The sequence below is a fragment of the Pinus tabuliformis genome, chromosome 8, assembly GCF_031772625.1.
Source record: "Pinus tabuliformis cultivar Carrire ecotype Pingquan chromosome 8, CPIR1, whole genome shotgun sequence".
In the NCBI taxonomy this organism is placed as follows: domain Eukaryota; kingdom Viridiplantae; phylum Streptophyta; class Pinopsida; order Pinales; family Pinaceae; genus Pinus; species Pinus tabuliformis.
In genome coordinates, this window is record NC_142294.1 from 92,476,990 (window position 1) to 92,621,168 (window position 144,179).

The following is a 144,179-nucleotide window of genomic DNA, read 5'->3' on the forward strand; positions in this document are numbered from 1 at the left end:
CATCAGTCCTACAGTTCCGTGTTAGCAAACCAGCCATTTCGATCTATTAGATCCATCAGATCCACAGCAGCAATCTGTTCCGCCGCTCAGAGCTATCCGATCTGCCATTCAGATCTCTCAGATACACTGGATCTGAGTAGTTGTGTGGGGTTCCTATACCGGGGCATGATTTTCGCAGGACTTTTGGCAGCATTGACATTTTGAGGATTCGGCTACTGTAGTATTCCTAAGGAAGGAGTAAAAATCTGTTAGGAGTTTTCAAAAAAAAAAGTCTGAGATCTCCCGGGGCACTTATTGGTGATCTAGCCCATCAAAATCAGGACGACGAGCTGAGCACGGTGGTACCATTCAATTCTTAGTGAAATATTTTTTTTTGGCGGTCCCAAATTTCAACAACATCAGGTCAGTGCATGGTAGAAACTAGAGCTCAAGCTATGGCCAATGAGAGAATGAACAAACTTGAACAATCCTTGCAATCCCTCCAAATTCAGCTTGACAAACTAACTAGCATAATCTCGAAGGGCAAGGAGGAAGCCCACTAGGAGGCGTATATTGGCAATGGACACAGTGAGGGGGAGTCTAGCCACTCTCTTCACCTCTGGGGCCCCCACCAACAATCCTTCCCACGACCTCCCAAGTTGGATATGCATAAATTTGATGGTTCTCACCCGGCCGCATGGATAGCACAAATGGAGCAGTATTTCAATCTGAATAACATCTTAGATAATGAGACTCAGCTTATGGTGGCAAGCATGTACTTGGACAATGAAAGGTGGCAATGGTGGGAATGGCATCAACGTTGCAATGGAACTTTTGTGACTTGGACCACCTTCAAAAAAGCTCTTACAAAACGCTTTGACTAGGAATCTTCTTTTTTGGTTCGTCTTACTAAGCTCCGACAGACTGGCACAGTGGATGAATATGTTACAGCCTTTGAAGCCTTAGCCTTCCACACTAGGGATCTCTCAGATGTGTTCTACATGGAATGTTTTATCAGCGGTCTTAAAGAAGCCATAAAAGCCCACGTCCTACTGCACCACCCTCCCACATGGACGGAGGCTTGCAAGGTAGCTCGTAACGTGGAACGTGCATTAGCAGCCCAGTACAGTCGCCCAAATTTCACCGCTAAGGGTCGCCCCCCACAGCTCACAGCGCGAATCAAACACTTAAGGTTCAAAAGGTGTCACCTGCAGAAATGGCCGAAAGAAGAAAGCAAGGATTATGTTACTACTGTGATGAAAAATACTCCCCGGGTCATAAATGCAAGGAGCCCAAATTTTTTCAAATTGATGCCACTGATTACAGCTCATCGGAGGAAGATCCACCACTGGAGCAACATGAGGCAGTAGAAGAGGACAACCAAAAGGACAATTTCCCTGACGAACCAGTTATTTCGCTGCATGCTTTGGCAGGGATTTCTTCACCTCAAACTCTCAAAATCAGAGGTTTTATTAAACATCGCCTAGTAGTAGTCTTGATTGATAGTGGAAGTACACATAATTTCATCCATCAAAAAGTCGCAGAAGCAGTGCATTGTTTTCTACGAGCAGTTTCTAACTTCCAAGTCCAAATTGCGGATGGGGGCACAATGAAATGTGAAGGCCGCTTTGAAAATGTCAAACTTCAAATGGGGGATTATCAGTTGAAGACCCACATGTTTTCCATACACATGGGAGGGTGCGACATTGTCCTTGGTGCTGAATGGCTTTGCACTCTTGGGCCAATCACAATGGATTTCCAAGAGTTATATATGAGCTTTAAGCAGAACAACTCCACACATACCCTCCGTGGACTCCAGGCGGGAGCTCCCTCTATCATCAGCTCGCATAGGATGGAAAAATTTCTTAAAAAGGGCCATCATGGAGTTATATCTCAATTTAATGCCATCCAGGCAGTCGAAACCCAGTCTCTGCCGATTCATCCTGAGATGCAACAGATTTTAAATAACCATCTGCCGGTCTTTGACAAGCCTCATGAGCTTCCACCCTCGAGAGGGGAACATGATCATAGCATCACCTTGGTTCCAGGGGCCCAACCCCCAAATGTGCGCCCATACAGATATTCGTTCACCCAAAAGAATGAAATAGAATAAATAATCAAGGAACTTTTGGAAGCAGGTGTCATTCATCCCAGCATTAGTCCTTATTCATCACCGGTGTTCAAGGTGCTCAAGAAAGATGGGGAGTGGCAGATGTGTCTAGACTTCAGGGCCCTCAATAAGTTGACAGTCAAAGATAAATTTCCCATCTCGGTGGTTGATGATTTGCTGGATGAACTCAATGGGGCTCAATTCTTCACAAAGTTGGATCTTTGCTCAGGCTACCACCAAATTCGCATGAAGGAAGTCGACATTCCAAAGATTGCTTTCCGAACTCATGAAGGCCATTATGAGTTCCTGGTCATGCCATTCGGTCTTTGTAATGCCCCATCTACTTTTCAGAGCCTTATGAACCACCTTCCCAAACCATATCTCAGGAAATTTTTCCTTGTCTTCTTCGATGACATCCTCATGTATAGTTGCACTTGGGCCGCACATCTTCAGCATGTAGATCTACTCTTGCAACTGCTCCGCAAGCATAGATTATTTGTTAAGATGTCCAAGTGTTCGTTTGGCATGGAAGAATTTGAGTATTTGGGCCACATTGTGGGGCGTGAAGGTGTCAAGGCGGACCCTAAAAAGATCCGGGCAATGCAGGATTGGCCTCAACCTAAGACCTTGAAGAGCCTGAGAGGATTTTTGGGTCTCACAGGCTATTATCGCAAATTTGTCCGCAATTATGGTCGCATAGCGAAGCCCCTCACTCAACTCCTAAATAAAAATTCATTCTTCTGGAATGAGGACGCACAACAGGCATTTACAGCTCTCAAAAATGCCATGTGTACCACTCCAGTCTTAGCACTACCGGACTTCACCAAATCTTTTGTCATTGAATGTGATGCTTCGGGTATGGGTATTGGGGCGGTCTTAATGTAGGAAGGGCGACCTTTTGACTTCACAAGCCAACAACTAAGTGGGAAGAATCTAGGCCAATCTACGTATGAGAAGGAAATGATGGCCATTTTACAAGCAGTAGAGACCTGGCGACCTTACTTATTGGGGTGACGTTTCCAAATCCGCATAGACCATCACAGTCTTAAATATTTTTTGGAGCAACGCCTATCCTCCCCACAACAAAATAAATGGCTCGCCAAAATGCTGGGATATGATTATGAGATCATTTACAAGAAAGGGCAAGAAAATAGTGTAGCAGATGCATTATCTCGCCAATTTGAGGAGGGAAGTACCCTGCTAGAAATTTCCCTTCCCATTCCAGAATGGATTGAAGAAGCTCGCAGGGAATGGTTTTCACATCCTGGGCTCTCCCAACTCATTTCTCAATTGCAGGCAGATCCAGATTCCACCAAGGGCTACTCGTGGCAGGATGAGATTCTTCGCTACAAGGACAGAGTAGTAATATCACCAACATCCACCCTCAAAAGTCGCATTTTGGCCGAATTGCAATCATCCTCCATTGCAGGACATTTAGGCTTTCAAAAGACGTATGCTCACTCCAGAAGATCTTTTTTTAGACATGCATGAAAAAGGACATCCTTACTTTTGTAGCAGAATGTGATGTCTGTCAACACCACAAAGGGGAGACTGTCAAAGCACCAGGCACATTACAACCATTGCCCATCCTGACAGCAATATAGACAGAGGTTTCTATGGATTTCATTACAGGTCTTCCAAAGTCAGGAAACAAATCAGTCATCATGGTGGTTGTGGACAGACTTTCGAAGTATGCTCATTTCTGCGCCCTACCCCACCCGTTTACACCGACTTTGGTTGCTCAATCTTTCATGTATCAGATCTTCAAATTGCATGGCATGCCCACTTCTATTTTGTCCGATCACGACCCGATCTTCACCAGTAATTTTTGGCAGGAACTCTTCAGGCTACAAGGCACCCAACTGAAACTCAGTACTGCTTATCATCCACAAATAGACGGTCAAACTGAAGCCGTCAACAAATGTCTGGAAACCTACCTTAGGTGTTTCACTTCAGAAAAGCAACATCTTTGGGTACAGTGGTTACCTCTGGTTGAATGGTGTTATAACACCGACTATCATGCCACCACCAAAGTGACTCCCTATGAAGCAGTATATGGGCAACTCCCTCCTTTCCCTACTTCTTATATCAATGGGTGCTCAAAGGTACCAGCAGTGGATCAACTCCTACAAAACCGCACAACCATGATCGCCCATCTTAGAGAGAATCTTCATCAAGCTCAAAACTGCATGAAGCAACAGGTAGACCGGCATCACTCAGAGCGCCAATTTCAAGAAGGGGATCAGGTCTTTTTGAGGCTCCAACCATATAAGTGTGGAGCTATAAAAAGGGTCTCTTTCACCTCTAATTACCTCACATTAATATGTCAATCCGGGAGCATTTTGTTATTTCAAAGAGTGTCTCATTCTGAGGCTATCATTTGCCAGAGTAATGCTAGTAGTACAGTGTTCAGAAATACAAGAGTAAATGGATGCTTGTCTATGGCTTAACTACTTCGAAAGAGTAAATCACACACCCAAAAGACTAAGCAACTTATCAGTCAAGGGTTCAGTAGCGATAACCCATCCCTTTGGAAACTGATGGAAAAGTAAATCAGAGAACAGATCATGGATCTGGGAGCCAGACAGTCAATGCCAAGGCTCACTAGAGCCTTAGATCGTCTCCCACACCAAAATAACAAATGCCAGTAAATGGAACGGCAGACAAGAAAATAGAACAGCAAATAAGAAATCAAACAGCAAGTCTGTAATGGAACAACAATTCTTAAATGGAACAGCAGCTAAGAAGTAGAACAACAACTAAGTGTCACAAGCAGTAACAAACTTAGTCTATGAAATCAAATGAATTAATTGTAATCAAACATCAATCTTTCACTCTTAAGGTAGATCGAACATCACACACCAATGGAACACCATTGATTACTGATAAGTTATGGAACAGTTCTTGAAAGCCATACACGCACACAGCACACTTGAATAGTAATCTAATCTAAGCATCAATCTCAGTTAGAAGGAATACGACTGTGTTTCAAAATAGAACAACATTGTTCATCAATTCAACAATCGTAAAGAACATAACTCCAAAGATGAATTCCGTAATGTGAATGTACAGCACAAAAGCTCTGTAATAGAATAGTAGCAATATTTTGTTGAGACTAATAACATTAGATCAACTCTGAAAAGAACAGTAATATGATGCAGAGTCGATACAACAGTTCTGTCCGTGGAAACCTTAATGAATTAAACATAACAAAGCATGTGATGTAAACTTATAAAACACACCAGATTACCAAATAACGATGATAAGCAAACCATGCATAAACCAACGTAATAATACAGGAGCAAGTGTCCTCCAGGGCCGGGCCCTTAGCCTCTAGGGGTACACCACTTGAGGTTAATCCAGACTCAGAGATGAAGTAATCACCAAGTTTGTATTAATGCATAAAGCAAAATTACAATAAACCAGTTCTTATCGATACTCGATGATCAAAGTTTTGATCTTAAAAGAAATCACATAAAAACATAATCATATCTAACTCTTCTCAAGCTAACAGTGTTGTCCCTTTTATAAGGGTGATGGCAGAGATGTCTAAGTGCAAAAATAGATAAAACAGCGATCCCTCAAGATCAAGGATCCTGAGGGATTCGCCGAACTGTTAATCCTCAATCATTTCTTTTCTCTCCTGCGCCGAGCTGGTATCTCCACCTCCTTTTCTAGGCCGATTTGCCTTGATTTTCTTTGCCTTGTTTGCATTCAGTCTCCCGTCAAAGGGACAATGGTTATCTCATCCTTGTCATTTCCTTTGGAACGGCAACTTCTCGTTTTCACTCCTCCCTGCATAAGGAAATGACAATTGTCAGTGTTTTAGTTTTACATATTAATCTCACATGTTTCGTTATAATTCTTTATCATTTTCCAAGTTCATGATGCAAAAAGGTTTGCAAGTTCTACTGAAATAATCATCAAAAACATACCTTTTTTAGTACTCCACACACCCCCCTGCTTACCCTGTTTCATGCCCTCATGAAAACGTTGTAGTTGACATGCAAGTTAGTGATAGAATAGGCTGGAGATGGAATCTCATGTGGAGGCCTAGCCATGATGAGTAACTAGGTAGTCAAAGAAATGGTCTGTCTGACCCGCGGGCACCCCATACAGGGCTTGGTATCCGGGTGCAGGGTGCCAAATAATTGGACTCCAGAATCTATATCCTAACCAGGATGGCCTTGCCCTCAAATCGATTTCGCCATAAAGGTGCAAACGGTTGGCAGCTAACTTAAAATTCTCATACTTAAACGGTTCCCTGAGCTGGATATTCGAATTAGAGATTTGATACCGAAATTTGGCTGCATCAATGGCAAGTTCTTTGATAGAAAGAAAGTACTCTAATCCCTGTCGAATGAGTGCCTCATGCATGGGTCCTAATGTTTCAATTACACCCGGAGTCTTCATGAGGTTTTTATGTGCTTTCCACAACTGAACTGGGTTCCTAGGCTCAGCCCTTACCCACAAATCTAAGCCGTTTTCTTGCCTATGGAAAGTACTATCGGCTTTAAGCCATTTAATCTAATTAACCCCAAGTGATATGAATGCCTACAATTGGATGTCTCCAACAAAAGGGCCAGGGTTCAACTCGGTCTCCTGGTCTAGTACAAGGTTATGTAAATAGAACTCTCACAACAATCTCTGGACTTTTACCCCGTAGTGCTTACAGTAGTCTATAAAATCATTGACAGTGTTAATTTGTATGGGAGCACCTGATTTAACAGCTTTTATTTTTAATTGCAAATGTCGTTCCAGTAGAAAAAGGGCATAATTCTTGGCAGGGGCTCTACATGCTAAGACATCATTGTATAAATAACACAAGGTATCCATCTGCTTGATAACAATATCTAGCCTATGAGTTACCTTTGCAACTTTCTCTTGTTCCTTCCGCCAACCTTCAAAAGCCTGGCTTTCGGATTGATTGACGTTCTTAAGCTACTGTTGTAGCTCTTCATACTTTTCGCGAGGGACTGTTTGCTCTCTAAGCTTTTCTGCTTCTTGCTGAGCTTACTTCAACCCCTTTCGCAGTGTTACTGTTTTTGGATCTCTTCTCCATGCAGCAGTGGAGGCCGGGAGTTTTACTTGAACCTTCTTATTGTGTTGCTTTGAGTTCAGAACCCTTATCACTCCTAAAGGTGATGCCTCCATCTAAATTTCCTTATCACAGGTCATCATGTCATCCATTTCTATTTTAACGTGAATATCAGTGTATTGCTATTCCTTTTCAATTGGAACAACAGTCTGTTCCTCAGCATCATTTGGAACAACAGCTTGGTTTTCGACAGGGTTTTGAACAGCAAGATGAATTCTGATCCTCCGCCTCTTTGCCTTGCGGGGTTTCGCTGGAGTGGTCACCTTTTTCCTTCCTAAAGTCATTTTTACCCTCTGTCTTGCTTTCAGGATCCTAATCTGCTGGTGGATCTGGACTATTATGTTCAATAATCTCTGCTGTTCGTTTCGTAATTCTTTGATTTCGAAAATTTCCTTAGAAGGAATAGCAGGCTGTTCACTATGGCCTGGACTATGGCTAGTCCCCAAATCTTCCTTTTGGGGTGATTCTTCATTGTTTCCCTCTGGCTGTTATGGGGCAGGAACCCTAACTGGTTCTGTCATTTCTTGGGCGACTTCTCTTTCTACCCCCGCTTCCTCCGGAATTTCTTCCGGTGTCTTCTGGTTAGGAACAGATTGTTCCTGTTCAGTATCTCCTATTGTTTCTTTATCATGAACAGGCAGATTTTCTTCTTCTGCCTCCTTTGCATGTGGTTCTTCAGGTGCATTTTCCTCCTGGGGTTTCGTTTCGTCATGGAGGTCTGATGGGCTGGAAGGTTGGCCATATTCGCCCATATTGGCCAAGACTTCGGCCAATTCATCTTCTCCCACTGGGTCCTACAATGGGCTACCTTCCTGCTGTTCCATTTCCTCCTCCTTCTCAGATTGCTCAGCTTCTGTTTCAGAATGCTCGGCTTTTGTTTCAGAATGCTCGTCTCCTTCCTCATTTTCTTCTTCGGATTGCTCGGCCTCCTCTTCAGATTGCTCGACCTCTTCTTCTAGCCGTGAGGGTTGCTCATCTTCAATTTCTACTGATCGGCTGGTGTTTTCCTGGATCTTCTCTAGCCTCCCTCTTATTCATGCTAACTGAACCGATTTCCTGCGTTTTCTGGCTATTTGGGTGTACCGGTGGCATGCTTACACTTTTCCAATTCCTTGCGTTTTTCTGGACGCTCGGATGTACTGGTGGCATGTTTCTGTTTTGCTAATTCTTTGCATTTTTCTAGACGCTCTGGTGTACTGGTGGCATGCTTACGTTTTGGGGATGGTGCTGTCAACCCCCCATCTATCATTGCAATTAGCTCTTCCCAGCTGCTCTGCTGCTGGGTGAGGCTATGACTGACAATTAACCAAATTAACCCATGATGACTAACAACTGACTCTACATGCTGTGCCTTTTTTATGCTCTTTACAACGTCATGAAGTAGCAAATTCAAAAATGCAGGTAAATTTACAGAGCATTTCTGCTTAAGAACAGCTAAGAGTTTAAGATGTCGTGGTCTTACCACGTCTTTTCTACCTTCACAGGTGATGTAGCTTTGAACGGTCCTTACCAATTCTTCCCAAGGCTCTCCTAACATTGCTGGCAGAACTCCCTTTCCTTTAATTGCCAGGCTCTGGCCTTCGTCTTGGAAGATTTCTATAATCTTTTGCATTCTCTCCCTTTTTAACGTCCATACAAGTCCGGTGGCTGGTAGTCCCGAGAATTCTGTGATTATGTCATCGGTGACTATTATATGTCTCCCCCTTACTGTGGAGTAATACTCTTGCAAATTCTGCAGGAATTCAATTGCCACCGTCTCGTTAGACTCCTACAAGCGGTTGAGATAAGTCAGCCACCCTGCTCTTGCCAGGATTTCCCGGGCAGCAGCGGAGACTGTCAACACCTGCGGTTCCCTCTGGATCGCTCTTCCTCCCATGGTTTCACTGTAAATTCTCAATGGAACGGCAGCTGTTCGTGCTGTTTGAAACACAGAGAGGCTAATAGATGCAAGACTTGTTCAAAAAACAGAGTATACCATAGAAATGGCTTATGAACAACAATTTGTGCAGAAAAATAAAAATAGCATGCCGTTGAGCCATGCCATACCCTAGTACACAATTTTCCCGAATAGTGAGCTGACACGTAATCCAGGGAATAATGAGGTTAACCTCCCCCCCCACAATGTGATAGGCTATCCCAGCCATCAAATAAAGGAGTAGCACCCGCTCTCAAACAGAGTCATAAAGGAACAGTGTATAGAAATATGCCATGTTTACAAAAACAGCGAATTACCGAAATCGAGGCATAGAGTTAGATCACTTATTACGTAAGAGGCTATTGTGATATGATGTGAGGCTGGGAGGATAAGACATCTGTCGTACTTTCTAAATCTCCTGCGGTCATTGTCAATTACTCTGCCATGATTGGTGATAATAAATTTACATGCATTATATAATTCGGGGAATGATATATGATTAATTACTAAGGTATAAGAAACAAAAGGGTGTTAATAACTCACCTATTGGTGTAAATAATGTGACTTCGATACCATTAACAGTGCTCTGTTGCCGACAGGTGTTCATAACCTTGGCAGAGTTGCTTATTTCACCCATGGAATCGTGATCCTTTGTGTATACTTAGGGAATGTAATGTCAAAATGTAGGCCACTATGCTGGCTTGGTGACCAGTTAACCATAATGCCATTCATGAGGAAGGAGTGAAAAGTGGGCAGGCCGGCTCGTGATGAGACCCCTTGTTCCAAGGGTTGTTTATTTGATAGGCCTTTTGGTCCATATCCCTGGTGTGGTGGCCATAGTGGGAATGCTACTTCACTTTCGTCCTCAAGATCATGGTAGGCTGGCTCTTGATGAGACCCCCTATCCTGCATTTGACAACTTATAAGTCATGTTTACTTTTTTTCTTTTTCATAAAGTACTTCCCTTATTTATACACAAGGGGTGGTTCAACACTCCTTAAGAGTAGGAATGGTGGAAGAAGTCTTAACATCTCAATAGGAAGATATAAACCCTTTGCTCTTATTCCTAAATAATAATCAAAGAGGAAAAAAAAGGGTCGTCATGATAAAGATGAACAATCATAGCAGAATTAGTAGAATGATGACAGCAAAAGATGATAAATAAGTGTGTCCTTCCTTTTGTCCTCTTACCAATACAGAGCCTTATAAAGATAGCGATTTATGATTAGCTGATTTCAGTATGTTGTGATTGTGTATCCATTGCATAAGTGCATAGCTGTATTCTAAAAGACTTGAAAGAACAGGAGCAATAAGCATCCTTAATTTAGATCAGCAAAAGGAACAAGTTGTTTCATAGGGAGAGCAAAAGCATGCAAGTGGTGTTCCTTTTGGAAAAAGGGCCAACAAGAGACCTCAAATAGCAAAAAATGCAAATGTTGTTCCTTTGAAAAAGGAACAACAGAACACACAGATGTTGTTCCTTTGGAAAAGGAACAGCATAACATTCCAATGTCGTTTCTTTGAAAAAGGAACAACAGAATCAAAAATGTTGTTCCTTTGGACAAACACACGGAAATGTCATTCCTTTTAAAAAAGGAACAACAACAACTAAAAATGATGTTCCTTTGAAAAAGGAACAACAAAAGACGCAAGAAATGCCATTCCTTTGGAAAAGGAACATCAGAAATAAAAAATGATGTTCCTTTGGAAAAGGAACAGCGAGACATGCAAAAATGTCGTTCCTTTAGAAAAGGAACAGCGAAAATCGAACATGCTATTCCTTTGGAAAAGGAATAGCAAAACACGCAGATATGTCGTTCCTTTGAAAAAGGAACAGCAGAAATCGACATGTTGTTCCTTTAGAAAAGGAACAGCAAAACAAGCAAATGTCGTTCCTTTGGAAAAGGAACAATGAAAATCAAGAATATTGTTCCTTTGGAAAAGGAACAGCAGAAACACTCAAATGCCATTCCTCTGGAAAAGAAACAGCAAAAATCGAAACTGTTGTTCCTTTGGAAAAGGAACAACAGGACACAAAAAGTAAAGAAAAAGATCCAAATTACAACGAGATGACGGCTGATCCAAAGGGATTTGATTTTTTGAAAAGGAATAGCTAGAAGAAAATGTTGTTCTTTTTGAAAAAGGAATAGCAAAACATGGCAGCAAAACATTAATTCAAAAATATTTACAAAAAAATGATTCTAAAGAAGAACTTATGTACACACTGTAAAAAGAAATGAATTCCTTAATGAATTACAGGTGAGGAAGACTTCTCTTCCTCCCCCAAAATCTCCAAATTAGAGTATCGGCGTAACTGCTGGCAGAAGGACTCCCGAGTGAGTGGTTTGCGATAGAGACAAACTCGGTGGCCATTTGCCTTGAAGGCATATCCAGAACCATCAATAGTGATTAGAGTAAGGGTTCCATTGTCATGTACCTTCTAGATTTCGTATGGTCCCAACCAACGAGTCTGGAGTTTCCCAGGGAAGTCCTAAAACCTGGAGTCATACAAAAGAGCCCAGTATCCCTCGTGGAAGACTTTATTTTTAATGAGAGCATAATGCCATTTGGCTCACTGCTGTTGGATCAGGGCAGTGTTTTGAAGTGAAAAGAGCCTAATTTCGTCTAACTCATTGATTTGTTGCAATCGATTGATCTGTGCCTTGGTTATATCTAAGCCAACTTCCTGTGCTGTCTGTAATGTTTGGATTTCGAATTCTATGGGAAAATGGGTTGTTTTCCAAATACTGATTGATAAGGTGAATAACCAGTGGTGCTTCTCCATGTTGTTCTGTAAGCCCACAGTGCTTCAGGTAGTCTGGCAGCCCAATCACGTCTATGTGACGCAATGGTTTTCGTTATAATTGCTTCTATTATTTTATTGTTGCTTTCTACTTGTCCATTCGCCTGTGGGTGGTATGGAGTAGTGATTTTATGCTGGACATGATAATTGTTGAGTGTTGCAGCTATCCCGTTCCCAACAAACTGTGGTCCACCGTCTGTAATTATTTCTCTTGGAAGGCCATAACGTACAAATAGATGGAACAAGAACTGTATGACAGAGTCCTCTATAGCTCTAGGCAATGCTTCTACTTCAACCCACTTGGTGACATATTCTGTTGCCACCAAAATATATGTTTTCTGGTTTGATGATGGGTTTATAGGTCCAACAAAATCAAGAGCCCATCGCTCGAATGGTTTAATGACTAACTATGGTTTCATAGGCATCTCATCAGACTGACCAGGGTGTCCTGCTCACTGGCAGCTGTCACAGGCTTGGACAAATTTCTTTGCATCTTTGAAAATCGTGGGCCAATAATACCCTGTCTGCAGCACTTTATGTCCAGTTCTGCGCTCAGTGAAATGTCCACCACATGGTCCATCATGACAGGCTTTTAAAATGTCAAAGATTTCATCTTCTTGAACGCATCTCCTGATATGCATGTCTGCTCCTGTGTGAAACAAATAGCCCCCAATCCACGAGAATCGAGCACTCTTCTGAACAATCTGTTTTCGCTCATTAGGGGTTAGATGTTTCGGTAGTTTACCTACTGCTAGGTAATTGGCAACATCAGCATACCAGGGTGTTTGAACAGCAACAACAAACAGATGTTCATCCGGAAATTGATCCTCAACTGCTGCTGCATCGATTGGCTTTGGCATTCTTGAGAGAAAATCTGCTACAGGATTTTCTTTGCCCGGTCGATCCTTGATTGTAATATCAAATTCCTGCAATAAAATCAGCCATCTAGTTATTCTGCCATTTGTGACAGGCTTATTTGCTATATATTTTATGGCAGAATGATCTGTATACAAGATAACAGGATATCCAGTGATGTAATGTCTAAACTTATTGATAGCATGTATTACAACTAGGAATTCTTTTTCAGTAACAGTGTAATTTAATTCAGCAGGGGATAAATTTTTGCTGATGTAATAAATAGCATATGGTTTTTTATCCTCTTCCTGCCCAAGGACTGCTCCAATGGCTGTATCTGAGGCATCAGATGATATCTGGAATGGCAAATCCCAATTTGGTCCTCGAAGGACTGGGGCTGTGGATACGAGCTTCTTCAGATCCTTGAAGGCACGTTCACACTTTTTTGTCCAAAGAAAATCAACGTTACCAGTTATTGCATATAGAGGTGCAACAATGCGCGAATAATGTTCTATAAATCTTCTATAATAACCAAAAAATCCGAGAAAACTGCATACCTCTGTTTGAGTGGTAGGAGTGGGAATAAGCAAAAGTATTTGGATTTTGGCTGGGTCTACCTGAATGCCAGCTACTGAAATATAGTGTCCTAAGATAAGTCCTTCAGTCATCATCATATAACATTTTTCGTGGCTTAAACAAAGCCTGGAAGCAATGCAGCATTGTAGGACTTCCTCTAGGGTGTCTAATGCTGGATCGAAATCATCTCCATACGGTGTAAAGTCATCCATGTATACTTCAAGTCCGTCATTTATTAAATCTGCAAAAATACTAAGAATAACCCTTTGAAATGTGGTAGGAGCATTACATAAGCCAAAAGGTAGAACTCGGTAGGCAAATGTTCCCCAAGGACAAGTAAAAGTAGTTTTGTCTTGGTCTTCAGGGGCAATCTGAATCTGATTGTATCCACTGAAGCCATCCAGGAAAGAAAAGAATTTCTTTCCTGCCAAAGTGTCTAATACTTGGTCGATGAATGGGAGAGGAAATTAGTCTTTTTGTGTTGCTTTATTTAGCTCCCTGTAGTCCACACATATTCTCCATTTCCCATTCTTTTTTGGTACCACCACAAGCGAAGAGACCCATTTACTATCAGAGATAGGATAGATAAAATTGACATCTAGAATTTTTTGAAGTTCAGCTTTTACCACATCTTTTAGATGAGGATTAAGTCTCCTTTGAGGTTGACGAACAGGTCTGGCATCCTTTTCTATATAAATGTGGTGTGCACATAATTGGGGGTCAATTCCTTTCATATCAGGGTAATCCCATGCAAATGCTTCTTTATATTTCCTTAACAAACGGATGAGCTTCATTTCTTGTTCAGATGTGAGGTTGGCATTAATATTTAAGGTTTTGCCCGGTTCAATTTCCACAATTTTACTATTTGTAACAAAAGTAACAGGTATTTTTTGATCATGTGTGTCTTTCATAGGATCTTCTTCTAATTCATTATCAAATGCTGCTTCTATCATGTGACACTGTGTGCAAGATCTAGATTCAATTTGACTAATGAAATTATTAATGGCATCATCTTTTGTTTGGTCTTTAAAATCAAGTGCCTCTTATATAGTTAATGGAGATCTAATGTTATCAGTAAGGTATGATACAGGGTGCCTATTAGTTTTGATTATTGTGACACTTGGCTGTGCTGGAGGATATAGAACTAAATTCTTGATATTTGGTCCTTTGGTTATGGTCATATTTCCTTGTCAGCAGCCAATGTAAGCATCGGCAGTGGCAAGCCAAGGTCTGCCTAAAATCAACGGGTGTCCATCAAGTCGGGTTTTAGGATTTATTATCAGGAAATCGGTTGGATATTCCAAGGAATCAACAGAGACCATGACATCATGTAGAGTACCCTCCGGTCTAACCACAGATCGGTCGGCCAATTCTAGCAATGTAGAGGTGGGTTCTACAGATGTAATGCCTAGCTTTTGGCAAGTAGTGGTTGTCAAGATATTAATTGCAGCTCCTAGATCAACTAAGGCATTAGACAGGGTCTGTCCATAAATTTGGACAGTTACAATTGGATTTCCTGGGTCTTCATATTTAATGGGTGTTTCTTTCCCAGATAGTAAGTCAGATAAAGTGCCGACTACTTGGAATCTTGGATTATTTGTTGCATTCCTCCTTGGTTTCTTTATGCACAATTCTTTGATAGTTTTTGCGTATATGGGGATGTCTTGAATGGCTTGGAGGAATGGAATTTTTATGTACATATTTTGTAATTCTCCCAGAATGTCAAAATCAGGGTATTGTATAGGTCGAGGTATGACTAATCGTTCTGGGAATGGGGGAGAGGATGTGGTTGTTTGATTATGAATTTGTTGTTTATTCACATCCTCTTGTTGCGACAAATGTTCTCTTGGTAACTAATCTTCAATCTGAACTATCTTATCTCCCTCGGTTTCAATAATACGCCCAAATCTTAACTGAAGATCATTGCACTCCCTTAAATCAGCTCCTATTTCTGGTGTTTCTATAATTTTGAGAGATTGGACCGGTCTGTTATTTGGATTGGGGTTGGGTTGGGTTGGGAGTTGTGGTCTCAGATTAGACTGGGGATTTTGTTGTAAGGCTGGTAGTGTAGGTTGACGGAGCGAAATAGTTCCTACTGGCTGATGCATCGGTCTCTGCCAGTTTGTCTACCAGGCTGAACTTTGTGAAGTAGGGGGAGTCCATTGAGGTGGATATGAGTTACCTTGCCAATATGGTGGAGTTATAAGGAAAATTCGGCCAACCAGATTGGCTTGCTTGATTCAGCCACGGGTTTGAAGAAGGAAATGACTGTGGTGACCAGTTTGGAAATGGGGGTTGGGATTGACTTTGCCACATACTATATTGTTGAGAATTATACTATGGAGGCTGAAAAGAAGAATTTGGGTTTGAAAATATACCAAATTGTCTCGGCTGCCATTGATGGCACTGGTTGAGTAAATACACCGATTCTGGTTCTTCTTCCGCTTCTTTATATACCGCTTTCAATCCAGGAAGTGAGGGGAAACTTTCTGTAAGGTGATCTTTTGTACAGATGGCGCATATTTGGACTGTATCCAACGGACACTCCTTGTGACTATGCTTTTTCTTGCATCGGGGACAGAAGATCACCAAATTCTGTCATGCCTCCATTTGCTTCTGTTTGGCCTGCATAACATCAAGTTGTGTAGTTAGTGTCCCTAGAATATCAGTTTTAAAATTTTCCAATAAATTTCCAATTTTTACACGTGTTACTCCTTCTGTTGAAACTTTATTATCTCTTACAAACCGATCATGTTCTACTGGTTTTACTCTTGTGCTTCCTCTCGAGCTCCTGATACATAAATCAATAATGTCAGCAAAATTTTCTTGATAAATATCCCCTTTTCCCATAATCTTTAATGTTTCAATCCATTGTTTCTTCATGCCCCTTATCAATGTTGTTTTTAGCACATTATCAGGTAAAGGTAGTGATGCATAAGGAGATCTTTGTAGATTATACTAGAAATGTTCCACATACTCCTCTAATGTTTCATTCGGTCTAGCTGTCATCTGGAATATTTCGTCCTTTAGTTCCCTAGACCTGCAATAATCCTGATATTTTTTTAGGAAAGATTCTTTCATTTGATCCCAGTTATTTATAACCCCACCACCTAATCCCATAAACCATCTTAAAGCAGCCCCTTTTAATGTAGAGGGAAATAATTTCAGTTTCTAGGGGTCGGTGGTGCAATCATATCCCCTGCACAACACATCAAATTCAAATAAAAATGCATCCGGATCTTGTGATGTAAGACCATGAAATGTAGGGATATGTTGAAGAGGGATTGCTTTCAAAGGCGTATTTGCTGCAGAATCCACTATAGGGTATTGTAATGTAGAGGTTTGAGTGTTTGGCTGATTTTGAGCCATAGGGTCGAATATATGCCAATAGCCTTCTGGGATATCTAGGAGGGTATTCCTAGGTTGAGAGGGAATGGCTTTGACAGGAACAGTTTTAATAGCACTTCCTCTATATGGGATAATGAGAATGCCTAATGTTTGAAGAGATTGGGTTTCTTCAACAATGATTTTTGCAGCACTTCCCTTGTCTGGGTTGTTTAATGGTTGTGTTGTTCTAATAGGAGATCTTGGTTCCTTAGTTTCCCCTGTTTCTCCTTCTCCTTCACAAGATTGCTGAAATTCCCTTCCTGCAATAGTTCTGGAGTAGAATTTTCAATTTCTTGAAAGTCCTGCTCTTCCGTTTGACTATGCACCTCAGAAAAGGCTATAGATGGTGATCCTGTGGCCTGAAGGGAACTAGTAGGCTGTTTAGAAATGACTTTCCTGGGTCCTACTGATGGCTGAGATTCTGTTTTCTTGTAGATTTCGTCTATAAAGGTCGTTCGGCCAAGGGTCACAGGCCCTTTAGCTTTTTCTGGCTTGGGTAGAGGTTTGGTATTTTTTCTGGTTTTTTCTGCTTAGTCATGCACTCAAATTAACTACTAAATTCTATTCAAACAAAGCAACATCAAATATGTTAGGAAAGCAGATGGAGGAGCAGGGCTTTTACATGCTCTGTACGTAGGTTCTTACCTTCCTTTTTTAAAATCCAACTCTTCCCTAGCAGGTTCGTACACTACTCCGAAAAAGAGGAAAAATGGCTACACTCTTCCCGGGAAATAACTCCAAAATGTGGAGCTATAAAAAGGGTCTCTTTCACCTCTAATTACCTCACATTAATATGTCAATCCGGGAGCATTTTGTTACTTCAAAGAGTGTCTCAGTCTGAGGCTATCATTTGCCAGAGTAATGCTAGTAGTATAGTGTTCAGAAATACAAGAGTAAACAGATGCTTGTCTATGTCTTAACTACTTTGAAAGAGTAAATCACACACCCAAAAGACTAAGCAACTTATCAGTCAAGGGTTCAGTAGTGATAACCCATCCCTTTGGAAACTGATGGAAAAGGAAATCAGAGAACAGATCGTGGATCTGGGAGCCAGAAAGTTAATGCCAAGGCTCACTATAGCCTTAGATCGTCTCCCACACCAAAATAACAAATGCCAGTAAATGGAACGACAGACAAGAAAATGGAACAGCAAATAAGAAATTGAATAGCAAGTCTGTAATGGAACAAAAACTAAGAAATAGAACAACAACTAAGTCTCAGAAGTAGTAACAAACTTAGTCTATCAAATCAAATGCATTAATCATAATCAAACGACAATCTTTCACTCTTAAGGCAGATCGAACAACACACACCAATGGAACAGCACTTGAAAGCCATACACGCACATAACACACTTGAATAGTAATCTAATCTAGGCATCAATCTCAGTTAGAAGGAATACGACTGCGTTTCAAAATAGAACAACATTGTTCATCAATTCAACAATCGTAAAGAACATAACTCCCAAGATGAATTCCGTAACGTGAATGTACAGCACAAAAGCTCTGTAATAGAATAGTAACAGTATTCTGTTGAGACTAATAATATTAGATCAACTCTGAAAAGAACAGTAATATGATGCAGAGTCAATACAACAGTTCTGTCCGTGGAAACCTTAATGAATTAAACATAATAGAGCATGTGATGTAAACTTATAAAACACACCAGATTACCAAATAACGACGATAAGCAAACCACACATAAACCAACGTAATAATACAGGAGTAAGTGTCCTCTAGGGCCGGGCCCTTAGCCTCCAGAGTTACACCGCTTGAGGTTAATCCAGACTTAGAGATGAAGTAATCACCAAGTTTGTATTAATGCATAAAGAAAAATTACAATAAACCAGTTCTTATCGAGACTCGATGATCAAAGTTTTGATCTTAAAAGAAATTACATAAAAACATACTCATATCTAACTCTTCTCGAGCTAACAGTGTTGTCCCTTTTATAAGGGTGACGACGGAGATGTCTAAGTGCAAAAGTAGATAAAGCAACGATCCCTCAAGATCAAGGATCCTGAGGGATTCGCCGAACCGTTAATCCTCAATCATTTCTTTTCTCTCTTGCGCCGAGCTGGTATCTCCACCTCCTTTTCTGGGCCAATTTGCCTTGATTTGCTTTGCCTTGTTTGCATTCGGTCTCTCGTCAAAGGGACAGCGGTTATCTCGTCCTTGTCCTTTCCTTTGGAACGGCAACTTCTCATTTTCACTCCTCCCTGCATAAGGAAATGACAATTGTCAGCGTTTTAGTTTTACATATTAATCTCACATGTTTCATTAAAATTCTTTATTGTTTTCCAAGTTCATGATGCAAAAAGGTTTGCAAGTTCTACTGAAATAATCATCAAAAACATACCTTTTTTAGTACTCCACAATAAGCAAACATCACTCAAAGACAAGGGTTCTCAGAAACTATCTCCAAAATTCTATGGACCATATCAAGTACTTCAGCGCATTGGAGAAGTAGCCTACAAGCTGGCTTTGCCGCCTATTGCCAAAATCCATCCATTTTTCCATGTCTCATGCCTCAAGGAAGTGATTGGGAACAATTGCAGAATTCAAACCAGTCTACCTGACTTGGACGAGGAAGGGTCAATCTAGCTCCAACCTGAATAGGTCCTAGACACACGAGAAAGGCGCCTGCATGGCCGCATGATTAGGCAAGTTCTCGTCAAGTGGAAAGACACCTCTCTGGAAGATGCAACTTGGGAACCAGACACTATTCCTCAGCAGTTTCCGCAGCTTCAGCCTTGAGGACAAGGCTATTCTTAAGGGGGAGGGAATGTTAGGGTCCCACCCTAACCCCCTTATTTATGTTGTGGGATCAAGTCATAGTAAAGAGTCAATAAAGCCCATATTAATAATTGTAAGTGGTTAACCTGCAATTAATGACGAGACCACAGTTAGTTGCAAATGGACCATGGTATTAGATAGATGGTATTAATAAAACCCATGGTATTGATCCATGGTATTGCATGTATGAGTCATATATAAAGGATAGAGACTCCCTGTGAGGATCATCGTGTCTTATTTTTGAATCGAGCTCTGCTCTATTGGAGGTTGCACCCTCGAAGAGGCCAGTGAATATTGCTTTTTGAATAATAAAATATTTGCTGTTGTCTCTCACTATTCTATGTTCTGGGTATCTTTCTTCGCATATTCTGTATTTGGGTATCTTTTTGCAGGTTAAGAGCATAACACCACATCCCCCCACTTTTTTCTCGTAACATCATAATTTCACCACGTGTTCGATTCTTACTATAAATTAAACTTCCCCTAATTCCCTTTTTCTCGATAGCTACTCTACATTTCCAAGTGTGAATATCCCAGTCTGGTCACCTGCACAGGACCTCCCGCTCAAAGTACCTGTACCACCGAAGGAATTCCTCCCAACGTCACTTTTAGCTGCTCCTACGGGCTCCAAGTAACCCATCACCTGACCACCTATGTTTTGTGTTTTTTTCACTCGATAAAATGAAACAAAAAACACCCAAAACCCCTAACACCCGTGAGGGCCAAGTTGGAGATGCAACTTGCTCATATCAACTTGTCGACCTTCACGTTGATCTATTTGTCGACCATGTGAGGCGAGAATACACCTTTCAAGTTGTTGATTTCGACTTACATTTCCAAATCAATCCCTCACTACATCACTTCATAGAATTTATATCATGGCTCACTGTCACATACCAAAATGAAAAAAAAAAATCCGTCTCTACCTTAAGAATGAAAATACTAGAGGTAACCCGAAATTGATTTAGAAGGCCCTAATTTTCCCTTTCTCTCCTGCTATTCAGTCGTTTACTGATTCTACCCTAGCCCACCACTTTGCTACTCTTCCTCCTCACGAGCAACAACCCTTCTTGGACCAAATCGTTTCCCCAGGAGTCAAATCCCTGACCCGAGATGAGTCTTTCCTAGATACCGTCTTCATGGAGCCTATTCAACCTATTCTATCTGCAATTGCATGTTTATTTGGGGAAGACAAGTCCCACATGACCAATAAGGCCATTGTGGGATGCCTACAAAAGTGAAGAATTCTAGTTGTCTACTCGATATTCCACTCTATCTATCTATGACCATATGCTTTGAGCTTCAGTAATTCCCCGCCACTTCTTACTTTCACTATTATTCCCTTATGTTCTACTTATTTATGTATACCCACGTCGAAGAGTTCAAATTTTTGGGCCTTAATGTAATGTCCCCCAACAAACAATGAAATTTCATCTTCGACTAGAATATATTCGTAAGAACAAGGCCTGCCATTGGCGGGTACTCTCAATTCATCTCAACCTTCATGGCCATTGCATGCAGGATTATCCATGGCGCCTCACCACCCATAATTTCCCCTCTGCAAAAAGAGCTCCTTCAAGATAGAAAATATGTTATGGTAGGAGATTGGTACCACTATGAGGATTACACAAAGATTAGGGTTTAGAGGTGCGAGATTCATCCCTATCATTTACAATTTTTCATGCCTATGATAATATTTTCCCTTGAGTTTATTCGACAACTCCTCAGTGTAGACCTATTTCACTTCGTGCCTACAAAGAAATGTTATATTTTTAAAATGGGACAGCCTGTGGGTCCTTTTGTGGTGAACACAAGACAAGGTTTTAAAATAGTTGATACTTTACTTGAAACCATGGATTTTGAAAAGGGAGACACTTGGCACTATGATCTGCAAGGCATCATTTCCTAAAGGAGAAAAAATACAAAAGCTTCAATTTATGTACATGATACCAAGCTTGATATTGAATGGAATGCTAATTTTGATTCATGGCCTCTTAATACATAAATGGAGATTGAAGCCCCAGTAATCACAGGAAAAGCATCAAAGAGGAACATTGACCAAGCTAGGGATACCGAGATAAAAGAAGCACACATAAATAAAAAGGTTGGGAATCAAGGCTCAGAAGAAGAAGTGATTGTGATACAGCTAGTGGAAATTGAACCAGATCAGCTGGGTTTTTAGATTTCTTTTGAGGATCCATCCCCACCTACAACTTCATCCACTACATAAGTAACCATCCCAGACCCCGAGGAAAATGCTGCAACTACTGGATCTAGTTGGCCTATTGGAAAGTCCATTGAGGAGAACAATAAAAAGGTTAGGGAGAGAATGCAATGAATGTTGGATTCCCAATTAGCATATCATCACTCATAGTTACTCACTGCCATCGACCTGGAATTTCATCAAATGAATTTTTCATTACAACACCCATCAACATAGTCATTACCTTCAAAGCCTCAATTTAAAACCTTGGATGTGTCTCTGAACTTAGGAAGTGTCCCTTTACCAGATAAAATGAAATTTCATAAGAAGGTGAGGGAGATGTTTTACAATGATCTTGGAAAAAATTCCATGACCATTAGCAAAGCTGAGAAATTATTAGAAAAGGCTTCAAATAGGGTGAAAATATGGGAGGCTAATTTCAGAGCCCTGCATATTTAGAATGAAGGCTACAAGGAGTTGATAATCATGCTGGGGATGAACCCAGAAGGCAAGACAATAGTGGAAACTCTTCCTCAAAAATACCAGAAAGAGGTTGAGAGATTAAGACACAGGTTAAAGATGTTGGGCAGTGAAGATGTTGGGATTTTGGTTTAGGTCAATTTGGAAAAGGAAAAGTTGATGAAAGAGTTGGTAGAAATAAGTGATGAGATAGTGGGTCTTAAACAGGCAGTGGGTAAATTGCAAACAAAAATCATTTCTCGTGTGTGTGGTGGAAGTACCCAAAGATCCACAAAACCCTACTGAGCATCTCACCAAGGCTTTGAATGAAGTGCAACTCTCGGAAGGTGGGTTGAAGAGACTACAAAGAGACTTAGATTATTCTAATGCAAGTATGGCTCAGAAAGACAAATAGTTTCACATTTTAGTAATGAATGCTGAACTCGCCAACAAGAACTTGCAGTCCGTAACACAGAAGATTACAGGGTTTAAGAACAAGTTGAAGGGGAATGTGTCTCTTCTGGAAGCAAGGAAAATGGTATGGGACAAGATCATCAAAGAGATCAATCTCATCTAGGAGCATGTAACATTAATGCATGAGAAATAAAAATCAAGAAGGGATTACAAATAGTCCATACGAATGCTAAAGAAGAAGGTGTTAGAGTCCTATAGTGATAGGATTCATAATTTTGAATTGGCTAAGGTTAACTCTTGTAATATTGTACATACCTTTTCTTTATGGAAAGTTTTCCATATTAAAATTAAAAAATGTAAAGAGGGTATGTCCTAAAAGAAATATCAAAAGACAAGGAAAATAAGAAAAGATCCAAAAATAAAAAAATTGAAAAGATATGAACCCCAAACAAAAAACAAATCATGAAAGTGTGCAAGTCCAAGTGCCACTAATTTTTACTTTACTGTCTTAAATAATCATTGTGTGCAGCTTGTCATACATGTGACAACCCATGATAGTCAAACTACATAAACTTGACTATTTCATGCTTTGAATTTCATGTTTATAATTAGAGAATAAAAATATGACCAAACAGTTTAATCTTGGCAGATCATTAGATAGGTAGAGAAATAAAAGGAGCTCATCATTTTAATCTGAGCCCTTGGAAGATATAAGGTTAGAATTAGATAGTTTGTTTCATAAAAATGTAAAGGAAAGAAAATGGTTTTCTAGCTTAAATGCACCCACCAAAGTGAAGAAAAAATGTTAGGGTAGGTAAAAGGGTAAGTAAAGAAAGGTTGCAAAAATACAAGTTATTTGGAGCATAAGCACTATTATCATGCTTAACTATGTGTTTCAAGTGTGTAGGAGTAGTTATCAATGGAAAAAACATGCTCATAAGATGATTTGCCTAACTCCCCCTTCATTGCATTTCACCCCCTCTATATACTCACTAATTTTCCTTTTAACCCTTCATGGCTTATGAAACCCCTTCCCCCTCATTTTTACTCCTACCCCTTACTTTCACAAATTTTCCTACTCAATTACTCCTAAAATCAATTCCCCTAAGTGTAAAACCCCTTCCCCCCCTTTTAAAATCATGTTTTCACTTCAATAATTACGCAAAAAACCCTCTAAACACTTTATCCTATCTCTAAAAACCCTTGCCTCACTAACTCCGCCACTTAACCATTTTCCTGACTAAACTCGAGTTCAACCCATCACCTTGGTGAGCTAAACTAACCCCGCTACCCCTAAAACCCTGTAGTTTAATTAATCTACAACTAAACATGGGTTAATTACCCTAAACCGTAATTAAAACCTAGGGGTCCCGCTAACCTCCACCCCATTACCCGACCGCACAACTTTCCCATGCAATGGCCATCCAATCATCCACCCCCAGATCTAACGGCCATTGCCCATATCGTCCTCGCACGATGTCTAACCTTTAATGATCCAAGAACACGCGATATGGGTGGTTTTGTTTGGGGCCCATTTGCCTATGTGTCGGCCTCTAGCATAGATCGTGTTCCCCTAGCAAAATACCGCCAGACCCCCATAAGTGGTGCAATGGACTCCAAAATCAAATGGAACGTCATATTGGTAAACGTCTTGAAATTTCCTGTGGAGTTATTTCCGCCCTAGCTCATATCCAAAATTCTTCCTTGGGAGCCATGGATCTCCCGCTGAAAATGTTATAGAAAGGAGAGTGAAATTCTCCAATTCTAAGGGGGATTATTTTAGTAAAATGTATGGTCCATTCCTTAATGGGGCATTCTGGGGAAGCGTATTAGCTTTCCTTGGGGTTACCATATTCTATTGCGGACATTTATAAGGAGGAAAGAGAATATATGCATTGAAGAAGGGTTGGGTACCAACGTGTGGCTAAAGTAGCGAAAAAATGCATGCAAATGGCCTTTTCAAACGCTTGAGAAGCACTGATGCAAGCTCATATAGCTACTTCAATGATGTAATGAAATATATATAGAACCACCTCCCCGCCAAAATTAAAACCAACATTGTTCATAAAACATTCATTCCCTGCCATTTTTCCAACTAGTCATGGTTAAAAGCCTTCCGACCCCCATTTTCACCCTTTTTCGCTCAAATCGCATTGTTGAACCTCTGAAGCACCTACGCATTATGAACTCCTGTGACCAGCTGTCAACCATCAGAGCCTTTCGACACCACCACTGCACACCATCCTAGCTGCCAAAGCCCTTTGCAAACCCCAATTGAAAACCAGTTGCAGCCCCGACTGTAAATTCCAGGTATTTAAGCAAAAAAAAGAATTGTCCTCTCTTTAATGAAAGAACATTAAATTCTTAAAATAACTGAAAGAATTTGATTAATTTCAATTTAAATTGAGAGTCTACCATTCCCAAAGTACCAGAACCCCAACCCGCAACCTGCTAGTACCCTACCCTAGTTATTCAATTACTCAAGTTTCACTCCCAAAGCCATATAAAACACAATTTTCCACATTTTATCATAGAAATGGCTGCCCCAACCTCTTTGGATGTCAGACCTATGACAACCCCTCATTTAGACATTGACCATTTGGCCCTGGCAGATAGGGATTTTCAAGTCAAAGGCACAGTCACCCAAGACAACCTTCTGAGAATCCATTGTTGGGCCAAGGATAGGCTCTTAAACCATGCTGACGACATAAACCTGTGGGAATCAAGTTTGCCAAATTATGCATTCCCAGAAGCCCATCCATTCCCAAACATTGTACATTTCTACCATGCATGTTACATCCCTAGCCAAAGGGCTATAATTTCCCCAAACCAGGACTTCTTATTTTCAATTACTGCTGGATCCATCAACCAGATGCTTCAAATCTAGCCCAGCCACAATTTGACTCCTTTGTCCATTGCACACATGTTGGACCTGTACACCACATTGGACCCAACAAATATATAACAAATTTTTCAAGATTTCATTATTGAGGAGTGCCATACTTCTAAAGACATTCCACCCTATGTTTTTGTTATTTTCTCAAAGACTGGCAGGAGAATAATCACCATGATCTCAAGCATCCTAGGATTCACATTAGATGAGTTTGTGGATGAGATAATCATGTTGTCTTGTCCATTTCCACTCCAGGACAACCTCCTGCCATTAGGCATGATTATGCCCAGTTCATTGCAGACAAAATGCATGAACAGTTCACTAGATTTCCCACTAAAAGAGTCTTCAAAAACTCTTCAGTGTTATTTCACATGTTCCTGTATTATCAAACAGACAAGTTCCCAATGAGGATTCAGAAAATAGATACCAGGGGAAAGGAAAGATCAGTTATCCACTAGACACCCTTGATCTAGAGGTATAACACAACATTCACATACAAAGGCTTCATAGATTGTTTTGTTTACCCTGTCATAAACATGCTGACTTCTAGCACTCAAACCAGAATCAGTATTGAGATCAAGAGAGTACTGCAACTGACAAAGAATAGCATAGTAGGAGACTGGTACCTCTACTAGAATCATATTGAAAATAGGGTGTATGGTTGTGAATTACCCGCCTACAAATTGCCTAAGCATCTCCCAATGAGAATATTTGCCCCTGAATACTTCAGGCAAATGATAGGCGCAAATGAGGTTAACTTCCTAGCTACTAGGAAGAAAACATAGTTTAAGATGAAAAACCAAATGGGCCCTTTCATCTACAACACTAGATAGGCTGGTCCTGAAGCTGATAAGATACTCCAACAATTCAAATTCAAGAATAGTTTCATTTGGCATTATGACCCTTATGGGCTTATAAACAAACTCAGGAAAAAGGTCACGCTGGGACCTTACATCCACTACCTAAGACCTAACATTGAATAGTATGCTAATCATTCAAAATGGGTAGAGAACACATTGATAGATATGGAAAGCACAGTGGTGGATGTGGAGAACACCATGATTGACTTGGAGAAACAATTTGACCAAAGCTCTTTCTTGCAGGTCCCAGAGTTGGAAGAGCTAATGAATATCCCTCCCATCATTTAGAATCCTGCTAATGAGTAAAAGAATCCCCAAAGAAACAGGGAGGAAACTTCAAGTTCTTCTATGGACGCCACTGATCAGCAGTTCCTACTAAGCAAAAGGCCCAAATTGACTCCTGTGTCTGAATAGGAGGAAAACATTGCATCAACAAAAATGATTGATAATGATACAATGGGGCAAAGGAGTAGACAAAAAATTGAGACTGCTACATCAGCAAAAACACAACAACCCTCCTCTTCAAACACCCAAATTATACAAAGACAGAAGAGTGTGGAGGTGTCTTCCTTTGTCAGGCTAGTTGACAAGGAAGTAGATATCAAGGAAAGATTCAAGGAGATTAAAATGAGGAGTGAGAAGTTCAAGGCAGGCACTTATGCCAAGTACATGCAAATGACACCACCAAACCATAGCAGATTGATGTCATCCTTTGACATCAAAGAAGGTAAAATGCAGGTGTCTTTCTTAAAACCTAGTGTACAATAGCCTAAAACCACAATAGAGTACAAGAGGACCAACCTTGAGGTCTTAGCCAGGGATGTTCATCCCATAGATCAAATAGAGTTTCACAATCAGGCTGTAGAGATGATCTACTCCACCCTCACAACAAAAGCAATGGCAACATTCAAGCTCAGGGACTCATTAGACAATGTGATAGCCCAATACAAACTAGAAAAAGCATCTTCCAGTGCCAAAGACACAAGGATCAAATCCTTAGAAGACTTGATCATTGAGCTGGGCCATGACCCAAAGGACATCAAGGCTGCTGAACAGTTAATTAAGAAGAAAAATGAAGACATTGCAGCCCTTAAGAAACAGCTCAAGCTGCCTCAGTCACAACACCCTCAAACAAAATAAGTCCTAGAAAGCCAAACAAATCATGAAGAAATGATGGACTTGGTGTTGCAACTCAATGACCAGTTGAAGGAAATGGAAAAGGAACTAGATAGCTTGATCCAGCTCAAACAAGCTAGTCTAGACAGTGCTCCTCCAACTGTCATTCCTACAATGACCACAATTGTGCCTTCCACATTGGCAGCAGCATTAGCTCCCACTGGTCCAATGGCCACTACATTTCTAGCAGCAGCAACAACAACTACATCAGCAATGACATCAATAGCAACAGGTACCACAGGTGATGAAGCAAACAGGCTAGTCAAGGCAATGGAAGAAATTTCCATTCAAACTAGTGAAATGAACAAGTTAAAAGAGAAACTTACTAGCCTAGAGACAGATTGCAGGTTAGCCCAGATCATGCATAAGGAAGAACAACAGAAGGCTACCAGAATGAATGAGAGAGTGAAAAGCCTGGAGAAAGAGTTAACATTGAGTGAGCTTTTGGGAAAGGCAAAACAATTATTATGGGCCAATATCATTGACTCTGTCAATGATATTTGGCCATTTATCCAAGTAATTTTTGAGTAGATAGACTTAATCAAACAGGCTACAGAAGCCATCCAGAAGGTCAAAGAAGAACTTGGAGAAATGCCAGAGGAAGCAGTAACAATTATCCTATTCTTCAACTCCAAGAAAAAATATGAGCTACAAGAACTTGACATACCTGACAGGACAGGTACCATTTTGGAAGTCAAGAGGGTCCTAGCTAAGAAAAATTTAATGTTAAAATTAGAAGATAAGTGTCAAACCATGCAACTAGTCGTTGACAGGTTTATGACCAAGTTTGAGGTTTTGAGAGAAAAGGGACTACCTAGTCCCATAGTCATAAATGATAAATTGATGACACAAGAGGACTACAACAAGAAAATCACAGAAGTAACCAGAGAACAGGTAAATACCTCATCAATGAGTGGTATACCAACTGGCAGAGTATTAAACCAAACTTTTGAAAATTTGTTTTTCCTCCAACATGAGGTGAAATACTTATTTATTAATAAGCCTACTTTTGTTGAATATATAGAGGCTGATGAAATATATAGGAAAATTCTCATCATCCATTTATTAGATGAAGAAACTTGGTGAATCTGAATGATTTTCTGTAGTAACAACACAGGAATTATAAACAATAAATTATAACTGTACAATAAAAAGTAAATCAACATGGTAAAAGGATGAAGGCAGGTCAGCACAATCAAAGTGTATCAAGTGAAAGAGTATCAGATGAAAGATGAGAGTCAAACAAACTATCTAGTGTGAAATCCAAATAGCCGCTAGCATAAAGGGATATAAATCAAAGCATAAAAGCCAGCAGAACCAAAATAATAGGGACAACAAGAAACGGTTCATTAGTTGTCTCTATCTTCTTGCAAGAAGATATTTTCCTTTCCTAGATTAATTCTCAAATTAGTTTGAGATATTTTGTAATAAAATTTTGTATAAATACTTCAAAATTTGAAGTATTATGGTGGATTATTTTACATTTGTAGATTTATTGTGATTTTGAACCTAAGGGTGATTGTACTATTTTCAAGTCAACAGACTGGAGCAAGTAATAAAAGAATTTCGCTATAGGATTCATGAGATGAGCCATTTGCAGTGAAGTACTTTCTTTGTGTTATTGTGTTACCTTTCTTTTTTGTTTTCATAATCTTAAATGTGTTCTAAAATCTAAATGAATTAACTGGAAATATCATACAGAATTTGTTTAATTACACTCTGTTTTGCACAGTAATTTATTTACATGTTTTCTTCTGATACCCAGATCTGAGAATCCTTGATTTCTCTCCCATCCCAGTTGACTTCTTTCATTCCTTCCAAATTCCGGCCTAGGGAACCCTTAATTTCTCCCTGGATCCAATTTGAAGCCATTCACCATTTAGCCTTTGAGATCTACAGTGACTTATCTACCTTGCCCTGTAGACACTGTTTTTAGAACTGAATCTAGTCTTGTTTGTCAGACATCTGACTCCATAGTCCAATGGTAGAAGCCAATCCTCTTCCAAACTAAGTAAAGTGATCCCACCACCAAATTTTCAATATAAACCCAAGTGCAAGCAACAACTAGCCTAAAATCATCTTAACTAAGACAAAGTTAAATCTTGAAGAGAGAGCCCTCTCTAGGCATCAGGAAGGCTAGGTCCTGATCTCCAAAAGTGGTTTGTGGTTACCTTTGGCTTTTCTTTCTTCTTACTTCAAAAGAATTATGAAAGTGATAACATTTCTGGTGACCATACTAGGGAACTTCGATCCTCAGTCTCATAAAACTTTAAGGAAACCTTAAATTAAATCTTGAGCCCCTTAAGGTCATTATCTGAAGTAAATTTTCAAAAATTTCATAAAAACAGTTTAAAAACTTAAAATTATGGCTCCTAAGAAGATTCACTATACCAAGGAAAACCCAAATCCAAACCCTGCAACTATAGTTGATGACTCATACATAATTCTAAGAAAACCAAGAAACTCAGGCAAGTAGTAGCCAACTAGCCAGAGCCAATTCACTCCCTGAGGAGTTGTCAACTTTAGAGGAAATCCCTTTTGATTTGTCATTTGACCTCTCATTATTTAGAACTAAATCTGAGAATGCCATCCATGAAATAGTCTTAGACCCTGAGTTTACTCAACTCATTGAATAAAAAAGGGTTATCCATCTAGATTTAGATAAATTTGTCTTGGACGCTTTTGACAAGTTAGAATCCTTGACCTCTACGTTGATCAGCAATATAGATAGTGCTTACCTTCAACAATTTGTTGAGCTAGCTGCCCTTATTGTTGTAGCCTCTCAAATTTCTACACAATCTTCATTCACTGTAAATAACCCTTCTTTTACCACAACTTCACCAATTGTATCTACCACAATCCAATCACCTAAGCCAGTTATTAATCAACCATCTTCATCATCATCTAGTTCACCTCCATTAGTTTCAAGTCCTTCCTCAAGCACCACAACTTTACCCCCTAGTCAAACCAGAATCACAGCAATGGCAAAACGATATGGTCCTCTTGTTTTACCTACACAACTCCATGCCATGCCTGCAGATTATTGGAGTAAGATTTTCATGTTTGATGCTATTGGTCATTACACTACCCAGCAGCATGTAAACAATATGTCTGACTTTTTTGAGTTACATGAGATAGATGAAGAAAACATCCAAATGAGGTTGTTTTCCCAAACTTTAACTAGGGATGTCAAGAAATGGCTCAAAGCCTTTCTTGCCAACCATATTGCAGACTTAGCCAATTTTCAAAGGTTATTCATTGATAGATGGGAGAGAAAGAAAAACCCATTACAAATACTTTTTGAATATGACAATATTAGAAGAGATCCTAATGAGTCAGTTCATGACTATTGCACTAGGTTTAATAATATCTACAATGCAATTCCAGCCAACATTAAGCCTCCACCTGACCTAGGATTAATTAAGTTCCCTGATGGTTTTGATGTTGACATGTCATACCAATTAAGAGAAAGAAACCCTGAAACGCTTGAACAAATGCAGAGCAATGTTGTTAGTGTAGAGGCCAACCTGTTAGCTAAGAAAGCACGAATGAAGAATGAAAAAAAGGTTGTATTTAAAGAGGAAGCTTCCACTTCAAATGGAAAAGTAAATGTTTTAGCTAAGAGTTTAGAAAGAATCGTGGATAGGTTAGAAAACATGGAGAGGAAAAATCAATGGGAGAATCAACCACAACAACCCCAATAAGAAACCCAAATTTTAGGAAGAACCCTAATGCTGGAAGGAATGTTACATCAGACCAACAGATTAGGCCCCCCTTCCGCGAAAGCTATGTTGAGGATACATAGAACCAAGAAGCAGAATATGATACCCAGATTAATTTACTAGAGACCAAAGAGGAAGACATTGTTTTTCTTACTCAAGAAGAACATGAGTTATATATGCTACAATAGTTGCAGTCAGGATTAGGTGAATCTTTTGATTTTCAACAAGGATATGAGTCAGCTATATATGAGGTACATAAACAATATAGCTTTAGAAGCAAGAAGAATAATGAGACTCCCATTAAAAGATCCATCCAAACCTAGACTAAGATAATAAAAGAAGCTCCAGTTAACAAAGTGTTACAAATCCTTCCTAGGGGAACACCGGAAACTTCAACCCCTAGGATTGTAGATATAACCTCCACTGAAACCAAAATAGAGACAATTATTGAAAACAATCAAAATAAGAGAAATCAAGGAAAAACAGTAGAAACACAGACTGAAAAGCCTACTATTGAGAAACTGAATAAGGATACTCAAATTGCACATATCAAGGAAGATCTAAATCAAACAAACAAACCCCAGCTCCCTTTCAACATCAAAAATGAAATAGAAAAATTAAAAATATCAGTTACTTTGATTGAACTAGTAAAGAATGAATCTTATAGGTCATAGATAACTGAGACTTTGAACATAGGAGAGGGAGAGGATTCTATGAATTTGAATGATGGCCAGCCTGAATTATTATTTGGCCCTGAGGCCAATGGTATTCATCAACAAGGGGGAGTTCCTCCTTTTTACATCAGCCTAAACATTCATGATAAAATATTGCATAACGCTATGTTGGACTCAGGGGCATCCCACAATCTGATGCCAAAGGCAATAATGGAAAGACTGAACCTAGACATTACCAGGCCTTATAAGGATTTGTTTTCTTTTGACTCCAGCCAGGTTAAATGCCTTGGTCTAATCAAGGACTTATGTGTGACTCTTGTCTAGTGCCATGCAAAGAGCATTCTAATGGACATTATAGTTGCAGACATCCCACCAAAATATGGAATGTTGCTATCTCGCTCATGGGGAGAAAAACTGCAAGGATCCTTGTAGTTGGATATGTCTTATGCCACTATATCTGTTTTTGGCCAACCAAGAAAATTATATAGGGAGACCTTGATGAAATACATGGTCAGTAGTGAGGAAAAGCCACAAAACTTTCCCATATACTCCATGCATTCAGATATGGACTCTTTCATCTTATACAATGTAGAAAATGATAAAAAGGAAATCACAACCAAAGACCTTAAATACAGAACAACTGACAGTGAGAACATATTCCATGAATCACTATGGCATCTAGACTTTGATGGGTCTGTCAATAGATTAGGGGCTGGTGCAGGAGTGTGGATCCATAATATGGAGAATAATCATGTTGAGGGACATGCTTTCAGATTGAACCTCAAGTCTACCAATAACATGGATGAATATGAAGCCCTAATTCTAGGGTTACAATTGGTTAGGAAATTGGGAGCCAAAAGAGTTTCCATCATGGGAGACTTAGAGCTGATTATTAAATAGATTAGTGGTGAATACTCTGTCAACAATCCTAGGCTTGGTCGATATAGGGATACTGTTTTAGACTTGATCAAAGACCTCATGGAATCAAACTTTGCTACCATTCCTAGAAAACAAAACATGCAGGCCCACAGTCTGGCCACCTTTTCTAGTACTTGTAAATTGCCATTTCAACCAAACCACCAGTACACTGCAGAAGTTAGACATAGGCCTGTTATACCAGATAACCCCAAGTATTAGTAGATTTTCTCTGAGGACTCTCATATCTACAATTTCATGAACAATGAAGGTGAATTTCAAAATTGCAAGATAGATATTGACTGTACAATAGACAATAATATAGAAAGTAGCTTAGATGTAAATATTTTTGATGTATCTAAACCAACTAAATTTACTAGAGTAGAAATGGATAATTTAGAAAATGTAGAGATAGATGAAATAATGGATGATGATCTTGAGATTCTTAATTTGAAAAATAATTTCTTGCCTAAAGGATTAGTACTATTGGAAGATTTCTTTGACTCTAATGATGTAGCTAGGAAACCCAAGATGGAAGCTCTGAGAGCTGACATACAAGAGGTTAACATAGGGACTGAGTATAAGCCAAAACTCATAAAATATCAAAAGCCTTACCTCCAGAGGAAAAGGTTAAATATATCAATCTGTTTAATGAATTCTAGGATGTATTTTCTTGGAGTTATGAAGACTTAAAATCTTATGACACCAGCATAATCCAACACAAAATACCTCTAAAAGAAGATCATAAACCTTTCAAATAGAAACTTAGGAGGATAAACCCAGTTCTTATGCCATCCATAGAGAAAGAGGTTAAAAGAATGTTTGATTCCCAAATAATAGCCCCCATTAGATACTCAGACTGGATTTCAAACTTAGTTACAACTAGGAAAAAGACAGGTGAAATTAGACTTTATGTCAATTTTAGAAACTTAAACAAGGTCTCTTTAAAAGAATACCCCTTACCAAAAATGGAAAATATATTGTAAAGGGTAGTAAGCTCATCTAGGATTTCATTGTTAGATGGATTCTCTGGGTATAACCAGATCTTAGTCCAACCTGAGGACCAAGCCAAAACTGTGTTTACTACTCCTTGGGGTACCTTCATGTATTTGAAGATGCCCTTTGGATTAATGAATGCAGGTGCCACATTTCAAAGAGCTATGGAAATATATTTTTCCAAGGAGATCCATGATTTCTTAGTAGTATACTAGGATGACATCATAGTCTTCTCTAAATTTGACAATGAACACTTAGACCACCTGAGAAGAGTATTCATCAAATGCAGGAAATTTGGGATTTCTTTAAATCTTAAAAAGACACTTTTCTATCTAAAAGAGGGAATGTTGTTAGGACAGATCATATCTAAATATCGGATTAGGATAGACCCTGCTAGAATAGAAGCCATTTTTACCATTTCCCATCCTCGAAACATTAATGAGCTACAATCATTTCTAGGTAAGATTAAATCTCTTAGGAGATTCATCTCAAATCTAGCAGAATTAATTAGGGAGTTAAATAACATGCTAAGAAAGGACTCAACAATTTAATGGAGAGTGGAGGCCAAACAATCCTTTGAAGCTATCAAGGAAGCTTTAACCAAAACTCCAGTCTTGATTAGTCCTGACTTTCGCAAAGATTTTATTATTTTTTCATTTGCTTCAGAGCACACCATTGCAGCAGTCTTTCTGCAAAAGAACAACCAAGGATATGAACAACCAGTAGCATTCTTTAGTAAATCCTTAAGAGATTCCTCACTTAAATACAATATCATGGAAAAATAATAATTAGATTTAGTTAAGGAAATCAAAGACTTCAGAGTGTACATCCCGTACTCTCACATTATTGCTTATGTTCCAAACTTTGTAGTTAAGGACATTTTGACTCAAAATGGGCCTGAAGGAAAAAGAGGCAAGTGAATTGCCACAATATTGGAATATGACATAGAGATAAAGCCCACCAAGCTCATCAAAGGCCAAGGCTTAGCCAAAGTCATGGCTAAATCGAACTGTCAGGACCTTGATATCAACTTCATTAGTGCCCTTGATGATCAAGAGGAGATGGTGACTCCATAGATCAGTGAAAATTTTACTGATTCACCTTGGTATGCAAATATCACATTTGTATTACTAAACCTACAAGATCCTCCTGGATTGACAAGAACTAAAGCTAGATTCTTAAAAATGAAGTCATTAAGATATTGTGTTATAGATAATGCATTGTTTTGGAAGGACAATAGTGGTATTCTTTTAACCTGTTTATTGAAAGATGAAGCTGACAAGATTTTACAAGAGTTTCATGCAGGGGATTGTGGAGGACACTTGTACTGGAAGAGTACTGCTGACAAAATTCTGAGGGCTGGTTTCTATTGGCCTACTTTGTTTGTAGATGTTAAAAAACATGTGACCTCCTGTCATAAATGCCAGATTTTTGAGGGAAAGAGAAAAATTTTACCCTTGCCTCTTAAACCAATTTCCACTGAGATGTCATTTCAACAATGGGGGTTAGACTTCATTGGAGAAATACACCCAGCCTCCTCAGCTCAGCACAAGTGGATTCTGATAGCCACAGACTATTTTACCAAATGGATAGAGGCCATACCTTCTAGGAAATCCATAGACACTATCATAATCTCCTTCCTATAGAGTAATATCATGTCAAGATTTGGATGTTCCCGGAAGCTCATTACTGATAATGCAGTTGCCTTTAAATCCAAAATAATGATAGATTTCTGTAACAAATACCACATCACCCTTGGCCATTCCACAACCTATTACCCTCAAGGTAATGGAATAGCAGAGTCATCCAACAAGAGCTTGGTCAATATTACTAAAAAGTTACTGGAAGATAACAAGAAGACTTGGAACAAGAAGTTAGTCAATGCATTATGGGTAGATAGACTGACTACTAAGAAGTCCATTAGAACATCACCCTATCAGCTAGTTTATGGGATGGATGTAGTTTTCCCATCATCCTTGGGAGTTCCAATGATGAAGATCATCCCGGAATTATAGGTGGAAACAAATGATATTCAAAGAAGAATAAATCAGACCATACACCTGTGGCAGACCGGAGAAGAAGTATATGTGAAATCACAGGTAATCCAGGAAAAGATCAAGAAAGTCTTTGATAAAAAGACTAAAGTAGATGATTTTTACATAGGAGACAAAGTCCTTAAGTGGGATTCAAGGAGAGAAGACAAAGGAAAGCATGGAAAATTTGATTTTTTGTGGCAGGGGCCTTATGTCATTTATGGCTACAGAGGCAACAATGCCTTTTTCTTGACAAACATAGATGGATCAGATCTACCAAGAGGACCTGTTAATGGTAGGATGTTGAAGCATTATTTTTCCACTAACTCACAATAGTTCACTTTACTTTGAATCATTGTACATAACATTACAGAGTGTAGATTGGATTGGATGATAATCCTTTGAAGTTTAAGCTTGGAGAGAAGGCCCTGAGGTTTGGAGGATTCACCATCATAAGTATCAATAAAGCAGAATCACAGAAGGACAGCTCACAAGGTAACTACAGTCACAATTCAAAGGCTATTTATCTTCATAGTTCTTTACATTTCACCAGAAAATGCCATCCCCATGTGGAGCTGCTGTTAGAGTCCTATAGTGATAAGATTCATAATTTTGAATTGGCTGAGGTTAACTCTTGTAATAATGTACATACCTTTTCTTTCTGCAAATTTTTTCCATATTAAAATTAAAAAATGTAAATAGGGTATGTCCTAAAAAAAATATAAAAGGACAAGAAAAATAAGAAAATATCAAAAAATACAAAAAATGAAAAGATATGAACCCAAAACAAAAAAACAGATCATGAAAGTGTGCAAGTCCAAGTGCTACTACTTTTTACTTTACTGTCTTAAATAATAGTTGTGTGCAACTTGTCATACATGCCACAACCCATGATAGTCAAACTGCTTAATCTTGACTATTTCATGCTTTGAATTTCACGTTTATAGTTAGATAATAAAAATATCACCAAACAGTTTAATCTTGGCAGATCATTAGATAGGTAGAGAAATAAAAGGAGCTCATGAGTTTAATCTGAGCCCTTGGAAGGTATAAGGTTAGAATTGTTTCATAAAATAATAAAGGAAAGAAAAGGGTTTGCTTGCTTAAGTGCACCCACCGAAGTGAAAAGAAAATGTTAGGGTAGGTAAAAGGGTAAGTAAAGAAAGGTTGCAGAAATACAAGTTATTTGGAGCACAAGCACTGCTATCATGCTTAACTATGTGTTTCAAGTGTGTAGGAGCAATTATTAATGAAAAAAGCATGCTCATAAGCTGATTTTCCTAACTCCCCCTTCATTGCATTTCACCCCCTCTATATACTCACTAATTTCCCTTTTACCCCTTCATGGCTTATGAAAACCCCTTCCCCCTCATTTTTACTCCTACCCCTTACTTTCACACATTTCCCTAGTCAATTACTCCTAAAACCCATTCCCCTAAGTGTAAAACCCCTTTCCCCCCTTTTAAAATCATTTTTTCACTTCAATAATTACCCAAAAACCCCTCTAAACCCTTTATCCTAACTCTAAAAACCCCTGCCTCACTAACTCCACCACTTAACCAATTTTCTGACTAAACTCGAGTTTAACCCACCACCCTGGTGAGCTAAACTAACTCCGCTGCCCCTAAAACCCTGCAATTTAATTAATCTACAACTAAACATGGGTTAATTAATCTAAACCATAATTAAAACCCATGGGTCCCGCTAACCTCTGCCCCATTGCCAGATCGCGCAACTTTCCCATGCGATGGCCATCTGATCATCCACTCCCAGATCCAATAGCCATCGCCCATATCGCGCTCGCGCAATGTCATACCTTTAACAACCCGAGAGCACGTGATATGGGCGGTTTTTCTCAAGGCCCATTTGCCTACGTGTCGGCCTCTGGCATAGATCTCCTTCCCTCGGAAAAGTACTTCCCTACCCCCATAAGTGGTGCAATGGCCTTCAAAACCACCTCCCCGCCAAAATGAAAACCAACACTATTCATAAAACATTCATTCCCCGACATTTTTCCAACCGGTCGTAGTTAAAAGCCTCTCGACCCCCATTTTCACCTTTTTCGCTCAAATCGCATTGTTGAACCTTTGAAGCACCTGCGCATTACAAACTCCTGTGACTAGTTGTCAAGCATTATAGCTTTCTGATGCCATCACTGCACACCATCCTAGCTGCCAAAGCCCTCTACAAACCCCAATTGAAAACCAATTGCAGGCCCGACTGTAAATTTGTTATAGATCTGACCTGAAAATATATGAAAATAATAACAATATAACCAATAAATGTAAATAATCACCAAAAATAACAAGATTTGAATAAAGATAAAAATGCTTCACTTTATTAATCAAACCCTTAAGGTAGGGTAACACTATACATTCACTCCTTAAGGAAGGAGAACACTTCACAAGCCATATGCATGTTCATACAATATTCCTTAACATCTCTCAATAGGGAGTCTCTAGCCTCTATATAGGCTTCATACATACAATACCATGGGTCATTACCATGGTTCCCCAAATACCATCTGTCTAATACCATGGGCTTATTACATTATTGCTAACTACTTGTGGTCCTTCACATGATACGGTTAACCACCTTATTTATTACTATGGCCCATCCCATTATTACATTATTCCCTTGGGTACCTCCCTCTATACCCCATATTATCCCTCCTAGGTATACTACATTCCACCCCCCTTAAACATGTTTCGTCCCTGAAATATAAGAAGAACACAAATAATAAGATCTACTCAAAAGAGTAGTCCATTGGTACCATGAATGTGCATCTAGCGATCCCAGAAAAAGGTGAACCCTCGATCTAGCTGGTGCCTCGCTCACTTGAGATGGAAGTTGAACCTAGCAGCTCTTCTGTGTTGATGTGTAGTAGGTGGATCGTCGCCCCTCTCTATCTTTCATGCAAGGGTTGTTGTCCTTGTGGCTAATTCGGTTCCATCTTGTTGGTTATTTTCTTGCGGGGTGATGTGGGTGGTGATATGTGTTAGGACTCCATATTGTCTACTTTTGACTTTGTATTTTGTCATTATGTTACCCTCTTTAGCCCATAAGTTGAAAGCCTTGATAACATTTTGACCTAATTATTCCAAAGGTATGAAGTAACTCTCTTCATTGCTATATGTTTAATTATTCAACACATATTCATGTTATCTTTATAATTAATCTTTGGAAGTTGACTAAGTCGCTATGAAACTGTTTAAAGTCTGCAGAATTATAATTCACAGTTGCTGGAACACCAGAAACAGCAACTGACTAAAGAGGGTAAAACCTCATTTTGCAATGGCTGAAACATCTGGAACAACAATTGCCTAGTGGAGCAGTAACCGTCTGAAGGTTCCAGAACTATACATTGCAGATGATGACATAGCATGATCAGCCACTGTCCAAAATTGGCAAAACACAGTCGCAGATATTGGAACACCAGGAGCAGCACGAGAACTTCACGGGAACGGTTGAGATTTACCAAATTGGCAACAATGGTGGAACAGCGAAGGGTAGTACGGGGATCTAAAAGAGACGGTCGAGGTTTACCAGCTTTGCAACAACAAAAGGATCCGATTAACAAAGATGATAAAATTACACACTGTTGTAACAACATGCTGTAGCAGGAATTGATTTCCTATTTTTGTACAAAAGGGTCAACTAAACGAGTAATGGCAATATATTATAATAGATGTCTCCTCTATAAAGAGGAGACATCTACATTATGGGGAGAACAAGTTGTAACAAGGGTATTGTAGTGCAGAACAAGTCTGAATCCTTATTGTAATTTGACATTTTTGCAGATGAATAAAGCACTGTTCTGAGTATTTTAACTTAGCATCTGTGTCCTGGGGAATCTTGTGAGAGGGACAGGGCCCACCTTCTTCACAAGATTCACCCATTTCTTTTCTGTTGGGTGTTGGCATTATGATTCAAGTGTTGTCCTTGATGGCAACTCACTCAGAGGATGGTACAAGTGCTCAGAGGTTGGTACAAGTGATGGCATCTTAATCAGAAGACAGATCTCAGTACAGCATGCCAAGGAAGCTCATACACGCCGTTTCGTTAAGCCCAAGTCGCGTGTACACGCTAGTTCGATTCATAAAAAGCGCGTGTATGTGGAAAGGTTCCTTTGGTCCATGGTGGTTAGTCCTTGGAAGTTGTGCCTATGATTTCGGACCATTGTGTCTCGACGGGCGTGTCGATCCCTAGTTTTGAAGTTGATGGTATTGTGTTACTATGGTTTTGGCTCTTGGTATTGAGCTAGGCCTAAGACTATATAAGGAGAAGAAGATCATTAGGCAAAATCATCTTTCGACAAGGGCTTGAATATCTAAGAGTGAAAGAGATCTGATTTGCAGGTGCTGGGTTGCTTGATCTAAGCCAAGGAGAGATCACATTGGTTGATGGAAGACTAGATCTAAGGATAGATCGGGATCTAATGGTTTGAAATGCACTATCATGATATGGTTGATTATGCTTATTTCTAGATCTGCATATTGTCGCAATGCTATGTTCTGGGTCTAACTAATGTCTGGTACAGCTGCAAATTGAGAAAGTTTATTTTTAGATCTGTACGCAGGTTGGCTTCGGTAAAAGCGCGTGTATACGCGGGTTTGGCTCCTTGAAGTAGCGTATATCTTTTGAAGCTTGTTTTTGGGTTTACAGTGGGGTCTGACAGTTATTGCAGAGTTCTGTAGTCTGCTCTGTGTTCTGATAACTGGTGATTGACAGGGTTCAGTGGTTCAGTGATTCAGAGTTTGGTTGTTTTATGCTTCAATGATCTGTTGTGGAAATTGAATGAATTGTGGTCTTCAGATTGTAATGTTGTGCTTCAGGAATATTCAAGTCTGAAAATGTATGAAAGGTGATACCTGAAGAAAAGAAGATTGTAGGTCAGCACCTACGTACTAGTATCTTGGCTAGTACAAGAACAAAGGGGGTTGGAGCTCCCTTCCAAGGAAGTTTGGAGAACGAGAGAAGGTTGTAGCCTTCTGCAGGTTGTAGCCTGCGTACTGGTATAAGGCTGCACCAGTACAAAAGATTGTAAACTGAAGCTTCTTAAAGAAAGATAGAGATAACTTGCAGCAGGTGGTTTTCACCCACATTGGGTTTCCACCTTATATCTTGGTGTTCATGTGTGTGACTTTTGATCCGTTCTGTTATACTGCATCTGCTTACTGTTAATGTGCTGAATAATGTCCTGATGAACTTAACTGAAGAATAAGCTAACTAAGTTATGAGTTTTCTGCTTATACGCTGTTTTATTTAGTCACAGTAGCGTGTACACACTGTTTTACTTAACTGAAGTAGCGTATATGTTTCTGAGCATTGAAAAGGTTTGATTGATCTGATAATACTGATTCACCCCCCCTCTCAGTATTATTTCCAACAATTGGTATCAGAGCAGGTCCTTCAGGGAAGCTTGATCGCTTGAAGGTAGATCATTCATCATGAGCAACTACGAGAAAGAAGCATCAATCAGGCCACCGGTTTTTGATGGAACAAATTTCAATTATTGGAAGGTAAGAGTTACTGCATATCTTCAATCTCTTGGTACAGAAGTTTGGAACATTGTAGAAACAGGCTATGCTTTTCCTTCAGTTACTCCTACAGATCCAGCTGAGAAAAAGACATATGAAACAAATGCAAAAGCAGTCAGTACTCTATTAGGAAGTATATCCCAAACAGAATTCATGAAGGTCATGCACTTCAAATCAGCAAAAGAGATTTGGGACAAAATGATCACTAGCTATGAAGGAGATGAACAGGTAAAGGAAGCTAAACTTCAAACTCTCAGGATTCAATATGAGACTCTCAAGATGTATAATGATGAAAGTGTGGCAAATTATTTTCTTCGGGTAGACGAGATTGTTAATTGTATGAAAAATTTGAGTGAAGAAATAAAAGAGACTATAGTAGTTTCAAAGATTCTAAGATCATTATCCCCCAAGTTTGAATCTAAAGTATCTGCAATAGAAGAAAAGGAAAATCTCAAAGTTCTCACTATGTCTCAGTTACATGGAATTCTAACTGCTTATGAAATGAGAAAGGGAGGTCCATCAGACAGAAGGGAAGCTGCTTTTAAGGCATCAGGAAAAGAAGATTACTATGAGGCAAGCCATGTTCCAGAAGAAGAGGAAGAAGAATCAAATTTTGTTAGAAATCTTCAAAGGGGTGCTGGAAGGTTCAGAGGTAAGCTACCTTTCAAATGCTTTGCTTGTGGAAGAGTAGGTCATTATGCTGCAAAATGTCCTAATAAAGATAAAGGAAAAGAACCTGCTAGATGGAATAAGAAACAAAGTGCAAATAAGAAAAGCTACTACACCCATGAAGATAGTGATGGCTTATCAAACAGTGATGAAGATGAACAAGGTAATAAATATAAGCTATTAATGGCATTTGAAGATGATGATTATGAGGATGCTGTAGATGTGGATAATCTCTATAATGAAATTACTAGACTCAAGAGATGCATAGAAGAAAAGAGTGTGATCATTGATACTTTGCAATTTCAAATTGATGAAAAGGAAAAACATCTTGAAAAACTAGAAGGTGAAATTGTTGGTCTCAGAAAAGAAATTGAGAAAACAAAAGCTATTAATCTTAAGTTTGTCAAAGGATCTGAAACTTTGGATGAGATTATCAATGTGCAGCGGTCTCCTCTAAACAAGACAGGTTTGGGCTATAATGGAGAAACCTCTAAAGCATCCACCTCAAAGAATTATCTTGATGCAGCAAGAAGAAATGAGCAGAAGAACAATGAAGATAATCAGGTAAAGCAGGGACGAATTACAAACAGAAACTATCAGGGACAATCCTTCTTAAGGGTGAACAAAAGCTACAACCAACCACAGGTAAAATCTTCTCAGTTTGGCACAAGAATAGATGAAAATAGAAATTACAATCAGTTGGCTGGTAGATTCAATAACCGCAGAAGCTTCTTCAATGGACAATGCTTTTCTTGCCATAACTTTGGTCACAAAGCAGCTCAATGTGTTGCATATAAAACAATCATGACTAGGGAAGCTCAAAAACAAAGAAGTATGACAGGGATTACAAAGAGGACCTATAACAACTTTTCGGTTCTTGAAAATGAAGTTGAATGTTCTATTTGCAATAATTTTGGTCATAAAGAATCTGAATGCAGGAGCAGGTTTCAGGAGAAAAAGGAACAAGCCACGAGCACCAAAAAATGGAGAATAAAAGAACCTCAAACAGAAAGATGTGGGATAGCGTTTTATGCAGAAGGACAGGAAAATCTATGGTACATTGACAGTGGATGTTCGAAACATATGACAGGTGATAAAGAAAAACTTGAATCTTATTCTACTTTAGAAAAGGGAAAGAAAGTTTCTTTTGGAAATGATACTCCTGCAACTATAAAAGGAAAAGGTATTGCTCCTTTGAAAGAAAAGGTCAAGGCTGGAAATGTTTTGTATGTTGATGGATTGAAGCATAATCTTCTAAGTGTCAGTCAGATGTGTGATCAAAAAACCGAGGTTATTTTCAGATCGAATGGATGTCTTGTTCGTGATCTTGATACAGGTAAAACAGTTCTCAAAGGCAAAAGAACTCCAAATAATCTGTACATATTTGAAGAAGGACAACAACAATGCTATCTTAGCAAGGATGAAGAGCACTGGCTATGGCATCGAAGGTTGGGACATCTAAGCTTCTCACAAATAAGAAAAGCATGCAAATATCAGGCAGTTCGCGATCTTCCAGATATCAAAATTCCAGACAACACTATATGCAAATCTTGTCAGTTTGGAAAGCAAACCAGAACTAACTTTCCAGAAAAGGAAGGATCAGCTAGCTTGCCTCTTGAGCTAGTCCATACAGATGTATGTGGTCCATTTAGGAAAAGGACACCTCGAGGAGAAGAATATCTGATATTATTCATTGATGATTTCTCAAGGTTTGTTTGGTTAGGGCTTATGAAGCACAAAGATGAAGCATTCGAAAAATTCAAATCCTTCAAAGCATTGGCTGAAAATGAATCAGGACACAAAATTAAGTGCCTCAGATCTGACAGAGGTGGGGAGTTCACATCAAATGAATTTTTCGATTTCTGCGATGAACATGGGATAAGAAGAGAATTCTCTACAGCTAGAACTCCTCAGCAAAATGGGGTTGTGGAAAGAATGAACAGAACTATCCAACAAATGGCTCGTGCTATGCTCGATGAATCAGGTACTCCTGCAACCTTCTGGGGTGAAGCTGCACATGCTGCTGTTATCATTCTTAACAAAACAAATGTCCGAGTAAACAGCACTCAAACACCTCATGAGCTTTGGAGTGGTAAAACTCCTTCCGTGAAGCATTTCAAAATCTTTGGGAGCAAATGTTATATTAAGAATACTGATGAGCAACTTGGCAAACTTGAACCTAGAGCAGATGAGGGCATTCTTCTTGGTTATTCTCCACATAGCAAAGCATACAAGTGCTACAATAAAAGACTTGGCAGAATTGTTGACAGTATTGATATAGTGGTTGATGAGAAGGGATATATTCCTAGGCAAGTTCATCATGAAGACATTGAAGAAGATGAAGGTTACTCTCAAAGGCGAAATGATGAAGAAGAAGAACCTCAAGAAGAAGAAGAATCTCAAGAAGAACCAGAGGAGCAGACAAGAATAGAAGAGAAGACTCCATCCAGATATGTCCAAAAGAATCATCCAGAAACTCAGATTGTGGGGCAGAAAGAAGCAGGAGTACAAACAAGAAGGACACTTGCAGAAGCTTCAAGCTACTTGGCTCTACTCTCCTCCATTGAACCACAAAATGTGAAAGAAGCATGCAAAGATGAATGTTGGGTCAAAGCAATGGATGAAGAACTTGAGCAAATCGAAAGGAACAACACTTGGGAATTAGTTCCTAGACCAAAAGATAAGAATGTAATAGGAACAAAATGGGTCTTCAAGAATAAGTTAAATGAAAATGGAGAAGTAATTAGAAACAAGGCCAGACTTGTTTGTAAAGGGTATGCACAGCAAGAAGGAATAGATTTTGAAGAGACCTTTGCTCCTGTGGCAAGACTAGAGGCCATCCGAATGTTCCTTGCTCTCTCAAGCTTTCAAAACTTCAAGGTATTTCAAATGGACGTGAAATCAGCCTTCCTAAATGGAGACTTAGAAGAAGAAGTATATATTGAGCAGCCAGATGGGTTCATTCTTGGAAATGATCCAAACCTTGTATGCAGATTGAAAAAGGCACTCTATGGGCTCAAACAAGCTCCAAGGGCTTGGTACTATCGCTTGGACAAATATCTTCACCAACAAGGCTTTTCAAAAGGATCAGCAGATAGCAATCTCTATATAAAAGTTGAAAATAACAAATTGCTAATCCTTGTTGTTTATGTAGATGATATTATTTTTGGCAGCAATGAAGAGACCATGAGTCAAAACTTTGCCTTGGTTATGCAGAAAGAATTCGAAATGTCACTTCTTGGAGAATTGACATATTTTCTTGGATTGCAAATCCAACAAAATGAAGGAGGTATCTTCTTGTCTCAAACCAAATACCTCAAGCAGATCTTGAAGAAGTATGGCATGGAAGAGTCAAAACCAGTATGTACACCCATGGTTACAGGATGCAGCCTCAGTGCAAATGATGAATCAGCAGCAGTTCACCAACCCACTTATAGATCCATGATTGGGAGTTTGCTTTATTTGACAGGTACTCGACCAGATATTACACATGCAGTAGGAATGGTTGGAAGATTTCAAGCCAACCCAAAGGAAACTCATCTTCAGGCAGTCAAAAGAATCTTCAAATATCTTCAAGGGACCCAAAACTATGGCTTATGGTATCCTAGAAATACTGATCTCACTCTTCATGCTTACACAGATGCAGATTGGGCTGGAAGTGTGGATGATAGGAAAAGCACAAGTGGAGGTGCTTTCTTCATGGGTTCTAGATTAGTATCTTGGTTCAGCAAGAAACAAAGTTCGATTGCCTTATCTACAGCTGAAGCAGAATATGTGGCTGCAGCATCTTGTTGCACACAACTTCTTTGGATGATGCAGACCTTGCAGGACTTTCAAATCACTTGCACTCCACCTGTCTCTATCTTATGTGATAATACAAGTGCAATCAGCATTTCAAAGAATCCTGTCATGCACTCAAAGACCAAGCACATACCAATCAAGTACCATTTTCTTCGGGAACAAGTGCTTGAGCAGAAGGTCAAGTTGGAGTATGTTCCTTCTAAGGAGCAAGTTGCTGATATTCTCACAAAACCACTGCCCAGGGAAACTTTTGAATATCTCAGACAAAAGCTGGGAGTAGTTGATGCTTCATCCTGTTGTTGAAGATTGTTTGTTCTACAGAAAAGTTGGTATACGCAGGTTACGGAAGGGATATGAGCGTATACACGCGGATTTATGTTGGGTAAGTCGCGTGTATGCTGGACGCTTGTTGCAGAAAGAATATCCGCGTACATACGCTGTTTTATACAGGATAAAACGCGTATATGAAGTTCTGAACAGCAAGGGAAAACTCTGAAGTTCTGAAAAGCAATAGGAATGTCAGAATTCTTCAGGCACAGTTTCAGGGAGTGCAACAGGCACAGGTTCAGGGGGAGCAGCTCAAAAGTCTCATAAAGCATTGTTGGCATTCAGATGTTTTGGTTGTTGGTTTCAGGAGAAGGAGCTCAGAAAGAAATTCTGGTTGCTGATCTAACAAGATGTTTATCAGATGTTGCTGGTGTCTTTCCTAAGTCTTGGTCTAGATCTGTTGTCTCTATGTCATGTATCTCTCTTGTCATATCTCTTTTATGGTGTCAAGGTCATGTAACGGCCTATGTTGGTTTCCCCACTATGCCTGGGATGAATGCTGTAATATAATTGGTTGTTTCTGATATGTCCCCTCTTGGTAGGGAGTATGGATGTATGTATTGAGTCTTTTGGTGATAGGAAGGTCCCTTATGGTGTATAAATCTTGGCTCTTGTTGAAGAACATCTTTTTCAAATCTGGCCTACTGTCAGGGGGAGCACGAGTCAGCACAGCCAAGCAGAGGTATCAGCATGTCCTCAGGGGGAGCACAGCCCTTTGCTCTTGATGTCAAAGGGGGAGAGTGACTTGGTGTGGTGGTTGCCATCAAGTCCAAAGGGGGAGATTGTTGGCATTATGATTCAAGTGTTGTCCTTGATGGCAACTCACTCAGAGGATGGTACAAGTGCTCAGAGGTTGGTACAAGTGATGGCATCTTAATCAGAAGACAGATCTCAGTACAGCATGCCAAGGAAGCTCATACACGCCGTTTCGTTAAGCCCAAGTCGCGTGTACACGCTAGTTCGATTCATAAAAAGCGCGTGTATGTGGAAAGGTTCCTTTGGTCCATGGTGGTTAGTCCTTGGAAGTTGTGCCTATGATTTCGGACCATTGTGTCTCGACGGGCGTGTCGATCCCTAGTTTTGAAGTTGATGGTATTGTGTTACTATGGTTTTGGCTCTTGGTATTGAGCTAGGCCTAAGACTATATAAGGAGAAGAAGATCATTAGGCAAAATCATCTTTCGACAAGGGCTTGAATATCTAAGAGTGAAAGAGATCTGATTTGCAGGTGCTGGGTTGCTTGATCTAAGCCAAGGAGAGATCACATTGGTTGATGGAAGACTAGATCTAAGGATAGATCGGGATCTAATGGTTTGAAATGCACTATCATGATATGGTTGATTATGCTTATTTCTAGATCTGCATATTGTCGCAATGCTATGTTCTGGGTCTAACTAATGTCTGGTACAGCTGCAAATTGAGAAAGTTTATTTTTAGATCTGTACGCAGGTTGGCTTCGGTAAAAGCGCGTGTATACGCGGGTTTGGCTCCTTGAAGTAGCGTATATCTTTTGAAGCTTGTTTTTGGGTTTACAGTGGGGTCTGACAGTTATTGCAGAGTTCTGTAGTCTGCTCTGTGTTCTGATAACTGGTGATTGACAGGGTTCAGTGGTTCAGTGATTCAGAGTTTGGTTGTTTTATGCTTCAATGATCTGTTGTGGAAATTGAATGAATTGTGGTCTTCAGATTGTAATGTTGTGCTTCAGGAATATTCAAGTCTGAAAATGTATGAAAGGTGATACCTGAAGAAAAGAAGATTGTAGGTCAGCACCTACGTACTAGTATCTTGGCTAGTACAAGAACAAAGGGGGTTGGAGCTCCCTTCCAAGGAAGTTTGGAGAACGAGAGAAGGTTGTAGCCTTCTGCAGGTTGTAGCCTGCGTACTGGTATAAGGCTGCACCAGTACAAAAGATTGTAAACTGAAGTTTCTTAAAGAAAGATAGAGATAACTTGCAGCAGGTGGTTTTCACCCACATTGGGTTTCCACCTTATATCTTGGTGTTCATGTGTGTGACTTTTGATCCGTTCTGTTATACTGCATCTGCTTACTGTTAATGTGCTGAATAATGTCCTGATGAACTTAACTGAAGAATAAGCTAACTAAGTTATGAGTTTTCTGCTTATACGCTGTTTTATTTAGTCACAGTAGCGTGTACACGCTGTTTTACTTAACTGAAGTAGCGTATATGTTTCTGAGCATTGAAAAGGTTTGATTGATCTGATAATACTGATTCACCCCCCCCTCTCAGTATTATTTCCAACATTGGGTGTGTGTGTGATTTCTGTGTAGCATTGCTTTTGATATTTTTCCTTTGCTGATACTCTGTTTTCTTAATCAATTGGCGCTATAAAAGAGTGTGTCACCGGTGATTAGGAATTGTAGTGTGCATTGGAAAATTGGTCACAGGGGTAGGTGTTGAACATCCGTACCCTGAGGATAGGGTCCTGATCCTCTGTTACAAGACAGCCATCATTTCTTTATGCAGATTTGTTACCTTTAGTTAATTGTTTTCATTTCATTTCTGCAATAGATCATAACTGCTGTAACACAGAGTAAGGGTTTGATAGAAAGTAGATTTGTTTATACTACAACCTTTAATACTTTTAGAATTAAGTGCATACAGTACGAGGTCACCTTTGAAACAAAAGGACTTTCCCGGGTTGACAATTTAATGTGGTACTCAACTGTTTAATAAATAAACAATTCGAACAGCCAACATTTTGGCGCCATTGCCGGGGAAGGCGACTGAAAATTTTAAAGGTATTAACATGTTTTTCTTTCTTTAGAAAGGCAGGATGCATGAGAGGACGCAAGAAGGTTAACCATTCAGGCGACAAGGGCAAAGGAGTAGGAAGAAAAACCTTTATTGACAATATTATTTCAAAAGCTGAGACATCCCAGAGGTTAAGCTCTCGGAGGCCACAGACCCAACACTCTTCCCAGACAAATTTTCAGACAGAAGAAGTAGTAGGGCCAGAGAGGGTTCTAGAACCATCAGAATATACTGAGGAACCGGTGGAAGAAGACGAACGACCAGTAGAAGAACCAATAGAGGAAGTTAAGGTGGAGGAACCAGTGCAGGACATCGAAATCCCAACAGAAAACTCCGAAGACTGGGCAAGCGCATCAGGGAAACAACCAATGGAGGATAACAATGAAGGAATTTTCGGTGGAGGACACAGAATAGAGGGAAGGGGAGAAAATTCTCTCTCCACCCTGGAATTCCCCATTGGAGATCTCCCCAGAGGAGCAACTCCTATGAAGAATATCCCACTTTCAGCATTACCCAACTTCCATGGGTTATCCACAGAAGATCCTGATGAATTTCTTTTTGAATTTGATATACTGTGTAGAAGCTATGACTATATTAATTCTGCTCAGAAATTAAAATTGTTTCCAGCTACATTAAAAGGGAATGCATTAAGATGGTTCATGAGCCTGGGAGCTCATGTGATTACAACATGGGATCAGATGAAGGAGAAATTTTTGGCTAAATACCAAGATTATTGTCGAACAAGAGAAAGAAAGGAGGAATTATTCAAGATGACTCAGAAAGAGGACGAAAGTCTAGAAGACTTCGTGGAAAGGCTACAATATAATTTACAACGATCTGATCATCTTGATATGAGTAAGGATATTCTCAAGACAATACTGCTAAGAGGGGTACGAGATGACTGTTTAGATATGTTAAACATGCTTGGAAAAGGAGACATATCTAAGGAATCCTATGATGAGATTATCGATCTCTGTAAAAGATGTTCAAGAGGAGCAGCAAGCAGACCAAAGAGCAAAGATAGTACATACTCAAGAGTCCAGAAATCAGCAAGTGGAGGAGCAACACGAGCCAAAATAAGTAACTTACTTGAAGAATTTAAAACTGAAATGTTAAGCTCTTTTTCTTCACAAATTGATACCTTGCAGGTTAAAAAGAAGCAGGCAGAAGCAGAAGCCACTCTGGCTATTTTCTGCTCTAGATGCAGGGAAAAACACCCACTAAGGGAATGTCCCCTGGACAAGGTACCAATTTGCACTATCTGTGAAAAGGACCATGAGACCCAACAATGCCCTTCTCTGCCAGGAATAAAAGCAGCACTGCAGCCAACTGAAGAAGAAGCTGAAGCAGTGTACCTCCTCACACAGAGAAGGCAATGGCAACCAAGAGGACAAGGTATGAATTCTAACATGCCATTTAATCGTTGGAATAATCATCCTCCTTTTCAAGCAAATTACCCAACCTTCAATCAAATGCAGTACCCACCCTTTAATCAAATGAATTTCCCACCCATGCAGCAACCAAATCCTCCTTTTGTTGATCCTACAATGTGGAATCCCTGGGCTTTACAACAACCTTATCAATGGAACCCAAATTGGACAGCTCCACAGATCCCATTTCCAAACCAATTACCTCAGTATCAGCAATCTCTCTCCTTACCATCAAATGCCCCACCTAATAATCAGACAATAAGACCTCAGCTGCCTGTACAACCTAACCCCAACCCGAATAATAATAAAGCTCTGCAAGTAATTGATGTTCAAAACCAACTAGTTTCCCCTCTGCAATGCAATGACATTCATTTACGCTCAGGAAGAATACTTGAACCCATTATTGATGACATCACTTTTGATTCTGATAAAGAAGAAATCGGAAAAGAAAAATCATCTAATGCTGAAACAGTTGGATCATCCTCTAATAATAATGCTGAAACAATTGAAACATCCTCTAAAAAGACTGCTGAAGCAGCAGAGCCACCATTCCCTGAATGTTTGGCTCTTACCAAAACACTTGAGCCACCTGCTTTTAATTTGTTAGGAGAACTGCAGAATTTATATGTTAAAATTCCACTTTTACAAGCACTAAGAGATGTACCGATTTATGCTAGAACTGTTAGAGATATTTGTATTAAGAAACCTGGAAGAAAAGCTAAGGACCCCCTCACAGTTCATGTGATGGGTGATCTAGCTGCTTTAATGTCAAAAAAAAACCCCTTGTAAAGTATGGTGACCCTGGTCACCCTACAGTTACAGTTCAGGTTGGTAAAACCTTTGTTTCTAGAGTTCTGGTAGATCTCGGTGCTGCAATAAACATCATGACACTTGAAAGAGCACAGTTATTGAAGTTAAAAAAATTTATTAGGGAAACCCCAACCATTCTAGAGCTGGCTGACCGCTCCACAATCAAACCTGAAGGAGTCATTGGAGACCTGATAATTTCAGTCGAATCTTGGAACTACCCAGCTGATTTTGTTGTGTTACAGACTAAAAATAAGTTGGGGGGTCATCCATTGATTTTAGGAAGCCTTGGCTAGCTACAACAGATGCCTTCATTAGCTGTAGGTTAGGATCAATGACAATTTCTAATGGATCTGAAACCAAGCAGCTTACTTTGTACCCTCATGCCACACCTATAATTAACAATGATAATTCAGTATGGTTAGATTATCAGGATGATGAGACTCAACCCATTTTGATTGTCAGACAAGCCCTAACTTTTAAAGATTCAACCAAAGATGAATTAATTAGTAGTTTTATTTCTGAACCTTCTTCGGTTAACTCTAAATTACATGATCACTTGACTGCAATCTTGGAATCTGAATCACAGCAGAATCTTAAAACTGAAGACTTATCTCAGACATCAGCTGACACCCCCTCCAAAAGTCTAGCAGTCGAAATCGAGCCTGGCAAAACATTAAATATAAACCCTAACTTAACAGATGCTGAAACACAACAGTTAATGAAGTTACTCCACGAAAATAAACAAGCATTTGCATGGGATTACACAGATATGAAGGGAATTTCTTCTGAATTATGTACTCACCGAATTTATATTAAAGAAGGATCCCACCCAGTCTGCCAACCCCAATGACGAATGAATCCCAATTTAAGGGAAACTGTGAAAGAGGAACTTCAAAAACTGTTGAATGCAGGATTCATATATCCTATATTTGATAGCGAATGGGTTTCACCATTAGTGATAGTACCTAAGAAAAATGGAAAATGGAGAGTGTGTGTGGACTATAAAGCTCTGAATAAGGCTACTCAGAAAGATCATTTTCCCTTACCATTTATTGATCAGGTGCTAGATAATTTGGCAGGTAAGAGATTCTTTTCCTTTTTGGATGGGTTTAGTGGTTATAATCAGATCAAGATTGCACCCCAAGATCAAGACAAGACCAATTTTACTAGCCCATGGGGAACTTTTGCCTATAAAGTTCTTCCATTTGGACTATGTAATGCCCCAGCAACATTTCAAAGGGCGGTGATAGGATTTTTTTCTGATATGCTTAATGATTCCTTAGAAATATTTATGGATTACTTTACTCCTTATGGTGTGACTTTTGAAGATGCTTTACAAAATCTTGAAAAAGTACTTAAACGGTGTATAGAAGCACATCTTGCCTTAAGTACTGAAAAATGTCATATGATGATGAATCAAGGTATTGTTTTGGGACACTTCATTTCATTCATAGGAATTCAAGTTGATCCAGCTAAGGTACAAGTAATTCAGACTTTTCCTATCCCAAAGACACAAACTGATGTAAGAATTTTTTTAGGACATGTTGAATATTATAGAAGATTTATCAAAGATTTTTCTAAAATAGCTTCTCCCTTGTTTGTGTTACTTATGAAAAATGCTGAATTTAAGTGGACTGATGATTGTCAAAAAGCATTTAATGAACTTAAACATCAGTTGTCTACAACTCCCATTTTAAGAGGACCTGATTGGGCACTCCCCTTTCATATATCCTCTGATGCTTCAGACACTGCAATAGGAGCTGTCTTGGGTCAAGAAGAAAACAATCTTCCCTATGCTATCTATTTTATTAGTAAAAATATGACCCCTGCTGAACTTAATTATATAGTCACCGAGAAAGAATTCTTAGCAGTTATTTATGCTATTAACAAGTTTCAACACTATATTACTAGTTACACTACTTTTGTGCATACTGATCACTCGGCCATTAAATATTTAATGAACAAATCAGTTACAAATGCTTGAGTTACCAGATGGTTATTATTATTACAAGAATTTGATATCACAATTGTAGATCGGCCAGGTAAAGAAAATGTAGTTGCTGATTTTCTTTCTCGATTAAACACTGATGAAAATATTCCAGTAGATGATTCTTTTCCTGATGAATATTTATTTGCAGTATCTGCTCACTCACCTTGGTATGCAGACATTGCCAATTACTTAGTTGTAGGAAAACTACCATCACACCTATCGCACAGAGAGAAAAGAAAGATCGTTCAGCAAAGTGCTAGGTACAACTGGATAAGTGGGTGTCTCTTTCACACAGGACTTGATCATGAAATTCGAAGATGCATTAGAGAAGATGAAGTTTATGATATATTGAAGGCTTGCCACGATGGCCCTTGTGGAGGGCATTTTGCAGACAAAAGAATAGCACATAAAGTTCTCAAAATGGGTTACTATTGGCCCTCACTTTTTAAGGATGCAAAGAAATATGTTAGGGCTTGTGATAGCTGTCAGAGAATGGGCCAGCCTAATCACAGGGATGAAATGCCTCTTAACCCCCAGGTAATACTTGAACCTTTTGAAAGATGGGCGCTAGATTTTATAGGTCCCATCAATCCTCCATCCAATCAAAGAGTTTATATACTGGTTTGCACATATTATATGACTAAGTGGGTAGAAGCTAAGGCACTTATCAAAGCTAATGAAGAATTTGTGTTAACTTTTTTATTTGAAGAAATCTTTGTTAGGTTTGGTTTGCCTAGAGAACTAGTCACAGATGGAGGACCTCCTTTTAATTCTCATGGCTTCAAAGATATGCTCCAGAAATATCACATTAAGCATAAGATGACTACACCTTATCACCCCCAAGCAAATGGGCAAGTGGAAAGTACAAACAAAGTCATAGAAGCCATTTTAACAAAGACAGTTAAGGAGAATAGAAGGGATTGGTTTCAAAGGTTGCCTGAAGCATTATGGGCTTACAGAACTACTTGGAGAAACACTACCGGTTTTTCACCTTATGAATTGGTCTATGGTAAAAATGTTGTTTTTCCTGTGGAATTTGAGATCAAAACCTTAAGGACTGCTTTAGCTGTTAACCTTGATTTGACCGATGCACAGATAGCCAGGTTGCAGCAGCTTCAGGAATTGGATGAAAAAAGATTGGATGCCATCCATCAAACAACCATGATACAATAGCAAAGAACCAGGTGGCATGAAAAAACTATTAAGCACAAGCAGTTCCAAAAAGGTAATTGGGCCTTACTGTATGACTCCCGTTTCGAAAATTTTCAAGGGAAATTAAGAACAAGATGGCTAGGACCTTATGCAGTAGATGCTATTTTTCCAAATGGAACAGTCAGAATCCTAACGATTGATGATAGCAGAACACCATTATTAGTGAATGGGTATCGACTCCGTTTGTATCAACGACCTATTTCTAAAGAGGATTTCAAAGCTACTTGCATGACAGATATACACTATACCTTTTTGGGGGAATCTGCTATCCCTCAATGCACTTAATTTCCTGTTTATGTATTTATTTTTAGATTAGATTTTTTTTACTAATAATCCCTGTCAAGTGTTGCCATGTTACAATTAATTATTTTGCAGATTTTAGTTTCGGAGGATGGCTGAGAACAAAAATTCCAAAAGAATCACTTTGCAGCCTGGGAACATCTTTCAGACCATAAATCGTTCCTTTCACCATTTCCCGTTGCTGCAACACCATTTCCCGTTGCTGCAACACCACTTCCTATTGCCGCAACACCATTTCCCCGTTGCTGCAACACCATTTCCCATTGCTGCAACACCATTTCCCGTTGCCGCAACACCACTTCCTGTTGCCACAACACCATTTCCCCATCACTGCAACACCATTTCCTGTTGCTGCAACACCACATTCCAACGCTTAACACCAATCTTTTTCATTCTTTTACTAAAGAGTACCAATTTCCTCATTTGTGTTCCTGAAAAATGAACCATTATTCTGATGGAATATATCATTCTTCATCAAAGGAACCAGCCCTGCACCCCGATAATTACATTTCTCCATTACTACTTCCTGCCAATAATAAAGACCGCCCGTATTTTCATAATTTTAAACCCTTTTTTTGATCCAGCAAAAGACAAGATAAGACTTTATGGCGCAACAACTAAAGGTAAATATAAAGGTACGCATGTTTAAGTGTGGATATTAAATTATAGTTAATGTGGAGACGTTGATACGACTACCGAAATCATTGTACTACCAATCAGATCATTCAGCCATAGATTTGGGGGGATTACCAAAATATCGTAATGATGATATAACACGTCAATCACCGCCACCCCTAATTCTCCCGGTAGTATCTAAGTGGCCTTGACTGTACCTTACTGTGTCATAACCTAATTTGCAATGGTTTACTCTATCTCGACCTCGGCTACTCGGCTCTGCACTGTGTATTTTGTCTGAACTAGCAACTATGGGGGGAAATCTAATTACACATGAACCTGGTTCAACAGCATTGCTGGAACTCTACCCAGAAGCCTACCAAATCTTTCTTCGAGTAGGATGGGTAGAGTATTTCAGAAGACTGCCGGATTTTAACTCACAGCAAGTTCTGGAGTTCGCATGCAACTTAAGAGAAGGATTTTCCATTGTCCAGGGAGTGCAAATTCCGGTGACAGAAGAAGCCATAGCCCAAGTTTCCGGGTTACCAACAAATGGTACGCACTGGTTTAGTAGAAAACATCTTATTCTGTATGCGCAACAAGTCTTTCTCCTACCAAGCGAACATGTCGAAGCCAAAGGCAGAGGGCTCGCACTTCGGTCACTGCCCCCACCGTGGCCAAAGGTTGCGGAGTTCGTTAAGCAATATTTGACATGCGAAGGTCGTTATCAGGTAATTTACCAACATGACTTCATTTTGTTAAATCATTTGAGGCATGGTCAGTTAATAAATATGCCTTATTATCTATTGGGTTGTCTAAAAAATATGTCACGTTATACTGTAAATGCAAAGCATAAGCTCCTTTCCCTGAAACATCATCGCTTAGCCCAACTTCTGATAAATAGAGGCTTTTCTCTAAACCACCCACCCCCCCCATTAATCCTCCTCAGCAAATAGAGGAAATTCCTCAGCAAGCAGAGGAAATTCCCTAGCAAGTATCCCAGGAAATTCCCCAACAATTAGAGCAAGTATCCCAGGAAATTCCCCAACAATCAGAGCAATTATCCCAGGAAATTCCCCAAAAATCAGAGCAAGTATCCCAGGAAATTCCCCAACAATCAGAGCAAGTATCCCAGGAAATTCCCCAGCAAGTATCCCAAGAAGTTTCCCAACAAGCTGCTGAAAATCAACAATCAGCAGCAGAAACACCCCTGCAGAGGACCCCATCCCCCAATGTAGCTCAACCATCCACCCCTGTACTCCATATTTCCACCGGTGATTCCGATGATAGTACCCCCATCATATTTCGTAAAAGGAAAAAGCAGCAAGAAATTGTAACCCCACCAAAAAGAAGAAGAACCAGAGCTTCACTTAAAGAAGCTGCTATTGTTGATAGTTCTCCCATTTTAAAGGAAAGTAGCGGTAAGAGAAAAATCATTGATTTTCCTGTTTCCTTACCAAGGCGAAGAACAGGGTCATCTGTAGCAACTGAACCCATTATCCCTAGTTCCCCACCTATCATCCTAAAATCCCGCATTCTAACTAGCCCTGAGCACTCATCTCCCTCACCCTCTGCTGCTGAAATGCAAAGCATTGATAGTTTTGTGACATTATTTTCTTTAAAGGAGGCAGCTGCTACATAAGAACCAGCCACTGTCCCAACAGGTGTTACACAAGAACCACCTGTTGGGAAACAAGAAGATAATGACCTGCATGTGGCTGATACACAAGAACTAGCCACTGACCCAACAGGTGAGACACAAGAACCACCTGTTGTGGATGCCAATGATCAAATTGATGATGAACAACAACCCCTGCCTCCACTGGAATCTGCAGCAACACAAGCCCCAGCCACCTTAGCCTCCCTGCAGGAAGAAATTGATTTTTTTAAGTCTCAAATTAAGGATTATTAGCAGGAGATAATAATGGTTAAGGAATCTTATCAAAATGAATTCAATCTGCACACCTTAGCACGGGTAGCATCTGCAGCCGAAAAGAGTCAATACAATGAATATATGTGCAGTGAGTGTGGTGAGCTTTACACTTAAGCGGGATACAAGATAGTCGAAGTTCCAATGACTAGAGCCAGCTCACAGACCTCCCCTGTTGTAATCAAAACAGAACAACCTACTGTTACACAAGAACCAGCAGGCTCTCTAAGAATGGCAAAAGAAGAAACAGAACAACCTGCTGCTACACAAGAACCAGTAGGTTCTTCAAGAATTGTAGAGGAGGACATAAAACCACCCCGACCTACCCGAACTATTACAGAACAGAAATCCTTTACTCATGCCTTTACATAGACTGAACCTCCTTGTGTCAGCAATGCTCACACTGAGATCTCTAGTTTTCAAGAACTAAAGGACACATGGAGAATAGAATATGAGCTTTCACAAGGGAAGGCATTCCAACAACAAAAGTCAATCTGGTTCAGCTATGCATACAAAAATTGGGATGCACTTGAATAGTTTCGAGCTCAACGCAAAGAAAATAGGAAATTAAAAGAAAAGTTGTCCAATATCTTTGACTTGGTCCAGAGGGTACTGGCTACAAGAAAACCCTCTTTTAACTATGCAGCATTTCTGAGAGAACGCTTAGTGTTCTTACAAATAAAGGCAATCAGAGATGGAAGACCTTATCAAGTTGCTAGACCTGATCAATTTATTGAAACGTTCATAGAAGCACCAAATAATGATCAAAACTTGCTCTGTGAACTCTATCTTCACAACGAGGCCATGCCTAAAGATAGAGTGATGAATATACTCCCTATCGTCGGTGATATCCAAATAAGAGCCTTCATCTCTTTCCTAGCCAACCAACTTACTTGGAAAAATGCTTTTATGTCAGCAACACATAATGAGCAGAACTGCCTCCTCTGGATTCAAAGTGAACCACAGAATGCAGCCATCTTTATTACACAACATCAACAGAATCTGACTAAACCAGGGATGCTTGATCATATGAGGCAACTACAAGCAGCAGTCTTGCAGGACTGCCAACATTATGTGAAAACAAAGGGAGCTCTGGCCATCAAAGCAAACAATTTATTTTGGGAGCATTGTCCAAAAGAGAGACAGGAATATCATCCTTACAATCCCCTCAATCTTCCAGTAGCAATTTCACGCATACCTCATTATGTCAGATGTATGGAACAGTGTGCTGAAAAGTGGATTGGGTACTGTTTTCATTTCCCGCTCTTGTGGATACCTGGTCAGCAATATAAGGCTCATTATAAACTGACCAAAAAGGAGGAGGTGGCAGTATGGCAGCAAATACAGAATGTCTGTGGGTTCAGAAATAGGATGGAAAACACCTTCTTTAGCTACTGTATCAGCAACTTACACTCTTCATCCCAGTATTCCGACTCTGATTCAGAATAAACGTTGCATGAGGACATGCAACCATTTCAGTTGGGGGGGATGTTAGGACTCCATATTGTCTACTTTTGACCTTGTATTTTGTCATTATGTTACCCTCTTTAGCCCATAAGTTGAAAGCCTTGATAACATTTTGACCTAATTATTCCAAAGGTATGAAGTAACTCTCCTCATTGCTATATGTTTAATTATTCAACACATATTCATGTTATCTTTATAATTAATCTTTGGAAGTTGACTAAGTCGCTGACAATTGATGAAACTGTTTAAAGTCTGCAGAATTATAATTCACAGTTGCTGGAACACCAGAAACAGCAACTGACTAAAGCGGGTAAAACCTCATTTTGCAATGGCTGAAACATCTGGTACAACAATTGCTTAGCGGAGCAGTAACCGTCTGAAGTTGCCAGAACTATACGTTGCAAATGCTGACATAGCACGATCAGACACTGTCCAAAATTGGCAAAACACAGTCGCAGATATTGGAACACCAGGAGCAACACGAGAACTTCACGGGAACAGTTGAGATTTACCAAATCGGCAACAATGGTGGAACAACCAAGGACAGTACGGGGATCTCAAAGAGACGGTCGAGGTTTACCAGCTTTGCAACAGCAAAAGGATCCGATTAACAAAGATGATAAAATTACACACTGTTGTAACAGCATGCTGTAACAGGAATTGATTTCCTATTTTTGTACAAAAGGGTCAACTAAACGAGTAATGACAATCTATTGTAATAGATGTCTCCTCTATAAAGAGGAGACATCTACATTAGGGGGAGAACAAGTTGTAACAGGGGTATTGTAGTGCAGAACAAGTCTGAATCCTTATTGTAATTTGACATTTTTGCAGATGAATAAAGCACTGTTCTGAGTATTTTAACTTAGCATCTATGTCCTGGGGAATCTTGTGAGAGGGACAGGGCCCACCTTCTTCACAAGATTCACCCATTTCTTTTCTGTTGAGTGTGTGTGTGATTTCTGTGTAGCATTGCTTCTGATATTTTTCCTTTGCTGATACTCTGTTTTCTTAATCAATTGGCGTTGTAAAAGAGTGTGTCACCGGTGATTAGGAATTGCAGTGTGCATTGGCAAATTGGTCACAGGGGCAGGTGTTGAACATCCTTACCCTGAGGATAGGGTCCTGATCCTCTGTTACAAGATAGCCATCATTTCTTTCTGCAGATTTGTTACCTTTAGTTAATTGTTTTCATTTCATTTCTGCAATAGATCATAACTGCTGTAACACAGAGTAAGGGTTTGATAGAAAGTAGATTTGTTTATACTACAACCTTTAATGCTTTTAGAATTAAGTGCATACAGTACGAGGTCACCTTTGAAACAAAAGGACTTTCCCAGGTTGACAATTTAATGTGGTACTCGAATGTTTAATAAATAAACAATTCAAGCAGCCAACAATATGCTGAAGTTTTAACCAATGGTATCTTTTTCTTTAATTAACCGCCTAATGGAGCCTGATTGGTAGCTAGTACATGTTGTGGTGCCTGTTGTTGTTTCTTATCTTCCAATATTACTTCAACCACTGAGTCGTCACCTGATGTATCAGTACCTGCAATATTTTCTGCTTCGACCTCCTTGGATTCTCCCTGTCTTTTGGGTACCTGGTTTGATGTTTGTGTTTGCTTGTTGACCATTAAAGGCTCATCATCTGATGTGTCAATGTCATTAGAGTTTTGTGCTTCTGCCTCCATAGTCTCTGCTTGGGTCTTAATAGAAATATCTTGCAATGTTATTTTCTTATTTTTATACCAGAGTTCCATGAATTTCTTCTGCACATTAATATTGACAGTACCCATAGATTCCATCCAAGGATATCCCAAAAAAACATCCATCTTATCGATATCTGAAATACAAAAGTCACAATGCAGCACATAGTTATCCATAGAAAGTTTCAAAGCTTTATAAACTTGCACCTCCTAATTATTAACCTGTGTGTGCTCCATTTGTTTTGCTGGAACTTGCATTTTTTTTGCCAAATTCACATTTAAAAGATTTTGCTTCCAACTAGGATTTATAGACACAATCATTTTCTCCTTCTGAGTACATCCATGAACCTACAATAAGGAGATACCAGTAGAAAATAACCTCTTACATGTCTTATTCCCCTATTTTCTAGTATGAGACCATTTGTCCAAAGCGAGTTTTTCAAATTCTTTATCCCAAAGTTCGGGCAACTACTTGTTGTAAATTGAGTTCCACCATCTGTAAGCCTGATCTTGGAAACCAAGCAATAACAAAATTTTCCATTGTTTCCCATATGTGAACTTTTGACTTTATATGAATTTTTCAGTAGTAGGGCTATCATCTTTTCCTGTAAAAAACATTTTGCTAGACGACACGAAAAAAAATCACTTACTTGGCGAAAATTTAAAGCGGCTAAAGTTTAGTCAATATTTCTCAGAATCTTTATTATGACATGTTTTCGGTAATGGAATGACCATTCTGCATCTTCTTATGTGATAGAAATCTTGATCTAGGCATTGGAATTTCAGATTCGCGCTACAACTGTCTCACCATCACCAAAAATTTCTGAGCTGATTTTAAATCAACGATATCTCCCTCATACGGACTTTGATTTGGCCAATTTTTTTTTTCCAAATTATGTATTATTTGCCAAGAACCCAGATCTTCAATGAGATTCTTCAAAATTTTCCCCAGAATGTACATACCTGATCTGCAAACTCACTGCCCCAAAAATGTCTGCAGCACAACTGATTTTAGATCAGCGATATCTCCCTCATCCGGACTCCGATTCGGCCGATTTTCTTTTCAAATTGGGTATTTTTTCGCCAAAAACCTAGATCAACAATTAGATTCAGTATATTTTGCACCAAAACATACATATCTGATCCACAAACTCGTCGCTCCAAAAACATGTCTGCAACACAGCTGATTTTTAAATCAGCAATATCTCCCTCATCCGGACTCCGATTCGGCCGATTTTTTTTTTTCAAATTGGGTATTTTTTTGCAAGGAAACCAGATATGCAATTAGATTCTACAAATTTTTCACTAGAACGTACAAATATGATCTGCAAAATCGTCGCCCCAAAAAGTTCCTACAAAAATAAAAAATTCTCTGCTTTGCCAAGGAAAGTGCTCGGATACCACTTGTTATAGATCTGATCTGAAAATATATGGTAATGAAAATATACCCAAGAAATAACCAGATCTTAATATAGATAGAAATGCTTCACTTTATTAATATCAAGCCCTTAAGGTAGGGCAACACCATACATTCACTCCTTAAGGAAAGAGAATACTCCACAAGCCATACATCTATTCATACAATAATCTTTGACACCTCTCAATGGGGATTCTCTAGTCTCTATATAGGCTTCATACATACAATACCATGGGTCATTACCATGGTTCCCTCAATACCATCTATCTAATACCATGGGCTTATTACATTATTGCTAACTACTTGTGGCTCCTTACATGATATGGGTTAACTACCTTATTTATTACTATGGCCCATCCCATTATTACATTATTCCCTTGGGTACCTCCCTCTGTACCCCAAATTATCCCCCCAGGTATACTAAAAAATTCCAGGTATTTAAGCAAACAACCAGAATTGTCCTCTCTTTAATGAAAGAACATTAAATTCTTAAAATAACTAAACAAATTTGATTAATTTCAATTTAAATTGAGAGTCTACCATTCCCAAAGTACCAAAACCCCAACCTGCAACCTGCTAGTACCCTACCCTAGTTATTCAATTACTCAATTTTCACTCACAAAGCCATATAAAGCCCAATTGTCCACATTTTATCACAGAAATGGCTGCCCCAACCTCTCTGTATTTCAGGCCAGTGACAACCCCTCATTTAGACATTGACCATTTGGCCCTACCAAACAGGGATTTTCAAATCAAAGACACAATCACCCAAGACAACCTTCTGAGAATCCATTGTTGGGCCAAGGGTAGGTTCCTAAAACATGCTGACGACATAAACCTGCGGGAATCAAGTTTTCCCAATTATACATTCCCAGAAGCCATCCATTCTTAGACATTGTACATTTCTACCATGCATGTTACATCCCTAGCCAAAGGGCTATAATTGCCCCAAACCAGGACTTCTTGTTTTCAATTACTGCTAAATCCATCAACCAGATGCTTCAAATCTAGCCTAGCCACAATTTGACTCCTTTTTCCATTGCAAACCTATTGGACCTGTACACCACATTTGACCCAGCTAATATCAAACAAAATTTTCAAAGTTTCATCATTGAGGAGCGTCATACTCCTAAAGACATTCCACCCTATGTTTTTTCTATTTTCTCAAAGACTGGCAGTGGAATAATCACCATGATCTCAAGAATCCTAGGATTGACATTAGACGAGTTTGTGGATGAGATAATCATGGCTTTCTTGTCCATTTTCACTCCAGGCCAACCTCCTGCCATTATGTATGATTATGCCCAGTTCATCGCAGACAAAATTCATGAATATTTCACTATATTTCCCACTAAAAGAGTCTTCAAATACTCTTTAGTGGTGTTTCATATGTTCATGTATTATCAAATAGACAAGTTTACTGTGAAGATTCAGAAAACAGATACCAGGGGAAAGGAAAGATCAGTTATCTACTGGACACCCTTGGTCCAGAGGTATAACACAACATTCACATACAAAGACTTCATAGATTGTTTTTTTCACCCTCCCATAAACATGCTGACTTCTAGCACTCAACCTAGAATTAGTACTGAGATCAGGAGAGGAACGCAACTGGAAAAGAATAGGAGAGTAGGAGATTGGTACCTCTACTAGAATCATACTGAAATTAGGATCTATGGTTGTGAATTACCCCGCTTCAAATTGCGTAAGTATCTCCCATTGAGAATATTTTCCCTGGAATACTTCAGGCAAATGATAGCTGCAGATGAGGTCAACTTCCTAGCTGCTAGGAAGAAAACATAGTTTAACATGAAAAACCAAATGGGCCCTTTCATATGTAACACGAGAGAGGCTGGGCCTGAAGCTGATAAGACACTCTAGCAATTCAAATTCAAGAATAGCTTCATTTTTCATTATGACCCTCATGGGGTTATAAACAAACTCAGGAAAAAGGTCAAGATGGGACCTTACATCGACTATGTAAGACCTGACATTGAACAATATGTTAATCGGTAAGAATGGGTAGAGAACACATTAATAGATATGGACAACATAATGTCGGATGTGGAGAACACCATGATTGACTTGGAGAAACAATTTGACCGAACCTCTTTCTTGCAGATCCTAGAGTTGGAAGATCCAATGAATATCCCTCCCATCATTCAAACTCCTACCAATGAGGAAAAGCATCCCAAAAGAAATAGGGAGGAAACATCAAGTTCTGCTATGGACACCACTGATCAGCAGTTCCTACTAAGCAAAAGGCCCAAATTGACTCCTGTGTTTGAACAGGAGGAAAACATTGCATCAGCAGAAATGATTGATACTGATGTAATGGGGCAAAGGAGTAAACAAACAACTAAGACTATTGAATCAGCAGAAACATAGCAACCTCATCTTCAAACACCCAGATTATACAGAGACAAAAGAGTGTGCAGGTGTCTTCTTTTGTCAGGCCAACTGACAAGGAAGCAGATATCAAGGAAAGATTCAAGGAGATTAAAATGAGGAATGAGAAGCTTAAGGAAGACACTTATGCCAAGTACATGCAGATGACACCACCAAACCAAAGTAGATTGATGTCAGCCTTTGACATCAAAGAAGGTAAAATGTAGGTGTCTTTCTTACAGCCTATTGTACAGCAGCCTAAAACCACAACAGACTACAAGAAGACCAACTTTGAGGTCTTAGCCAGGGATGTGCATCCCATAGATCAAATATAATTTCACAAGTAGGCTAGAGAGATGATCTACTCCACCCTCACAACAAAAGCAGTGGCAACATTCAAGCTTAGGGACTCATTAGATAATGTGATAGCCTAGTATAAACTGGAAAAAGCATCTTCCAACGCCAAAGACACAAGGATCAAATCCTTAGAAGACCTGATCATTGAGTTGGTCCATGACCCAAAGGACATCAAGGCTGCTAAATAGTTAATTAAGAAGAAAAATGAATACATTGCATCCCTTAAGAAACAACTTAAGCTGCCTCAGTCACAGCACCCTCAAACAAAAGAAGTCCTAGATAGCCAAACAAATCATGAAGAAATGATGGACTTGGTGTTGCAACTTAATGACCAGTTGAAGGAAATGGAAAAGGAACTACATAGATTTATGGCACAGCAGCCTAAAACCACAGTAGACTACAAGAAGACCAACTCTGAGGTCTTAACCAGTGATGTGCACCCCATAGATCAAATATAATTTCACAAGTAGGCTAGAGATATGATCTACTCCACCCTCACATCAAAAGCAATGGCAACATTCAAGCTCATGGACTCATTAGAAAATGTGACAACCCAGTATAAACTAGAAAAAGCATCTTCCAGTGCCAAAGACACAAGGATCAAATCCTTAGAAGACCTAATTATTAAGCTAAGCCATGACCCAAAGGACATCAAGGATGCTGCATAGTTAATTAAAAATAAAAATGAAGACATTTTAGCCCTTAAGAAATAGCTCAAGATGCCTCAGTCACAACACCCTCAAATAAAAGAAGTCCTGAATAGCCAAACAAATCATGAAGAAATGATGGACTTGGTGTTGCAACTCAATGACCAATTAAAGCAAATGGAAAAGGAACTAGATAGCTTGATCTAGCTCAAACAAGCTAGTCTGGACAGTGCTCCTCCAACTGTCATTCCTATAGTGACCAAAATTGTGCCTTCCACATTGGCAGCAACATTAGTACCCACTAGTCCAATGGCCAGTACATTGCCAACAACATCAACAACAACTACATCAACAATGACATCAACAGCAACAAGTACCACAGGTGATGAAGCAAACAGGATGGTTAAGGCAATGGAAGAAATGTCCATTCAGACCAGTGAAATGAACAGGTTAAAAGAGAAGCTTACCAGCCTCGAGATAGATTACAGATTAGCCTAGATCATGCATAAGGAAGAACAACAAAAGGCTACCGGAATGAATCAGAGAGTGAAAAGCCTAAAGAAATAGTTAACACTGAGTGAGCCTTTGAGAAAGGCCAAACAATTATTATGGGCCAATATCATTGACTCTGCCAATGATATTTGGCCATCTATCCAAGTCATTTTTGAGTAGATATACTTAATCAAACAGTCTACAAAAGCCATCCAGAAGGTCAAAGAAGAACTTGGAGAAATGCTAGAGGAAGCAATAAGAATTATCTAATTTCTCAACTCCAAGAAAAAATATGAGCTACAAGAACTTAACATACCTGATAGCACAGGTACCATTTTGGAAGTCAAAAGGGTCCTAGCTAAGAGAAATTTAATGTTAAATTTAGAATATAAGTGTCAGACCATGCAACTAGCCATTGACAAGTTTATGACCAAGTTTGAGCTTTTGAAAGAAAAGGGACTACCTAGTCCCTTAGTCATAAATGATAAATTAATTACACAAGAGGACTACAACAAGAAAATCAGAGAAGTAGCTAGAGAATAGGAAAATACTTCATCAATGAGTGGTATACCAACTAACAGAGTATTATCCCAAACTTTTGAAAATCTGTTTTACCTTCAGCATGATGTGAAACACTTATTTGTTAATAAGCCTACTTTTTCCAAATATACATAGGTTGATGAAATATATAGGAAAATGCTCAACATCTAGTTACTAGATGAAGAAACATGCAAAAAACTTAATGATTTATTGTAGTAAAAACACAATAAATTATAAACAGTAAATTATAAGTGTACAGTGAAAAGTAAATCAGCATGGTAAAAGGATGAAGATAGGTCAGCACAGTCAAAGCGTATCAAGTGAAAGAGTATCAGATGAAAGATGAGAGTCAAGTAGACTATCCAGCGTGAAAGCCAAACTGCCTGCTAGCATAAAGGGCTAAAAATCAAAGCATAATAGCTAGTAGAACCAAAATAATAGGGACAACATGAAACAGTTCAATAGCTGTCTCTATCTTCTTGCAAGAAGATATTTTCCTTTCCTAGATTAATTCTCAAATTAGTTTGAGATATTTTTTAATAAACTTTTGTATAAATACTTCAATATTCGAAGTATTATGGTAGATTATTTTACATTTGTAGAGTTATTGTGATTTTGAACCTGTTGAAGGCTCAAGAAATCGGGACTCCAACAAGGAGGATAACCACCCAGTCCGTACCTTAGGACAACTCCTTTTCTATTTGGAATAGTGGCTCCAACTGGGGATGATGGGACCAGTTTCCCAATCTATTTATGATGTTCGTGCTAAGAGGATGATTTTTTTCCTTTCTGGGTTTTATAGGGTGAATACTTATTCTAATCTTAATCTATCTTCTAATTATCATATGCAATCTATCATAATCAAAGAAAACATAAATTTTAAAACTATCTCGGGAGTAATGTTTATATATGCGATCTAAAATGATTTCTGCAAATAATTGATAATAAAGATCATTCAATCACGATAAGAATAGAATCCATTTAATAATGATCGTTTCGTATAAAAAGTTAGCCGAAACGATATGAGAGATATATTGCATAAAGAGTCATTCATATATTCAGCATAAAGAATAAATCATCATCATACAAAAGTGCAATAATGATAACTAAGAATTTAAACTTTCATACATAAATAACTGAAAATGATTTATTGCTTGATACACAAGTAAAAAGCATTAAGAGATAGAAGTACCATTTGTAATACGTCCTACTCATGTGCTCTAGCAATATTGATCTACCTTCAAATCACTTAACATCAACTAAGAGTAGAAAAGTACAATTTCAGTAGAAGATGCTAAACTCAAGTAGAAAATAAATCTCGTTCCATTAATTTTACCAAAACCTCCTCAGTGGGGGGCATAAGTGCACGTTCTAAAGAATGTTTTTGATAAAATTTCTCGACCCTTCTCTAAATGCATGAGAGGGGTTTAAATACTAATCTATGATACTTAAAAATAGAAATTACAAAAATAGATGAGGATGTTTAAATGACCTGCCTCATTTTAAGTGAAAATAAACAAAAACAAAAATAAAAATAAAATATGTCTATGTCTAATCCTCCATCTGGTCCTTGAGATTGCAAATATCTAGCATACGTTTAAGGAGTGTTGGTTGACTGACTTCAGCTTTCAATTGTCCTGCGAATACGACATTGGTGAATGTTGGAACCATTTTCTTGGTAAAAGTAATCAAGCACTTTAGGGTCATCCATTGGCTATGTGGTTTCACTAGGTATTGCCAATATGCCTCCCAGTTCAACCTGTTTACTTGTCTAATTGCCTCTGCCATTTCCTCCGTCACCTGTTTCCACACTGCTTGAAGCTGTTGTGCTTTTGGAAGAAAGCCACGAGTGGTTTCGGCTACCAAATTAGCGTTGTGTAGATTTTCATTCACAGATTCGATGACGCTATTTGCTGCTACTGCCGCATCCTCCATTGCCTATTCTACCTCTCTGGGCCTAGAATCCCATTTCGCAAATAAGATTTCTTTGTGTGATTCATCTATTTTTGGCATATTTGCTCTTTTCCCATCTTCAGATTTCTGCCAATTTAAGAAGTTTGAAACTTTCTTAAGGTTTGAATCATATTAAAGTCATAATTCTACAACTTGGTTTGTTATGTTATCGCTCATTTCACAGTGAGAATTCCACTGCGAAATCTTCTGGCATAATAATTCTTTTTGGTGTAAAAGCTGGGAATTGAGGCCAAGTGCTTCTTTGACTAGTTGTTCAATTTTGGGATCATATTTATGCAGTTCTGTTATACTCTGTAACTATGCTTCTGTTGGCATTATGGCACAGGTTTGGAGCTATGGCACAGGTGTTGTCCTTGATGGCAACTCTCTTTGATAACAGATCTCAGTTCATGCTTTCAGAATGAAGGAAAAGACATATACGCAAGTTCATCTAGATGAAGATGCGTATACACGTGGGTTAGACGTTACAAAGGCGCGTATGCATGTACATGCACTTTCATGCAAAGAAAAGCACGTATATGTTGGAAAACTTACCTTTGGTCCATGGTAGTTAGTCCTTGGTACTTGAACCTATGGTTTTGGACCATGGTATCTCGTCAGAAGTGTTGATCCCAAGTATTGGGCCTGTGGTATTGTGTTATTATGGTTTTGGACCATGGTATTGAGAAAGGCCTAAGACTATAAAAGAGGAAGGAGATCATTTGGCAAAGCATCTTTGGAATCAATTGAATATCTAACATGTGCTAGATCTGAAACTTTTGTGATTGGGGTTATGGTGCAGATCTGGATCTGAATGAAGGAGGAACCTAAGCGCATAAAGAAGGATAAGATCTATTAATGGGTCATAATCTTTAAAGCTTGAATGATAGTATCTTTGTGTGATTTTGATCTGTTCTGTGAGGCGCACACTTGATCTATAAATCTGATAATTTGGGTTATTTAGCATTTGATTGTTTGAAAGACTAAATTCTCCTTTATAGATCTGTATGCAGGTTCAGTGAAGCGAAGGCGCGTATACACGCAGGTTCAGTAAAGGAAAATAGCGTATACGCAGGTTGCTCCACACACAGGAGTGTATGCACGCAGGTTTTAGGTTGTTTAAGTAGCGTATACATATTTTATTGTGATCTAGCTACCTCTGTTTGTTGCTACATTGTTCTGGGTTCATATTTTGGTATATGGTTACTGTTACTGTGTTCTGGGTACATCGGTCAGAGAAGTGTTTATTGTGAATCAGTTCTGTTCGGTGGAAAGGAGATTGGTTGAAGCAGAAATCTTGATGATTGATTGATGTTCATGGATCCAATCTGAAAATTTATGAAACGTGGTCCCTGGAAGAAAGAGAAGGTTGTAGTCTTCAGTAGGCCAGCACCTACGTACTAGTATCTTGGCTAGTAAAAAAGCTAAGGGGGTTGTAGCTCCCTTCCAGGAGAAGTTGGAAAACGAGAGAGGGTTGTAGCTCTCTGCAGGTTGTAGCCTACGTACTGGTAAAGGACTGAACCAGTACATTGTAAAAGGAAGTTTCTAATTAAAGAAAGATAGAGACGAATTGCAGCAGGTGGTTTTCACCCACATTGGGTTTCCACCTTATATCTTGTGTTCTTGTGTGTGACTATCTTTTGTTATGTTTTACTGGTCTGGTTACTGTTGATTTCACTCAGATACACAGATTAATAATCAACATCTAAAAGATAAAGTAAATCATAAGTTTGCTTTGTATACACGGGTTTCCTTCTACATAGTTGCGTATATACACAGGTTTTACTAATTGAAGTAGCATATATCCTCTGATTTTTTTTTTAAAGGGAATATTTGGCTTGATAATACTGATTCACCCCCCCTCTCAGTATTATTTCCAGCAATTGGTATCAGAGCAGGTCCTTCTGAAGAAGCTTGATCGCTTGGAGGAAGATCCATCATCATGAGCAACTACGAGAGAGAAGCATCTATCAGGCCACCGATTTTTGATGGCACAAACTTTGTACATTGGAAGGTAAGAGTTACTGCCTATCTTCAATCTCTTGGTACAGAAGTCTGGGATATCATCGATACAGGGTGCACTTTTCCATCGGCAACTCCTACAGATCCGGCTGAGAAGAAGAAATATGAAACAAATGCAAAGGCAGTCAATACCGTATTAGGATGTCTATCTCAATCAGAATTCGTCAAGGTTATGCAGTATAAATCCACAAAGAAAATATGGGACAAGATTTTTCTGAGCTATGAAGGAGATGAACAGGTAAAATGAGCAAAACTTCAAACCCTTAGAATTCAGTATGAAAATCTCAGAATGCACAATGATGAAAGTGTGGCTAACTATTTCCTTCGTGTAGATGAGATTGTTAATTGTATGAAAAACTTGGGTGAAGCAATAAAAGAGGTTGTTGTGGTTGAAAAAGTTCTAAGATCTTTGTCCCCTAGGTTTGAATCTAAAGTTTCTGCAATAGAAGAAAAAGAGAATCTACGAAACCTTACCATGTCATAGCTGCACGGGATTCTAATTTCTTATGAAATGAGGAAAGGAGGACCATCAGACAGGAGAGAAGCTGCTTTCAAGGCTTCGGGCAAAGGAGACTACTATGAGTTAGGACACATGTCAGAAGAAGAAGAAGAATCAAATTTTGTCAAGAATCTTCAACGGGGTGCTGGAAGATTCCGAGGTAAGTTACCTTTCAAATGCTTTGCTTGTGGAAGAGTCTGTCATTATGCTACCAAGTATCCTCATAAGGATAAGATTGACAAAGGGAAGGAACCTGTTAGATGGAACAAGAAACAAAATGAAACTAAGAAAAGTTACTACACTCATGAAGACAGTGATGGCCTATCAAATAGTGACGAAGATGAACGAGGTAATGATTATAAAATTTTAATGGCTTTTGAAGATGATGATTACATGGATGCTATAGATGTAGATGGTTTTTATGAAGAGATTTCTAGACTCAAAACATGTTTATAAGAAAAGGATATGATCATTGATACTCTGCAATTCCAACTTGATGAAAAATAAAAATTTCTTGAGAAGTTAAAATGTGAAATTGTTGGCCTTAGAAAATAAATTGAGAAAACAAAGGCTCTTAATCTTAAATTTGTTAAAGGATCTGAAACTCTGGATGAGATTATCAATGTACAACGTTCTCCACTAATCAAGACAGGTTTGGGGTATAATGGAGAAGCATCTCAAGTATCCACCTCAAAGAGTTATCTTGATGCAGCAAGGAGGAATGAGCAAAAGCCCAACGAAGATCACCAGGTAAAACAGGGACGAATTACATCAAGAATAAACAAAGACTACCAGATAAATCAGGGGCAATCCATCTTAAGGGTGAACAAAAGCTACAATCAGCCACAGGTAAAAACTTCTCAATTTGCTTCAAGGATGCATGACAATAGAAACTACAATCATTTGGGTGGTAGATTTGATAATCGCAGAAGTTTCTTCAATGGCCAATGTTTCTCTTGCCACAACTTTGGTCACAAAGCAGCTCAATGTGTTGCCTATAAGAAAATCATGACTAGAGAAGCTCAAAAACAAAGAAGTATGACTAGGATTACAAAAAGGACCTATAACAACTTTTCGGCCCTTGAAAATGAAATTGAATGTTCTATTTGTAATAACTTCGGTCATGAAGATTCTGAATGCAGGAGCAGGTTTCGGCAGACAAACGAACAAGCCTCAAGCACCAGAACATGGAGAATAAAGGAACCACAACCAGAAAGATGTGGGATAACTTTTTATGTAGAAGGACAGGAAAATCTATGGTACACCGACAGTGGATGTTCGAAGCATATGATAGGTGATAAAGAAAAACTTGAATCATATAGTGTTTCAGAAAAGGGAACGAAAGTTTATTTTGGAAATGATACCCCTGCAGTCATAAAAAGAAGAGGCACTACTCAGTTGAAAGAAAAGGTCAAAGCTGGAAATGTTTTGTATGTTGATGGCTTGAAGCATAATCTACTGAGTGTCAGTCAGATGTGTGATCAAGGAACCGAGGTAATATTTCGATCAAATGGATGTAGTGTTCGTGATCTTGATACAGGAAAAACAGTGGTCAAAGGTAGAAGAACTCCAAATAATTTATACATATTTGAAGAATGACAACAACAATGTTATTTGAGCAAGGATGATGAACACTGGTTATGGCACCGGAGGTTGGGGCATCTAAGCTTTTCAAAAATAAGGAAATCATGCAAATACCAGGCAGTTCGTGGTCTTCCAGATATCAAAATTCCAGACAACACAATATGCAAATCATGTTAGTTTGGTAAGCAAACCAGAACTAACTTCCCTGAGAAGGAAGGATCAGCTAGCAGGCCTCTTGAGCTAGTCCATACAGATGTATGTGGTCCATTTAGGAAAAGGTCACCTCGACGAGAAGAATACTTTATATTATTCATTGACGACTTCTCCAGGATGGTTTGGTTAGGACTTATGAAGCACAAAGACGAAGCATTCGAAAAGTTCAAATCCTTCAAAGCCTTGGCTGAAAATGAATCAGATCACAAAATTAAGTGCCTCAGGTCCGACAGAGGTGGGGAGTTTACCTCAAATGAATTTTTCGATTTCTGTGAAGAAAATGGAATAAGAAGGGAATTCTCTACAGCTAGGACTCCTCAGCAAAATGGAGTGGTGGAAAGGATGAACAGAATGGTCCAACAAATGGCTCGTGCTATGCTTGATGAGTCTGGAACTCCCGCAACCTTCTGGGGTGAAGCTGAATTTGCTGCGGTTGTTATTCTCAACAAAACAAATGTCCGAGTGAACAGAACTCAAACTCCTCATGAGCTCTGGTATGGTGAGACTCCTTCGGTAAAGCATTTCAAAATTTTTGGAAGCAAATGCTATATTAAGAATAATGATGAACAACTTGGCAAACTTGAACCTAGAGTAGATGAAGGCATTCTCCTTGGTTATTCTCCCCACAGCAAAGCATATAAGTGTTACAATAAAAGACTTGGAAGAATTTTTGACAGCATTGACGTAGTGGTTGATGAAAAAGGATACATTCCTAGGCAAGTAAATTACAAAAATATCGAAGAGGATGAAGACTACTCTCCAAATCAGACTGATGATGAAGAAGAACCTCAAGAGGCACTAGAGGAACAGATAAGGATAGAAGAGAAGACTCCATCCAGGTATGTTCAGAAGAATCATCCAGAATCTCAAATTTTGGGGCAGAAAGAGGCAGGTATACAAACAAGAAGAACAATTGCAGAAGCCTCAAGCTATTTGGCTTTGCTTTCCTCCACTGAGCCACAAAATGTAAAAGAGGCATGCAAAGATGAATGCTGGGTCAAGGCAATGGATGAAGAACTTGAGCAAATCGAAAATAACAACACTTGGGAGTTGGTCCCTAGACCAAAGGATAAGAATGTCATAGGAACAAAATGGATCTTCAAGAACAAGTTGAATGAAAATGGGGAAGTTATTAGAAACAAGGCCAGACTTGTCTATAAAGGGTATGCTCAACAAGAAGGAATAGACTTTGAAGAAACTTTTGCTCTCGTTGCTAGACTTGAGGCCATCCAAATGTTCCTTGCTCTCTCAAGCTTTCAAAAATTCAAAGTATTTCAAATGGACGTGAAATCAGCCTTTCTGAATGGAGACTTAGAAGAAGAAGTGTACATTGAGAAACCAGATGGTTTCATTATTGGGAATGATCCAAATCTTGTATGCAGACTTAAGAAGGCCCTTTATGGTCTTAAACAAGCTCCAAGGGCTTGGTACTATCGTTTGGACAAATACCTTCATCAACAAGGTTTTTCAAAAGGATCAACAGATAGAAATCTTTATATAAAAATTGAAAATGACAAATTGCTAATACTTGTTGTGTATGTAGATGATATTATCTTTGGCAACAATGAAGAAGCTATGAGTCAAAGTTTTGCCTTGGTGATGCAAAAAGAATTCGAAATGTCTTTGCTTGGAGAACTAACATATTTTCTTGGATCGCAAATCCAACAAAATGAAGGCGGTATCTTTTTGTCTCAAACCAAGTATCTCAAGAAGATCTTGAATAAATATGGCATGGAAGATGCAAAACTAGTATGTACCCCCATGGTTACAGGATGAAACCTCAGTGAAAATGATGAATAAGCAGTAGTGCATCAACCAACCTATAGATCTATGATTGGAAGTCTACTTTATTTGATAGGTACCTGACCAGACATCATGCATGCAGTGGGAATAGTCGGAAAATTTCAAGAAAATCCTAAGGAAACTCATCTTCAGGCAGTTAAGATAATCTTCAAGTACCTTCAAGGAACTCAAAACTATGGCTTATGGTATCCTGGAGATACATATCTCACACTTCATGCTTATACAAATGCAAATTGGGCCGGAAGCGTGGATGACAGGAAGAGCACAAGTGGTGGTGCATTCTTCATGGGTTCCAGATTAGTATCTTGGTTCAGCAAGAAACAGAGTTCGATTGCTTTATCTATAGCTGAAGCAAAATATGTGGCTGTTGCATCTTGCTGCACTCAACTCCTTTGGATGATGCAGACCTTGCAGGATTTTCAAATCACTTGTACAGCACCGATCTCCATCTTATGTGATAATACAAGTGCAATCAGCATTTCAAAGAACCCAGTCATGCATTCAAAGACCAAGCACATACCGATCAAGTATCACTTTCTCCGGGAACAAGTGTTGGAACAAAAGGTCAAATTGGAGTATGTTCCTTCTAAGGAACAAGTTGCTCATATTCTCACTAAACCACTACCCAGGGAAACTTTTGAATACCTCAGACAGAAGCTGGGGGTAGTTGATGCATCATCTTGCTATTAAATCTTGTCTGGTTCAAAGAAAAATGAGTGTACGCGAGTTGCCTGAGGAGGATCCGCGTACATACGCCGGTTTGTGCATAGACAGTCACGTATATAGAGGTTTGATGGATATCAGTAGGGATAGGCTTTGGTTGAAGATATTCTGATATGGGTTTGATAGAGACCATTCAACACAGGTTTAGGGGGAGCAGATAAACTTCTAATGATGCATTGTTGGCATTATCTTAGAAGCTTTTGGTTCTAAGCTATTGTTGAGTTCAGGTGGAACAAAGGCAGAGGGAGAACAGAAGGAAATCTTGGTTGCTGATCTGAATGGTGATTGACAGATGCTGCTGCTATCAGTTATTGGTGACTTTCATAAGTATTTCATCTCTATGTCATGTATCTCTTTTGTGGTATCTCTTTTATGGTGTCAAGGTCATGTAACGGCCTATTTTGGTTTCCCCACTATGCCTGGGATGAACATGTAATGAACTTGGTTGTCATATGTAAATTTATGATGTATCCCCACTTGGTTGGGTGGATGATCCCCACTTGGTTGGGTGATGGATGTATGTATTGAGTCTTTTGGTGATAGGAAGGTCTTTTATGATGTATAAGTCATGGTTCTTCTTGAAGAACATCTTTTTGCAGATCTTGCCTACAGTCAGGGGGAGCATGGTCAGCACAGAAGGGCAGAGATTTCAGCATGTACTTAGGGGGAGCAGAACCCCTTTCCCTTGATGACAAAGGGGGAGAATGACTTTGAGGATCTTGGGGTTGCCATCAAGTCCAAAGGGGGAGATTGTTGGCATTATGGCACAGGTTTGGAGCTATGGCACAAGTGTTGTCCTTGATGGAAACTCTCTTTGATAACAGATCTCAGTTCAGGCTTTCAGAATGAAGGAAAAGACATATACACAGGTTCATCTAGATGAAGATGTGTATACATGCGGGTTAGACGTTACAAAGATGCGTATGCGTGTACACGCACTTTCATGCAAAGAAAAGCACGTATATGTTGGAAAACTTACCTTTTGTCCATGGTAGTTAGTCCTTGGTACTTGAACCTATGGTTTTGGACCATGGTATCTCATCAGAAGTGTTGATCCCAAGTATTGGGCCCGTGGTATTGTGTTATTATGGTTTTGGACCGTGGTATTGAGAAAGGCCTAAGACTATAAAAGAGGAAGGAGATCATTTGGCAAAGCATCTTTGGAATCAATTGAATATCTAACATGTGCTAGATCTAAAACTTTTGTGATTGGGGTTATGGTGCAGATCTGGATCTGAATGAAGGAGGAACCTAAGCGCATAAAGAAGGATAAGATCTATTGATGGGTCATAATCTTTAAAGCTTGAATGATAATATCTTTGTATGATTTTGATCTGTTCTGTGAGGTGCACACTTGATCTATAAATCTGATAATCTGGGTTATTTAGCATTTGACTGTTTGAAAGAGTAAATTCTCCTTTATAGATCTGTACGCAGGTTCAGTGAAGCGAAGGCGCGTATACACGCAGGTTCAGTAAAGGAAAACAGCGTATACGCAGGTTGCTCCACACACAGGAGCGTATGCACGCAGGTTTCAGGTTGTTTAAGTAGCGTATACATATTTTATTGTGATCTAGTTGCCTCTATTTGTTGCTGCAGTGTTCTGGGTTCAGATTTTGGTATATGGTTATTGTTACTGTGTTCTGGGTACAACTGTCAGAGAAGTGTTTATTGTGAATCAGTTCTGTTCGGTGGAAAGGAGATTGGTTGAAACAGAAATCTTGATGATTGATTGATGTTCATGGATCCAGTCTGAAAATTTATGAAACGTGGTCCCTGGAAGAAAGAGAAGGTTGTAGCCTTCAGTAGGCGAGCACCTACGTACTAGTATCTTGGCTAGTACAAGAGCTAAGGGGGTTGTAGCTCCCTTCCAGGAGAAGCTGGAAAACGAGAGAGGGTTGTAGCTCTCTGCAGGTTGTAGCATGCATACTGGTAAAGGACTGCACCAGTATATTGTAAAAGGAAGTTTCTAATTAAAGAAAGATAGAGACGAATTGCAGTAGGTGGTTTCACCCACATTGGGTTTCCACCTTATATCTTGTGTTCTTGTGTGTGACTGTCTTCTGTTCTGTTTTACTGGTCTGGTTACTGTTTATTTCACTCAGATACATAGATTAATAATCAACATCTGAAAGATAAAGTAAATCATAAGTTTGCTTTGTATACGCGGGTTTCCTTCTACATAGTTGCGTATATACGCGGGTTTTACTAACTGAAGTAGCGTATATCCTCTGATTTTTTTTTTTAAGGGAATATTTGGCTTGATAATACTGATTCACCCCCCCCCTCTTAGTATTATTTCCAACAGCTTCTTTACCAGCTAAACTTCTCTGATGTGCCAAATGCATTTGCTGAAAATCTTGCTGAAGTTTTGCCAACTTCATTTTTTCTTGTTGGTTGATACTAACCTACTGTAACTATTGTTTCAATAACAAAATCTTATCCTCTTTTTCTTTAAGAAGCAGTTGTACCTCTGCTGCCTCGTCAATGGTTGCTGAAGCATATGCACCTACGACCTGTGAGAGTCTAGTGAGATTAGTCGATGGATCTATAGATGGGTCTTTCTAGGGAACGTCTAGAGGTTCATCCTCAGGGGTGAGCACAGAATCCAACTTTATTTTCATTCTTTGTCTTCTAAATATGACTTTGTGTTGAGGGTTGTACAATACATCTAGAGGAAGAATTTCCTCTATTCTCAATATAATCTTAGATGTGGGAGGAATGGCAATATGCTCTATTTCCTGAGTGCTAACAACTCTTTCTATTACCCTTTCTGCAGTCATCGCTTGTGGGTTTTTTGGTGGCTCTGAGATTTCTTCCTCTATGTTGAGTATCTTATTAAAACTTTCCCAATCTTCTTCTAAATCGATTACAGGTGGCTTTGCATGCTTTGTAAGAGGAGTTAAGGCTTCGGCTTGTTTTACGAGCGAAGTCTGTTGATCAAATTTTTTTGTGGACTGGGTTGTCTCTTTTATTGACTCCGCGCTCTTGTTGTGTTCATTCTCTAATGTTTTTTCAAATTGATCGCCAGACTTTTATGTGGACTCATTTCCAGAATTTGTTTTGGATTCTCTTTTGAATCTCCACCTATGCTTGCACTGGGAGTAGGATCTCTTACTGGCTCAATGAATAGTTGGTCCAATGGAACCTTAGATAACCTCCTTTTTCTATAATTATCAAAAGTTTGGAGACCTTCTTAATCAAAAAGTATTTGTGCCATATGCTCCACTCCTTTGAAGGTGTTTTTCTATAGGAAGACATCATCAAAGGGATCTTTTTTCATGGGTAAATACTCTTATTTTAACCATTGTATTGAAATATTTTACAATACCAAAGGGATCATATTGCCTTCTCGGCAACATGGGTAATTGCAAAGATAATACATTTTCAAATTCTTTAAAAGAATCTCCTAAGTCATGTAATGAAAATACTCCACATATTACAGGAAATTGAGGCCAAATGGCCTTCTTGGAATCTTTCAGTATCTTACTCATTCCTCCCTCGCCGCATGTCTGATAGGCTATCTCTCTAGCCATCAGTTTTTCTGGGACATAAAAAGGTAGAACATGGGGTGAGGCAATACTACCGAAGACTCTGATATATGTGAATAATTCTTCCCTGAACCATCTAGCTACAGGGAGAATATCCACCTCAGCTTCTTGGGAAAACCTTGGGGCATCTCGGCTGTAATCTTTTTGTGAATCAGAAGCATAACTCCGTGACAAATTTTGAAGAAATGTGGCACAAAATTATATTCCCACATGACTTTGTGATATATTTGAATGGGAAGTGGATTTTGAGCAATCCACTTCCATCTCATAATAGGGAATTTGGAACCAAAACAAATAGCATCCATAACATAAGCGCTCAAGAAAAATGGAGGGTAAACCCTCAAAGCAATACTCCTTTTTTTTTGTACTCTAAAATTGAAGTGGCTAAATTATCTGACAAGATTTGAGCCCAATTCATTATTGTAGCATTGACAACTGCATCTGCTAGGGGTAACCACTCTGACAAGAATTTGGTGCTGTTTGGTTTACCAAACAATCTACATAACATAGCGGCAGCAAAACAGAAAGGGGAACTAAGAGAACTGGTGGCATACATAATGTTTTCATCTTTCTTGAGTCTTTCATCAATGTTTGACCAATTCTTTGTGCATTCCACCAAGTCTTCATTTTCTTTGGCGAATTTCTCGACAAATTGCTTGTTTTAGATGGCCTCTGGCTCTGGTAGATGGTACATGAGTCTCAGGTTGTATGGAGTAAACATCCCATGACTTCTTGGCTTGCCATCTTGAATTCTCTATCTGATATATCTACATCATCTATAATCCACTTAACCATGTTGGTATCAGGGAGTATCTTTGGTCTTGCAGAAATGCGGTGCAAGAATGAGTATGCAAGTTCAGTCAGAGAAGCATCAGAAGAACCATGTCCATCCACTGTAATTGTTGTTTCCATAATTCTCGGTTGTTGTTCCTCTAATAGTTGATACATAGTTTCCCATGTGGATGTCCCTACATCTCGATTACAGGTAGTATCTGTAAACAAGGGGGTCATCTCTGATTTCTCAAAAGCGGCTGCCTTTCCTTTCTTCACCATTTCTTCAGATGTCCTACTCTGTGTGTTCTTCTTGAAAGTTACAAGAAGAGAGCGAAATAGGATAAAAATGACAGTGAATGCAGAAATAATCAATAGAAGGATGAAAATAAGGTGACAGAGGGTCTTTAATTCTAAATCACATTAAAAGATATCAATTTGCGTCAAATGGCCTTTCACAACTGATCGTAATCGTTCTTTTAATAAATGTCCACTAATGAACCGTTATGCTTAACTTAATGTTCATAACTTCACATCTAAAGTCGAGAAGTACTCTCCTAGAACCGTGAGCCCTTTGAGTTGCGATTAAAGCGATTTTGCAGTTTGCTACGCAATATCGCAGATTACTATATCGCAAAAATGTGTTTTTGTTAAGAAATACCACCATGTGAGTTGATGCGAGATGCTATCGCATTTCGCAATATCTTCTTACGCTTTATCAAGTAGCGTCGCATGGTTGAAACTGCGATGTAAGAAGATTATAGGGGTTTTTTAAAATTTGGCATTTCACGGATATGGGGTAACTTTTATAAGGATGGTCCATTTTAATCGTTTTGCGATGCGAAAATAATCCTCTAAAAGCGGGTCTTTTCAAGCTTTATTTTAATATTCATGAATTTCCAGATATAAAGTTACTCTTAGGTTTTTTATCATGTGGCACTTATTTAAGAAACTTATCGTTTGTAAAGCTTTATGCACCTAAAGTATGAAAAGGTAAATTTTCCATGATTTAGCAAGTTCCACTTTGACATCTTATTTTATTCTAAAATAAAAAGGCGTGACTAGATGCTAAGATTTGATTTTTTTTTAAGGGTCCCCATTTATTAATGTTATTACTAATATTAGTAAATGGGGGGGTTGTTGATAAGCACAACAATTGGTGATTCACTTGGAAGAACCAGTTTTCTCTGAGGATTTTTTGAATTTTCTAAAACCTCCAAAATAGAGATGGTTTTGAAAATGAAACTACATTGTACGAAATATAAGGTAATTATGCTATTTATTAATAACAACATCTTGTTCTAACTATATTTATTCTGATTATCTTCTTCTCAGAGTTAGTCATTTTAGTCACATCAGTCATTACTTGGTTGTAAGTATAAAACAAAAGCATCTCGTTAGATTAGTTTTGGTGTACTCATTTGTTGTAGGTAGAGCCTTTGCTGCCAGCAGGCGTTCATAGCCTTGACAAGGTTACCTGTTACCCAACAATGATCCAATGTCCCACTTGAGAAGAATCCATTTTTCAAAGATAAATCCTCATATATACTTATTGCTTTTTCTTTCATTATTTCTCTTTTATTTCTTAAAGAACAATATATTGGTTTGGTGGCCAAAATTAACAGTGCCATTCACTTGATTTATAACTTAACTGAACAAGCTGGCTCTTGATGAGACCCCTTGTCTTTTGATTGAAACAATCTCAGGCCATTACCCTGTTTTGATATTCAGTATGGCAAAGTCAGTTAGTTATAATCTTTATGATCATGATAAGATGGCTCTTGATGAGACCTCTTATTCTTTTAGTTTAAAGTGTATAATTGGATTACTCCTTGAATCTTGCAAATTCTTCGAGTGCGGGGGGGGGGGGAAGTCATTGGTTCCTTAAGAATTTTCCTAGAAGACAATTGTAGAGTTTAAAAATAGCTTTTATGCAGAGAATCTTTGCTTTGTTATTGATACCTTTTGTGACTGATGTAAGGAAAATTTCTTCCTAAAGTTAATTCTAACCAAAACTCAGATAGTTGAAATAGAAGAACAGGAAAAAAATTTCAAACTAATAGAACTTAACCATATGTTTCATAAGTGGAGATTAATTTTCATAACCACTCCTACTTTTACAAGCAAAAAACAAAATTGAAATGGGAAACTATTCTTTTCGTGAAACCAAAAGTGAACATTCTCAACTTGTTTTATTATCAAAAGAAAAATTAACTAAAACTATGATCTACAGAAAAATAGAAGAGATCATCTTCTATGGAAAATATTTCTTTAGGATCTGTCCATTAACAGGTAAAGATTCCCTTTTCCCTGCTAAATCTTGTAACATGAAAGTTGATGGGCCAATGAGTTCGACAATCTGGAATGGTCCAAGCCACATCCATTGGAATTTAGTATGCTTGCCTTTCTCTTCGTGGGATTTATCCCATTTTAATACTAAGTCTCCAAGTTGAAAATTTTTCCTAGACACTGAGTTTGAATTAGAAGAGGCTTTCACTAATTGTTGGTGATGTGCATGGGTAATTTTGGCCTTTTCTTGTTCCTCTTCAAGTTTAAAGATTTGTAATTGTCTTAATTGGATGGATGAGGAAGGAGTTTATTCAATGAATTGCACTAAGGCTAGTGAAGGAATAACTAGATTTGTTGGTAAGACCACTTCTTTCCCACAAACTAAATTAAAAGGAGAAGTGTTGACAGAGGTTTTCTGAATTATTCGATCTGCCCAGAGAGCATACACTAAAGACTTATGCCATTTTCTTTGATTTTGATCAATAGTCCGTTTAATAATTCTAATAAGATTTTTGTTCGTTGATTCGGCTAACCCATTTCCTTGTGGATAATAATTAGAAAAATATTTGAGTTTGAAACCTCTTTTGAGAGTGAATTCTGTCATGGCATTGCCTGAGAAATAGGATGCATTACCAAACATTAAGGCAAAAGGCAAGCCAAACCTGGTGATGATGAATTGATCTATAAATTCAACGATACTCTCAGAGTTGGCTGTCTTGAGTGGAACTTCTTCTACCCATTTGGTAAAGTAGTCAGTAACTGTAAGGATGTATTTATGTTGTTTAGAAGAATGAGGAATGATCTCACCTATTATATCTAATCCCCATTGTTCAAATGGTTGATCAATGTTGACCGGTTGTAATGGCAACGAAGGTTTCTTCTGTCTTCCATTAGCAATTTGGCAAATCTTACATCTCCTTACGTAACTATGTGCGTCTTTAAATAGAGTTGGCCAATAGTAGCCAACACGCAAGATTTTGTGTGTTGTTGCATCTCCTGCATAGTGTCCACCTACTGGTCTGTCATGGAGTTCCTCCAATACTTTTTCTGCTTCAAATTTCTCAAGGCATCTAAGGAGAACATAATCATAATTCATTCTAAACAATACATTATTGGTGATTTGATATTGTTTAGCTTTTAGCCTCAGGGCTCTTTTCTTTGTGTAATTCAAATGTGAAGGGGCATATCCATTTTTTAGGTAGAAAATGATATCAACATATCTTGATTCAAAGACGTTTAGGCTTACCTCATAAATTTGTACTTTACTACCTAGAGACTGCGATTTTGATATGTTCGATGCTCCTACCAACATCCTGCAAAAACCTTGACCTTTTACGATATTTGCTGGTTTAATTTCAACATCATATTCTTGTAGGGTTGTGACCCATTTTTCCCTCTTTTCGCCCACATCTTTTTGTACCAGAATATTTCTTACTGCTAGAAATGGAACTATTATTTTGGTGTGAGTCTTGAGAAGGAAAGGTATGAAGTGTTTAATTGCTTTGAAAACAACATAAACATGTTTTTCAACATCAGAGTAATTTAATTCAGCTCCTTGCAAATTTGAACTGAAGAAAGCAATTGGGGCTTCGGCTTTATCTTGATTCGCTTGTGTAAGTATGGCAGCATATGATTTCTCGGAGGCAAATGTATATAAGGTGAAAGGATTGGAGAAATTCAGTGTCGCTAGAGATGGGGCATTTATAACTACTTGCTTTATCAAACTAAATGCTTCATGTTCTGAATGACCCCATTTGAAGATAGAGTTTTTCTTTATCATGGCTTGGAGAGGTGACACAATTCTTGAGAAGTCAGGGACGAATCTCTTAACAAAATTGATCTCAGAAATTTCCTTGATCCTATCTGGGTCAATATGGATTCTTGATTTAGATACTATAATTCAAGAAGTTTTCCTTCACTCAACACAAAAAAAAGATTTTTGGGGGTTAAGCGAAATTCCATTTTTTTTACAACATTGAAAGATTTGTTTCAAGTCTCTAAGATGATTACTACGTTTTTTAGAATATACCGTTATGTCGTCTAAGTAGATTACCACTGATCTGTTTACTAATCCCTTAAACGCAATGTCCATGGCTCTTTGAAACGTGGCACCAGCATTGATTAGCCCAAATGGCATCTTCTGATATGCATAACTGCCCCATTTTGTTTTGAACGTAGTTCTCAATTGATCATCTGGGTGGACTAAGATTTGATTATACCCTGAAAATCCATCTAAAAATGACATCAACTCAGACCCCGTGACTGATTGTAATATCTGTTCCATGGGAGGTAATGGAAAATTATCCTTTTAGAAATCATTATTGAGGTTGCGAAAGTCTATACAAATCCGAATATCACCATTTTTCTTTCTGACTGGACGAGATTGGAGACCTATCTGGAATGTCTGACAGGAAAAATAATCTTGGCTCTTAGTAATTTGTCTAACTCAGATTTAATCTGGCTTTCCAAATTAGGATGTATCTTCCTTAATTTCTGCTGAACAGGTTTTTCATCAGAGATCATAGGAATTGTATGTTGGATAATTGAAGTGTCATAGGTTTTAAGATCATCATAATTCCAGGCAAAGAAACTCTTGTATTGTTTCAACAATCGAATACAAGTTTATTTTTCTTCAGATGTCAGACCAAGACCTAGGTTGATGTTTTGTGGTTTCATGTCTGTCCCCAGATTGACTAATTCATATCTTAGAGTCGAACTCTGGAGTTTTGAATTGGTGGATCATTTAAATTTTTCCTTTAAGTCATACAGGTCTTCTAACTTGACTATAGATTTTGGTATAGCGTTATTGTTGTTTTCTTGTTCCAGTTGTTTGTCATGTTGGTCTTCGTCAATTATCTGATCATTCTAAAAACCTTCTGAAGTAAGAAAATTCACAATATCAGGTTCATTGTTGAAGACTCTCCAATTGGTAATGTTATCAGGAATAGAGGGTCTAAAAATTAATTCAATCGAGAATCTATCTGGGCTGTAGTCCTCTGATGGAATAAGCTTGGAAGCTACATTAGCAAGAAGATCGGCACTAGCATTTTCGAGTCTTGGAATATATGAAATATTAAATGCTGTAAAGTGTGACGTCAGGTCTTGTACTAAGGATTGATAGTGTTTCAAATGGCCTGACAGACAGTGTATAGTATTTTTTACTTGTCTAATGACAATCTCAGAGTCTCGAAATACTTGAAGATATTTAATATTAAGTCTGATTTCTTTGTATAACTCTTGAACCAATGCTTCATATTCAGCAATGTTGTTTGTGCAATCGAATTCAAGTCTACATGCTAACATCGTTTTTTCTCCTTTTGGACTAACTAATATACAGCCTACTCCTGCTCCATCGTTGGATTTAGAACCATCAAAAAATAATTTCCAAAATAAGGTTTTATTTAAAGGTTTATCTACAAAATTGATGCATCTAGAAGTGTTAATTTGAGAAAAAAATTCTATCTGAGATGAAACGGAATTTTCCAAAAAGGGTGAAGTGTGAGCGTTGAAATTTCCTAAGTATGACTCAAGAGAATAATTTCCGATTATGTTGCTGCTATACGCTACAGGCTCGTTTTCTCCTTCTAACTCAGTCACTATGTACTTTTGATGTTTTTCGCATTCAACTTTGATCTTATTTGGTTTGCCTTTGTAAGGGAGCCACATATGAGACCAGTCAGTCGCAAAGTAACCGTGAAGATTTTCTGACCAATCCCTACTGAGGATCAGTCCATAAAATTCAGGAATTTCAGCCACAAGGATATCAATGACTTAACACACTTTTGGGTTTGATGAAAGTCTTATGGTCACTTGATTAAGTTCTCCGACGAATTTGACTTGAGACTGATCTAGTTGTACTATTCGTACTGCAGATTTCTGAGGCTTGATGTTTAACTTGGTGAAAAATGTCTTAGGTAAAATGTTAGATGATGCACTGGAATCAACTAGACAGTTGTGCAAATTTTTATTGAAAACTTCAAAAGTAAGGAAAAATGGCGGAGTATGGGATTTGGATCTTCTGCCAATCAGAGAAATGTCAGTTGGATCGATTTTATTTGAAATGCTAGTTGGAGGTATTCACGTTTCATGGGTAGGCTATGAAATCATAGCAGCAGGAAGAGGCGTAGTAGGTATTGCATTGAGTTCTTTCAAGAGTAATTTCTGTTGATGTTTTAAATTACTGAGCTCATGAAGAGTAATTTTTGCTCCGGTTTTCTTCATTTCTTCAACAATGTTGTATTTCATTTCATCTGAGACGATAAGTATTTTAGATGAAGATGTAGAATCATATTGGATTGGGTTTGTCTGAGTAGACTTCGGTGAGGATTTCTTACCTATGATTTTATCCCTGGGAGGTGGAATTAGGTTCTTTGTTTTGTACTAGACTGTGGAGGGTCCAATTGATTTCTACTTCTAGTAGCAATAGGTAATGCTTCTTTATCTTCCTCATTTGGAAGAAGGAAGTCCCACATTCCTTGTAGTTCTATGATTTCTTCATCATCGGTTTGTTCCTCATTTGAAACTTCTTCCTCTTCTCCTTCTGATTCGGAATTTGTTATAACATTTGGAGGTTTAGAATCAGTTGGAGGATTTCGATTATAGGGTCTAAAAAGTTTCTAGGAAGAGGTTTCTGTTACTTGTTTCTTTATATCAACCATTTCATTGGACATGGTCTTCAAGACTTTTTGTAACCCTTCCAGATTGAAAGGATCCTTTGATTTTTTCTTCTCAGAATCATCTCTAAAAGACACTTTTTTAGACTTTCTTTCATCTACAACATTTTTCTTTTCTATTGCTAGGATAAATTTCTCTACAGCTATTGCCTCTTTCATGTTTTCTACTAATGTTGGCTTGGTAGCTCTGTCTACAAACATGGCTAAATTTGATGGTAAAGCAGAAATATACCATTCATTTTGGACTTCATTGCTAGGCTTAGATGTTGTTGGTATTTTGTTCAAAAATTTATTGAAGTGAGAGTTGAAGTCCTTAATTGGTTCCTTTGGTTCGGATTTTAAATTGGAGAGATAATTTATTAAGGTTGTTGTGGACCTATCATTCCCAAATTTTGTTAAAAACTAATCTTGAAATGTATCCCATTTATTAATGGAGGCTGATGGTAATGAAAAATACTATGATCCTTATGATCCTTGTAAAGTATAGGGGAATAATCTTACAACTACGTCCTCTTCTATTACTCCATTTAAATTAACAGATATCATAAAACTATTTAATTGTTCTTTGGATAATAGGCCATTGTCAGGATTGAACTTGGGCAAACATTTCTTAGGATGAGCTGGTAATTGAGACAAAGGTGCAACCATTCTTACTGACCCTGGATTGGCCCATTGCCTCGGTGGTGGATTTCCTACCATCTTCGGGGTATGAGTAGGAGAAGGTTTGGTAGTAGTTGAAGGTGATTGGGTAGAGGAGGATGTTGCTCCTGTACCTGTATGAACCACGATCTGAAGTTGAGGGATGGATGAGTGATATTGTGATGATATGGGTGGGACGGTGGAAGAAAATGATGATAGAACCTCACTTTGAGATTCTATGGGTGTTTCCTAGATTTCTTATGACTCGGTAAAGAAAACTCAACTAGTCGGATTCCTATTTTTTCGCTCTGTGCTCTAGTCAGTTGTTAAGATGGGGTTTGATGAGAAGTGACTCTACCTTGGGATAACTCAGATTCTCCTTGGGATATTGAAATCCCCTATGTTGAAGCCCTAATAATCGGGTCTACAACAAGGGGGATACCCACCCGGTCCGGACCTTGGTTAGAAGCTCCTTTTCCATTTGGTATAGTGGGTTTGACTAGGGATATGGGACCATTTTCCCAATTTATGTGTGTGTGTGAAAGGTTGACATTTCTTGTTCTAACAGTTTCTAAATGAAATACTTTTATTCTAACTCTAATCTAATAATAAGGAAATTGTATTCTAGTAAGCAGAAATATCTAATTCTACACTAACCCGGGGTGTAATCTTTCCATTATGCGATCTAAAATGATTTCAAATAACAACTGGTAATAAATATCATTCAACTGTTATGAGAAAAGAATTCAATAAGGATGAACCACTTCGTATAAAATGTTAGATGAAACAGTTGTGGAAAACATATCGCATAATAAGCTACTCATACATTAGGCATAAATAAATAGCTATCACCGTACAAAAGTGCCAAATGATAACTCAGGCATTCATACATCAACATATAAATAACTGAACATGAAAATCACTTTAACACAAAGGCAAAAATAGTTAAGAGATAGAAGTACCATTTATAACTAGTCCTAGTCATGGGCTTCAAGCGATAATGATTTATTTCTTCTTGATCTAACATCCACTAAGAGTACAAAAGTGCAACATCAGTAGCAGATATCAAATGCAAACATCAATAAATCCTGTTCCATTCATTCATCAAAACCTCCTCAGAGGGTACAAAAGTGCATGTTCTGGGGATAAGTTTTTGATAAATTTCAAGACCCTTCTCTAAATGCATGAGAAGGGTTTAAATACTACTAACTAAATCTAAAAATAACTTATTACAAAAATGTAGGATGCGGTTTAAATTACCGTCCTCATTTCAGGCAAAATAAAACAAAATTAAAACTAAAATTGAATCTAAAATTAAAACTACTTCTGTATCTGGTCCTTGAAATCGCACGCATGCAGCATCTGTTTGAGAAGAGTCGACTGGCCGACTTCCGATTTTAGCTGATCTGAGAAAACAGAATCGACAAGAGCTGGTGCCATTTTTTTGGCCGAATTGATAATACACTTAAGAGTCATCCACTGGCTATGTGGCTTTACCAAGTATGCCCAGTAATAATCCCAGTTCAACTTGGTTAACCCTTGGATTGCTTCTACCTATTCTTGAGCCTTCTGCTTCCAATTTGTTTGTAGTTTCTATACATTAGGTGAATACCCTGGAGTGGTCTCTGCGATAAAATTTGCCCTGTGCAAATTTTAATTTACACAATCAATAATACTATTTGTTACCGTGGCTGCTCCTTCTGCTGCTTGCTCTGCCTCCCTGATTTGCTCGTCCCATTTGTTAAAGAGCATTTCTTTGTGATTTTCATTGATCCTTGGTGAACCTGCTCTTTTTCCCTCGTCTATTTCTTTCCAAGCCAAATATTCAGTAACTCGTTTATCAACTAAATCGTAATCACTTCATAAATCTACAACTTGATTAGTGCTTTTATCACTTATTTCACAATAATAATTCCACTACGATATTTTTTGGCCCAACACTTCCTGCTATTGTAGTAATTGTTCATTCAAGGAAATGGATTCTATGATGAATTCTGTAAGTTTAGGATTGTCCTTGTGCATCTTCGGTAAATCTTGTAACTACTTTCCTTTCTCATCCAAACTTTTCTGGTAGCCTATCTGCATTTGTTGGAAGTCCTGCTGTAACCTTTCAAGCTATTTCTGTGCTTCATTGTTGGCGTTGGCTTGTTGCAACTGTTGTTGCAAAACTTGTATCTGGTCTTCCTCTTCTTTTAGTAGTTGTTGTACCTCAGATGCTTTATCAATAGTTGCAGAGGCATATGCTCCTGCGACCTGAGATAGTTTGGTGAGATTCTCAGTGGGATTGCTAGTGGGATCTTGCCACAGGACATCTAATTGTTTTGCGTCATGAGAGAGTACGTTTTCCAATTTCCTTTTCTTCCTCTGTGTTCTCACTACTGCTTTGTGTTGTGGGCTATAAAGTATATCAAGAGGAGGAATTTCTTCTATTTTGAGCATAAGCTCAGAGGATGGGGCAATAGGAATATGCTCCATATCTGAGACATTGCTAACTGTTTTTGTGACTACTTCTTTTGTTTCCTGTGCATTGCTCACAGGTGTTTTTATGGTTTTTGCTTCAAGATTGATCAATTCATTTAAGGTTTCCCATTATTTATCTAATTTGGTTGTGACTGATGGCTGCTGAACGACGAGAGGGGGAGGATCTCTTTGCGGGGAGGTAAAAACCTGTTGCTGTAGAAGTTCCGTTGACTGGGTAGTATCCTTTACTGACCCTTCGCTCTTATCCTGTTCACTTTCGGATCTTTTAGAATGTTCAGATGTTTCTTTTCCAGACTTGGATTTGGATTCGTTTGTGCCTGAACTTCCACTAAGACTAACACTTGGAGTTGGTTCCCTTACGGGTTCTAGGCGTAGTTTCTCCAAAGGAATACTTGCTAACCTTCTTTCCCTGTATATTTTGAACTGTTGAAATTCTTTTGGAGAGAATTTCATTTGGGATGCATACAGAATTTCTTCAAGTGTTCTTTTCTATTGGAATATGTCATCGAACAGATCATCTTCTCCAGAAAACACCTTTATCTTGACTGCAGTAGTGAAATTATTAGCAACATCATGAGGGTCTAATGGTCTTCCTGAAAATTTGAATAACTATAAACACGTTATATTTTTTACTTCTGTGAATGCATGGCCTACATCAAACAGCGAAAAGGCTCCACAGGCTATAGGAAACTGTGGCCATATAGCCTTCTTTTTGTCTTTCAAATCTTTAGTGAAACCTCCTTCTCCACAGGTTTGATAAGCAATCTCTCGAGCCAAGAGTTTATCAGGGACATACAAAGGTAGGACGTGAGGGGAAGCAGAACTTCTAAATACCCTGACATAAGTAAACAATTCCTCCCCAAACCATCTCGCGACAGGGAGTATGTCTACTTCTGCTTCAGGAGAGCATCTTGGAGCATCTTTATCAAACAACATTCTGTACAAGGGTAGCATGATTCCATGACAAATATGGTAGAAGTGCGAAGCGAACTTTGAGTCCCACAATTCCTTATGATAGATATGGATGGGTAAGGGGTCTTTAGTTGTCCATTTCCAACCCATCACATCCATTACATACGTAGAAAGGTAAAAATGGGGATAAATTCTCCGAGAAACAGTTCTTTTAGACCGGTAATTTACAATGGCCGTGACTAGGTTATCAGAAAATATTTTAGCCTAATCTACAATAGTGGCATTTGTGGCGGCATCCAATAATCGTAGCCATTCAGATGAAAATTTGTTAATGTCTGGCATTCCAAACAGTCTACAGAGCATGGCAGCAGCAAAGCAATATGGGGAGGTGAGAGAACCAGTACTATACATACCATGTTTATCTTTCTTCAGCGGTTCGTCCCTCCTCGACCAGTCTTTGGTGGTTTCTACCAGGTCTTGATTTTCTTTTGCAAATTTCTCCATAAACTGCTTGTTATAAGTTGTCTGTGGCTCTGGTAAATGATACATGAGCTTCAAATCCTGTGAAGCGAATGAGCTAATGAGTCCTTGACCCTGAGTTTTAAACTGTCTATTTCTGATATCAACGTTGTCTAGTATCCATTTAACCATGTCTATGTATGGGAGGATTCTGGGCCTTGCTGCTATCCGGTGTAAGAATGAACAAGCTTGCTCTGTGATAGATGCCTCAGAAGAACTGTTTGAGCCCGCAGTAGCAGTAACTTCCATTACTCTGGGATTCTCCTCCTCAAGTAGATTGTACATGCCTTCCCACGTAGCAATAGCAGCATATCTGTTGCAGGCTGTGTCTATATACAAGGGCACCATTTCCTTCTCTTCAGAGCTCGGAGCTTTGCTTTTCTTTCCCATTTTATCTTGCGTACTGCTTTGTATGGTTTTTTGTTCTCCACTCCTGCAATTCAAAAGTGAAGTAAGAATAATGATAAGGAAGGTGATGGGAAAGTTTTAAATGCTGAAGACGCATCAAATATACCACCTTATGTGAGATGACTTTTCGATAAGCACGAAACCATATTCCATTGGTAACTGGCAACTAACACATTTATTAGCATTAAAGCGCATAACTAGGTGTCAGTTTATGGAAAATACTTTTTTGAACCACGAGCCCAAAAGATCTGCGATGAAGCAATTTTGTGATTTGCTTCACAATATCGCAGATCGCAACATTGCAGAATCATAACATTACAGAATCACAACATCGCAAGGTTGATAGCTTGCTATATCGCATTATCGCATTTCCGCTCTATCGCAAAATCGTAATATCTCATTATCGCATTATCACAGGAACGTATTACTGCTTTATCACAAAACTGCAATATCGCCATATTGAAATATCGCAATATTGCAGAAACATAATATACGACAATCTTTGTTAATCAGTTTCCTGCGAAATGCGATTTGCGATATGTGCCATCGCATATTGGAAATTTAAGGTGTTTCAATGTAAGTTGTCTTTGATGTATGCGATGTGATATTTGTTTATTATCGCGTATCGCGATCTCGCAATGTTAGAATTCGGCTTTTAAGGAGGTATCCTGTTATCCTTTTGCGATGCGATATTTCCTAAGGAAAGATTTTTTGTCTTACCTTATCATAAAACTTATATTTTTTATATTTTTCAAAGGGGTCTTCCTAAGTTTATGATGGTAAGCTTTATTAGGAAAGGAAATTTAAGCACTAATTGATTTTTAAATTTTTTTAGCTAAGGGTCCCCACATATTTAGTATTAGGAATAACACTAAATAAGAAGGGGGGTTGTTGGTGGCCACAACAATTGGCGATTCACTTGGAAGAACCAGTTATCTCTGCTATTCTTTTGAATTTTCAAAACTTCCAAAACAGAAAACTTTTCCAGAAAATTAAACTTTACTATAGAAAGACTAAGTACATTATGCTTTTACCTATCAATGATGTTTTGTTTCTTCTATTTTCAACTTTGATTGTCTACTCCCTCAAGCTAGTCCTTGTGTCTACATCATTCATTACTTGGTTTATAAAGATAAAAACAAAGCCTTCTTTGTAAATTAGTTTTAAATATGCTCATTTGTCATAGGTAGAGCCTCTGCTGCCAGGAAGCGTTTATAGCTTCGACAGGGTTACCTGTTACCCAACAATGATCCTGTATCCTACTTAGAGAAATTTACAATTTTCAAAGAGGAATAAATTTCCACACTTATTGCTTTCATTTTCTTTTTATTCTTAAAGAACAATGTCTTGGTTTGGTAGCCAATTCATGACACAACCATTCACTGATTTATAACTTTGTTGAACAAGCTAGCTCGTGATGAGACCCCTTGTCTTTTGATTGCAACAATCTTGAGTCATTGCCCTGTTGTGGTATGCAGTATTGGCAAAGTCAGCAAGCTATACTATCTATGATCATGATAAGTCGGCTCGTGATGAGACCTCTTACTCTTTAAGTTGAAGTGTATCTTTGGATCATTCTCCGAACATTATAGTTTCCTAGGCAAGGAGGAAGTCATTGTTTCCTTAAGATAGCTCTGGACGACAATTATAGAGTTTTTGGAAAGAGCTTTTCTACAAAGAATCTTCATTTTTGTTATTGATACCTTTCATTGGACTAATATAAAACGATTTCTAACTAAAGGTAATTTTTCATCAAAATTTATACAGTCGAAACTAGTATCATTCCTAGGTCTATAGTCTTTAACTATATCTTTCAATAGTAATGATCAATTTTTTAGAAGGAGTTCTATTTATACAAGTGAAAAAACAAAATCTAAAAGAGAATTTTTGTCTTTTTCGTGAATCTAAAATGTAACCATCTACAACTGGTTTTATTATGAAAAAGAAAAATAACTAATATAAAAATAGAAGAATGATCTTCTATGGAAAATGTTTTTTGAGTATCTGGCCATTAACAAGTAAAGAATCTCTTTTCTCTGTTAAATCTTGTAACATGAAAGTAGACGGACCTATGACTTCTACAATTTGAAAAGGACCAAGCCACATTCTTTGAAATTTTGTATGTTTCCCTTTTTCCTCATGAGCCTTGTCCCATTTTAAACCTAGATCTCTCATCTGAAAATATTTTCTGGATATCATATTGGAATCAAAAGACGCTTTCACTAATGCTTGATGATGAGCATGAGTTTTCTTAGCCTGTTCTCATTGTTCTTCTAACTTAATTATCTCTTGCTTCCTTAGTTGTAAGGAAGAAGTATGTGCTTCATCAATATATTGAACTAAGGCTAAAGAGGGAATTGCCAAATGAGTTGGAAGAACCACTTCTTTCCCATAAACTAAATTAAAGGGAGAAGTGCCGATAGAGGCTTTCTTCATTATTCGATTTGCCCATAGAGCATATATTAAAGACTTATGCCAATTTTTATGATTTTGGTCAATGGTTCGCTTAATGATTCTAATTAAATTCTTATTTGTCGATTCAGCTAACCCATTCCATTGTGGGTAATAATTGGCAGAGTATTTAAGCTTGAAACCCCTTTTGAGTGCAAATTCAGTCATTGCATTGTTGGAAATAATACTGAGAGGGGGGTGAATCAGTATTATCTAATTCTTTTTCAATATATTTATACTTTGAATTATTGTATGTCAGTACCATAAAATAATGAGCATGAACAAGAAAAACAAATAGTCACACCAAAGAACACCAGATATAAGGTGGAAACCCAATGTGGGTGAAAACCACCTGCTGCAATATGTCTCTATCTTCTTTCAATTAGAAATTCCTTTTACAATGATTTTGTACTGGTGCAGTCCTTTACCAGTACGCAGGCTGCAACCTGCAAAGAGCTACAACTCTCTCTCCTGGAAGGGAGTTACAACCCCCTACTTCTTTTCTTTCAAGGACCACTTTTCATAAATTTTCAAACTGGATCCATGAACATCAATAATCATCAAGTATATCTGCATCAAACAATCTCCTTTTCCCAATTAGCACTGAATCAAGTAAACACTTCTCTGACAGCTGTACCCAGAACACAATAACAGTAACCACACACCAAATTCTGAACCCAGAATACTGCAGCAATAGACAGAGGCAGCTAGATCATAATTTAAAGATATACGCTACTTCAACAACCTGAAACCTGCGTGCAGATCTATAAAGGATAATTCCTTCTTTCAAATATTCAGACACTAATTTACCCAGATTGTCAGATTTATAGATCAAGCATGCGCCTCATATAACAGATCAAAATCATACAAAGATACTATTATTCAAGCATAAATATTATGACCCATCAATAGAACTTATCCTTCTTTATGCGCTAAGGTTCCTCCTTCATTCAGATCCAGATCTGCACCATAACCCAATCACAAATATTTCAGATCTAGCACTTATTAGATATTCAATTCATTCGATGATACTTTTCCAAATGATCTTCTTCCTCTTTTATAGTCTTAGGCCTTCCACAATACCACGGTCCAAAACCATAGGATCAAAAAACTGTCGAACTAATACCATGAACCAACCATGAAAGTACGTGAGATCAACACTTTTGATGAGGTACCATGGTCCAAAACCATAGGTTCAAATACCAAGGACTAACTACCATGGACCAAAGGTAAGTTCTCCAACATATACGCGCTTTTCCTTGCATGAAAGTGCGTGAACGTTTTCTCTACATGCAATACCACGGACCAAAACCATAATAAACCAATACCACGAACCCAATACTTGGGATCAACACTTCTGACGAGGTACCATGGTCCAAAACCATAGGTTCAAATACCAAGGACTAACTACCATGGACCAAAGGTAAGTTCTCCAACATATACGCGCTTTTCCTTGCACGAAAGTGCGTGAACTTTTTCTCTACATGAAATAAACTTTTCTCTACATAAAAGTGCGTGAACGTTTCTCTCCATGAAATAAAATTTTCTCTACATAAAAGTGTGTGAACTTTCCTCTACATGAAATAAACTTTTATCTTCATGAAAGTGCGTGAACTTTGCTGCACTATAATTTATCATCTGAGATGAGTGGGTTGCCGTCAAGTACAACATATGTATCATAATGCCAACAATCTCCCCCTTTGGACTTGATGGCAACAACAACCAATCACTCTCCCCCTTTGACATCAAGGGCAAAGGGTTATGCTCCCCCTAAGAACATGCTCCCCCTGACTATAAACCAGATCTACAAAAAAGAACCATAATCCATGACCATGAAAGAGATAGAGACGTATTGCAGCAATATTCAGACCAGCATCCATGATCTCCTTCTGTACTTCCTCCATAATGCCAACAATGCATGATATACTCCCCCTGAACCTGTGCCATTCAATCTTTGACCAATCCGCAACCCAGCACATGTACGCATATACTTCAGATGAACCTTGCATACAACCAACAATCAGAAGAGATTCAACAACAAGATGATGCATCAACAACCCCCAGCTTTTGCCTGAGGTATTCAAAGGTCTCCCTAGGCAATGGTTTGGTGAGTATATCAACAACCTATTCCTTAGAAGGAACATACTCCAACTTGACCTTTTGTTCAAGCACTTGTTCCCGGAGAAAGTGATACTTGATTGGTATGTGCTTGGTTTTTGAATGCATGACTGGGTTCTTTGAAATGCTGATTGCACTTGTATTATCACATAAGATGGAGATGGGTGGTGTACAAGTGATTTGAAAATCCTGCAAGGTCTGCATCATCCAAAGGAGATGAGTGCAGAAAGATGCAGCAGCAACATATTCTGCTTCAGCTGTAGACAAGGCAATCGAACTCTGTTTCTTGCTGAACCAAGATACTAATCTAGAACCCATAAAGAATGCACCACCACTTGTGCTCTTCCTGTCATCCACGCTTCCGGCCCAATCTGCATCTGTATAAGCATGAAGTGTGAGATCTGTATCTCTAGGATACCATAAGCCATAGTTTTGAGTCCCTTGAAGATATTTGAAGATTCTCTTCACTGCCTGAAGATGAGTTTCCTTTGGATTTGCCTAAAATCTTCCAACTATTCCCACTGCATGCATGATGTCTGGTCGGGTACCTGTCAAATAAAGTAGACTTCGAATCATAGATCTGTAAGTTGGTTGATGCACTGCTGCTGATTCATCATTTGCACTGAGGTTACATCCTGTGACCATGGGTGTACATACTGGTTTTGCTTCTTCCATACCATATTTCTTCAAAATCTGCTTGAGATACTTGGTTTGAGACAAGAAGACCCCTCCTTCATTTTGTTGGATTTGCAAACCAAGAAAATATGTCAATTCTCCAAGCAAGGACATTTCGAATTCTTTCTGCATCACCAAGGCAAAGCTTTGACTCATAGATTCTTCATTGCTGCCAAAGATAATGTCATCTACATACACAACAAGTATTAGCAATTTGTCATTTTCAATTTTTATATAAAGATTGCTATCTGCTGATCCTTTTGAAAAACCTTGTTGATGAAGATATTTGTCCAAACGATAGTACCAAGCCCTTGGAGCTTGTTTAAGATCATAGAGAGCCTTTTTCAATCTGCATACAAGATTTGGATCATTTCCAAGAATGAAACCATCTGGCTGCTCAATGTATACTTCTTCTTCTAAGTCTCCATTCAAAAAGGTTGATTTCACGTCCATTTGAAATACTTTGAACTTTTGAAAGCTTGAGAGAGCAAGGAACATTCGGATGGCCTCAAGTTTTGCAACAGGAGCAAAAGTTTCTTCAAAATCTATTCCTTCTTGCTGTGCATACCCTTTACAAACAAGTCTGGCCTTGTTTCTAATTACTTCCCCATTTTCATTCAACTTATTTTTGAAGACCCATTTTGTCCCTATAACATTCTTATCCTTTGGTCTAGGAACCAACTCCCAAGTGTTGTTCTTTTCAATCTGCTCAAGTTCTTCATCCATTGCTTTGACCCAACATTCATCTTTGCATGCCTCTTTTACATTTTATGGTTCAGTGGATGAGAGTAATGCCAAATAGCTTGAAGCTTCTGCAATTGTTCTTCTTGTTTGTACACCTGCTTCTTTTTGCCCCAAAATCTAAGATTCTGGATGATTCTTCTGAACGTACCTGGATGGAGTCTTCTCTTCTACCCTTATCTGTTCCTCTGGTGCTTCTTGAGGTTCTTCTTCTTCATCATTCTGTCTTTGAGGGTAGTCTTCATCTTCTTCGATATTTTCATGATTTACTTGCCTAGGAATGTATCCTTTTTCATCAACCACTACATCAATGCTGTCAACAATTCTTCCAAGTCTTTTATTGTAGCACTTATATGCTTTGTTGTGTGGAGAATAACCAAGAAGAATGCCTTCATCTGCTCTAGGTTCAAGTTTGCCAAGTTGCTCATCAGTATTCTTAATATAGCATTTGCTCCCAAAGATTTTGAAGTGTTTTACCGAAGGAGTTTCACCATACCAGAGTTCATGAGGAGTTTGAGTGCTGTTCACTCGGACATTTGTTTTATTGAGAATAACAACCGCAACATACGCAGCTTCACCCCAGAAAGTTGCGGGAGTTCCAGACTCATCAAGCATAGCACGGGCCATTTGTTGGACTGTTCTGTTCATCCTTTCCACCACTCCATTTTGCTGAGGAGTTCTAGCTGTAGAGAATTCCCTTCTTATCCCATGTTCTTCACAGAAATCGAAAAATTAATTTGAGGTAAACTCCCCACCTCTGTCGGACCTGAGGCACTTAATTTTGTAACCTGATTCATTTTCAACCAAGGCTTTGAAGGATTTGAATTTTTCGAATGCTTCATCTTTGTGCTTCAAAAGTCCTAACCAAACAAACCTGGAGAAATCGTCAATGAATAATATCAAGTATTCTTCTCCTCGAGGTGACCTCGTCCTGAAAGGACCACATACATCTGTATGGACTAGTTCAAGAGGCCTGCTGGCTGATCCTTCCTTCTCCGGGAAGTTGGTTCTGGTTTACTTACCAAACTGACATGATTTGCATATAGTGTTGTCTGGAATTTTGATATCTGGAATACCAAGAACTTCCTGATATTTGCATGCCTTCCTTATTTGTGAAAAGCTTAGATGCCCCAACCTCCGGTGCCATAACCAATGTTCATCATCCTTGCTCAAATAGCATTGTTGTTGTCCTTCTTCAAATATGTATAGATTATTTGGAGTTCTTCTACCTTTGATCACTGTTTTCCCTGTATCAAGATCACGAACGCTACATCCATTTGATCGAAATATTACCTCGGTTCCTTGATCGCACATCTGACTGACACTTAGAAGGTTATGCTTCAAGCCATCAACATACAAAACATTTCCAGCTTTGACCTTTTCTTTTAACTGAGCTGTGCCTTTTCCTTTTATAGCTACTAGAGTATCATTTCCAAAAGAAACTTTCTTTCCCTTTTCTAAAGCAGAATATGATTCAAGTTTTTCTTTATCACCTGTCATATGCTTCGAACATCCACTGTCGATGTACCATAGATTTTCCTGTCCCTCTGCATAAAAGGCTATCCACATCTTTCTGATTGTGGTTCCTTTATTCTCCATGTTCTGGTGCTTGAGGCTTGTTCCTTTGTCTGCTGAAATTTTCTCCTGCATTCAGAATCTTCATGACCGAAGTTATTACAAATAGAACATTCAATTTCATTTTCAAGAGCCGAAAAGTTGTTATAGGTCCTTTTTGTAATCCCAGTCATACTTCTTTGTTTTTGAGCTTCTCTAGTCATGATTGTTTTATATGCAACACATTGAACTGCTTTGTGACCAAAGTTATGGAAAGAGAAACATTGGCCATTGAAGAAACTTCTGCGGTTATCAAATCTACCACCCAAAAGATTGTAATTCTTATTGTCATCCATTCTTGAAGCAAATTGAGAAGATTTTACCTGTGGCTGGTTGTAGCTTTTGTTCACCCTTAAGATAGATTGCCCCTGGTTTACCTGGTAGTCTTTGTTAGTTCTTGATGTAATTTGTCCCTGCTTTACCTGGTGATCTCCATTGTGCTTTTGCTCATTCCTTCTTGCTGCATCAAGATAACTCTTTGAGGTGGATGCTTGAGATGTTTCTCCATTATACCCCAGACCTGTGTTGTTCAACGGAGAACGTTGTACATTGATGATCTCATCCAGAGTTTCAGATCCTTTGACAAACTTAAGATTAATAGCCTTTATTTTCTCAATTTCTTTTCTAAGGCCAACAATTTCACCTTCTAACTTTTCAAGATATTTTTCTTTTTCATCAATTTGAAATTGTAGAGTATCAATGATCATATTCTTTTCTTCTATACATGTCTTAAGTCTAGAAATCTCTTCATAAAAACTATCCACATCTATAGCATCCATGTAATCATCATCTTCAAATGCCATTAAAAGTTTATAGTCATTACCTCGTTCATCTTCATCACTATTTGATAGACCATCACTGTCTTCATGAGTGTAGTAGCTTTTCTTATTTGCATTCTATTTCTTGTTCCATCTGGCAGGTTCCTTTCCTTTGTCAATCTTATCCTTATGAGGACATTTGGCAGCATAATGACCTACTCTTCCACAAGCAAAACATTTAAAAGGTAGCTTACCTCTGAACCTTCCAGTACCCCGTTGAAGATTTCTGACAAAATTTGATTCTTCTTCTTCTTATGGCACGTGACTTGATTCATAGTAGTCTCCTTTGCCTGAAGCCTTAAAAGCAGCTTCTCTCCTGTCTGATGGACCTCCTTTTCTCATTTCATAAGCAGTTAGAATTCCGTGTAGCTGAGACATAGTAAGAGTTCGTAGATTTTCCTTTTCTTCTATTGCAGACACTTTAGATTCAAACTTGGGGGACAATGATCTGAGGACTTTTTCAACCACAACAGCCTCTTTTATTTCTTCACCCAATTTTTTCATACAATTAACAATCTCATCTACCCGAAGGAAATAGTTAGCCACACTTTCATCATTATACATTGTGAGATTCTCATACTGAATCCTGAGGGTTTGAAGTTTTGCACGTTTTACCTGTTCATCTCCTTCGTAGCTCAAAACAATCTTGTCCCATATTTCTTTTGCGGATTTATATTGCATAACCTTCACGAATTCAGATTGAGATAGACATCCTAGAAGAGTATTAACCGCCTTTGCGTTTGTTTCATATTTCTTCTTCTCAGCTGAATCTATAGGAGTAGCTGATGGAAAAGTATACCCTGTTTCTATAATGTCCCATACTTCTGTACCCAAAGATTGAAGATAGGCAGTAACTCTTACCTACTAATATACGAAGTTTGTTCCATCAAAAATCGGTGGTCTGATTGATGCTTCCCTCTCGTAGTTGCTCATGATGTTAGATCTTCCTTCAAGTGATCAAGCTTCTTCAGAAGGACCTCCTCTAATACCAATTGTTGGAAATAATACTGAGAGGGGGGGTGAATCAGTATTATCTAATTCCTTTTCAATATATTTATACTTTGAATTATTGTATGTCAATACCATAAAATAATGAGCATGAACAAGAAAAATAGATAGTCACACCAAAGAACACCAGATATAAGGTGGAAACCCAATGTGGGTGAAAACCACCTGCTGCAATATGTCTTTATCTTCTTTCAATTAGAAATTCCTTTTACAATGATTTTGTAGTGGTGCAGTCCTTTACCAGTACGCAGGCTAAAACCTGCAGAGAGCTACATCTCTCTCTCCTGGAAGGGAGTTACAACCCCCTACTTCTTTTCTTTCAAGGACCACTTTTCATAAATTTTCAAACTGGATCCATGAACATCAATCAATCATCAAGTATATCTGCATCAAACAATCTCCTTTTCCCAATTAGCACTGAATCAAGTAAACACTTCTTTGACAGTTGTACCCAGAACACAGTAACCACACACCAAATTCTGAACCCAGAATACTGCAGCAATAGACAGAGGCAGCTAGATCATAATTTAAATATATACGCTACTTCAACAACTTGAAACCTGCGTGCAGATCTATAAAGGATAATTCCTTCTTTCAAATATTCAGACACTAATTTACCCAGATTGTCAGATTTATAATCAAGCATGCGCCTCATATAACAGATCAAAATCATACAAAGATACTATTATTCAAGCATAAAGATTATGACCCATCAATAGAACTTATCCTTCTTTATGCGCTAAGGTTCCTCCTTCATTCAGATCCAGATCTGCACCATAACCCAATCACAAATATTTCAGATCTAGCACTTATTAGATATTCAATTCATTCGATGATACTTTGCCAAATGATCTCCTTCCTCTTTTATAGTCTTAGGCCTTCCACAATACCACGGTCCAAAACCATAGGATCAAAAAACTGTCGAACTAATACCATGAACCAACCATGAAAGTGCGTGAGATCAACACTTTTGACGAGGTACCATGGTCCAAAACCATAGGTTCAAATACCAAGGACTAACTACCATGGACCAAAGGTAAGTTCTCCAACATATACGCGCTTTTCCTTGCATGAAAGTGCGTGAAATTTTTCTCTACATGCAATACCACGGACCAAAACCATAATAAACCAATACCACGAACCCAATACTTGGGATCAACTCTTTTGATGAGGTACCATGGTCCAAAACCATAGGTTCAAATACCAAGGACTAACTACCATGGACCAAAGGTAAGTTCTCCAACATATACGCGCTTTTCCTTGCATGAAAGTGCGTGAAATTTTTCTCTACATGAAATAAACTTCTCTACATAAAAGTGCGTGAACTTTTCTCTCCATGAAATAAACTTTTCTCTGCATAAAAGTGCGTGAACTTTTCTCTACATGAAATAAACTTTTATCTTCATGAAAGTGCGTGAACTTTGCTGCACTATAATTTATCATCTGAGATGAGTGGGTTGCCATCAAGTACAACATATGTATCATAATGCCAACATGCATTACCAGAAAAATATGATGCATTATCAAACATTAAAGCAGAAGGCAACCCAAAACTAGTGATTATGAACTGATCTATGAACTCGATGATATTTTCAGCATTAGCCGTCTTGAGTGGAACTACTTCTACCCATTTAGTAAAGTAATCTGTTGCTGTAAGGATATATCTATGCTGCTTAGAAGAGTGAGGAACGATCTCACCTATTATGTCCAATCCCCACTCATCGAAAGGTTGTTCAATGTTAACTGGTTGCAGTGGCAATGATGGTTTCTTTTGTCTCCCAGCAACGGTTTGACAGACTTGACATTTCCTTACGTAGTTATGCGTGTCTTTGAATAATGTGGGCCAGTAATAGCCTGCGCGTAAGATTTTATGAGCAGTAGCGTCTCCAGCATAGTGTCCGCCTACTGGTCCATCGTGGAGTTCCTGCAAGACTTTTTTAGCTTCAGTTTTCTCAAGACATCTAAGGAGAACATAATCATAATTTATTCTAAAAAGAACATCATTCACGAGCTGATATTGTTTGGCTTTTAACCTTAGAGCACTTTTCTTGGTATGATCGAGGTTTGAAGGAGCATATCCATTCTTTAGATAATAAATAATATCAGTGTGCAATGACTCAACATCGTTTAGGCTTACCTCGTACACTTGTACCTCTGCAGATGGATTTTCTGACATTAGCGATGCTCCTGCCAGCATTTTTCAAAAGCCTTGACCTTTTACAATACTTGCTGGTTTGATTTCTATGTCATATTCCTGTAAGGTAGTAACCCAATTGGCCCTTTTCTCACCCACATCCTTTTGTACTAGAAGATTTCTTACCGCTGGAAACGGTACTATGATTTTGGTATCTGTTTTGAGTAAAAAAGGTCTGAAATATTTAATTGCTTTGAAAATAACATAAGCTTGTTTCTCCACATCTGAATAATTCAACTCAGCTCCTTGCAAATTGGAATTGAAAAAAGCAATTGGGGTTTCTACCTTTTCTTGATTTGCTTGAGTGAGTATTGAAGCATATGATATATCTGAGGCAAATGTATATAAAATAAAAGGATCAGAAAAAATTGGAGTTGCTAAAGATGGAGCATTAATGATTGCTTGTTTGATCAGATTGAATGCCTCATGTTCATCTTGGCCCCATTTAAAGTTTGGGTTCTTTTTAATCATTGCTTGTAAAGGAGACACAATTCTTGAAAAGTCTGGAACAAATCTCTTTACAAAGTTAATATGGCCAAGAAAAGATTGCATGGCTTTCTTGTTGTGAGGTAGGGGTACTGCGGAAATCTCCTTGATTCTGTCCTGATTGTGAATTCAAAATTTTGACACCAAGAATCCGAGAAGTTTTCCTTTACTTAATGCGAAAAAGGACTTTTTCGGGTTAAGTGAAATTCCATACCCTAAACAACGTTGAAAGATTTGTTTTAAATCTCTGAGATGGTTGTTTCGTTTCTTGGAATACACAATTATATCATCCAAATAGATTACCACTGATTTATTAACTAACGCCTTGAATGCGATGTTCATGTCCCTCTGAAATGTGGCACCCGCGTTAATCAAACCAGATGGCATCTTTTGATATGTGTATGTGCCGCATTTAGTTCTGAATGTAGTTTTTAATTGATCATCGGGATGTACCAACACTTGATTGTATCCTGAGAATCCATCCAAGAATGACATTAATTCTGAGCCCGCAACTGCCTACAGTATTTGTTCCATGGGGGGCAAAGGAAAATTATCCTTTTGGCAGGCCTTGTTAAGATTTCGAAAGTCAATGCAGATTCTAATATCTCCGTTTTTCTTTCTAACAGGTACCATATTGGAGACCCATTTAGAATGTCTAACGGGAAAAATTATTTTGGCTTTCAATAACTTATTGAGTTCAGTTTTGATCTGGTTTTCTAAATTGGGATGGATCTTTCTCAACTTTTGTTGGACAGGTTTTTCATTATCGATCATTGGAATAGTATGTTGGATGATGGAGGTGTCGTATGTTTTGAGTTCATCGTAATTCCAAGCAAAGACACTTTTGTATTGTCTCAAGAGACGAATATACGCTAATTTTTCTTCAGGGGCTAGGCCAAGGCCTAGGTTGATATTCTGCGGTTTGGCATCAGTTCCTAGATTTACTAATTCATAATTCAAAGTTGAGCTTTGGAGTTTTGAATTGGTAGATCTTTTGAATCGATCTTTCAAATCATAAAGGTCTTCTAACTTGACTACTGATTTAGGTATAGCATTGTTAGTACTATCATGTTGCAATTGTTGGTCATGTTGGTCTTCGTCAATTATTTGATTGGTGTAGGATCCTTCAGATGTGAGGAAACTCACGATATCAGGATCGTCGTTGAAAATCCTCCAATTGGTAATGTTATCAGGAATGGATGGTCTAAAAATTAACTCAATTGAAAATTGGTCAGGGCTAAAATCTTCTGAAGGAATGAGCTTGGAAGCTACATTGGCTAAGAGGTCTGCGCTAGCATTCTAGAGTCTGGGAATTGATGAAATATTAAATGCTATAAAGTGTTCAGTCAGATCTTGAACTAGAGATTGGTAATGTTTTAAATGACCTGATAAACAGTGTATAGTATTATGTACCTATCTGATTACAATTTCAGAATGTCCGAAAACTTGAAGGTATTTGACATCTAATCCGATTGCTTTGTACAACCCTTGGACTAAAGCCTCGTATTCTGCTGTATTGTTGGTGCAATAAAATTTAAGTCTGCAAGTTAGCATAGTTTTATCTCCCTCTGGACTTATTAACACACATCCTGCTCCTGCTCCTTCATTAGACTTAGAACCATCAAAAAATAATTTCCAAAATAAAGATTTATTTACAGGACTATCTATGAAATTGATACATTTAGAACTATCTTTTTGAGAGAAATTTTCTACCTGGGATAAAACAGAATGTTCTAAGTAAGGTGAAGTATGAGCATTAAAATTTCCTAAGAAAGAATCTACTGAATAGTTGCCAATGATGTTAGAATTATATGCTACTGGTTCATTTTCTCCCTCTAGCTCTGTTACTATGTATTTCTGATGTTTTTCCCGCTCAACTTTTATCTGATTTGGTTTACCATTGTAAGGGAGCCACATGTGCGACCAGTCAGTTGCAAAATATCCATGAAGTTTTTCTGACCAATCTCTACTAAGAATTAAGCCATAAAATTCTGGAATATCAGCAACTAAAATGTCAATAACTTGACATACCTTTGGGTTGGATGACAGCCTTATGGTAACCTGATTTAATTCGCCAATCACTTCGACTTTTGATCGATCTAGCTAAACTATGCGCATAGCAGACTTCCGTGGTTGAACGTTCAATTTTGCACATATTGATCTTGGTAAAATATTCAATGAAGCTCCAGAATCCACTAAGCAATTATGCATGTTTTTATTAAAAATTTCATAAGGAGAAATGGGGGAGTATGAGATCTCGATCTTCCTCCAATTATGGCGATATTGTTTGGATCAACTTTATTAATCGCATTAGTTGGAGGTCTTCCTGTGTCATGGGAAGCTTGAGAGATTACATCGGCTGGTAAAGGTGCAACTGGTACAACATGTAATTCTTTCAAAAGTACTTTTTGCTGGTGTTTTAACTTGGTCAATTCAAAAAAAGTAATATTTTCCCTAGTCTTTTTCATGTCTTCTATGATATTATACTCCATTTCATTTCGAAACTATTAGTGTTTTAGATGGAGTTGATGTGTCTATTTGGACTGGGTTGGTTTGAGTCACTTTAGGTGATGTTTTCTTGGCTGCGACTTTATCCTTCGTCATTGAGCTTGCGCTCTTTGGCTTAGGCGTAGGTTGAGGAGGATCAAGTTGATTTCTACTGCAAGTACTAACCGGGAATGCCTCTTGATCCTCTTCATCTGGGAGGATGAAATCCCACATGCCTTGTAACTCTACAACCTCTTCTTCATCGGTATGTTCTTCAGTAGCGATTTCCTCTTCTTCTTCTTATGATTTCGCATTTGAAATAGCCTTAGGAGGTTTGGAATCGGTTGAAGGATTTCTTTTAAAAGGCCTATATGGCTTTTTAGAAGAAGTTTTTGCCGCTTGTTTCTTAATGTCAACCATCTCGTTAGACATGGTCTTCAAAACTTTTTGTAATCCTTCTAAATCAAATGGATCTTTTGATTGTTTTTTCCTGGGCTCTTCTTTGAAAGAAACCTTTTTAGATTTTCGTTCTTCTATCGCATTTTTCTTTTCTAGGGCCATAATACGTTTCTCTACTACTATCGCTTCTTTCATATTTTCAACTAAGGTCATTTTGTTAGCCCTATCAACAAAGATTGCTATGTTTGATGGTAAAGCAGTGATGTACCATTCACTTCGCACTTCTTCGCTAGGCTGGGAAATAGTAGGAATTTTGTTTAAGATTTTATTGAAACATAAATTGAAATTTTTGATAGGTTCTCTTGACTCGGCCCTAAGGTTAGACAAGTTGTTGATTAGTGTCGCCATATACCTGTCATCACCGAACTTGGTCAGGAATTGTTCTTGGAAGATGTTCCAACTAGTAATAGATCCAGATGGTAATGAGAAATACCATGATCCGGCTGTTCCTTGCAGAGTATAAGGAAAAAGTCAAACAACAGCATGTTCGTTGGTAACTCCATTGAGATTTATGGATAGCATAAAGTTATTTATATGCTCTTCCGCTAGCATGCCTGCCTCAGGATTAAACTTAGGCAGCCATTTTTTAGGATGGGCCGATAGCTGACTCAAAGGTGCAGGCATTAAGACTACCCCTGGGTTATTCCATGGAGATTGGGCCATTTTTGAACTACTAACAGAGGAAAGTGCAGAAGATGATCCCTGCGGTTGAAAAGATGAAGATATTACGACTCCAGATGGTTGAGAAGGAGTTGTGGAAGTTCCAGTGGGCTGATGGACAATGATCTGAAGTGGAGGAGTGGATGGTTGACTTTGCGGTGAAGAGGTTGAGATGGATGACGATGATGAAAGAGTCTCGCTATCGGACCCTTTAGGAGACTTCCTTGCTCTTTTCCTTGTAGGTAGAGGTGATTTGGTCAGTTGAACACCAAACTTTTCGCTCTTTAATCTGGTAGGAGGATGAGCAAGGTTATATTGCGAAGTCACGTTGCCTTGAGATTTATCAGATTTCTGAGGAGATATAGAAAATCGCTAAAGTTTGTGAATCAAATATTTGACTTCAGGAGGTTCAATAGTAGATTGTTCTGAAATGTCAGGGTTTGTAGCAGCAGCTGTTGCTCCAACGACTTCTGACTCTAGATTTAAAAATTCTAAATGTGAAGGAGAAGTCGGGAGAGATGGTGAGGGCGATTTACTCTCAGAATGGTATTTGGATTTAGATTTGCTTGCTATTCACAGTTTTGGCCCTCCTTCTAGTGCCAAATATGTTGAAGGCCCGAAAATTGGGTCTACAATAAGGGGGATACCCACCCGGTCCGGATCTTGGTTAGCAGCTCCTTTTCCATTTGGTATAGTGGGTCTGACTGGGGATATGGGACTAGTTTCCCAATTTATGTGTGTGTGTGAAAGATTGATATTTCTTTTTCTAACAGTTTCTAAATGAAATACTTTTATTCTAATGCTAATCTAATAATAAGGAAATTGTATTCTAGTAAGTAGAAATATCTAATTCTACACTAACCCGGGGTGTAATCTTTCCATTATGTGATCTAAAATGATTTCAAATAACAACTGGTAATAAAGATCATTCAATTGTTATGAGAAAAGAATTCAATAAGGATGAACCACTTCGTATAAAAAGTTAGACGAAACAGTTGTGGAAAACATATCGCATAATTAGCTACTCATACATTAAGCATAAATAAATAGCTATCACCATACAAAGTGCCAAATGATAACTCACGTATTCATACATCAATATATAAATAACTAAACATGAAAATCACTTTAACAAAAAGCCAGAAATAGTTAAGAGATAGAAGTACCATTTATAACTAGTCCTACTCATGGGCTTCAAGCGATAATGATTTATTTCTTCTTGATCTAACATCCACTAAGAGTACAAAAGTGCAACATCAGTAGCAGATATCAAATGCAAACATCAATAAATCTTGTTCCATTCATTCATCAAAACCTCCTCAGAGGGTACATAAGTGCATGTTCTGGGGATAAGGTTTTGATAAATTTCAGGACCCTTCTCTAAATGCATGAGAAGGGTTTAAATACTACTAACTAAATCTAAAAATATACAAAAATGTAGGATGCAGTTTAAATTATCGTCCTCATTTCAGGCAAAAATAAATAAAAAAAAATTAAAACTAAAATTGAATCTAAAATTAAAACTACTTCTGTATCTGGTCCTTGAAATCGCACGCATGCAGCATCTGTTTGAGACGAGTTGGTTGGCCGACTTCCAATTTTAGCTAAGCTGAGAAAAAAAAATCGACAAGAGCTAGCGCCATTTTTTCAGCCAAATTGATAATACACTTAAGAGTCATCCACTGGCTATGTGGCTTTACCAAGTACGCCAAGTAATAATCCCAGTTCAACTTGGTTAACCCTTGGATTGCTTCTGCCTTTTGTTGAGCCTTCTGCTTCCAATTTGTTTGTAGTTGTTGTACGTTAGGTAAATACTCTGGAGTGGTCTCTGCGATCAAATTTTCCCTGTGCAAATTTTCATTTACACAATCAATAATACTATTTGCTGCCATGGCTGCTCCTTCTGCTGCTTGCTCTGCCTCCCTGATTTGCTCATCCCATTTGTTAAAGAGAATTTCTTTATGATTTTCATTGATCCTTGGTGCACCTGCTCTTTTTCCCTCGTCTGTTTCTTTCCAAGCCAGATATTCAGTAACTCATTTATCAACTAAATCGTAATCACTTCGTAAATCTACAACTTGATTAGTGGTTTTATCACTTATTTCACAATAATAATTCCACTGCGATATTTTTTGGCCCAACGCTTCCTGCTGCTGTAGTAATTGTTCATTCAAGGAAATGGATTCTGTGATGAATTCTGTAAGTTTAGGATTGTCCTTGTGCATCTCCTGTAAATCCTGTAACTGCTTTCCTTTCTCATCCAAACTTTTTTGGTAGCCTATCAGAATTTGTTGGAAGTCCTGCTGTAACCTTTCAAGTTGTTTCTGTGGTTCATTGTTGGTGTTGGCTTGTTGCAACTATTGTTGCAAAACTTGTATCTGGTCTTCCTTTTCTTTTAGTAGTTGTTGTACCTCAGATGCTTTATCAATAGTTGCAGAGGCATACGCTCCTGCGATCTGAGATAGTTTGGTGAGATTCTCAGTGGGATTGCTAGTGGGATCTTGCCACAGGACGTCTAATTGTTCTGCGTCATAAGAGAGTACGTTTTCCAATTTCCTTTTCTTCTTCTGTCTTCTCACTACTGCTTTGTGCTATGGGCTATCAAATATATCAAGAGGAAGAATTTCTTCTATTTTGAGCATAAGCTCAGAGGATGGGGCAATAGGAATATGCTCCATATCTGAGACATTGCTAACAATTCTTGTGACTACTTCTTTTGTTGCTTGTGCATTGCTCACAGGTGTTTTTATGGTTTGTCCTTCAAGATTGATCAAGTCATTGAAGGTTTCCCATTCTTTATCTAATTCGGTTGTGACTGATGGCTGCTGAATGACGAGAGGGGGAGGATCTCTTTGCGGGGAGGTAAAAACCTGTTGCTGTAGAAGTTTCGTTGACTGGGTAGTATCCTTTACTGACCCTTCACTCTTATCCCGTTCACTTTCAGATCTTTTAGAATGTTCAGATGTTTCTTTTCCAGACTTGGATTTGGATCCATTTGTGCCTAAACTTCCACTAAGACTAACACTTGGAGTTGGTTCCCTTACGGGTTCTAGGCGTAGTTTCTCCAAAGGAATACTGGCTAACCTTCTTTCCCTGTATATTTTGAACTGTTGAAATTCTTCTGGAGAGAATTGCATTTGGGCTGCATGCAGAATTTCTTCAAGTGTGCTTTTCTATTGGAATATGTCTTCGAATAGATCATCTTCTCCAGAAAACACCTTCATCTTGACTGCAGTAGTGAAATTATTAGCAACATCATGAGGGTCGAATGGTCTTCCTGAAAATTTGAATAACTGTAAACACGTTATATTTTTTACTTCTATGAATGTATGATCTACATCAAATAGCGAAAAGGCTCCATAGGCTACAGGAAACTGTGGCAATATAGCCTTCTTTTTGTCTTTCAAATCTTTAATGAAACCTCCTTCTCCACAGGTTTGATAAGCAAACTCTCGAGCCAAGGGTTTATCATGGACATACAAAGGTAGGACGTGAGGGGAAGCAGAACTTCTGAATATCCTGACATAAGTAAACAATTCCTCCCCAAACCATCTCACAACAGGGAGTATGTGTTATAGACATTTTTGGGCACTGCAACCCCAATCAAACATGTCCATAAACCAAGGACTCCTAAGTCCCTAAAAGTGTTGTTCCATCCCCTAAAAGAACAAGGTCAGCTGATTACATCATCTCCCATAAGTTCTCTGTTAGCTTTGCTATACAAAAGGATAAAAAAAGGATTCAAAATACTTTCAAAGGCTGCAAACACGCTTAAATCCATGTCAAAGGATCCATGGAAGCTGTTAAAATCCCCAAGTTTTGATTAAAAAACCTTCCACCGAATGAAAAAGTTGAAAGAGGAAAGCCCTTGGAAGGGCGGAAATACACTATCGGGAGGCACAATTGCTCTAAAATCATAAAAAAATTCAAAAAGCCGGCTTAGAGGTCCGAAATCATATCAGCCATTGGATCTGGCCGATCAACGGTCCAGATCGCGTCGGCATATCGTAGATCGGGGGATGGCAGTGGCAACGACATGATATATTCGTCGATGAGCGATCGCCGTTATCGCATCGGTGTATCGCTATCGGCATTGTCAAAGGGGCAGGTGCCGATTGCGATGGGTTTTCAGATCCGAAAGGGTTCTAAAACATAATATATATATGATTCAAGTCCGCCAAAAGAAAATTTCCCATGTTTGCAGCAGTGTTATGTGTTTCCAATTATAAGGGAAACTGCCAACCTTATCGGACCGCTTTTGCTCGGCAAGTGGTTTTCATACAAGCAAGCCTGATGCAATAGAAGAGTGCCACGCGTCCTCTGTATGGTTCCAAAACAGCCTCTCTATCGGGACGTAAAGGACAGTCAGGAAAGGGCTCCCGATATTCACATCAGCCGTTCGATTTCTTGTGGACAGATCAACGGTTGACGGACGCCTTTTAAAACCAAGGTTGAAACAGTGATGGGCGGGAATGAACAGAGTGGTAGTGTTTCGCTGTTTTAAAGCTAAAACAACCATGATAGAGTCATTTAATGATTCAGCAGCAACATTTACTCAGCAGTATGGCCGAGGAGGAGATAGGACGCCATAGATCCAGACAAAGCATTCAATGGTTATGGGTTTCACCCATATTCCATTCCACTTGCACAAGGAAGACCGCAGAGAGCCAAAGAGGGTCAAATCTATTTAAAACTCAGATAGATTTGTATCAGAAGTCCATTTATGAATATGAATTTTGTTGGTGGCCATTTATGGGCTCCTCCACGCATGGTTTGACAGAGATGTTTTGTATTGTAACACTATATATACTCAGAACTCAGATGTAATCGATTGATGTGTTTCATGAATGAGAGCTTATTGTAGCCTTTTAACTTCTGGAGACTGTCAATACTATCAGACCTGCAGCTTCTGGTCTTGATTTCCACTAATACAAGCTTCTTTTGCTATCACCTGCTCGCTTTTCACTTCTTCTATGTTCTAGGCTCTACCTGCTTTGCATTTAGTTGATGTGTTGTGAATATTTGGCATTTGAGGGGCTGTCATCCCACCTCTATGTTAAAATTAGTGGTTCATTGAAAATTGCTTGCAGGTTGTTGTTGTTCTAATAGCAGAGAGCTGTCATCCTCTCTGTATATGGAATAGTAGTCTGGCAGACCTTCTAACTGGTTGCAGCTGGCCATCACAAAGCCTTGTGCATCTGCTGGTGCAATCAGTCTTCTTCATCATCATTTTTACTTATATCTGTGAGTAGTTGGTGGTTGAAAGCCTTGTATTTTGGGGGTCTTCACCCATGGCTGGGGTAAATCATAGTAGGAGTGGTTATCTAGCTTAAAGGTGCTGCACATCTTCCATTTATCCATCATTTTATCAAAAAAAATTGTTGAATTTTTAATGTTCCTGAGCATCACTGATATACAACCTAGGTGAGTTTCTTGGGGTGATAACATTAATTGGCGTCGTTGCCGGGGAGAGGAGATTGAAGCTCAACTTCCCTGGGAGGCGACATAGTTTCAAGCTTTGATGACAGACAAGGTTTGAACACAGTATTGGTTGTAATCTTCTGTCTGGCGACTCCAGACCATCCTTTGGCGACCCCACTTTGAAGTTCTGGCTCAGTTTGTGAGGCATACTAAAAGAAATCCGCAGAAGTCTCCAGCTGTTCCAGTGCCTGACCCTGAGAAGATTGTTAACCTGAAGAAAACATCACAGAAAGGAGCATCAGGATCAGGTAAGCCCAAGAAATCTTATTTGTCTCTGCATGAGAAGTTTTTAGTTGAGGGTACATAGTTTGAAGATTTTGAGCCTAGTATTTCTAATGAAGAAATACCTACAGAGATTCATAAATCTCCTTGTCCATTTAGTTCCCCTTTGAATCTTAGTCCGAAGAAAGTATCCCTTACTGTCCAAAACATCCCAATATCTCTGCTATCCATTATATTATTTCCTACTGCTCCATCTGCTAGTGTTCTTCCACATATTCCAAACATGGCAGGACAGCAAGCACCTACTAGGATTGAGAGGATTGTTGTTGCTAGATACGGACCTTTGGTATTGCCTGTGCCTCTAAATGCCATGCCTATAGGAGAATATCAAAAATATATGCCCAAATTCACTGGAACAGAGGGAGTGACAGCAGAAGAACATCTTGAAGCTTTTTACAGTTATGCTGATAATTTACATATAAGTGAGAATGATGTATGGATGAGAGTTTTTGTCTAGAGCCTTGATGGAGAGGCTAGGAAGTGGTTTAGAGAATTACCCCAAAGATGTATAACAGATATTGAAGCATTAGGTGAGGCATTTTTGAAGCAATGGGGAGACAAGAAGGACTTATTATATTATCATACTGAGTTTAGAAACTTGAAAAGAGAAAAGGGTGAGTCTTTGCATGACTTCAATAAGAGATTTAATAAGATGTATAGTAAGGTACCAGCTGAGGTAAAGCCTACCCCCACCACTGCCAAGCTCACATACACTAATGCTTTTGACCCTGATTTTTGCTTACTGTTGAGAGAAAGAAGGTGTGCTACTTTGAATGATATGCAAGAAGCAGCCCTGGAGGTGGAATCCAATATTATGGCAGCAGAGAAGTTGAAAAGTCAAATTGATAGAAGAAAGCTTAGAGGTGAGGCTTCTTCTTCCCATGTTTCAACTTCAGAGCCTAAATTAGACAAAATGACGAAGATGATAGAGTCATTGGCTGCTGAAGTTTCAAAGCTAAAAGTAGAGCAGGCTTCAGGCAAAACAAGGCAGCAAAACACGTTTGCTCCAAGAAACCCAAACCTATTCAGAAAAGCAAATGATCAGCTGCAAATCATGCAAAGAGGTGAAAAAGCCAAGGAAGATCATAAGGTTATAGCTCCTTTTCAAAATGCAGTCATGGAAGGGGAGAAATTTGAAGAAGAGGAGGATGAAATTCACTGCATGGAAGACAAAGGCAGTGTTGTATTTTTAACATTACCTGAATATGAAGAGTCATTGCTACAAGAGCAAAACAAGCAAGGATGGGACAGTGGTGCTGTTCTGCAATCAGGTGAGCAGCAGTGAAAATATAATCAAATATCCAATGCAAAGAATGCCAAAGAGGGCGTTGCACAAGAAAATGCTTCCCAAACAGCTCCACAGAATACCAGGCTAAGAAGATCAGAAGCTGATCCGGTCACCCTCAAAGTTCTAGTTCAAGAGGGAAAAATTGCTGATAAATCATTCTCTTCTTTCAGTTTTGAGTCAAAAGTTCAGAAATTGAAAGTTTTTGTGCCTCTGGCTGAGTTGGTCAAGAGTGAATTGTTTAGAAAACCCATCCTTGAAGCCCTTGAGCTACAGTCTAAAAAAACCTCCATTGACTCTGTCAATTTGCAAGATGATAAGCCTGCTATTGTGCTCAGTCCCATGGTTGAACCTGCTGATAATAGCTCCCCATATTTCTATGTTTCATTAACTATCCATGATCAAATCCTCCACAATTTCCTGCTAGAAACAGGTTCTAGCCACAACCTAATGCCTAAAACAGTCATGGAAGAGCTAGGCCTTGATATCACTGGACCCTATCATGATTTGTTTTCTTTTGATTCAAGGAAGGTGAAATGCCTTGGTTTAATTAAGGATCTGGCCATTACCTTAACCCAGCTGCCCATGAAGAGTATGATGATGGATATAGTGGTGGCCGATGTCCCTCTGAAATTTGGTATGCTGTTGTCTAGAGGATGGATCAAGAGACTAGGTGGAACATTACAAAATGATCTATCTTATGCGAATGTCCCGGTTTTTGGAGAAGAAAGCAGGAGATTATATAGAGAAGCACAGTTGGCATATATCATTAGTGATGAGAAGAATCCTACAAACCATCCCATTTATGCAATGGAAACTGATTTTGGAGCATGCATTCTCCAAATAGAAGAATCTCAGAAGGCTGTGTTGCAAATCAGGAAACCAATAGACCAGGCCAAGCATGATAGAGGAGGACAGATTTGGGATATGTTCTTTGATGGAGCTTGTACTAAAGAGACTGCAGGAGCAGGGGTGGTATTAATATCTCCACAGTAGGAAAGAGTTGAATTGTCTCTGAAGCTAGTATTTCAGGTAACAAACAACATAGCAGAGTATGAGGCACTACTATTGGGCCTTCATGCAGCCAAAGACAGAGGAATAAAGAAGCTGAAGGTATTTGGAGATGCTGATCTGATAATTCATCAAGTAAATAAAACATTCCAAGCAAAGCATCCAAGGCTGAGAGCATACAGAGATGAGGTATGGAGAATCAAAGAATTCTTTGAATTTTTCTGCATTTCATATATTCCTAGAGCTCAAAATCAACTTGCCGACTCCCTTGCTGTCTCAGCTAGTCTGTTTATACCTCCATCGCCTCCCAAACTAGTTTATGAGGTACAAGTAAAATATAGACCCTCTCAGCCTGATAATGTCCAGCATTCGAAGGTTTTTGATGATGATGATGAGTTAAATAGGTTTCTTCAAGTCATTGATGAGTTCTCTGAAATGCAAATTGACCAAAATAATGATACTTTGCTAGAAGCTCCCAAGTCCCAGCTTAGAGATAAGATTGGCAAGAATAGCATAGTCCAGCTCCCTAGCAACCATATTCCTAAAGGTCTGATTCCTCTTGAAATATTGTTTGACCACAATGATGTGCCTTACAAAGCTGCCCATAAAAAAGATCAATCTGCCATGTGTAAGCATAATATAGGAAGCCCAGGTCAGCTCAAATTTATAAATTTTTCTACTAATCTATCAGCTGATCAGAATGTCGAATACTGCAAGTTGATGAGGCAATTTTTTGATGTGTTCGATTGGGAGTACAGCGATCATTTGCAACATTTAAGGAAGGTGTTTTTGAAGTGCAGAAGGTTTGGGATTTCACTCAATCCAAAAAATCCCAATTTGCTTTGGAAGAAGGCAAATTGTTGGGGCATGTAGTGTCTGCTACAGGTGGATGTTGGTGGCCACCCACCTATCCCATTTGGACCCCCACAACTGTCTCTTTCAGTTTTTCTTTTTCCTTAATTATAGCACAGTTTACTATTTTTAGCAGTTTTTCGGGTCCTAAACTTCCGGAGCCGTTTTGAGGCCCTAAACGACGTTTTTTGGGAAATCCACCGCCAGCGATTTTTCTATCTAAAAATCATCTTTTCCGTCGTAGTCCTCAGAGAGATCTTTCCAACGGGCTATCATGCGCGTCAAACGGAGATAGTACGACCAATTCGCGACCCCGGGAAGTTGATGTACCAACTTACCCAAAAACGGGGCCCACAATTTGGCGTTTCATCTTCTAGGGTTAGGTTTTGGAATGTGAAGGGTTTTCCATTGTTTCTCAACAATAAATAGGCCTTCGAGCCTCATTGTAAAGACAGTTCGAAACAGTTCAGAGGCATGTAGCCGACACATCTCTTCTCAGAGATAAGCTACCATCGCCCTAGCTGGGTTATTTCTATTTGTAAGCATATTTCAATATTCTCCTTTAATGAAATGAAGTATTATTTCCGTTGCATCTCTATTTTTATGGTTATCGCATCTCTGTATTTATGGTTATCTTTGTAATCTATTGCATTCCTGCTTAAATCCGGATCAGTGGTATCAGAGGGGTCTGCTTTTTCTCTGTTTTTCTTTGCATGTCCCCAACGAGGTTGGGATATAAGGAGTTAGGGCTTGAATTGGTCGAACCTTTGCAAGACCAGCCTCGCAAATCTCGACGACCTCCCATGGCAGATGAGAAGAAAGACGAGGGGGCAGGAGATCCTATCAGAATCTTGCTCGAAGAAGCCCTCGAGCGGCAAAGGAACACGATGATGGATAGCTTTGCGCAGATCCTTCAACGGCTACCCAGAGGCGACGCATCGGCTTCCAACAGCTACTCTGGAAACGCCACACCGTTTAAGGTACAAGTTAATTTTGAAATCCCCATATTCGAGGGTCAAATAGACGCAGATGCCGTAGATAAATGGTTAAATCTACTAGATGGGTATTTTTCTGTTCATGAATTTTCAAGTCGGGAAAAGATTGTTTTCGCTCTTCTCAAAGCAGCCCCCCACGTTAAGGACTGGTGGGAAACATACTGCGAGCAGAAGGATGAAAGTCCAGGCTCACTGTTTTCAGCCGCACCCACTTGCAATGACTTCCGGGATGCCATCAAGGAGCAGTACTACCCTGTCGGAAGCTATGAGGACAAATACATCAAATGGACCACACTGCGGCAGGGACGAGACCAAGATGTACCAGAGTTCACAAATATTTTTCATACCCTTCGCACACAGTTGGGTATCAAAGATTCTGAGCTGCATCTGGTACTCAAATACCGCAGCTGCCTACACAGATACATCCAGGAAGAGATGGAGTTCTTGAACATCTCCTCACTCGGCGCAGCATACTGATACGCTGTTAAAATCGAGCAAAAGTTCAAACAGAAGAAGCGAGACTTTGGATCTGCAAATCCGAAGCCCAAAGGACAAAGCCAAGGCGGGGTGACCCAAGACAACTCGTCGAAGCCGCAAGAAAAGAACACCACCACGAAGCCGAGGAAGGACACAGGAAAGTGGTGTGAGTTCCACAAGAGTCCCACTCATAACACAAGTGAGTGTTCGACCAAGCAGTCGCTAGTGGCCGAGTTGAAGGTTTCTGAATCAGATGCATGTTCCGACTCTGAGTCAGAACCTGACAAGGGGAATGACAAAGGGAAGAAGATAATTGATGCGGATCCCAGCGCCACTGTTGCTACTGCCAAGATCCAGAAAAATGAGCCCGAAGATCCAGAGGAGGGGGAACGTCTTTTCCATTCACAGATGTGGGTGAAGGGTTCGCCGCTGCAATTCATTGTCGAGAGTGGCAGCCAAAAGAACCTCATTTTAGTAGAGGTCGTGAAGCGGTTGGGCATACCAACTACACCACACCCACAGCCGTACAGTATCAGTTGGCTTCACGAAGGACGAGATCTCAAAGTTCGCCAGCAGTGTCGCCTTCCCTACAGCATCAAGCCCTTCACAGACGAGGTATTGTGTGATGTTACACCTCTGGATGTTTGCGATGTACTATTAGGCCAGCCATACTTGTGGAGGCGACATGTTGTGTATGAGTCAAGGCCTCGCGCTATCATTATTTCTTTGGATAATTCATTATACAGGATACCGGAGGTAGCGCCACCTACCGCCACCTCTTTGATCACTGCCAAGAAAGGAAGCAAGCTCATCTCCCAGACTAGGAAATTCATTTTCTGTCTGGTTCGCTCCCAAAGTAAGGGGAAGATCGTTGCTACATCCATGACCCCCGCAAAGGGTTCCTTCACACAGCAGCAGCAGCAAAGGGATACAGTCATGACAGAACACATGAACAACTTCTCCTCACCCACAGGGGTACCACACAAGTTTCAGGTGGGCAACAAATTTAGGTTACATCTACAGAAAGAACGCCTTACCAGAACCCATCAGAAACTCAGACCACTCCGACATGGTTCTTACACCAGTAACAAGGCTACGGGCAACAATGCTTTGAAGCACAGAATTCCTCCATTCCTTCGCTTGCACCGACTGTTCAATATGGATCGTCACCGACCATGCTCCCCACCATTTCTAGACACATCAGAGATTGCAGAACAGCTCACCAGAGACCCAGCTCAGCAGAAGCTTCCTCATCTCAGGGAGGAACTCAACGCAATGGGGACCATTGCTTCCTAAGGGGGGAGGAATGATCCAGGTGGATGTTGGTGGCCACCCACCTATCCCATTTGGACCCCCACAACTGTCTCTTTCAGTTTTTCTGTTTCCTTAATTATAGCATAGTTTACTATTTTTAGCAGTTTTTCGGGTCCTAAACTTCCGGAGCCGTTTTGAGGCCCTAAACGAAGTTTTTTGGGAAATCCACCGTAGCGATTTTTCTATCTAAAAATCGTCTTTTTCGTCGTAGTCCTCGGAGAGATCTTTCCAATGGGCTATCATGCGCGTCAAACGGAGATAGTACGACCAATTCGCGACCCCGGGAAGTTGATGTACCAACTTACCCAAAAACGGAGCCCACAATTTGGCGTTTCATCTTCTAGGGTTAGGTTTTGGAATGTGAAGGGTTTTCCATTGTTTCTCAACAATAAATAGGCCTTCGAGCCTCATTGTAAAGACAGTTCGAAACAGTTCAGAGGCATGTAGCCGACACATCTCTTCTCAGAGATAAGCTACCATCGCCCTTGCTGGGTTATTTCTATTTGTAAGCGTATTTCAGTATTCTCCTTTAATGAAATGAAGTATTATTTCCGCTGCATCTCTGTTTTTATGGTTATCGCATCTCTGTATTTATGGTTATCTCTGTAATCTATTGCGTTCCTGCTTTAATCCGGATCAGATGAATGCTGGAACCACCTTTCAGCGTGCTATGGATATAGCTTTTATGGGAGAAAAGGATAAATTTGTGCTAATCTACCTTGATGAAATAACAGTTTATTCTAGCAGCCACCATGATCATTTACAACATTTAAGGAAGGTGTTTTTGAAGTGCAGAAGGTTTGGGATTTCACTCAATCCAAAAAATCCCAATTTGCTTTGGAAGAAGGCAAATTGTTGGGGCATGTAGTGTCTGCTGCAGGTGTGCAAATCGACCCAGAAAGAGTCAAAGCGATTCAAGCCTTGACTCTTCCAAGATCAAAGAAAGATATACATTCTTTTCTTGGCAAAATTAATTTTGTAAGGAGGTTCATTCCTAATTTTGCAGAGCTGGTCAAGCACATAACCTCCATGTTGAAAAAGGGAGTAGAGGTAAGATGGACTGATGCGGCAAGGAAATCTTTTGATTCCATTAAGAAGGCTATTATGCAAGCTTCTACTTTAATAAGCCCTGACTATAGCAAGGAGTTTGACTTGTTTTCATTTGCCTCCAAGGACACAATTGCAGTTGTTCTGTTGCAGCAAGATGAAGCAGGTCAAGAGCATCCAGTGGCCTTTTTCAGCAAGAATTTTAGAGATGCTGAACTAAGGTATGATATTATTGAAAAGTAGGCTTATGCTCTCATCAAATATTTGAAATCTTTCAGAGTATACATCTTGCATTCCAAAATAGTTGCATATGTGCCTTCTGTTGCAATAAAGGATATCTTAATGCAGCCTGATGATGATGGAAAAAGAGCGAAATGGATTGCAAAAATGATAGAATTCAACATAGAGCTAAAGCCCACCAAGCTGATAAGAGGTCAAGGGCTTGCTAAACTCTTGGTTGAAGAAAATTGCAGGTCTTTGGACATGGATTTCTTGTTCACCATGGTAGAAAATGGTCAAATAGAAGAGCATGAAACAGCTGAATCGGAGGATAAGCAGTTGGTGGCTGAGAATCTAGCATCATGCAGCTGGTATGCTGCAATTATTAATTTCCTTTTAAAGCTAGAATTTCCTTCAGATTTCTCTCAAAATCAAGCAAGAACTTTAAAGCTCAAGGAAACAAAATATTGCATCAATGATGGCTTGCTCTACTGGAGGGATCCATCAGGAGTACTTTTGAGATGCTTGGACAAGGAACAATCAGTAGAGGTTATGCAGCAATTCCATGATAGCATGTGTGGAGGACATCATTACTGGAAAACCACAGTCCATAAGATTCTTAGAGCTGGGTACTATTAGCCCTCTTTATTTTCTGATGCATTTATTTTTGTTAAATCTTATGACAGGTGCCAAACGTTTGAAGGTAAGAAGCAATTAAAATCCCTGCCATTAAAACCAATAATTGCAAAGGGACCTTTTTAGCAGTGGGGCTTGGATTTCATTGGTGAAATCAACCCACACTCCAGTGGCCAACACAGGTGGAAGGCTGATCATAATGTGGCAATGAAATTTTTATCAGAAAACATTTTCAGCAGATTTGGTTGCCCACATAAGCTTATAACAGATAATGCAGCAGCCTTCAAGGCAAAAGAGTTGGTGGAAATGTGTGATTCAATGGGCATTAAACTTGTTCATTCCACCTCCTATTACCCCGAAGGAAATGGTCTAGCAGAATCCTCTAATAAAAGTATGATTAGAATTATTAAGAATCTGTTAGAGGATAATAAGAAGAATTGGGATGCCAAGCTCAAATATGCACTTTGGGCGGACAGAGTGACCATTAAGAGATCTACAGGCTGCTCTCCCTTCAAGCTGGTATATGGTACTGATGTTGTTTTTCCCATTCAACTTACCCTCCCTGTGGGAAAGTCGCTCCAAACAGCACAGAATGAAGAAGATGATATGGCCAATAGAATCACTGATTTAAAAGAATTACATCAGATCAGAGAGCAGCTAATTGAAAAAGCTACAGCACATCAACAAAAGGTCAAGGAAGCCTTTGACAAGAAGACAAAAAGAAACAATTTCCAGATTGGGGATTTGGTCATGAAATGGGATGCTTTTAAAGAAAAGAAAGGAAATCATGGGAAGTTTGATGCTCTCTGGACAGGCCCTTCCATCATTTCACAGATTCAAGGGAACAATACCTTCATACTGAAAAGTATGGAAGGAGAACCAGTCTTTGATGGCCCAGTCAATGGGCGGTTTCTGAAAAACTATGTGATTTAAGGTCTTTGAGCCTTAAAAGCTGTAAATATTCTGCTTTTATCAGTTTTTAGTATAGTTGTAGTAGACTCCATGCCCAATGGAACACTAGGAATTTTGGCTAATCTGTTTGTTGCTAGAAAGGCATTGATCTGCAGGTTCTTAAGACCTCACAGGGAGGATCTCATCCCCAGAAGGAGCCAGTGTTAGCTCTGCTATACAAAAGGATAAAAAATGGATTCAAAATACTTTCAAAGGCTGCAAACACGCTTAAATGCATGTCAAAGGATCCATGGAAGCTGTTAAAATCCCCAAGTTTTGATTAAAAAACCTTCCACCGAATGAAAAAGTTGAAAGAGGAAAGCCCTTGGAAGGGCGGAAATACACTATCGAGAGGCACAATTGCTCTAAAATCATAAAAAAATTCAAAAAGCAGGCTTAGAGGTCCGAAATCATATCAGCCATTGGATCTGGCCGATCAACGGTCCAGATCGTGTCAGCATATCGCAGATCGAGGGATGGCAGTGGCAGTGACATGATATATTTGTCGATGAGCGATCGTCGATATCGCATTGGCGTATTGCTATCGGCATTGTCAAAGGGGCAGGTGCCGATTATGATGGGTTTTTGGATTCGAAAGGGTTCTAAAACATAATATATATATATAATTTAGGTCTACCAAAAGCAAATTTCCCATGTTTGCAGCAGTGTTATGTGTTTCCAATTATAAGGAAAACCGCCAACCTTATCGGACCGCTTTTGCTTGGCAAGTGGTTTTCGTACAAGCGAGCCTGATGCAATAGAATAGTGCCACGCGTCCTCTGTACAGTTCCAAAATAGCCTCTCTATCGGGACGTAAAGGAAAGTCAGGAAAGGGCTCCCGATATTCACATCAGCCGTTCGATTTCTTGTGGGCAAATCGACGGTTGACGAACGCCTTTTAAAACCAAGGTTGAAACAGTGATGGGCGGGAATGAACAGAGTGGCAGTGTTTCGCTGTTTTAAAGCCAAAACAGCCATGATAGAGCTGTTTAATGATTCAGCAGCAGCATTTACTCAGCAGTATGGCCAAGGAGGAGACAGGACGCCACAAATCCAGACAGAGCATTCAATGGTTATGGGTTTCACCCATATTCCATTCCACTTGCACATGGAAGACCGCATAGAGCCAGAGAGGGTCAAACTATTTAAAACTCAGACAGATTTGTATCAAAAGCCCATTTGTGAATATGAATATGGTTGGCGGCCATTTATGGGCTCCTCCACGCATGGTTTGACAGAGATGTTTTGTATTGTAACATTATATATACTCAGAACTCAGATGTAATCGATTGATGTGTTTCATGAATGAGATCTTATTGTAGCCTTTTAACTTCTGGAGACTGTTAATACTATCAAACCTGGAGCTTCTGGTCTTGATTTCCACTAATACAAGCTTCTTTTGCTATCACCTACTTTCTTTTCACTTCTTCTATGTTCTAGGCTCTGCCTGCTTTGCATTTAGTTGATGTGCTATGAATATTTGGCATTTGAGGGGCTGTCATCCCACCTCTATGTTAAAATTAGTGGTTCATTGAAAATTGCTTGCAGGTTGCTGTTGTTCTAATACCAGAGAGCTGTCATCCTCTCTGTATATGGAATAGTAGTCTTGCAGACCTTCTAACTGGTTGCAGCTGGCCATCACAAAGCCTTGTGCATCTACTGGTGCAATCAGTCTTCTTCATCATCATTTTTACTTATAGCTGTGAGTAGTTGGTGGTTGAAAGCCTTGTAGTTTGGGGGTCTTCACCCATGTCTGGGGTAAATCATAGTAGGAGTGGTTATCTGGCTTAAAGGTGCTGCACATCTTCCATTTATCCAACAAAACTGTTGAATTTTTAATGTTCCTGAGCATCACTGATATACAACCTAGGTGCGTTTCTTGGGGTGATAACATTCTCCATGAAAAACTACTCAGAACTGGTCAAAGCTGGATCATCTCACCTGCTACATGGTCAAAGTGCGATGCATCCCACCTAAATGCACACGTGAGGTGCGATGCATACTAAAAAGCCCTTTTATGGGGTGCGATGGGCGAGAGTTGACAAATGGCAGAGTCAATTTTGGAGGTGGATGATCGTGGAATCTTCCAGAAACTTCTCCTGTGACACTTACCTCTCTGAATTCGCCCAGGGATGAGTAAGAGATCATCAATCTCCAAGTGGAATCAAGAACTATCAGAGAGAGGACACTAATCAAATCTCAGAAGCTGACTCACCTCGCTGCAATCATCTATATATGGATCCCTCATCCCAGAGATCCAGAGGCTGGAATTTTGTATCTTGCAAGGAAGTGCTGCTGGTTTCTTGGTGTAACATCATAGTGTTGGGTGATCTAAGCTTTTCATGAGGTGAAGAAGGGGTTTCTTACTGAGAGGTTGACGTTGGGTTAGAACAATTGGTTGTAATCCTCTTTGCTATTCTTGATATTAATAAAGCTATTCAAGTTTTCCTCCACATTCTTGTATGATTGATGATATATGCATTTGTGTGGTCAATATATATCTGGTCCTATATTGTTTGTGATAGTAGATCTCTGTTCTTAGATAGTGTTATGCTACTTTGATTCCACAGGTGCTCTTTGAAGCTAGGTAGATGAGGAAGCGAGTGGCAAAGATCTATCAGAAGGTAGAGGAATCAAGCAAGGAACCAAGTGCAAGACATAGGTTGGTCTCCTTTGTTCCCCTCTTATCTACTTCTCATAAAGGAAAACAAAAGTAGTTTTAGTTTGTTTGTTTCTAAGATAGCTACCAATCTTAGTGGGACTAGCAGCTATGCATAGACACTAGATTTCCCGATAACAAAATGGCAACTCCGCTGGGGATCGAATAGCTTGTTTGATTTTTTATACTTGTTTGTTTTATAAACTTACAAACGGAGCCTGAAGTCAAGCCAGCTAGCCTTCAAACTGTCATGAAACCAGCTCAAGAAAAGATAGAAAAGATAGATCAACACCTTAGAATTCAGCCTCTTCGAGGGGGCAACCTCCTTTACATTAAATAAATGAACAATTCTTGGATGATACAAATGAAAATGCCTCCTTTCTATATATAGGAGTCTAAGGGGTCATAACATAACCAGAGCCGACATAAAAATAATAATGTAAGGGCACAATAATAACAATAGTGGGCTTCTATGGGGCACAAGAGTAACAATATGGGCACTACATGGGTACATCAATATAATAAGTGGGTTGTACTAATAACAATAATGGGTTACACTAGTAGTATAGGGGCCTAACATGCCCCTCTCCTTCAAAAAGCATTGTCCTCAACGCTTGAGTAGTTCTTGATGCTTCTGTATAAAATTCTTGTCCTCCCATGTGGAATCTTCAGCAGGTAGGTTCTTCCACTTGATGAGATACTCTGAAATTGATCGATTTCGTAGCTGTCGGGTTCTTGTTTCTGTGACTACTCCAGGTTCCAATATGAATTTTCCTTCCTCTTCAATTTCTAGCAATATTGTTTGAATTGGGATATTTTGAAACTTTTGAATAAGTGGTCATACTTCTTTGTCCTTCTTCCATTCATCCCTTGCTTCGTTTATCCAATCTGGTTGGATAATTGAAATAGCACAAAATAATGCTTCCACATCCTCATCCTTGAAGAGTCTTCCCATTCAGTAAGGTCGCCATTTTTTAAGTGCATGTAGTATTGCCTACATTTCCTTCTCATAAATAGCTTGCTTTAGATGTAGCAGTAAGAATACCCAATCGCCTACATCAAAGCATTTTTCACTATGATGTTGATCTACCTATTGTTTCATTTGATTTTGCACCGAAGTGGCGTTATCCTTTAAAAGTTGGAGAACTTGTTGTTGATGCTCAATGTGATGTTTCACTGCTTGAACCTTTTTCTTCTTGATATGTCCTTCTATCTTTAGAGTTTGAGGCGTGGTAATTTCTTCCAATCCTTTACAAGATATGGTCAGATTCATTTCTTGACGCTCGATGTGATCTTTCACTTCTTGAACATTTTTCTTCTTGATATGTCCTTCTATCTTGATAGTTAGAGGAGTGGTAATTCCGACTAGTGAATTACAAGATATGGTTGGATTCATTTCTTCTTTCTTGATGTGATCTTTCACTTCTTGCACCTTTTTCTCCTTGATATTTCCTTCTATCTTGAGAGTTTGAGGAGTGGTCATCCTTGCCAATAGTTTACAAGATATGTTCTGATTCATTTCTTCTTTCTCTGGGGTCAGGTCCTGGCATATATCCTCTTATTTTGATGTTTCTTGATCCTTTTCTTCCTCGTCTTCATACTCTATGTAAAATAATTTCTTCTCAGCACAATTATGACCTTTAGTGCATTTGCTATCACAATTGTAACAAAGCCCTTTTTCTCTTTTTTCTTCCAATTGTTGTGGTGTAACCCTTGCAGGTTGTGGAAGGCTAGGAGAAACATCACGTCCATCTTTATAGTTGTGTGGGGTAGACTTCCTTGTTGCCATAATTTTACTTTCAAATATGTCACAAAGCCTTTTTACTCTTTCCAATTGTTGTGGTGTTGCTCTAAAGAAGGTGTTGCTCTTTGTATCCTCATAATGTGCTATCATTTCCTCCGTGAGAATTGACCACGTAACAAGTTGTTTATGAGAACAAAGCACTTTATACCATAAAAATTAATCCAGTTCTAAATATGAAGATGCAATACATACCTTTTGTAACAGTGGTACACCAGGTAGATCAAAATATTGCTCCATCTGAAGTATCCAATTTACCGGATCCTTGCCATCAAACTTCCTCAGCTTGCTTTTTCTTGATTTTAGGACCTCGATCTTGAAATGACTGTAACTCTATATTTTCGGATATTTAAGTTATGAAATTTCTACCTGTAGTAGCCCTCTGTGTCCTCTTTCCAATGCCACCAGTCTGATCCAAATTGGATTCTCCAAGAAAGAGTTATGCACAATCTCCCAAGATGACCTGATTATAGACCCTTCCAGAAGAGCGAACTTGTATGAAGTGCCACGTGTCAATTTTTCGACCTTTGGCTCTAAAAAAAATAGACAAGAAACTACAGTCCGTCCTCTTTCTGTACCTTCTTATGAAATTTCAATCCAATGCTCAGAGAGAAAGTTATGATGATTTTACCCAGGTCACCTGTTTAGAATGTAATTCAAGAGTCTACAAAAAGACCAACATCCTCACATCATATCTCTGCAAATATAGCTCGAACAGCTCTGAAATTTGGACCCGAGGTTCAGCGCGATTTCTTCTCAAATGGGTTTTTTTTGCACTTCTGAAATGTCACAAAAAAAAAGTTATAGCGAAAATGCCACGATGACCTGTTTGGAGCAGCGAAACCCTAGAATCCAAAGCTCTGATACCAAATGTTATGAAACTAGCTCGAGAAAAGATAGAAAAGTAGATCAACGCCTTAGAATTCAGCCTCTTCGAGGGGGCAACCTCCTTTACATTACATAAATGAACAATTCTTGGATGATACAAATGAAAATACCTCCTTTCTATATATAGGAGTCTAAGGGGTCATAACATAACCATAGCCGACATAACAATAATAATGTAAGGGCACAATAATAACAATAGTGGGCTTCTATGGGGCACAAGAGTAACAATATGGGTAGTAAATGGGTACATCAATATAATAAGTGGGTTTTACTACTAACAATAATGGGTTACACTAGTAGTATAGGGGCCTAACACAAACTGCATTTGCTATGCAAGTGCAAAGTAAATCAATGCTACTTCAGTCTATCTCCGGGTTTTGTTTATAAACTGAACAATTGATTTGTAAACATCCTAATTGCCCTTGTGGTGGCTCTAGTAACCTCCTTAGATCTACCCCTATGATTTATTTACTGATTATCACTTGCTCGGCCTAAATCCCTGAACTGTGCTGCAAACTGTGATCAACAATTGGATCAAAAGTCTCGCACTGTACCATCACACCCTCTCTTCAAGGATATCAGTATGCATCGCACTTCCCGTGTGTTGTAGGTGGGATGCATACTGGAATCCCTATGTAACAGGTGCGATGGTCAGAGAAGGCTAATTTTTCCTCCGGACTTTGGATTTTCTTCACTCTTTTCAGCTCTATTCAAGAGTTTTGTTGTCTGTAGTCAGTATACCTCTGTGGAAACCCCCTTCCTTGCCATTATTCCGCCTGCATTGTGCAAAGAACTGTAAATGTTTTTATGTATTGTGAGCCATTTTCAATTCTCTTTTAAAAAGAAGTAGCGTAATTGAACTGTCGTTTCTTGATTTGGAAGTGTCGCAAGTGTCGTTTTCAGCCATAGAAGAGAATCCGATTGTTCTTGATAGTCGATTACACTGTTACTCTTGTATTTGATTTGAATTAGTAGTTTTTCAAGTGTCGAAAGAAATTTTTCCATTCCAAATCACAAAGTGTCGTCATTGTCTTCATTTTGTCTTGAAAAGAATCTTGTTAGTAATGTCGTTTGAAAAATAATTCAGAGTTGCGCTTAGCTTTCTTTTTATCGTTCACACATTAAGAAGGCTGAAAACAAATACATGCATGTGCATTTGCATTTAGACTGTTTGTTGGTTTGATTTAGGACAGTGCATATAGTGTATGCTCTCTACTCTATGTTGAAAGAATATCATCTCTCTTTCTTTAGTAGCTAGGATTTTCATTGAAAAAAGAAGATTAAACGATTGTTTATCATCTTAGATTGCATTTTAGGAATTGTATATCTACATCACGCGATGAACCTGAAAGGAAAATTTCTTAAACAAGACCAACTGTAAAATAAATTTAATGAATCTAAAAACGATTTGGAACCTAATGCACAACATTTAGAAGTCTAGGCTAGAGACGTATTCCGGCGTCGTAAAGCCTGGTAACTGTTGTTTTCATTGCTGGTTGGGTGATTCCTCCACTTTGAGACAACAAGTGCCAGTACGGACTTGTGCTCCCACGTACCATCGAGTATATATTGGGAGATCACAATAGGCTATATCCTTTATCCATAGGAAACCGTGTCTGCCGCCCTATCAATCGCAATGCACTAAACACAACATTCGGGAAGATTGACTGCCGTACCGTAAAAAGTATTCTGCAGTTTTGCGATGGGTTTGGTAATCCCTCTGTCTAGATTTCCAGAGTAGTCTCTTTCGTTCCTTTTCAGACTCCTTAAAGGAAAAGGTACATCTGAGAACTTGTCACTTCAACCTCTTTAAAAATCAAAGGCGACTAGAGTCATACTTTGTTTTTTCTCGACTCTTAAAAATTGAAAAAACAAGTTGTGTCAAAGCGTCTAAAATTTATTTTAATCGGAATAAACATCACCTTTCCTACGTTGGTCTTAGGTTGAGAAAAATGGAGTCCACCAACCAAGGATTTCCCCTTGGAGGAAATCCTAGTCCTTTCTCCTCTTGGGCAGATGTTGGTGCACCCCATATGGCCACATTGTCGCTTCCAAGATTGACAATCGGCCTGCCCGTATGGCTCTTCTCGACCTCTGTCGTTCAGAACACCGTGATTCCTGAGAAATCAAGTAAGCAACTAGACGATACCAAAACTAACCCCCAACCTTCTACTTCGTCTGATTCTCCGTCTCCTCCTTCCTCTTCACTTGATGAAGCTGGCAAAGCCAAAAATCAAGTAACTAAGAAGGAGAAGGAGGGGAAGGAGAAGAAAGAGAAGAAGAAGGAGCCAAAGGCGAAAAGGGGCAACCAGGCATCATCTAGTGAAAGTCCACACACTGCACTGTCAAAGCCTAAATCTCCATGTGTCATTTGCAAAGGAGATCATAATCATCAAGATTGTCCCTGCATCCTTCAGATCTTAAGGGACTGGTCTCCTCGTTTGCACAATCCGGTGTCAACAACCTCTGATGATCATGTTGAAAGTACACCTTCAACTAGTGAAAGCGAAACGTCAGGACAGAAAAGGAAAAGTAAATTCCCTTGCAAACTGTGTGAAGGTGATCATGCTGTCCACCATTGTCCCTTCCTAGACGAGGCTAAAAGAGTTTTGGACGACCATCCGGTTTCACCGTTACGGCTTACTCCTGGATATAAGAAACTCTTGCCATTTCCATCACTGGTTGAAAATCCGACTGACACGCCATTGTGGTTAGTCGAAGCGTCTACCATTGAAGATAAACCATCTAAATTCACACCAGACGAAAGTCAAAAGGTCGAGGTAGCAGTTGACCCGATCTTGCCTTCAGAAGGTCCATCTTCAGATGATACAGGCACCGGAGAGAACAAGAATGACATCGTTCAAATTCTCTTCGTAAACACAAACTCCAATGAACATGGGGGCAGTATACCCGTTCCTTTACCACAGGAAGTACGTTCGTCAGAGTCAAATCCGGTCGTCTATTCGGTCCCACCTCCAAGCAACCTAGTTGTTTCCTTCGATTGGAATCTACTAGGCAGACCTTGTTTACCAGCTAGTGTACCATTTCGAATCATTGCACAAATATATAGAATGGTCATGGCTGGTACCATCATAGATGAAGGGGCTTCTGTGAGTATCCTTTCCTCAACTCCTTGGAAAGTGCTTGGTTCGCCATCGCTTTTGCCTGAGATGAGAAATCTAACAGGCCTTGACAAAGGAGCCAGTCGACCGTTAGGGATCCTTCCCAATGTGCCGGTAACATTAAGAAGGAAAACCATTCACTTGAATGTAATGGTAGTCCAAGGACCCCTAGATTATAATCTACTCCTTGGACGCGACTATATTTATTGCATGGAAGCCATTGTCTCCTCGCTCTTTAGAATAATGTGTTTTCCGCATGAAGGAAGAGTGGTCAAGCTCATAGACCAGCTTTCATTCCCCAGCTCACACATAGAAAATAGTCAAATACCATCCCTGAATGGTCTTTTCACACAAGGAATTTCTCATCAATCCCTAGTCTGTCCACCTGATGAGCGCAAGTGATTCGGGAGGACATGACTGAAACCCAGGGGGGCATGCACCCTGGTCTATTTCGGTAGGAAAACCTTGGGCATAGAGTAGGTTTCCACGAAGGATATATGACTGGTTGACACACCCATACATTTAGGAAAATGGGGTTAGACAGGAATAAGATACCTCTGTTAGAAGGTAGGCCTTTCCCGATAGAACAAATGTTTTGTCTGCAAATTGAAGGGTAACCTGGAAAAGGTAGGCCTTTCCCGATAAAACAAATGTTTTTTCTACAAATTGAAAGGTAACCTAGAAACTCTACTTCACTATACCTGGGGGCATGCAAACCTTTTGGCATGCAAGCGAAGAGTGACCATTTATTTTTTAAATTTGTAGGTCCTCTAACCCTTTAAACTTGTAGGTTTGATCGTTTCCTAACTTGCATAAAGAAAGGATGCGGGGCAAAGCTTTGTAAGGTGCAAGCTCCATAAAAAATGACATCTTACATGAGACGTCCTTATTATACGACTGGATCGAGTAATTTTTATGTGGATTTCAAGCTCGTTAAAAAATAAACGTAAGCAATGAGCAAATATTTCCCCCAGAGTTTAAGCTCATTCATTAAAAAATGAACCAATTTCCGGTAAATAACCATCGTGAATGCATTATCATCAAACTTTGAGCCTTGGTCGTGTTATCATCATCACCTCCACTCTGTTTTGGCTGATCATTCACCTCCATTTGATTGTTTACCCCTTTTGAGGAACAACTGCAAAGAGTGATCCTATTAGCCATCCTTTTGACACTGCTGTGATTGGAAAATTCCAAACCTTACCTGCAATCAGCTGTTACCCGAATTTATCGCTCGTTCCTCGAAAAACGAGTCTCCTTTAAGCTCTTTTCATCTGACTCGTAAAATATGAAAATATTGCTGAGTAATTGGCCTCTCCAGCTCATTAAAGTGACTGGAAGTGCTATCCCTCCTTTAGATTTTAATCTTTTTGGACCTAAGGGATTATTACACAAAACGATCGAGCGCTTGTTTTGTTCGGCTCATTAAAATTACCGAAAATTCATCCCTTTTGTATTATTTTATACTTTTTCGGGCTTAAGGGATTATATGATGAAAAAGGATTGTTGGAGTTTTCTTTACGTCCCTTTCAAACTCTCTAAAATTGAAAAGGACCGAGTTATCTTTGTCGTCAAACTCGTTAAAACCGAATAGCGACAAACTTGTCCATATAGATAAGAACGAGTTTCACTATCGCTAGGCTCGTTAAAACATAGCGATGGGTTTTCCCGAAGGGAAAATTATAGAACAGGCATATGTTATCCTCCTCAAGCTTGAAAAAAATAAAGAGGTACTAGCTAGCAACGACTAGGGAAAAATTGGGAAGAAAACTTGAAGAAACTTTATTGGTAGCAAGTCGCTCTTGAACATGACACTTTCACTCCGCATCCGAGTCGGGTTGGGTTGTTCCATTCACTGGTCATATCACCATTGGTCCATCACACCATCCACATTTTGGGTTAATGCTACCAATCCATCATGTCAGTGTCACCGATATGTTCAATAGAAGTCGCTCAGAGAATTCACCTGTGTCTCATCCACTGCAATACATTTACGCTCCATTCTTTCATGACCGCCACCCTAAACCTTATATCATCAGATCGTTTTCACCTCCATTAAAATCATTTGCTCCGTTCCGTGTCGTAGATGTGGGATTCATTAAGGCCCTCCTATGATGGATCGCTTCTTGTCGACATCAGCTCATTATCTAGGAAGTCGATCTAGGAACAACCCTTTCATTACTTTGAAGCTTGCATGCCTCAATGGCAAGTTTCTCACTTCCGGCGACAGGTTTACATCAATGGCCTTCGACCGAAATATTTTGCGTGGTATTTGACACCAAGTCCCTTTTTCACACCACATGAATTGTACTGTCGTACCTTGAGGGTCATCATCATTATCGGTGATTCCTCTCGCGCCTGTTAACAGCTTACATCACTGGCTGGTAATCAGGCGATGTCTTTCCATGTTCGACTCCAGAACATCTCTCACATGGATCGACTTGTACTTTGAGTGAAGATCGAACAAGATTGAAGACCCCGGATCTAGTTTCATCCATCCGGGATGCGATATATATTCAGGAAAATAAAGACATCAAATGTACATCATTGCTGCACAGATAATCATCCAATCTAAGGGATGATGGCTCTCATCAGTCTGCACACAGACGATTGTCTGTTTTATGTACATGAAAATGAATTTATAAAGTCGAGCGTGGGAATGCCCGCATCAGCTAGATCATGAAAATATTATGAAGATAATGTATTTTATTGTATCTTATTACGGGTCACCTTCCAGCTCGAAAAAACTTTGGATCCTCATGATAAAGCATTTCACCCAACGTCAAAAGATTAACGACCTCATGCTTTAGGGGGCAACTGTTATAGACATTTTTTCGCACTGCAACCCCAATCAAACATGTCCATAAACCAAGGGCTCCTAAGTCCCTAAAAGTGTTGTTCCATCCCCTAAAAGAACAAGGTCAGCTGATTACATCATCTCCCAAAAGTTCTCCATGAAAAACTACTCAGAACTGGTCAAAGTTGGACCATCTCACTTGCTCCATGGTCAAAGTGCGATGCATCCCACCTAAATGCACACGGGAGGTGTGATGCATACTGAAAAGCCCTTCTATGGGGTGCGATGGGCGAGAGTGGACAAATGGCAGAGTCAATTTGCGAGGTGGATGATCATGGAATCTTCCAGAAACTTCTCCTGTGACACTTGCCTCTCTGAATTCGCCCAGGGATGAGTAAGAGATCATCAATCTCCAAGTGGAATCAAGAACTATCAGAGAGAGGAAAATAATCAAATCTCAGAAGCTGACTCACCTCGCTGCAATCATCTATATATGGATCCCTCCTCCAAGAGATCCAGAGGCTGGAATTTTGTATCTTGCAAGGCAGTGCTGTTGGTTTCTTGGTGTAACATCATAGTGTTGGGTGGTCTAAGCTTTTCATGAGGTGAAGAAGGGGTTTCCTGCTGAGAGGATGACGATGGGTCAGAACAATTGGCTGTAATCCTCTTTTCTATTCTTGATATTAATAAATCTATTCAATTTTTCCTCCACATTCTTGTATGATTGATGATATATGCATTTGTGTGGTCAATATATATCTGGTCCTATATTGTTTGTGATAGTAGATCTCTGTTCTTGGATAGTGTTATGCTACTTTGATTCCATAGGTGCTCTTTGAAGCTGGGTAAATGAGGAAGCGAGTGGCAAAGATCTATCAGAAGGGAGAGGAATCAAGCAAGGAACGAAGCACAAGACAGAGGTTGGTCTCCTTTGTTGCCCTCTTATCTACTTCTCATAAAGGAAAACGAAAGTAGTTTTAGTTTGTTTGTTTCTAAGATAGCTACCAATCTTAGTGGGACTAGCAGCTCTGCATAGACACTAGATTTCCCAATAACAGTATGTCTACTTCTGCTTCAAGAGAGCATCTTGGAGCATCTTTATCGAACAACATTCTGTACAAGGGTAGCATGATTCCATGACAAATCTGGTAGAAGTGCAGAGCGAACTCTGAGTCCCACAATTCCTTATCAAATATATGGATGGGTAAGGGATCTTGAGTTGTCCATTTGATTGTTTACCCCTTTTGAGGAACAACTGCAAAGAGTGATCCTATTAGCCATCCTTTTGACACTGTTGTGATTGGAAAATTCCAAACCTTACCTGCAATCAGCTGTTACCCGAATTTATCGCTCGTTCCTCGAAAAACGAGTCTCCTTTAAGCTCTTTTCATCTGACTCGTAAAATATGAAAATATTGCTGAGTAATTGGCCTCTCCAGCTCATTAAAGTGACTGGAAGTGTTATCCCTCCTTTAGATTTTAATCTTTTTGGACCTAAGGGATTATTACACAAAACGATCGAGCGCTTGTTTTGTTCGGCTCATTAAAATTACCGAAAATTCATCCCTTTTGTATTATTTTATACTTTTTCGGGCTTAAGGGATTATATGATGAAAAAGGATTGTTGGAGTTTTCTTTACGTCCCTTTCAAACTCTCTAAAATTGAAAAGGACCGAGTTATCTTTGTCGTCAAACTCGTTAAAACCGAATAGCGACAAACTTGTCCATATAGATAAGAACGAGTTTCACTATCGCTAGGCTCGTTAAAACATAGCGATGGGTTTTCCCGAAGGGAAAATTATAGAACAGGCATATGTTATCCTCCTCAAGCTTGAAAAAGATAAAGAGGTACTAGCTAGCAACGACTAGGGAAAAATTGGGAAGAAAACTTGAAGAAACTTTATTGGTAGCAAGTCGCTCTTGAACATGACACTTTCACTCCGCATCCGAGTCGGGTTGGGTTGTTCCCTTCACTGGTCATATCACCATTGGTCCATCACACCATCCACATTTTGGGTTAATGCTACCAATCCATCATGTCAGTGTCACCGATATGTTCAATAGAAGTCGCTAAGAGAATTCACCTGTGTCTCATCCACTGCAATACATTTACGCTCCATTCTTTCATGACCGCCACCCTAAACCTTATATCATCAGATCGTTTCCACCTCCATTAAAATCATTTGCTCCGTTCCGTGTTGTAGATGTGGGATTCATTAAGGCCCTCCTATGATGGATCGCTTCTTGTCGACATCAGCTCATTATCTAGGAAGTCGATCTAGCAACAACCCTTTCATTACTTTGAAGCTTGCATGCCTCAATGGCAAGTTTCTCACTTCCGGCGACAGGTTTACATCAATGGCCTTCGACCGAAATATTTTGCGTGGTATTTGACACCAAGTCCCTTTTTCACACCACATGAATTGTACTGTCGTACCTTGAGGGTCATCATCATTATCGGTGATTCCTCTCGCGCCTGTTAACAGCTTACATCACTGGCTGGTAATTAGGCGATGTCTTTCCATGTTCGACTCCAGAACATCTCTCACATGGATCGACTTGTACTTTGAGTGAAGATCGAACAAGATTGAAGACCCCGGATCTAGTTTCATCCATCCGGGATGCGATATATATTCAGGAAAATAAAGACATCAAATGTACATCATTGCTGCACAGATAATCATCCAATCTAAGGGATGATGGCTCTCATCAGTCTGCACACAGACGATTGTCTGTTTTATGTACATGAAAATGAATTTATAAAGTCGAGCGTGGGAATGCCCGCATCAGCTAGATCATGAAAATATTATGAAGATAATGTATTTTATTGTATCTTATTACGGGTCACCTTCCAGCTCGAAAAAACTTTGGATCCTCATGATAAAGCATTTCACCCAACGTCAAAAGATTAACGACCTCATGCTTTAGGGGGCAACTGTTATAGACATTTTTTGGCACTGCAACCCCAATCAAACATGTCCATAAACCAAGGACTCCTAAGTCCCTAAAAGTGTTGTTCCATCCCCTAAAAGAACAAGGTCAGCTGATTACATCATCTCCCAAAAGTTCTCCATGAAAAACTACTCAGAACTGGTCAAAGTTGGACCATCTCACCTGCTCCATGGTCAAAGTGCGATGCATCCCACCTAAATGCACACGGGAGGTGTGATGCATACTGAAAAGCCCTTCTATGGGGTGCGATGGGCGAGAGTGGACAAATGGCAGAGTCAATTTGCGAGGTGGATGATCATGGAATCTTCCAGAAACTTCTCCTGTGACACTTGCCTCTCTGAATTCGCCCAGGGATGAGTAAGAGATCATCAATCTCCAAGTGGAATCAAGAACTATCAGAGAGAGGAAACTAATCAAATCTCAGAAGCTGACTCACCTCCCTGCAATCATCTATATATGGATCCCTCCTCCAAGAGATCCAGAGGCTGGAATTTTGTATCTTGCAAGGCAGTGCTGTTGGTTTCTTGGTGTAACATCATAGTGTTGGGTGGTCTAAGCTTTTCATGAGGTGAAGAAGGGGTTTCCTGCTGAGAGGATGACGATGGGTCAGAACAATTGGCTGTAATCCTCTTTTCTATTCTTGATATTAATAAATCTATTCAATTTTTCCTCCACATTCTTGTATGATTGATGATATATGCATTTGTGTGGTCAATATATATCTGGTCCTATATTGTTTGTGATAGTAGATCTCTGTTCTTGGATAGTGTTATGCTACTTTGATTCCATAGGTGCTCTTTGAAGCTGGGTAAATGAGGAAGCGAGTGGCAAAGATCTATCAGAAGGGAGAGGAATCAAGCAAGGAACGAAGCGCAAGATAGAGGTTAGTCTCCTTTGTTGCCCTCTTATCTACTTCTCATAAAGGAAAACGAAAGTAGTTTTAGTTTGTTTGTTTCTAAGATAGCTACCAATCTTAGTGGGACTAGCAGCTCTGCATAGACACTAGATTTCCCAATAACAGTATGTCTACTTCTGCTTCAAGAGAGCATCTTGGAGCATCTTTATCGAACAACATTCTGTACAAGGGTAGCATGATTCCATGACAAATCTGGTAGAAGTGCAGAGCGAACTCTGAGTCCCACAATTCCTTATCAAATATATGGATGGGTAAGGGATCTTGAGTTGTCCATTTCCAACCCATCAAAGGAAACTTAGAAACATAACATATCGCATCCATTACATATGCAGAAAGGTAAAAAGGGGGATAAATTCTCTGAGAAACAGTTCTTTTAGACCGATAATTTACAATGGCCGTGACTAGGTTATCAGAAAATATTTTATCCCAATCTACAATAGTAGCATTTATGGTGGCATCCAATAATGGTAGCCATTCAGACGAAAATTTGTTAATGTCTGGCATTCCGAACAGTCTACAGAGCATGGCAGCAGCAAAGTAATATGGGGAGGTGAGAGAACCAGTACTATACATACCATGTTTATCTTTTTTCAGCGGTTCGTCCCTCCTCGACCAATCTTTGGTGGTTTCTGCCAGGTCTTGATTTTCTTTTGCAAATTTCTCCATAAACTGTTTGTTATAAGTTGCCTGTGGCTCTGGTAAATGATACATGAGCTTCAAATCCTGTGCAGCGAATGAGCCAATGAGTCCTTGACCCTGAGTTTTAAAATGTTTATTTCTAATATCAACGCTGTCTAGTATCCATTTAACCATTTCTGTGTATGGGAGGATTCTAGGCCTTGCTACTATCCGATGTAAGAATGAACATGCTAGCTCTGTGATAGACGCCTCAGAAGAACTATTTGAGCCTGCAGTAGCAGTAACTTCCATTACTCTGGGATTCTCCTCCTCAAGTAGATTGTACATGCCTTCCCACGTAGCAATACCAGCATCTCTGTTGCAGGTTGTGTCTGTATACAAGGGTGCCATTTCTTTCTCTTCAAAGCTCAGAGCTTTGCTTTTCTTTCCCATTTTATCCTGCGTACTGCTTTGTATTGTTTTCTGTTCTCCGCTCCTGCAATTCACAAGTGAAGTGAGAATAATGATAAGGAAGATGATGGGAAAGTTTTAAATGCCAAAGACGCATCAAATATACCACCTTACGTGAGATGATTTTTCGATAAGCACGAAACCATATTCCATTGATAACTGGCAACTAACTCATTTATTAGCATTAAAGCGCATAACCAGGTGTCAGTTTATGGAAAATACTTTTTTGAACCATGAGCCCAAAAGATCTACGATGAAGCGATTTTGCAAATTTCTTCGCAATATCGTAGATCGCAACATCGCAAAATCATAACATTGCAGAATCACGACATCGCAAGGTAGATAGCTTGCTATATCGCATTATCGTATTTCCGCTCTATCGCGAAATCGCAATATCGCATTATCAAATTATCGCAGGAACGTATTACTGCTTTATCGCAAAACTGCAATATCGCCATATCGTAATATCACAATATCGCAGAAACGTAATATACGACAATATTTGTTAATCAGTTTCCTGCGAAATGCGATTTGCGATATGCGCCATCGAATATCGGCAATTTAAGGTGTTTCAATGTAAGTTGTCTTTGATGTATGCGATGCGATATTTGTTTATTATCGCGTATTGCGATCTCGCAATGTTAGAATTCGGCTTGTAAGGAGGTATCCTATTATCCTTTTGTGATGTGATATTTCCTAAGGAAAGATTTTTTTTCTTACCTTATCATAAAACTTAGATTTTTTAGATTTTTCAAATGGGTATCCCTAAGTTTATTATGGTAAGCTTTATTAGGAAAGGAAATTTAAGCACTGATTGATTTTTTAAATTTTTTAGCTAAGGGTCCCCACTTATTTAGTATTAGGAATAACACTAAATAAGAAGGGGGTTTGTTGGTGGCCACAACACCCTGTAAATTATGAATTAAAGTTTGTAATTCAGGGGGATCTGAAGAATAATGATCTAGCTTGTTTGAGATTTTAGTAATGTGATCTGTATTTTTATTTTCGACTTCTGGTTCAGAGGTAAGAGATTTGGAATGCGAACGAGAATTTGAGGGTGATGGTGAGCGAGTTTTACTCTTAGAATGGCGTGAAGATGTAGATTTTCTTTCCATTCACAGTTAGGCCCTCCTTCTAGCACCAAATATGTTGAAGGCTCAAAAAATCGGGACTCCACCAAGGGGGATAACCACCCAGTCTGGACCTTAGGACAGCTCCTTTTCCGTTTGGAATAGTGACTCCGACTGGTGATGATGGGACCAGTTTCCCAATCTATTTATGATGTTCGTGCTAACGAAATGATGTTTTTCTCTTTTGGGTTTTATAGGGTGAATACTTATTCTAATCTTAATCTATCTTCTAACTATCATATGCAATCTATCATAATCAAAGAAAACATCTAATTTTAAAACTATCCCGGGAGTAATGTTTATATATGCGATCTAAAATGATTTCTGAAAGTAATTGATAATAAAGATCATTCAATCACGATAAGAAGAGAATCCATTTAATAATGATAGTTTCGTATAAAAATTTAGCTGAAACGATATGAGAGATATATCGCATAAAGAGTCATTCATATATTCAGCATAAAGAATAAATCATCATCATACAAAAGTACAATAATGATAACTAAGAATTTAAACTTTCATACATAAATAACTGAAAATGATTTATCTCTTGATACACAAGTAAAAAGCATTAAAAGATAGAAGTACCATTTGTAATACGTCCTACTCATGTGCTCCAGCAATATTGATCTACCTTCAAATAACTTAACATCAACTAAGAGTACAAAAGTGCAATTTCAGTAGAAGATGCTAAACTCAAGTAGAAAATAAATCTTCTTCTGTTAATTTTACCAAAACCTCCTCAGTGGGGGGCATAAGTGCACGTTTTGAAGAATGTTTTTGATAAAAATTTTGGACCCTTCTCTAATTGCATGAGAGGGGTTTAAATACTAATCTATGAAACTTAAAAATAGAAATTACAAAAATAGATGAGGAGGTTTAAACGACCTACCGCATTTTAAGAGAAAATAAACAAAAATAAAATAAAAATAAAATATGTCTATGACTAATCCTAGATCTGGTCCTTAAGATCGCAAATATCTAGCATAGGTTTAAGTAGCGTTGGTTGGCCTACCTCAGCTTTTAGTTGTCCTGCAAATATGACATTGGTGAGTTCTGGCACCATTTTCTCGGTAGAAGTAATCAAGCACTTTAGGGTCATCCATTGGCTGTGTGGTTTCACTAGGTATTGCTAGTATGCCTTCCAGTTTAACCTGTTTACTTGTCTAATTGCCTCTTCCCTTTCCTCCACCGCATGTTTCCACACTGCTTGAAGCTGTTGTGCTTTTGGAAGAAAGCCACGGGTGGTTTCTGCTACCAAATTAGCATTGTGTATATTTTCATTGACAGATTCGATGACGTTGTTTGCTACTACTGTCGCATCCTCCATTGCCTATTCTACCTCTCTGAGCCTAGAATCCCATTTCGCAATAAGATTTCTTTGTGCGATTCATCTATTTTGGGCATATCTTCTCTTTTCCTATCTTTGGATTTCTGCCAGTTTAAGAAGTCTAAAACTTTCTTAATATTTGAATGATATTCAATTTGTAATTCCACAACTTGGTTTGTTATGTTATTGCTCATTTCGCAGTGAGAATTCCACTGCGAAATCTTCTGGCATAATAATTCTTTCTGGTGTAAAAGCTGGGAATTGAGTCCAAGTGCTTCTTTAACAAACTATTCAATTTTGGGATCATCTTTATTAAGTTCTGTTATACTCTGTAACTGTGCTTCTTTACCAACTAAATTGCTCTGATGTGCCAACTGCATATGCTAAAAATCTTGCCGAAGTTTTGCCAACTTCATTTTTGCTTGTTGGTTGATACTGACCTATAGTAACTGTTGTTCCAATAACAAAATCTTATCCTCTTTTTCTTTAAGCAGTAGTTGTACCTATGTTGCCTTGTGAATGGTTGCTGAAGCATATGCGCCTGTGACCTAGGAGAGTCTAGTGAGATTAGCCGATGGATCTGTAGATGGGTCTTTCCAGGGAACGTCTAGAGGTTCATCCTCAGGGGTGAGCACAGAATCCAACTTTCTTTTCTTTCTTTGTCTTCTAAATACAGCTTTATGTTAAGGGCTGTAGAATACATCTAGAGGAGGAATTTCCTCTATTCTCAATACAATCTCAGATGTGGGAGCAATGGGAATATGCTCTATTTCCTGAGTGCTAACAACTCTTTCTATTACCATTTTTGCGGTTATCTCTTGTGGGTTTGTTGGTGGCTCTATGATTTCTTCCTTTGTGTTGAGTATCTTATTGAAACTTTCCCATTATTCTTCTAAATTGATTACAACTGGCTTTGCTTGCTTTGTAAGAGGAGTTAAGGCTTCGGCTTGTTTTACATGCGAAGTATGCTGATCAGATTTTGCTGTGGATCGGGCTTTCTCTTTTATTGACTCCTTGCTCTTGCTGTGTTCATTCTCTAATGTTTTTTTAGATTGATCACTAGACTTTTCTATGGATTCATTTCCAGAACTTGTTTTGGATTTCTCTTTTGAATCTCCACCTGTGCTTGCACTAGGAGTAGGATCTCTTACTGGCTTAATGAGTAGTTGGTCCAATGGGACCTTAGATAGCCTCTTTTAACTATAATTATCAAAAGTTTGGAGACCTTCTTGATCAAAAAGTATTTGTGCCATATGCTGCACTTCTTTGAAGGTGTTTTTCTGTAGGAAAACATCATCAAAGGGATATTTTTCATGGGTAAATACTCTTATTTTAACCATTGTATTAAAATATTAACAATACGAAAGGGATCATATTGGCTTCCTGGGAACTTGGGTAATTGCAAAGATAATACATTGTAAACTTATTTAAAATAATGTCCTAACCTGCAATGCAAATACTCCACATGTTACAGGAAATTGAGGCCAAATGGCCTTCTTGGAATCTTTTAGTATCTTACTCATTCCTCACTCACCGCATGTCTGATAGGCTATCTCTCTAGCCATCAATTTATCTGGGACATAAAAAGGTAGAACATGGGGCGAGGAAATACTACCGAAGACTCTAATATATGTGAATAATTCTTCCCCGAACCATCTAGTTACTGGGAGAATATCTACCTTAGCTTCTTGGGAAAACCATGGGGCATCTCGGTTCTAACCCTTTTTGTGAATCAGAAGCATAATTCCATGACAAATTTTGAAGAAATGTGGAACGAAATTAGATTCCCACATGACTTTGTGATATATTTGAATGGGAAGTGGATTTTGAGTAGTCCACTTCCATCCCATAATAGGGAATTTGGAACCAAAACAAATAGCATCCATAGCATAAGCACTCATGAAAAATGGAGGGTAATCCCTCGAAGCAATACTCATTCTTCTTATGTACTCTAAAATTGCAGTGGCTAAATTATCTGACAGGATTTGATCCCAATTCACTATTGTAGCATTAGCAAGTGCATCTACTAGGGGTTACAACTCTGACGAGAATTTGGTGTTCTCTGGTTTACCAAACAATCTACATAACATAGTAGTAGCAAAACAGAAAGGGGAACTAAGAGAACCGTTGACGTACATACAATTTTTATCTTTCTTGAGTCTTTCTTCATTGTTTGACCAATTCTTTGTGCATTCCGCCAAGTCTTCATTTTATTTGGCGAATTTCTCGATAAATTGCTTCTTGTAGATGGCCTGCAACTCTAGTAGATGGTACATGAGTCTCAGGTTGTCTGGAGTAAACAACCCCATGACTTCTTGGCTTTCCGTCTTGAATTCTCTGTCTGATATGTCCGCATCATCTATAATCCACTTAACCATGTCGGTATAAGGGAGTATCTTTGGTCTTGGAGCAATGCGGTGCAAGAATGAGCATGCAAGTTCAGTCAGAGAAGCATCAGAAGAACCATGTCCATCCACTGTAATTGTTGTTTCCATAATTCTCGGTTGTTCTTCCTCTAATAGCTGATACATAGTTTCCCATTTGGACATCTCTGCATCTCGATTACAGGTAGTATCTGTAAACAGGGGGTCATCTCTGATTTCTCAGAAGCGAGTGCCTTTTCTTTCTTCACCATTTCTTCGGATGTCCTGCTCTGTGTGTTCTTCCTGAAAGTTATAAGCAGAGAGAAAAATAAGATAAAAATGATAGTGAATGCAGAAATAATCAATAGAAGGACGAAAATAAGGTGACAGAGGGTCTTTAATTCTAAATCACATTAAAAGATATCAACTTGCGTCAAATGGCCTTTCACAACTGATCGTAATCGTTCTTTTAATAAATGTCCACTAATGAACCATTATGCTTAACTTAATGTTCATAACTTCACATCGAAAGTCGGGAAGTACTCTCCTAGAACCGTGAGCCCTTTGAGTTGTGATAAAAGCGATTTTGTGATTTGCTACGCAATATCACAGATTGCTATATTGCAAAAACTTGTTTTTGTTATGACCTACCGCCATGTGAGTTGATGTGATATGTGATATGAAAGATGCTATGGCATTTCGCAATATCTTCTTATGCTTTGTCAAGTAGCGCCACATGGTTGAAACTGCGATGCGAGAAGATTATAGGGGTTTTTTAAGATTTTGCATTTCGCGGATATGGGGTAAGTTTATAGGGATGGTCCATTGTAATCATTTTGCGATGCGAAAATAATCCTCTAAAAGTGAGACTTTTCAAGGTTTATTTTAATATTCATGACTTTCCGGGTATAAAGTTACTCTTAGGCTTTTTACCATGTGGCACTTATTTAAGAAACTTATCATTTTTAAAGCTTTATGTGCCTAAAGTATGAAAAGGTAAATTTTCGATGATTTGTTAAGTTCCACTTTGATATCTTATTTTATTCTAAAATAAAAAGGCATGACTAGATGCTAAGATTTGATTTTTTTGGAAGGGTCCACATTTATTAATGTTATTACTAATACTAGTAAATGGGGGGGATTGTTAATAAGCACAACAAAACCTAAGGGTGATAGTACTATTTTGAAGTCAACAAACTGGAGCAAGTAATAAAAGAATTTCGCTACAGGATTCATGAGATGAGCCACTTGCAATGAAGTACTTTCTTTTTGTTATTGTGTTACCTTTATTTTGTGTTTTCATAATCTTAAATGTGTTCTAAAATCTAAATGAATTAATTGGAAATATCATACAGAATTTGTTTAATTGCACTCAGTTTTGCACAGTAATTTATTTACATGTTTTCTTCTGATACCGGAATCTGAGAATCGTTGATTTCTCTCCCATCTCCGTTGACTTCTTTCATTCCTTCCAAAGTCTGGCCTAGGGAACCCTTAATTTCTCTCTGGATCTGATTTGAAGCCATTCACCATTTAGCCTTTGAGATCTGCAGTAAC